This window comes from Coregonus lavaretus, assembly GCF_964263955.1.
Source record: "Coregonus lavaretus genome assembly, chromosome: 32".
Taxonomy (NCBI): Eukaryota; Metazoa; Chordata; class Actinopteri; order Salmoniformes; family Salmonidae; genus Coregonus; species Coregonus lavaretus.
The window spans coordinates 1863790-2007968 of record NC_140019.1 but is presented as its reverse complement, the minus strand read 5'-3'; the positions used below and the strand labels follow the sequence as shown (position 1 = coordinate 2007968).

The 144179-nt window shown below is 43.3% G+C and overlaps 4 protein-coding genes and 2 pseudogenes across 6 annotated transcripts in view; 3 read left to right on the top strand and 3 right to left on the bottom strand.

Moving 5' to 3' along the window:
- Window positions 1–2998, bottom strand: part of LOC311107998 (calcium-binding protein 39-like) — a 14108-nt gene extending 11110 nt beyond the window's left edge. The window contains exon 1 of the mRNA XM_084150630.1: window positions 2807–2998. The gene's annotated coding sequence lies outside the window, so the exon portion shown is untranslated. The remainder of the gene's footprint in view (window positions 1–2806) is intronic.
- A 1327-nt stretch (window positions 2999–4325) lies between these two features.
- Window positions 4326–14242, top strand: LOC311107323 (PHD finger protein 6-like; annotated as a pseudogene). The gene is made up of 11 exons (XR_014615873.1): window positions 4326–4372; window positions 5435–5628; window positions 6780–6884; window positions 7124–7257; window positions 7360–7406; window positions 7555–7721; window positions 7869–8009; window positions 8233–8337; window positions 9454–9579; window positions 13276–13408; window positions 13535–14242. The product of XR_014615873.1 is annotated as a PHD finger protein 6-like (transcript).
- A 24999-nt stretch (window positions 14243–39241) lies between these two features.
- LOC311107742 (P2R1A-PPP2R2A-interacting phosphatase regulator 1-like) lies at window positions 39242–61188 on the top strand. The gene is made up of 11 exons (XM_084150261.1): window positions 39242–39422; window positions 39971–40218; window positions 40894–40972; window positions 41087–41140; window positions 41460–41503; window positions 41652–41706; window positions 44749–44850; window positions 44971–45056; window positions 45203–45267; window positions 58944–59055; window positions 59261–61188. Exons 2-11 carry the CDS (start codon window positions 40109–40111, stop codon window positions 59403–59405), a joined length of 852 nt encoding a protein of 283 aa, XP_084006387.1. The 5' UTR covers window positions 39242–39422; window positions 39971–40108; the 3' UTR covers window positions 59406–61188.
- Window positions 61189–66404: 5216 nt separating this feature from the next.
- LOC311107605 (motile sperm domain-containing protein 1-like) lies at window positions 66405–97266 on the bottom strand (annotated as a pseudogene). The gene is made up of 7 exons (XR_014615872.1): window positions 97173–97266; window positions 93112–93244; window positions 70529–70840; window positions 70306–70381; window positions 69636–69847; window positions 69215–69400; window positions 66405–66655 (listed from the first exon to the last, which is right to left on the bottom strand). The product of XR_014615872.1 is annotated as a motile sperm domain-containing protein 1-like (transcript).
- Window positions 97267–98738: 1472 nt separating this feature from the next.
- Window positions 98739–133692, top strand: LOC311107887 (integrator complex subunit 6-like). Its single transcript, XM_084150473.1, has 18 exons — window positions 98739–99060; window positions 99175–99252; window positions 104998–105147; window positions 110863–110952; window positions 111851–112034; window positions 112506–112634; window positions 112893–113056; window positions 113792–113944; window positions 121461–121593; window positions 125012–125106; window positions 125239–125349; window positions 125658–125873; window positions 126084–126210; window positions 126431–126573; window positions 126723–126957; window positions 128132–128557; window positions 129017–129110; window positions 132015–133692. Exons 1-18 carry the CDS (start codon window positions 98950–98952, stop codon window positions 132112–132114), a joined length of 2739 nt encoding a protein of 912 aa, XP_084006599.1. The 5' UTR covers window positions 98739–98949; the 3' UTR covers window positions 132115–133692.
- Window positions 133693–136579: 2887 nt separating this feature from the next.
- On the bottom strand, window positions 136580–142292 carry LOC311107888 (ER membrane protein complex subunit 5). Its single transcript, XM_084150474.1, has 4 exons — window positions 142187–142292; window positions 138786–138838; window positions 138536–138639; window positions 136580–137421 (listed from the first exon to the last, which is right to left on the bottom strand). Exons 1-4 carry the CDS (start codon window positions 142263–142265, stop codon window positions 137277–137279), a joined length of 381 nt encoding a protein of 126 aa, XP_084006600.1. The 5' UTR covers window positions 142266–142292; the 3' UTR covers window positions 136580–137276.
- Window positions 142293–144179: the final 1887 nt, after the last annotated feature.

Genomic DNA, 144179 nt, shown 5'->3' with positions numbered 1-144179 from the left:
CGTCAGCATGTCCAGGATCCAGTTGCAGAGGGAGGTGTTTAGCCCCAGGGTCCTTAGCTTAGTGATGAGCTTTGAGGGCACTATGGTGTTGAACGCTGAACAGTAGTCAATGAACAGCATTCTCACGTAGGTGTTCCTTTTGTCCAGGTGGGAAAGGGCAGTGTTGAGTGCAATAGAGATTGCGTTATTTGTGGATCTGCTGGGCGGTATGCAAATTGAGTGGGTCTAGGATTTCTCAGATGATGGTGTTGATGTGAGCCATGACCAGCCTTTCAAAACACTTCATGGCTACAGACGTGAGTGCTATGGGTCAGTAGTCATTTAGGCAGGTTACGTTGGTGTTCTTGGGGACAGGGACTATGTGGTCTGCTTGAAACATGTAGGTATTACAGACTTGGCCAGGGACAGGTTGAAAATGTCAGTGAAGACACTTGCCAGTTGGGCTTCCCTTTGTAGTCTGTAATAGTTTGCAAGCCCTGCCACATCCGACGAGCCTCGGAGCCAGTGTAGTAGGATTCAATATTATTCCTGTATTTACGCTTCGCCTGTTTGATGGTTCGTCTGAGGGCATAGCGGGATTTCTTATAAGCGTCCGGGTTAGAGTCCCGCTCCTTAAAAGCGGAAGCTCTAGCCTTTAGCTCAGTGCGGATGTTGCCTGTAATCCATGGCTTCTGGTTGAGGTATGTACGTACGGTCACTGTGGGGACAACGTCATCGATGCACTTATTGATGAAGCCGGTGACTGATGTGGTATACTCCTCAATGCCATCGGATGAGTCCCGGAACATATTTCAGTCTGTGCTAGCAAAACAGTCCTGTAGCTTAGCATCTGCGTCATCCGACCACTTCCGTATTGAGCAAGTCACTGGTACTTCCTGCTTTAGTTTTTGCTTGTAAGCAGGAATCAGCAGGATAGAATTATGGTCAGATTTGCCAAATGGAGGGCGAGGGAGAGCTTTGTTCTTGTCTATGTGTGGAGTAAAGGTGGTCTAGTTTTTTTTCCCTCTTGTTGCACATGCTGGTTTCCCTGCATTAAAGTCCCCGGACACTAGGAGCACCGCCTCTGGATGAGTATTTTCTTGTTTGCTTATGGCTTTATACAGCTCGTTGAGTGCGGTCTTAGTTCCAGCATTGGTTTGTGGTGGTAAATAGACAGCTACGAAAAGTATAGATGAAAACTCTTGGTAAATAGTGTGGTCTACCCCTTGTCTTACCGGAGGCAGCTGTTTTGTCTTGCTGATGCTAGGAAAAACCAGCCAACTGTATATTAGCCATGCCGTCGTTCAGCCACGACTCGATGAAACATTAGATACTACAGTTAATGTCCCATTGTTAGGATAGTCTTGAACGAAGCTCATCGAGTTTATTATCCAATGATTGCATGTTGGCCAATAGGCCGGATGGTAGAGGCGGGGTTACCCACTCGCAGATGAATTCTCACAAGGCACCCGGACCTGCGTCCCCTGTATCTGCGTCTTCTCTTCACACGAATGACGGGGATTTGGGCCTTGTTGGCTATCTGGAGTAAATCCTTCGCGTCCAACTCGACTTAGTCCAGTTCGAGGTGAGTAATCGCTGTTCTGATATCCAGAAGCTCTTTTCGGTCATAAGAGACGGTGGCAGAAACATTATGTACAAAATAAGTTACAAATAATGCACAAAAAAAACAAAATAGCACAATTGGTTAGGAGCCCGTAAAACAGCTGCCATCTCCTCCGCCGCTATTATTTAATCACTTTCCTGTTTCAGCATGACAATGCCCCCGTGCACAAAGCGAGGTCCATACAGAAAATAGTTTGTCGAGATCGGTGTGGAAGAACATGACTGGCCTGCAAAGAGCCCTGACCTCAACCCCATCTAACACCTTTAGGATGAATTGGAACACCGACTGCGAGCCAGGCTTATCGCCCAACATCAGTGCCAGACCTCACTGGCTCAATGGAAGCAAGTCCCCGCAGCAATGTTCCAGCATCTAGTGGAAAGCCTTCCCAGAAGAGTGGAGGCTGTTATAGCAGCACTTTGGAATGATATGATATGTTCGACAAGCAGGTGTCCACATACTTTTCCTCATGTAGTGTATTAATATATGGCTCTGATGGTAACTAACTAATCATGTCCTGACAATAGCATATTTGCTCATCACCATAACTAGCCTAAGCTGTAGGCTACATTGCCAGCTACATAACTCGTGGTCAAATAATAGAAAACAGAATGATCAGATCATAGCAACTGGATCAAATCGAATGCAAGTAGCTACATAGTTAGAATTACATGTTAGGAAGTTAGCTAGGTGTCTATCTGTATTGGGCCATCCACACCCATAGCCAAATGGTAAACTATTATGAGTTATTGGTGATTTTCCTAAGTAATATCCGGTGTCACTCAATAAACGTGCTGATTAAATCCCTATTATTTTCTGCTACCTTTCAATTAGACCGTGGCAATGAGTTTGTTGAGGATTAGTTAGAGCTAATGATTGATTAGCTAGCTACTTTTATTTTGGTTCGCTAGATAGCTTAGTTTGTTGACATTGTGCATTAACTTATAGGACACCGACAGCTTGTTGGCTAGCTAGCCAAATGTTCATCTTGGCTCGCTAACTTGGCTAGATAGCTACATTAATCTGAATCAAATTGTGATAACACACTTGGTCGATGAAACCACGACAACACAGTCAAATACAATTTCCAGAAAGTTGCTAGCTAGCTCAGTAGCAAGCTAACAGTACAGTTATCAGTTAAAAACAACGAGCTATTAGCAAACTCGCAGCTGGCTAGTTTAGCACGTTAGCTTTTTTAACACTCACCAAGCTCAGAAGGTGACTGCGAAATGTTTTGAAAATATCCTGTGGGAAGTGTAAGACTTATACTAAACCTATACACCACACCTATTAACGACCTTCATCACTATCGTGCAAAATTATTTTCTCGTGACCTAAAAAGTATTTCTGCTGGCTAACTGTTGTCAGACAACTTCATTTCCCCTAACTCCTCGTTCTGGGGAAAACGGGCGGGTATGTTATGTTTGAGATGTTCGATTGACATAACATTTAAACCAATCGAATGTAAACGATGGAAAGACACGGCCCTAATCCCCGCCACGGAACCAAAAAATTGCAACAACATTGCATTGATTCAGTATGATTAAATCTATCCAAAAATATAATTTCTTCAGATTACAGTAACAAATGTAGCTATTTGAGGATACATTTTAGCAAGCTATGTGTACCGGTTTCAATCAATTTGGAACCTTATTTGAAATGCTCATCAAAATAATACATCAAACACTTGTCCTTTACACACCTCAAAATAAAGTGTATTTCCAGCTATTATAGGCCTACATATTGACAAAACATTATTTACAGGTATTGACATTCTCAGATGCACAAGCCAGGTTGACCAGTTGTACATGTAGGCCCTATGCTGTTTGACATAACTGTCATATTCTTACAAATACATATTGGGGGTTGCATGTTTTATGTCTCTGACAGTGATTCCTTTAGCCTACCACGTTTGATTAGTGCTGTATAATCATACAGTATTTCCTCATCATAATTGATTGAGGTTATCATGGGTTTAAATGATAATTGTAAAATACTTTAGGATTAAACTTTTTTTTGCACATTAGGCAAATGGCCATAATGAAGAATGAATAGCCATAGTCCTGACATGATCCAAAATATTTCTGAAATCAAATACTTCCATATTATGACACCTTTTCTTCATACTAATAGACTAGGCCTATCTGTAGAACCGATGGTGTTGATAAAAAAAAAAAAAAAGTTTTTCATAGTCATTTAGCAGACGCTCTTATCCAGAGCGATTTACAGTTAGTGAGTGCATACATTTTTCATACTGAATACAGAATCTGATGCGAGATATGATAAGTATTTGTTGTAGGCCTAATAGAGAGCATAATATTATTTGTTCGATGGCATCAGTGCGTTGTACATTATTTGTACCAATATGTGCGTGCATGGCGTGTAAGTGTTTATTTTACTATTTTTTTGCAGTGTGCAACGTCACTCGAATGCTACACGGTGGTGAAACCTTCAGTCAGTGGGTGAAACCATAGATATAGATAGAGGACTCATCATGGATATAATTATTTTAGCATGGACGTTGCCATTGGACGTTGCCATCATCCACCATTTTAAAGTACTCAGCTGGATAGGGTTCTTTTGGGTTGAAGCCTCAATGGCTTTGCCCATGCTGTCACAGACGTAATAATTGCACAGATATAAAGATGAGTCCTCTATCAATTTTTATGGGTGAAATGGAACACAAGCGAACGCTGGTTAAAAAAAGAAGGGAAAAACCCACACACCCACTTACATCCAGCACAGTAACTTGACAAAATCCCACTGAGACGGGTAAGATCTAAATATCTGTCGGCACTGTACTAAAGGAATGATCGGTATCTTTGTCAGGCTATTGTTAGGTTTTAGGCGGAAGGGAATTGCTGGTGGACAAGCTCGCTAAAGTCCTTCCGTTTTCACTGCAGAAAGTGAATGCATCAAGTATGGCACTCTTTGCTTACAAAGCGGGCAAAACCTACTATGCGCCTCATCACCCTAAACATAAATTAAATAGAATAAAGTATGTTTAAAAGGTTAGTTAAAATCACAGATTAAATGACTGTTTATTTTACTGGTATGGACCTTTCTGTCGTACGATGAGGGCCTAAATGTATTTGTCTTATGGTGAGTTGCCTGCCCTAGTGTTTTGATAGTTTCAAAACTTACTGAAATAAATAACGTTAGTATTTTGATAAGATTGTGAACGCGCGATGACATTTCTCACTTTTCAGTTTATGGAATGTTTTCATTTTCTGTTCAAATACTGATATCTCTTACCTTAATGAATTCCAATAATTATTGTAATGATTTATATAAATTATTTTGGTTTAGTACAATATAGCTGTTCCCTGGGTAAATGTCAGATTGTGTCCACTTCTAGATCATACAATTGTAATCTATTGTCATTCAACAATTTACTTTGAGGTTTCTTTCCTTCTAACACACACACACCAACAATGGAAATGTTACTAATCCAAAAAACACAAAAATTGTTTCACAGCCCCACCCCCACTTTATTAGTCTCCAAGTCTCTACCACATTCACATTTCAGTGATGATTACGCAACATGTCAGCAATGCATCCACAAAACATAGTACTCCACCAACAGCAACCAACAAGAGTATAGTTTCATATGTAGGCCTATATTTTAGAAACTTGGAGAGCCTTAAAACAGTTTTTAATACCTTCAGATATCATTAAATAGATCATTCACTGACAGCGATACAGCTGCCCTACTGCAATACTGGTCTTGACTAGTGTCGTCTATAGTATCTATTGGGTTTTACACGAACAAGGTCAACTTGATGCTGCTATCAAGTGAATACCTTTCACTCTTTCTGTCCCTCTCACAAACAGAAGCGCTCACTGACAGTCACAGAGACAAGTAAGGAGAAAAGAGTTTGTGAGAGAGACCGACCATGTCGGCACAGAGGAAGGGAGTGGAAGCAAAGCTGCAAAAATGTGCCTTCTGCAGGACCAACCAGGACAAGGAGTGTGGACAGCTGTTAGTGTCGGACAACCAGAAGGTGGCAGCCCACCATAAGTGCATGGTGAGAAGAACCACACAGTCGGTGGTATAGCACCAACAACTGTATGCATTGGCCATCTCCAGGATGCTGACCTTCTAGACAGAGTTGCAAAGAAAAAGCCATATCTCAGACTGCCCATCTTAATCTTTTCTTTTTATTGGCCAGTCTTAGATATGGCTTTTTCTTTGCAACTCTGCCTAGAAGGTCAGCATCCTGGAGTCGCCTCTTCACTGTTGACATTGAGACTGGTGTTTTGCGGGTACTATTTAATTAAGCTGCCAGTTGAGGACCTGTGAGGCGTCTGTTTCTCAAACTAGACACTCTAATGTATTTGTCCTCTTGCTCAGTTGTGCACCGGGGCTTCCCACTCTTTCTATTCTGGTTAGAGCCAGTTTGAGCTGTTCTGTGAAGGGAGTAGTACACAGCGTTGTACGAGATCTTCAGTTTCTAGGCAATTTCTCGCATGGAATAGCCTTCATTTCTCCGAACAAGAATAGACTGACGAGTTTCAGAAGAAAGTTATTTGTTTCTGGCCATTTTGAACCTGTAATCGAACCCACAATTGCTGATGCTCCAGATACTCAACTAGTCTCAAGAAGGCAAGTTTTATTGCTTATTTAATCAGCACAAAATTTTTCAGTTGTGCTAACATAATTCCAAAAGGGTTTTCTAATGATCAATTAGCCTTTTAAAATGATAAACTTGGATTAGCAAACACAACGTGCCATTGGAACACAGGACTGATGGTTGCTAATAATGGGCCTCTGTGCGCCTATGTAGATATTCCATTAAAAATCAGCCGTTTCCAGCTACAATAGCCATTTACAACATTAACAATGTCTACACTGTATTTCTGATCAATTTGATGTTATTTTAATGGACATAGAAATGTCCTTGTTTTTGAAAGAAAAGCCATTTTTAAGTGACCCAAACTTTTGAACGGTAGTGTATATTTAAGTGTCACTCCACAATATGACAATACAAAATACAGATTTAAAACCCATTTTGTGGGCCACTCAATATTAGGAAGGTGTTCCTAATGTTTGGTATGCTCAATATATGTTCCCATATTGTAGCTTATTATTACGATTTAGCACTTTGAGTGTCAGGAGCATGGTTATTGCTTGTGTTGTCCATGTATTCTGTTGAATGATTGTCATTGCTCTGTGCAGCTTTTCTCCTCCGCCCTGGTTACATCTCACTCAGACAGCGACGAGAACATCGGGGGATTTTCTGTCGAGGACGTGAGAAAGGAGATCAAGAGAGGGAATAAACTTGTGAGTGTCCATGGCAAGATATCTCCACGTGTCCTTACGTTTGGAGTGTGTCCCAAATGGCACCCTATTAGTGCACACTAAGTCTTACAGGGCTCTGGTCAAAAGTAGTGCACCATATAGGGAGTAGTGTGCCATTTGGGACGCATTCCATAGTGAGTTGCCAGGTTCAGCTTGTGAGATGGGTGCTGTAGCAGTTATGTTTCTGAACATGGCAGTTGCTCTCTTTTCCTCCCCTTCAGATGTGTTCGTCCTGCCACCGGCCTGGTGCCACTATTGGCTGTGATGTGAAGACATGCCGGCGGACGTATCACTACTACTGTGCAATATGGGATAAGGCCCAGGTCAAAGAGAATCCCTCACAGGGGATCTACCTGTAAGTGCCCTGTGTAAATAACCGTATTACAACAACATGTAGCTGGAAATTTCTGTTAAAAACAATCCTAATATTTCTGTATTTGTTTGTCTCTGGATGTAGTGTGTATTGTCGCAAACACCGGGATGCCTCTCAGGATGCCAGTGGAGGTATCTAACTTATCTTTTACGTGATATTCAGCACACAAGGGATGGCTTTTCTTTTGACACTTTTAAAGTAGACCACAAGAGGATAACTCAATACTGTTGTTGAAGGTGAATGGCCAGCGTATTGACGTATCCAATTTATATTTTTCAGATGATCAGGAACAGGGAGGTGTGGCCAATGACTCAGACTCCTCTCCTCAGCGGAGTAGGGGCCGTGGGAGATTAGAGAAAGGGCGAATCAAAGCTGGTTTCCATGGCCAATCGGAGGACACCCGCTCAACCTCCTCTCAAGGCGTAGATGATGAGAGCTCCTCGCATGTAAAGACCCCCCCCACACACACACACACACTGTAGTTCCTTTGGGCATGCCCATTATTAGGACTACGTGGTGACTATTATCAAGCTCCTGTAAAAAACATTTGCCCTGTACATGGATCCTGAGGTGTGTGTGTCTGTGTGTTTCAGAGAGACAGGTCCCCTCTGAGGGGCTCTGGGGACGGTGGCCTTCGCTGTGGCTTCTGCCACACCGGAGAGGAGGAGAACGAGTTGCGGGGCGTGCTTCATGCAGATAACGGAAAAAAGATCGCTGCACATTACAAGTGCATGGTAAGTCTTATCGCGTATAAGTCTGTACTAAGCCGTAACGATCAATGTTCATCAAATAACTAATTTTGTGCTGAAGATGGTCTTTATACTATTGCTTGTCCAAGCATTACTTTGTGCAAGATGTATGTTTTGGAAAAGCACAATCAGTTATATAGGTCTTGTCTGCTGTACTCATAATTTCCCCTGTCTGTCACCTGACCTTGTTGTCTCTCCTCCTTGGCAGCTGTTCTCATCAGGAACCGTTCAACTCACTACCTCCTCACGGGCTGAATTTGGGAACTTTGACATCAAAACGGTCATCCAGGAAATCAAGAGGGGGAAGAGAATGGTGAGAACCTTGGAGATAGTACAGTAATGTGAAGACAAAAGGGTGGCTAAGTGGGACATGTATCTAGCTCTATCAACTAATTAGATGTTATTTTCAGAGAATGTAAAGAATTTCTACTGAATATGGGAGAAGTTCCTTGAAAGTCACCAATGCCATGTCAGAGACCTGCTCTTGTATTTCCAGTCAGATTGATGTACCTTACTTAGTTGAACGCACTGACAGTATGTCGCTTTGGATAAGAGCATCTGCTAAATGACAAATGTACAAGTATACTGAACAAAAATATAAAAGCAACATGCAACAATTTCAACGATTTTACTGAGTTACAGTTCATATTAGGAAATCAGTCAATCTAAATAAATGAGTTAGGCCCTAATCTATGGATTTCACATGAATGGGAATACAGATATGCATCTGTTGGTCACAGATACCTTAAAATAAATGGGCCTCACAATGGGCCTCAGGAACTCGTCACTGTATTTCTGTGCATTCAAATTGCCATCGATAAAATGCAATTGTGTTCTCGTTGTCCTTAGCTTATGCCTTCCCATACCATAACCCCACCGTCATCATGGGGCACTCTGTTCACAAATTTAACATCAGCAATCCGCTCGCCCATTGACGCCATACACATGGTCTGCGGTTGTGAGGCCGGTTGGACATACTGCCAAATTCTCTAAAAGGACGTATTACCACCACACCGGCTCATTACATTCTCTGGCAACAGCTCTGGTGGACAATCCTGCAGCCATCATGCCAATTGCCGGCTCCCTCAAAACTAGAGACATTTGTGGCATTGTGTTGTGTGACAAAACTGCACATTTTAGAGTGGCTTTCTATTGTCCCCAGCACAAGTTGCATCTGTGTAATGATCATGATGTTTAATCAGCTTCTTGATATGCCACACCTGTCAGGTGGATGGATTATCTTGGAAAGGTAAAAATGCTCACTAGCAGGGATGTAAACAAATTTGTGCAAAGAATTTGAGAGAAATACGTTTTTTGTGTGTGTGGAAAATTTCTGAGATCTTTTATTTCAGCTCATGAAACATGGAACCAACACTTTACATGTTGCGGTTATATTTTTGTTCAGTGTATATTTTATGGTCTCTTTCAGAAATGTACACTGTGTGCCCAGTTGGGAGCCACCATTGGCTGTGAGATCAAAGCCTGTGTGAAGACTTACCATTATCACTGCGGCCTGCAGGACAAGGCCAGAGAACATGGCTCGTGGCATCTACAAGTGAGATCCCCTCTGCTTTGTCATTTTCAGGTGTCAAGTCAACACATGGATCGTTTTTTTTTTCTGGTTCATAAAAGAAACACTTAGTTTACTGTTGGTATTTAATTACATTGCAACAACTACTTAAAGTATAATTTCTTTGCTCCTGAAAGAACTCAATTATCACAATCAATATTTCTTTCAGTTAGCAAACACTGTAGGCCTACACATAAAATAGTCACTCAGGGAGCAGATCCCTAGGTAACACTATTTGGATAGTCCAGCTGTAGATGCTCTACAGACTATCAGTAACATTTCAACTAACTATCTACTAACCGTAGCGCTAATCCTAACCTTACACCTTATCCTCACCCTAAACTTACCCTTATTCTAAACCTAACCATAACCTTAGCAAGCAGTTGTTTATTATTAGCATCTACTGATGGAAAATCCGGACTATCCAAATAAGTGTGACCGATCCCTAATATGTTGTCATTGCATCACTCCAAAGTTATGTGAGAAAAGTAGCTTTGCAACCTGGGAACTGCACCCCCTTGAGCTTCAAATGTGGTTTGCAACACAATTACATGTACATTTTAGTCATTTAGCAGACGCTCTTATCCAGAGCGACTTACAGGAGCAATTAGGGTTAAGTGCCTTGCTCAAGGGCACATTGACAGATTTTTCACCTAGTCGGCTTGGGGATTAGAACCAGCGACCTTTCGGTTACTGGCACAACACTCTTAACCACTAAACTACCTGCTGCCCCTTCCTTGAAGGCTGAGAAAGAATGTAAACAGATAATACAAGTGGCAGTTCAACAATCCTTTACCTGCTGTACAAGCCCTATCTGTAATGATATGTATCTAGGGCTGTTGCGGTGACCGTATTACCACCACACCGGCGGTCACGAGTCATGAAGACAGTTTAGTTTAGTCACGGTAATTAGACTTCTCCAAGCTCTGATGCTGCTGATGGTCATTAGTAGCCTACCAAACTTGCTAACTGCCTGGTACTCAGCACTCTATTGTCCCTCTAATCACTCTGACATCAATGCAAATGTATTCGAAAATCTTAACAAACACTTAACGAGAGCCCATGATTTCATGTTGCGCAACATTTCCATAGGCTATGCAATTGCGTGAGAAAACAGAGTGATGACCTCTACTAAAAATAGGAGGATCAGCCTTCTATAGGCTAGGCCTACTATATTTATTTCTCAACTTTCCTAATATTAAGCACATTGCTGATATTTACAACAGGAGTATAGCCTACCTGGCTGACATGAAAATAAACTAGGGGGAAAAGCGTCCTCCATTCGCTATTTAAGTGCATAGATGACATGTATTTTTCCCCCATTGACCCTGTTTCAATACAGGTGCATGATAATGGTCCATTCTAAATCAAAACAAATTTCACACATATATTATTTAGTATATGTAAAGACAATATTAAATCAAGCATTGTCTGATGGGTGACAATATTAGCCTATCACTTGTGAATTATATATGATCACTTGTGAATGATGCCCAGCATAAGAAACAAAGCCTTTTTTATGCGCCTTTATTTAATCATAGTCACACACCTCATGTAGCCTAGCACATAGGCCTACATGTTTTAATAAGGTTTGTATGACAACTCAAGTGACCAAACAACTACTTAAAATTAAGCACATTATTTTGCTTTACAAGGGGTGTAGGGCCTAACTGGCATACATAAGCAGCGCGTGAGTTTCAAGTTTGGGGAAGATCATTTTCACCATAAAAATGCACCTTTGTAATAAAAGCATTACATGCATAATTGCATTTTACTCAAAGCCAGTGGCATGTCGTTAGTAAAGATTGAAAAAAGTAAGGGGCCTAGATAGCTGCCCTGGAGAATTCCTGATTTGAACTGGATTTTGTTGGAGAGGCTTCCATTAAAGAACACCCTCTGTGTTCTGTTAGACAGGTAGCTCTTTATCCACAATATGGCAGGGGGTGTAAAGCCATAACACATACGTTTTTCCAGCAACAGACTATGATCGATAATGTCAAAAGCCTCACTGAAGTCTAACAAAACAGCCCCCACAATCTTTTTGTCATCAATTTCTCTCAGCCAATCATCAGTCATTTGTGTAAGTGCTTGTTGAATGTCCTTCCCTATAAGCGTGCTGGAAGTCTGTTGTCAATTTCTTTACTGTAAAATAGCATTGTATCTGGTCAAACACAATTTTTTCCAAAAGTTTACTAAGGGTTGGTAACAGGCTGATTGGTCAGCTATTTGAGCCAGTTAAGGGGGCTTTACTATTCTTAGGTAGGGGAATAACTTTTGCTTCCCTCCAGGCCTGAGGCACACACTTTCTACTAGGCTTAAATTGAAGATCTGGCAAATAGGAGTGGCAATATTGTCCGCTATTATCTTCAGTAATTTTCCATCCAAGTTGTGCGCATTGCTGCGCTTATAATGTGAAGAAATAGCCTAATAGTTTATCAACATTTTAAGCTAAACGTTCTGATCTGTTGCGTCAGCCACATTGCATTGATGCTAGTGGTTGTATTAATTTGGGATCTATCGCATCCCACAACTGTCCCAGACTGTTTGGAATATTAATTTCTAGCACAGAATAGAATAGGTTGACCTTTGTACTATGGGGGATAGTAGATTGACATAGGCTAGTGCTTTTGCTGTTTGTTAGGCCTATTCATCTTGTTGGCTGACGAAAAGTAAATGTGGACAATTCTTCCATTATCTTCAATATGCACCTCGGAATTGGATAAGGACACGCTCAGTTGTGTCTGTCTTCACTTGTAGCCTGTGAGAAAGACCTGATCACGTGATGGAGTTCGCAGCACTCAGGGAGGCGCGCACAACGGGCACTTTTGTAGGGAGCATTATGGCCACACAAAGCGGATGCCGGCGTCAAATTCTAGGCATTATCAAGTGCTTGTCAAATTGTGAATGAGTGACTGATGTAGTGTGTACAGCCTGCACAAAAAACAAAGCAGAGCTCTTGCCTTTGAAGCAACTTTTTTCAAATTATCATTAGTCGCATCATGCAACCTTACAATGTATTAAAAATCAAAACATATAGCCCAACATTTGTAGAACAACTAAAGTTATATTAATAACTCTAAATTAAGCATATAGGAATACCTTTTTCTTTGTTAACCGCTCAACACAGAATAGCCGCATGTGCGCACTCCCTCAAATCGTTCGGAGAAAATATTATTTATATTTTATTCAGCTTTGTTCAATTGTATTCTTCATACTATAAAAGAATGCAACGGAATTCTAAGCAAATCTTGTCTGCTAAATGAACTAGTGCAGCCCACAGCCATTTGGCATAGCCAAATCAGGACCTAACATAAGGACAACTCAGAGTATGCTATTCTGTTCTTCTGAAATAGACTACATTTTCTTCATATCATGCTTCTTTAGACCTGTCTAAAATAAATAATGGATTTATTGTGAAGGTGTAGGCTATATTACATGGATTTATTAGACATTTTAAAATGTAGATGTTCCAAAGGTCTGCATCAGTGGCTTGTGGCTGTGTGTGGAAGCCAGGAGATGCTAAATGTGTTTATGTTAATTAACAGTAAATTACCGTGAGACCAACAGTTATTTGCTTGACAATCACCGGCTGACGAAATTTCATGACCGCCACAGCCCTATATGTAACTGTCGGAAAGATATGTAATAAGTTGACATTACACTATTCTGTCTCTGCTCCAGGCTGTACTGTAAGAATCACAGTGGGAATGAGGAGCGGGATGAGGAGGACGAGGAGAGGGAGAGTTGCAGTAGAGAGAGGGCGGCCATTGACCATAGGGGAACTCTGCCTCCGCCACAAGTCAATGGCAACTAGGTATGGCACTGTCACACCTGCCTGGATCAAATGGTGATAAAGAAAAGTACCAGTAGACCAGCTGCTATGATGGTAGACAAATTAAGTATTTGGTATTCGGATGATGTCAGTGTTCTTCCTTCACAGGTGATGGTTAAGGATTGCAAAAGGATAAGAAGAGAGGGGATATCCAAGATGGAGCAAAGCTATTTTTCTATTGAGTTCTACTCCCTAAGTAAGGGGCTATTGCAAGCCCCTTCATTCACCCTTTCAGTTTCAAACAACGGACACACACAGCCCTGCAGGTCATCAGCCAGATGTGAACATGTCAGCCCTTGGCTTCTTCACAAACCACTTTCATATTGTCAGGTTTAATGGATGAGAAATGGCACAGACTGACTGGAGTACTCTGCTGAGAGCAAAACACTGCTGCAGTGCTGGGTGAAAGACAAAGCATTGGAACCGTGGTCAGTGCTACTCAGTTGTGGTCTCCCTCTAATGCATGTTGTATTGCTCTTAAAGAAGACATGACTGGACAAAGTTATCGACATTCACTGTATCTGGCTTCCCATGTGCCCCTAAGTGTTCTAGTCCTATACAAACAATATTATTCTTCCTCTAGCTCTTCTTCAGGACTCTCTTCAAGGATGCTGCCTTCTACTCATTTAAATGTTTCTCTTTCAAATCATGGAATTTGATTTACTTTGTTGTTGCTGTAATCTTCTGTCTGAAGAAATTCCTTTTTACTTTTCTCTTATTTTTCTTTGAAATGTGTCTTATTTTACTATTGTATCATGAATAATATTGAATGTCCTTGGCTTTATTTATAGTCAGGATTAAAGTAAATTTGCTAGCATGCAGCACTTGGATTGTTTATCTTATCACAATTTTTTAAATATTTCTATTGCTGCAACATGCCCATGCAGACCTCTTAGGAAAAAATATTGACTTAAGTTTTTGTACTATTCTCATTTTCTCAGCCTCCACAGTTGTATTAGTAAAGGGTCACAATTATATACTGAACAAAAATATAAACGCAACATGCAACAATTTCAGATTAAGATTTTACTGAGTTACAGTTCATATAAGGAAATAATTCAATTGAAATAAAGTAATTAGGCCCTAAACAATGAATTTCACATGACTGGGAATACAGATATGCATTTGTTGATCACAGATACCTTAAAAAAATTAATAAATTGGGGTGTGGATAAGAAAACCAGTCAGTATCTGGTGTGACCACATCTCCTTCGCATAGAGTTGATCAGGCTGTTGATTGTGGCCTGTCGTACACGTCAATCCAGAGCAACCCAAAAATGTGTGACATGTCTGGTGAATATGTAGTCCATGGAAGAATTGGGACATTTTCAGCTTCCAGGAATTGTGTACAGATCCTTGCAACATGGGGCAGTGCATTATCATACTGAAATATGAGGTGATGGCGGCAGATGAATGGCACGACAATGGGCCTCAGGATTTCGTCACGGTATCTCTGTGCATTCAAATTGCCATCGATAAAATGCAATTGTGTTCATTGTCCTTGCTTATTCCTGTGCATACCATGACCCCACCGCCACTATGGGGCACTCTGTTCACAACATTGACATCAGCAAACCGCTCACCCATACGACGCCATACACGTGGTCTGCATTTTATTGTCCCCAGCACAAGGTGCACCTGTGTAATGATCATGCTGTTTAATCAGCTTCTTGATATGCTACACCTGTCAGGTGGATGGATTATCTTGGCAAAGGAGAAATGCTCACTAACAGGGATGTATACAAATGTGTGCACAACATTTTAGAGAAATCAGCTTTTTGTGCATATGGAAAATGTCTGTGATCTTTTATTTCAGCACATGAAACATGGGACCAACACTTTACATGTTGCATTTATGTTTTTGTTCAGTGTACAATAGACATTTTGTATAACACGCTTATTATACTGGTGAATTATTATTTGTTTGCCCAAAATAAGAAACTAAGAAAAAACATTTGGATGTTGTCGATGAGGTGGCAGTATTCATTCTTCCTTTTATGATCTTCCAACTATGACTTTTTACTGTTAAACTTGTGCCAGATCAATGTGAGATCCCTCTCAGATAGTGGTTGTTGATGGAAGCTTTGGGGTTGGAGGAGTTTTGTTATGGCCAGATGAATGATAGCCAGAGGGTGAGGAATGTCACAGATACCTGGATGTTGACCAGAGCAAGAAGAATGCCCTCAGGGAGTGGGGCCTCCTTCAATACTACCCCAGTCAACAACAAATCCTAGGGGCCAACCGGCTAAAGGGTTGTGTCTATGTTTAGTTCAAACCTAATCCCTGTCAAGGGTAGAAGTAACAAGGCTAGAAGTACGTTTATTATTGGCAATAAAAATGGACTACAGTCAGTTGCATATGTCTCTAAATCTCTTAGTTTGAGAAAAGCTAAGGGATTGGTTAAGAGATGGATGAGTTATTGATAAATCAGGAAATCAGATTTTACGTGTTCATTTAAATCCTTTGTAAATCCACTTCACAATGGCCTATCAACTTGAAACTTTTTAGGGTCATCAAAGACATTACCATGATGAACCATGTTAAAGGTAGACTCAACAATATGACGCCTGTGCACAAAGTAAACAGCATAGTGGGTCAATTTGCGCAAAAACTAAGAGCGTTGGAAGCGCAAGGCTCAACTCCCCCACTATTTTGGTCCCGTACCTACCATCCTCCAACGGATTGAAGTTAACTCATGCACATGCGCAGATACTGTGGGAGCAAAGTCTTACATCTCGATCATCGCAATATCTGCAGTGCTGCTCGTGGCAACGTCATTTCGGTTAGTCTGCCTTTAAGTTTGGCATTGATATCTTAAAAATATGGAAACTATTAACAATTAACTTTTTTAACTATGTAACACTAATGCTTAAAATAATCATAAAAAATATTCTCATGGACTAAAAGTCAGATTCACTCAAAATTTGGTCTTTGGACTGAAAGAGTTTGAAAAAATTACATTGATGCATTCTAAGATGGCACATACAGTGGGGAGAACAAGTATTTGATACACTGCCGATTTTGCAGGTTTTCCTACTTACAAAGCATGTAGAGGTCTGTAATTCTTTATCATAGGTACACTTCAACTGTGAGAGACGGAATCTAAAACAAAAATCCAGAAAATCACATTGTATGATTTTTAAGTAATTAATTTGCATTTTATTGCATGACATAAGTATTTGATCATCTACCAACCAGTAAGAATTCCGGCTCTCACAGACCTGTTAGTTTTTCTTTAAGAAGCCCTCCTGTTCTCCACTCATTACCTGTATTAACTGCACCTGTTTGAACTCTTTATCTGTATAAAAGACACCTGTCCACACACTCAATCAAACAGACTCCAACCTCTCCACAATGGCCAAGACCAGAGAGCTGTGTAAGGACATCAGGGATAAAATTGTAGACCTGCACAAGGCTGCGTTGGGCTACAGGACAATAGGCAAGCAGCTTGGTGAGAAGGCAACAACTGTTGGCGCAATTATTAGAAAATGGAAGAAGTTCAAGATGATGGTCAATCACCCTCGGTCTGGGGCTCCATGCAAGATCTCACCTCGTGGGGCATCAATGATCATGAGGAAGGTGAGGGATCATCCCAGAACTACACGGCAGGACCTGGTCAATGACCTGAAGAGAGCTGGGACCACAGTCTCAAAGAAAACCATTAGTAACACACTACGCCGTCATGGATTAAAATCCTGCAGCGCACGCAAGGTCCCCCTGCTCAAGCCAGCGCATGTCCAGGCCCGTCTGAAGTTTGCCAATGACCATCTGGATGATCCAGAGGAGGAATGGGAGAAGGTCATGTGGTCTGATGAGACAACAATGGAGCTTTTTGGTCTAAACTCCACTCGCCGTGTTTGGAGGAAGAAGAAGGATGAGTACAACCCCAAGAACACCATCCCAACCGTGAAGCATGGAGGTGGAAACATCATTCTTTGGGGATGCTTTTCTGCAAAGGGGACAGGACGACTGCACCGTATTGAGGGAAGGATGGATTGGGCCATGTATCGCGAGATCTTGGCCAACAACCTCCTTCCCTCAGTAAGAGCATTGAAGATGGGTCGTGGCTGGGTCTTCCAGCATGACAACGACCCGAAACACACAGCCAGGGCAACTAAGGAGTGGCTCCGTAAGAAGCATCTCAGGGTCCTGGAGTGGCCTAGCCAGTCTCCAGACCTGAACCCAATAGAAAATCTTTGGAGGGAGCTGAAAGTCCGTATTGCCCAGCGACAGCCCCGAAACCTGAAGGATCTGGAGAAGGTCTGTCTGGAGGAGTGGGCCAAAATCCCTGCTGCAGTGTGTGCAAACCTGGTCAAGACCTACAGGAAACGTATGATCTCTGTAATTGCAAACAAAGGTTTCTGTACCAAATATTAAGTTCTGCTTTTCTGATGTATCAAATACTTATGTCATGCAATAAAATGCAAATTAATTACTTAAAAATCATACAATGTGATTTTCTGGATTTTTGTTTTAGATTCCGTCTCTCACAGTTGAAGTGTACCTACAGTGGGGAAAAAAAGTATTTAGTCAGCCACCAATTGTGCAAGTTCTCCCACTTAAAAATATGAGAGGCCTGTAATTTTCATCATAGGTACACGTCAACTATGACAGACAAATTGAGAAGAAAAAAATCCAGAAAATCACATTGTAGGATTTTTAATGAATTTATTTGCAAATTATGGTGGAAATTAAGTATTTGGTCACCTACAAACAAGCAAGATTTCTGGCTCTCACAGATCTGTAACTTCTTCTTTAAGAGGCTCCTCTGTCCTCCACTCGTTACCTGTATTAATGGCACCTGTTTGAACTTGTTATCAGTATAAAAGACACCTGTCCACAACCTCAAACAGTCACACTCCAAACTCCACTATGGCCAAGACCAAAGAGCTGTCAAAGGACACCAGAAACAAAATTGTAGACCTGCACCAGGCTGGGAAGACTGAATCTGCAATAGGTAAGCAGCTTGGTTTGAAGAAATCAACTGTGGGAGCAATTATTAGGAAATGGAAGACATACAAGACCCCTGATAATCTCCCTCGATCTGGGGCTCCACGCAAGATCTCACCCCGTGGGGTCAAAATGATCACAAGAACGGTGAGCAAAAATCCCAGAACCACACGGGGGGACCTAGTGAATGACCTGCAGAGAGCTGGGACCAAAGTAACAAAGCCTACCATCAGTAACACACTACGCCGCCAGGGACTCAAATCCTGCAGTGCCAGACGTGTCCCCCTGCTTAAGCCAGTACATGTCCAGGCCCGTCTGAAGTTTGCTAGAGTGCATTTGGATGATCCAGAAGAGGATTGGGAGAATGTCATATGGTCAGATGAAACCAAAATATAACTTTTTGGTAAAAACTCAACTCGTCGTGTTTGGAGGACAAAGAATGCTGAATTGCATCCAAAGAACACCATACCTACTGTGAAGCATGGGGGTGGAAACATCATGCTTTGGGGCTGTTTTTCTGCAAAGGAACCAGGACGACTGATCCGTGTAAAGGAAAGAATGAATGGGGCCATGTATCGTGAGATTTTGAGTGAAATCCTCCTTCCATCAGCAAGGGCATTGAAGATGAAACGTGGCTGGGTCTTTCAGCATGACAATGATCCCAAACACACCGCCCGGGCAACGAAGGAGTGGCTTCGTAAGAAGCATTTCAAGGTCCTGGAGTGCCCTAGCCAGTCTCCAGATCTCAACCCCATATAAAATGTTTGGAGGGAGTTGAAAGTCCGTGTTGCCCAGCGACAGCCCCAAAACATCACTGCTCTAGAGGAGATCTGCATGGAGGAATGGACCAAAATAGCAGCAACAGTGTGTGAAAACCTTGTGAAGACTTACAGAAAACGTTTGACCTGTGTCATTGCCAACAAAGGGTATATAACAAAGTATTGAGAAACTTTTGTTATTGACCAAATACTTATTTTCCACCATAATTTGCAAATAAATTCATTAAAAATCCTACAATGTGATTTTCTGGATTTTCTTTTCTCATTTTGTCTGTCATAGTTGACGTGTACCTATGATGAAAATTACAGGCCTCTCTCATCTTTTTAAGTGGGAGAACTTGCACAATTGGTGGCTGACTAAATACTTTTTTTCCCCACTGTATGATAAAAATTACAGACCTCTACATGCTTTGTAAGTAGGAAAACCTGCAAAATCGGCAGTGTATCAAATACTTGTTCTCCCCACTGTATGCTAAAATATGCTACAAATATTTCAAAAATATTATTCTCATGAACCATAGGACCAAATGACACCACATTTGGAATGTAGGCCCATGGTACTATGATAGAGTGCTTGCTTTATTATCCAACTGATCTTGTCTTCTTTCTGTCATCATGTGAACCCCGTTCATTGCTGCTCACAGCAATATTTTTTATTTTCTTATTCCAATCGACTGACATTGTCCATATTCATAGTGATATGGAAATATGATGCAGTGTCCGCATTATGTTTAATCAAAATTATTTTATGGTGATGACAGATTCTATCAAAAATGGGCGGTGCATCAGGATTTCCCATCCGACTAGGATGTGGACGCAACATACATCATTGACTATATGAAGGGTTTTACAGAACCTCTACTGTACATAGCTAGCTAGGTGTTGTGCTGTCAAATAGGTGAAACTTCTTAGGTGAAAGACACCAGAAAAACAATAATTCTGTCTGGAAAGAAGCGGGTCATGATCAAAACGACGTTACGGACATGGCGTCAGAAAGTCCCAGTATTATGGTAAGTATTGAAATGCTGAGTCAAATCGTGTTCATATTGCACACTCAAAATGACTGGTGTAAGTATAACGTTGCCGGGGCAAAGAGGAATGGGTCATAACTACGCTTTTATACGGAAATACTGTCATGACTCCCTCCGAAGCTGCCACCTCTCCTTGTTCGGGCAGGCTTCGGCGTTCGTCGTCACCGTCCTTCTAGCCACTGCCGCTCCTCATTTCATCATTCCATTGGTTTTGTCTTGTTCATTACACACACCTGGTTCATATCCCCTCATCAGTACCTGTATAAGTGTTCCCTCTGCCCCCTTGTCTTTGTGTGTGATTGTTTATTGTGAGAATAGTGAAGCTCGGTGGAGCTCCTTGTATTTTGTATCGCCAAGTTATTTGCCCCGTGTGCCTTGTTGGTTCCAGTGCGCCTGTTTTGCGCACTGGACTTTTTTGACACATTACTGCGTAACTCTGTTTTCCTTAATAAATCCTGTTATTCTGTGATATACCCTCCTGCGCCTGACTCCTTTAAATCACCCATCACAGAATCACACACCCGCCATGGAGTCAGCAGGAGAGGAGCACATGCCCGGAGTCGTGGCACGGGTCAGGGAGCATTCGACGATGCTAGCCAGCTTGGGAGAAGCAATGGATCGGGTTCTCCAGGTCGTCCAATGCCTGGAGAGGAGAGGACATGATCTTTCGGGACCAGCTGGCCGACCGGATCCAGCCACCCACACCCCAGCCCCCAGAGGGATCCATATATCCCAACCACGGGATTTCGACGGGACAGCTGCTCTCTGCCAGGGATTCCTCCTACAACTGGAGTTGTACTATTCGAACATCAGCCCGGCTCCATCGGAGTGGGAGAAGGTGTCCTCCCTCGTCTCCTGCCTCTCATGGAAAGCCCTGGAGTGGGCCAACGCGGGTCTGGAGTGAAGGAGGAGCCGCGTTGGACAACTACGGGGAGTTTGCTCTTCTCTTTCGGGCCGTCTTCGATCACCCGCCTAAAGTAGATAGGCGGGTGAGCGGCTGGTCCACCTGAGGCAGGTGACGAGGACTGTGCAGGACTTCGCGCTGGAGTTTCGGACTATAGCGGCTGGGTCCGGGTGGAACGAGTGGGCCCACATCGACCACTTCCGGTGCCATCTACGAGAGGACGTCCGAAGGGAGCCTGCCGGGACACCATGTTGTCCTTCAATCAACTGGTGGACATGGCCATCCGGTTGTACAACCTGCTGGCTGCTAGAGGACGTCCTGGAAGGGGCCTGCCCATTCCACCCCGGATCACAAGCTGATGGAGCACGGAGGAGACGTGGAACGCTGCTCACGTCCACATCCAGTGCGACATGCGTCGCCAGAAGGCCAATGCTGACCACAACCGCAGTGAGGCCCCGGTCTTGGTACCGGGTGATCGGGTCTGGCTCTCGACCCAGAATCTGCCCCTCCGCCTGCCCTGCCGGAAGCTGAGCCCGCTGTTTGTGGTGCTGTTCAAAATCCTGAGGAGGATAAACAAGGTTACATATAGGTTATTACTCCCTCCAGATTACTATATTAACCCCTCGTTCCATGTGTCTCTCCTCAGGCCGGTGGTGGCTGGTCCGCTCCAGGAGTCTGAGGTGTGGGAGGTTCCTCCGCCCCCTCTGGACATCGAGGGGGCCACGGCGTACTCCGTCTGTTCCCATCCTGGATTCGAGGCGTCGGGTTTGAGGCCTTCAGTACCTCGTGGAGTGGGAGGGGTACGGTCCGGAGGAGCGGTGCTGGGTTCCGGTGAGGGATATCCTCGATCCCTCCCTATTGCGGGATTTCCACCATCGCCATCCGGCAAGCCCTGCTCCACGTCCTCCTGGCCGTTCCGAGGCCGTGTCGGCGCGCTGCCGCGCGTCAAGGGGGGAGTACTGTCATGACTCCCTCCGAAGCTGCCTCCTCTCCTTGTTCGGGCAGGCTTCCACGTTCGTTGTCACCGGCCTTTTAGCCACTGCCGCTCCTCGTTTCATCATTCCATTGGTTTGTCTTGTTCATTACACACACCTGGTTCATATCCCCTCATCAGTACCTGTATAAGTGTTCCCTCTGCCCCCTTGTCTTTGTGTGTGATTTTTTTATTGTGAGGATAGTGGAGCTCCTTGTATTTTGTTTCGCCAGGTTATTTTCCCTGTGTGCCTGTTTTGACTTATTACTGCGTAACTCTGTTTTCCGGAATAAATCCTGTTATTCTGTGATTTACCCTCCTGCGCCTGACTCCTTCAAATCACCCATCACAAATACGCGCCATTCACCCCTGTAAAATTACCTTTTCCCAATTATTACAATGTGTCTGTGTTCTTTTTTTAATGATTTGTTCAAACTTGTCCTTCTCGCATGCGCAACTTAAAATTATTTGTATTTTCATCTCAACAACAATGGTTGTATAAGTGCAGCCAGGGGCTCTCAATGCTGATTGTCTGACAGCTGTGGTATATCAGACCATATACCATGGGTATGACAAAACATTTATTTTTACCAGTTTATAATTAGCATTAAGGCACCTCGGGGGTTTGTGGTATATGGCTAATATAACACGGCTAAGGGCTGTATCCAGGCACTCCGCGTTGCGTCTTACATAAGAACAGCCCTTAGCTGTGGTATATTGGTTAACTAGTCCCTTGATTCATACAGTAGGATGAACATTAGGGTTAAATGTTAAATTAGCACCAATGACGCCGTTAGAGTAGTTTCTGTAAGAAACTAACATAATGCAAGTTATATAATCTAACTTAGTTAAGAATGTGTGAATGTCAATTGCCCTCACTTTCTATTGAATGAGTTCTACCTTTTTTATTTATTTTTTAAATCTTTATACACACAGTGAGACGTAATGAGTCAAACCAAAAATAGGCCTATCATGTTCACTACATGATTGTATAATCATACTGCTTATACCAAATTCATTGTGGTTTCGTGACAGTATTTTCTTGCTTGTCCAATACCATGTGTTTGTTCAGTCCTGTCAGAGAGGAAGAGGCGAAGCGAGAGTGATAGCTGGGCCCAAAATCTGTTTTCTCCAGCATGTGGCGTTTTTTCATTTTTTTTCGCTCACCAAGCGAGGAGGTCAATGAGAGAGTGTCAAATTTGGTTAACAAAAAATGTAATGGCTTATTTGCTACGCATGGCTTATTTGATCTAATAGAAGTTTGGTAATGATTAGGTTGTTACAAGTGTACTTATATAAGTAGGACGTGACATCCCAGCAACTTTGAGAAACAACATTTGGTCGTTACTAGTTACCACAACCACAAAGTCATAAACCCTGCCCATTTCTACAATTTATCTTCTTAAAATTTGATTTTACACCTACACTTAACCACACAGCTAACCTTATGTCTAACCCTAACCTTAAATTAAGACCAAAAAGCAAATTTTTGTTTTCATGAATATTTACGATACAGCCAATTCTGACATTGTGGCTGTGGTAACTAGTGGAAACCGTTGTGCCTGGTCACGCATGTATATCTGCCCTCTCCTTGGCTAGAATGGTCCAACCTGATCTTGCCTCTTCCTGACTGTCTTCCATTTTTAAAGAAAATTATTTTAATTGTTAAAGCGGCCACTAGAGTACCTGGTCAATATAGTAGATAATTCACAAGGTGTGAATGAAGGAGTCAGGCGCAGGAGGTAAAATACCGAAGTACATAAATAAAATGCATCAGCGTCAAAACAAAACTATCACAAGGGAAATTTTCCACCTTGGCAATAACAACAGGAAGAGTAGCTCAACCGAGCTACTCACTCTCACAATGAAACAATCACTCACAAAGACAAGGGGAACAGAGGGAACACTTATAAACATACTAATTAGGAGAATGAGCACCAGGTGTGTGTGATTGACAAGACAAGACATGACAAGTGGAGTGATGAGAATGGGATCGGCAGTAGCTAGTAAGCCGGTGACGACGAACGCCGAAACCTGCCCAAACAAGGAGGGGAGGCAGCCTCGGCGGAAGTCGTGACAGTACCCACCCCCTTGATGCGCGGCTCCAGCAGTGCGCCGACCCCGGCTTCGGAGATGGCCAGGAGGACGCGGAGCAGGGCGAGTCGGATGCCGACAGTGGAAATCCCTCAACAGGGAGGGATCGAGGATGTCCCTCCTTGGGACCCAGCACCGTTCCTCCGGACTGTACCCCTCCCACTCCACGAGATACTGAAGGCCCCATACCCGATGCCTCGAATTCAGTATGGAACGGACCGAGTACGCCGGGCCCCCTCGATGTCCAGAGGAGGTGGAGGAACCTCCCGCTCCTCAGACTCTTGAACCAGCTACCACCGGCCTGAGGAGAGACACATGAAACGAGGGGTTAATACGGTAATCAGGGGGGAGTAACAACCTGTATGTAACCTCGTTTATCCTCCTCAGGACATTAAACGGCCCCACAAACCGCGGGCTCAGCTTCCGGCAGGGCAGGCGGAGGGGTAGATTCCAGGTCGAGAGCCAGACCCGATCCCCCGGTACGAAAACCGGGGCCTCCCTGCGGTGGCGATCAGCGTTTGCCTTCTGACGACGCACAGCGCGCTGGAGGCAAACGTGGGCAGCGTCCCAAGTCTCCTCTGCGTGCTGAAACTAGTCATCCACCGCAGGAGCCTCGGTCTGGCTCTAGTGCCACGGTGCCAGGACCGGTTGGTAACCCAAAACACATTGGAAGGGTGTTAGGTTAGTGGAGGAGTGGCGGAGAGAGTTCTGAGCGTATTCCACCCATGGCAGGAACACCGACCACTCCCCCTGCCGGTCCTGACAGTAGTTCCGCAGGAACCTACCCACATTTTGATTCACCCTTTCCATCTGCCCATTACTCTTTGGGTGAAATCCAGAGGTCAGGCTGACCGAGACCCCCCAGATGTTCCAAGAACGTCTTCCAGACTCTAGACATGAACTGGGGACCTTGGTCGGACACTATATCCTCTGGTACCCCGTAGTGTCGGAAGACGTGAGTAAACAGAGCCTCCGCAGTTTGTGGGGCCGTGGGGAGACCGGGCAGAGGAAGGAGGCTGCAGGACTTCGAAAAGCGATCCACAACGAGCAGGATAGTGGTGTTACCTTGTGAGAGGGGAAGATCAGTAAGAAAATCAATACTAAGGTGAGACCATGGTCGTTGTGGAACTGGTAAAGGTTGTAGCTTACCCGCTGGGAGGTGCCTAGGTGCCTTACTCTGGGCGCACACTGAATATCGTCGTCGTCGTCGGGTGAGGTTGTGTCTCTCTCTGGCGGGAGGTAAGCTTGGCTTATATGGCTTATATACATAGTTTAAGCTTTGTCGAGTAAAGCTTAAACTATGTATTTAGATTGTAGTTAGGTATTGTAGGTAGTTATCGTGGGTTGTTGTATGTAATTATTGTGGGTAAGTGTTGTATTCGGCTGAGCGCGGTGAAGCACGAAGCTAGCTAACCCACTACCTGGACTAGCTAGCGGGTAGCTACTGGTAACTATTAGCAACTGTGGATAGTTGTTTCACACCTGAGAGTCCCTGTAATTACGCCAGCTAGCTGCCTACAATAATTACATACAATAATGCCTACCATTCAGCTGTTTTTCTAACCTCATTGTCTGAAGCGTTAACGTTAGGTAGTAAGTAGCTACTGTGCTCGAAATGTAGCTAGCTTGTTGCTGCCTGGATAGCTACTAAACAATAGCTGGAACGACCTAGCTAACAGACGCGAACTGGCCGAATCGATTCAGTGGCTAGCTTTGCACTTGGCTACCTAACAGTAGCTGCTAGGGGTAAGTTATAACCTACATTTGTGTTTTTGTTTTTACATACTGGTAGCCAGAGTCGTTCAAGGGAATTCGGGACATGGGTGACTAGTTAACGTTAGCTTGGCTCTCTCTGTGTGTTCGTGCCGTGGGAGGACGGGTTTCTTCGTTGGCAGAAAGCAATGGCTAGCTAGTATGCTAACTATTCTAGCTAACTAACTGGTTGAATAAATTGACGACGGACTCGCTCAAGCTGTCGGGACTAACCCACAACGTTAGACACGGACACGAATGATCTGCGTGGCGTGTTGACACACTGGTGGTTTGTTGTGGCCGAGTATTGGTGCTAAACCGTGTTGTTGGAGGCCGGCATGCTAGTTGGCTGTGGCGTCATATGACTAGGTGCCCTGGACGGTTTTCACGGAAGTATACTGTACCAAGTTAGCTAGCTGAATAAACTAAGTTAGTCTATTCCTAGAAAACATTGAACCGCTGTAGTTTACAACAATTATAGTTTCTGAGGTTGTCACGGTTTCGGCCGAGGCTGCCTCTCCTCCTTGTTCGGGCAGGCTTCGGCGCTCGTCGTCTCCGGAGTTCTAGCTGCCACCGATAGATGTTTCATGTTCGTTTGCTTTTGTCTGTTTGTGTCACACCTGTTTCTGTTTTACGTAATTAGTGTCCTATAAGTTTCTCGTTGTGTTTGTCATGTGTTGTGTATGATTGTTTTTCGTCAGTGTTGTGTTTTGCTCGGTTGAGCATATTCTCTCCACTGCGCTGGAGCTCAGTTGCACTTGTTCGTGCACTACTTCGTTTTGTCGCACCTGTTTGTGCGCATTTGCCTTTTCGCCTTGTGCGTAGTTTAGCTGTTGGGCTTAGTTGTCCTGTTGCCTGTGTTTGGGCCAGAATACAGCATTTGGAACCTACCGTCTGCGTCCTGCATCTGATTTCCTACACTACACCTACACACGCCCTGACAGAGGTGGAAGTTGGGAGAGTTATATTTGGGTGTTTCGGTGAAACGTAAGTGAGGGAGGCCCCGCTGTTATGTGAATTATTTAACAAACTATTTCAGTGTCTCTGTGCGTCTCCCAAAAGGTTGTAAGTCTTTTGGGATTTAAGTAACGGCCAGAGTCCCGGTCTGCATAGTCAGAGATATTTATTCATTGAGAATTCTGCCATCACAATTTCAGAGTCCATCTTTTAAACTCATACATCATACAAAAAAAAATCCCTCCCCTCTTTAGGCAGGCTGTAGTTTTCCACTCTAAAACTGCTCTACTGACCATCAGTTCACACACACACACATATACACCCATGCATACACACATACACACACACACACACACACACATATCCTACTCCCTGCATTACTCAGTTATTGCCGTTCTCACAATATTCTGCACCATGTTTTCATAACAGTTTCTCCCCTCCCTAAATTGGGAGGCCTCTTTATCTTAGTTTCTCAGTTGTCTTTGTTGTCTGGCCTAACTCTTACTCACATTGCTAAATAGTGGCTCAATGCCATAGCCTTTACTGGTCCTACACTCACACATTTCTAACACATTATACACAGTTTCAGGGTGTAATAATTAGTCATTAATAATTAATCTATCAATTCCACCCTTTGACTAAATATTACACACATACAAAATATATGTTGTTATAGAAATGAATCACACTCATTGAAGTATATAAGTTGGTTTGCATATAAAAACATTACAGGTTCATCAGGGTTACCCCATGATTAAAAGCGTAACGTTACTTTTTAGCAATGGTAACTAGTACATCATACTTAAAACGAGACTTTAATTCCAGTCCTCTGCTGGCTCCTTTGCTAGGGACACATGTGGGCTCCATCTTTCCCTGAACTTTGGGGCCCTAGTTCCACCTCCACTGCTGCGTGGGTGTTGTCATAGTGAAACCATTTCAAGGCTATAGTCCTTTCTGTGGTTTTAAATACTGCTTCCTCATAGATTGCATCTGGACCTGGGTGTTTGTTATACCAGAGAGTACAGTGTAGGTCATCGGGGGACATTTTAGTGGGGCCTGGTACTACATCATCAGCAAGTTCCATCAAGGTTCGGGGAATATCAGTTATTCTCCACCTTAACAAATCTTGACTATACCAATAACATGGCTCCCCTTCCCCACATACCACCATATTGTCTCTGACTATGTGTGCTTTCATTCCCCTCTCAGTGGAAATGACGACCACATTCAATTTAGTCATTACATCACGTCCTAGTAAATTTACCGGACACAGCTTAGATATCAGGATGGGTATGGTTGCCTCTCCTCCTGATTGGTCATGTTTTAGGGTTATTGGGGCTGATAACCTTTCAATAAATTGATGACCAGAGGCAAATCGATGATTTTCTCCCCATCAATCCTGACTCCATCTGGCTTGTCTGTTGCACAGATTGCTGTCCTGCAGGCTCCCGTATCACAAAGGAATTTAATTTTCTTACCCATTACTGTCAATGTCAAATAAGGTTTCTGTTCCTGTTGAAGTGCGAAGTCAATAGTAGCCAATTCAAACACCTCAAAATTTGGATCAAAGGGTTCCTTAGTCTTCCCCTCACTAGAGTCTACTATTTCTCCCTCAAGGACTAGTCACGCCTTATCTTCCTCTTCCTCACGCTCAAAGCTGGGGGATGGACTTCTCTCTCTCTCTTCTCTCTTTTCTCTCTTTTCTCTCCCCGGTTTCCCTTCTTGCCCTCTCCTTTATGTTTGCAGCGGGAAAAGTTATGGCCTATCTTGCCACAGTATTTACACGGGGCCTCACATTCTTTGGCGAAGTGCCCTCCCTTGTTACAGTTAAATCCCCTATTCTCCCCCTGTGGCCTTCACTCTTTCCTGCCTTATCTCCTCTCTCTCCTAAGTTTCTAGTTCTACCCGCCATCTCTCCCAGAGTAGCAATTAGTTACTCTGCATCTTCCTCTTCTTTCTTGGCTCTGTCCTGTCAGTTATTCTGCTCATGATGGATTGCATGTCTCTCTGAGGCTATTACACAATTCAGTTATTTTCCCAACATACTCTCCGTGATCGGCCCATGGCAAAAGTGTCCTCTGGGCATCCCCTGAAACCCACTGCCCTCTAACGGCAGCCCAAACCTTACTATTCCTGTTTTGGGGTGGGTCATTCCTTCTACCGCTCTGGCCATGTCCTCTGTGTTCATGGCCTGTCTGCTAAATGGCATATTATTATTATTACTGTATACATCTAAGGTTGCTGGGGCCCCTTTCATTCCCCGCCAATATATTAGGTAAGGCTATCAGTGGGTACAGGCCCCCTCCTACTCTCTCTCTCTCTCACTGCTTCTTTCTCCTTTACACACCTTATGTATCTGTTTAAGCATGGATTCGAGTTTATCTGCGTCTAGACGTCCCTCAAAACCATACCTCTCCCTCCACCTGGTTACATAATGGAGATTTCTTCTATCCCTGGATTCCATTTTAATTACATCAAGTATTACTCGTCCCCAGTAAATTCTGGGACCTCTTGTGAGGATTTGCCCCCCATGGTTGGTACTGTTAAAAATCCCTTAGCCACCTCTTCTATATAACAAGTCAATTTAACAAGTAATTCAAAACAGCTTCACACAACAACACCTTGAATCACCCCTTCCTGTATATGTAATCTTGACTAGTCCCCCAGAATTATCTCATACTTTACAGAGGGATTTATCCCCACAATGTAATCTTGATAATTCCTGACAGTCTCATACAACAGGAATGGGTTCTCCCTCCTCTATACAACCACCTGGAATTATTCATAGATGTGACTTTTGAGCAAACATTAGGTCTTACACGTATACAACCTTACATGATTATTGATTAACACCATTGGTAACCCAGAGTTTATAAGGCTCCAGAACGGATAGAGTTACAGCAAAATCTACAGTTGTTTGTGACTTTTGACTTTACTAATATTCTATTTCTCACACATGCTATTTTAATTCCTTCTGGTGTACTTTTTGTATTTGTTTAACCCGGATTATTTGTTGACTGTTCTATAATCTCTTACAGGTTACATCCCATAGGTGTACTTTTAATAGTTCCTTCTATTTCAACACCGGGTAGTTTCTTTTGGTAATGGCCTATTACCGTGAATCGTTACGGACCCACCAACAGGTTGACTAGTCCCCCAGAATTATCTCCTACTCTACGGAGGAATCTATCCCCACAATGCAATCTTGATAATTCCTGACAGTCCCCTACATTTCACTTAAAATGGCTACGCATTGATCAATTTGCTACTTTTCAATATTTTAGCAAGTTCTCAAATCAATTTCACCAAGTAATGAATAAAGACTACTGACCTTATCCTTGCAGCCGAGATTCAATGTAGGTTTGGATTCCGTCACCGTCTCTGTCATTAATCAGGTGTCCTCTGGCCTGTTTTAACCCTTAATGTCAAAGGGCAGGACTTTCTATTTACGAATGTATCATTCGCCCGTCGACGGTTTTCAGAGTTACCTGGAATGACAGAAACAGGGTATTGGAGTCCGGCTCAGAAGGACCAAGCTGTTACGTGAATTATTTAACAAACTATTTCAGTGTCTCTGTGCGTCTCCCAAAAGGTTGTAAGTCTTTTGGGATTTAAGTAACGCCCAGAGTCCCGGTCTGCATAGTCAGAGATATTTATTCATTGAGAATTCTGCCATCACAATTTCAGAGTCCATCTTTTATACTCATACGTCATACAAAAAAAATCCCTCCCCTCTGTAGGCGGGCTGTAGTTTTCCACTCTAAAACTGCTCTACTGACCATCAGTTCACACACACACACATATACACACATGCATACACACATACACACACACACACACACACACACACACACACACACACACACACACACACACACCCTACTCCCTGCATTACTCAGTTATTGCCGTTCTCACAATATTCTGCACCATGTTTGCATAACAGTTTCTCCCCTCCCTAAATTGGGAGGCCTCTTTATCTTAGTTTCTCAGTTGTCTTTGTTGTCTGGCCTAACTCTTACTCACATTGCTAAATAGTGGCTCAATGCCATAGCCTTTACTGGTCCTACACTCACACATTTCTAACACATTATACACAGTTTCAGGGTGTAATAATTAGTCATTAATAATTAATCTATCAGGGTTACAATTGTACAAATGTATGATACAGTTGTAAGAATACAGTGTTATTTTTGTTATTGACTAATTCTAGAGATGTTATTAAATGTTGGACTTCAAGTAAAAACATACTGCACTTGGGGACAGATTTGAAATATTTGTTTTTGTGTATATAAAATTTACCAGAGAGAATGAAGAAATTAACGACTAATCAGTAGTTATGTTTTCATTTGAATACTAAAATATTACATCTTTCATTGTAAATACATGGGTCTTATTAATGAAATTAAACATGTAAATACTTAACTCGCTCCAAAATAACTTCACAGAGTCACACTCATAAAAAATGTGTATAATAGTTCCCCTTCTTTATTACAGAAAATGCATATGTCCTCTAAGTCCATGAATTTAGACAACAAATTATTGCAAGGGTATATTTCAGTAATATATGCATTGCAGAATAATTTTCCTCTAGGAGAGATCTTGTTCTTATAGTTAAAACAATTATCTTAAGAATGTATTATTACATTTCTTATCCAGCAGGTGGCAACCTTCTTCTAACATCAATTGTGCATATATCTTGGCATGTTCTCCAAAACACAAATGAGATTTCATTAATTGAGTAAGCCCTGACGGTATTGCTTATATAAGTACATTCTTTATAATGTATTGGGAAGTTACATGTTTCTAAGAACTTTCTATAAGATAGTATATTTCCTTCTTTATCAAATAAATCAAGCTCAAATATAATATATATTTCAAACCACTTAGGGAAGAACAAAGACTTGTTTTTAACAACAATATCTTTGTTGTTCCATAGAAGCGCCTTGTGTGGGGAGAAGTTGTGGACATAACATAGTTTCCAAGCTAAAATGGCTTGTTCATGAAATTTTGCTGGAGAACTGTTGCACTTCCACAAAAATCGAAGACCACCCAATTTCATAAAAAATATGACTGGGAATGAAGTACCATATAGATTTAGAGCTAAGCATACATGTTTTTATCCAGTTTACTTTAAAGGTATTGTTGATATCAATGAAATCTAGTACTTCAAGCCCACCATCAGCTCTTTGGTTTGATATTACAGACTTCTTAAGTTTGTGTTGTTTATTTCTCCATATAAAGTCTAGGAAAGTTTTGTTGATATCCTTGCTGGTTTGATCAGCTACAAATAGGGATAGAGCAGGGTAAACAAAATCCATCTTTAATAACTGGCTCCTGCGTGACCTGTCTATTATTGGACAGGTTTTATTGTCCAATGCAGAGGGTCTGTCACGTTTTGTTTTCTTTCATCTCTGAGAGAAATCGAGATGTTGACGGACAATATGGTTTTTCACCATGTGCATCCCTAAATATTTCACATTATCTTTCACTGGAAAATTCTCAACAGATTGGTAATTTGAGTTATGTATGGACATTATTTCGCATTTATTTAAATTAAGAAGCAGAAGAGAATGATTTGATAGTATTAAGTGCAATAGCAACTTGATCCTTGTATTTTAGAAACAGAGCTGTATCTTCTGCTAATTTAGATATTTGTATTTATTTTCCAAATATTGAAATACCTTTTAATTCAGGGTTGTTTAAAATGCTAATAGATAGTAATTCTACAACTAAAAGGAATAAGAAAGCTGAGACCCTGGCGTACACTACGGTGAATATTAAATATTTTAGATGTGTTACGATTAATCATAATAGAACTATTAATATCTTTACAAAACATATTGATAACAGAGACAAAGCTAGTCCCGAAACCAAAAGTGTACAACTAATGTATTCGCAATCTGTGTTCAATTGTATCAAATGCTTTACAAAAGTCGATGAATAAAATAATAGCCTCTGAGTCAATTGAATCAGTGTAATCAATCAAGTCTAAAAGTAACTTAATGTTACAGCTGATGTGGCGACCTTTCATGAAGCAAGTTTGGGTTTCATAAAAAAGGTGGTTTAGGCCCATTTTAAGTCTATTGGCATATGCTAAAGTTATCAATTTATAATCTGTATTTAATAATGTAATAGGTCTCCAATTGTCTATGAAAATGGGATATTTATCAGGTTTTGGTATTAAGGAAATAACTCCTTGTTTCATGGTACAGTGAGGGAAAAAATTATTTGATCCCCTGCTGATTTTGTACGTTTGCCCACTGACAACGACATGATCAGTCTATCATTTTAATGGTAGGTTTATTTGAACAGTGAGAGACAGAATAACAACAACAACAAAAAACAGAAAAACGCATGTCAAAAATGTTATAAATTCATTTGCATTTTAATGAGGGAAATAAGTATTTGACCCCTCTGCAAAACATTACTTAGTACTTGGTGGCAAAACCCTTGTTGGCAATCACAGAGGTCAGATGTTTCTTGTAGTTGGCCACCAGGTTTGCAGACATCTGAGGAGGGATTTTGTCCCACTCCTCTTTGCAGATCTTCTCCAAGTCATTAAGGTTTCGAGGCTGACTTTTGGCAACTCGAACCTTCAGCTCCCTCCACAGATTTTCTATGGGATTAAGGTCTGGATACTGGCTAGGCCACTCCAGGACCTTAATGTGCTTCTTCTTGAGCCACTCCTTTGTTGCCTTGGCTGTGTGTTTTGGGTCATTGTCATGCTGGAATACCCATCCACGACCCATTGTCAATGCCCTTGCTGAGGGAAGGAGGTTCTCACCCAAGATTTGACGGTACATGGCGCCGTCCATCGTCCCTTTAATGCGGTGAAGTTGTCCTGTCCCCTTAGCAGAAAAACACCCCCAAAGCATAATGTTTCCACCTCCATGTTTGACGGTGGGGATGGTGTTCTTGGGGTCATAGGCAGCATTCCTCCTCCTCCAAACACGGCGAGTTGAGTTGATGCCAAAGAGCTCGATTTTGGTCTCATCTGACCACAACACTTTCAGCCAGTTCTCCTCTGAATCATTCAGATGTTCATTGGCAAACTTCAGACGGGCCTGTATATGTGCTTTCTTGAACAGGGGGACCTTGCGGGCGCTGCAGGATTTCAGTCCTTCACGGCATAGTGTGTTACCAATTGTTTTCTTGGTGACTATGGTCCCAGCTGCCTTGAGATCATTGACAAGATCCTCCCGTGTAGTTCTGGGCTGATTCCTCACCGTTCTCATGATCATTGCAACTCCACGAGGTGAGATCTTGCATGGAGCCCCAGGCCGAGGGAGATTGACAGGTATTTTGTGTTTCTTCCATTTGCGAATAATCGCACCAACTGTTGTCACCTTCTCACCAAGCTGCTTGGCTATGGTCTTGTAGCCCATTCCAGCCTTGTGTAGGTCTACAATCTTGTCCCTGACATCCTTGGAGAGCTCTTTGGTCTTGATTGCTTCTGTGGACAGGTGTCTTTTATACAGGTAACAAACTGAGATTAGGAGCACTCCCTTTAAGAGTGTGCTCCTAATCTCAGCTCGTTACCTGTATAAAAGACACCTGGGAGCCAGAAATCTTTCTGATTGAGAGGGGGTCAAATACTTATTTCCCTCATTAAAATGCAAATCAATTTATAACATTTTTGACATGTGTTTTTCTGGATTTTTTTGTTGTTATTCTGTCTCTCACTGTTCAAATAAACCTACCATTAAAATTATAGACTGATAATTTCTTTGTCAGTGGGCAAACGTACAAAATCAGCAAGGGATCAAATACTTTCTCTCCTCACTGTAGTAATCATCTCACCCTTAGCTAGGCATTCTTGGAACATGTTGAATACTGTTCCCAAAAGTGTAAATACAATTCCACAGAAAGACCATCTGTTCCAGGTGCTTTGCCCTTCTTCATAGATTTAAGAGCATCTCCAATCTCTACTATTGAAAACTCATCTTCACATATGGACTTGAACTCATCAGAAATAATTGGAACATGACCATGGACATGTTTTATAAAATTTTCACATTCAATCCCATTCAAATTAAATTTATACAAATTTTCATAGAAAGAATACACAAAGCTAGAGATGATCTTATGGTCTTTACACAAGGTATTGTCACAATTTAAGGAAGAAAGAGATTTTCTCTTATAGTTCCTTTTTTCAAGAGCAAAAAAATAGCTTCTAAACCATTTTGCTCTAGATCTAATAAAAGGCCCCTTTAGCTAAATCAATGTACATTTGATCTAGTTATATTCAAGATGTATTCAAATCATTTAATTCATTCATAAGCTCATCTTCTTTCAAACATTTTTGCTTCTTTAGTTCCTTACTGCGTGTATTGGCGATCTTACTTTGAATTGAAATATTTTCCCAGTTACTTCCATGCTTTGGTTTTAAATCATTTGAATTAAATGAGTCTATGATCAAGTTATTTATGCTCTTGTTAAAGACTGGATCATTTAGGAGTGAATTATTATGTTTCCTGTATCCTCCAATGCCACTAGAATTTTCAGAACATCCTAACTTCAATAATATCATTTTATGATCAGTCAAAGGAGCATGTTTATGACTTTATGACTGTAAAAGTGGGGGAGAAATTAAAAACAGATCAATTCTGGATATGACCATCATTGACCTATTACACCAGGTGTATTCATTTAAGTTTGTTTTAAAGAAACGCCATGTATCGATCACTGTCAGTTTACTGAAAAATTAGGTGATGATGTCATTATTCTGAGATCTTTGAGCTACTCTAGGTGGAAATCTATCTAATGAGTTATCAGGTGTTTCATTAAAGTATCCAGCTATTATAAGCCATGCATTTGTATACTTGTTTTGCAGCTCAGTAAGCTTATCAGCAAGATCAAAAAATAAAGTCTTATTTGAGGTGTGAGAATTGTACCCATACACATTGCATATAATAAAACAAGCATTATCTAGTTTGGAGCTCAATAAAACCCATCTCCCATCTTTGGACACACAGGACTCTGAAATATCACCTTTAAACTTAAGAAGCAATATCATAGTACCAGCTGAGTGGTTAGACCAGTGACTATAATAAATAGTATTTCCCCATTGTGATTTCCAAAAACTTGAATCTGAAGCACAGGAGTGAGTCTCCTGGAGTACAATAAAATCTGCAATAGTGTTTACAAAATAAAAAAAAGTGCTTTTCTTTTAGTTATGTTTTGTAAACCCCTGGCATTTAGAGATACAATATTTAGTAAATTGAATTCAAAACGTTGCATAACCTGACAAAAATAAAATTAAAATAAGAAAACAAATACAGTGTAGTGATATGAATAACTTGTTAACCAGTTGAGCTGCGAAAGTATTCACCCCCCTTGGCATTTTTCCTATTTTGTTGCCTTACAACTTCGAATTAAAATGGATTTTGGGGGGGTTTGTATCATTTGATTTACACAACATGCCTACCACTTTGAAAATGAATTTTGTGTGTGTGTGTGTGTGTGTGTGTGTGTGTGAAACAAACAAGAAATAAGACAAATAAACTGATAACTTGAGTGTGCATAACTATTCACCCCCCCAAAGTCAATACTTTGTAGAGACACCTTTTGCAGCAATTACAGCTGCAAGTCTCTTGGGGTATGTCTCTATAAGCTTGGCACATCTAGCCACTAGGATTTTTCAAGGCAAAACTGCTCCAGCTCCTTCAAGTTGGATGGGTTCCGCTGGTGTACAGCAATCTTTAAGTCATACCACAGATTCTCAATTGGATTGAGGTCTGGGCTTTGGCCATTCCAAGACATTTAAATGTTTCCCCTTAAACCACTCGAGTGTCTCTGGAAGACTGAAACAGGTTTCCCTCAAGAATTTCCATGGATTTAGCGCCATCCATCATTCCTTCAATTCTGACCAGTTTCCCAGTCCCTGCCGTTCTCAGGGTGATGAGCGGTGTTGGGTTTGCGCCAGGCATAGCGTTTTCCTTGATTTCCAAAAAGCTCAATTTTAGTCACTTCTGAACCAGAGTACCTTCTTCCATATGTTTGGGGAGTCTCCCACATGGCTTTTGGCGAACACCAAACGTGTTTGCTTATTTTTTTCTGTAAGCAATGGCTTTTTTCTGGCCACTCTTCCGTAAAGACCAGCTCTGTGGAGTGTACGGCTTAAAGTGGTCCTATGTACATATACTCCAATCTCCGCTGTGGAGCTTTGCAGCTCCTTCAGGGTTATCTTTGGTCTCTTTGTTGCCTCTCTGATTAATGCCCTCCTTGCCTAGTCTGTGAGTTTTGGTGGGCGGCCTTCTCTTGGCAGGTTTGTTGTGGTGCCATATTCTTTCAATTTTTTAATAATGGATTTAATGGTGCTCCGTTTGATGTTCAAAGTTTCAGATATTTTTTTATAACCCAACCCTGATCTGTACTTCTCCACAACTTTGTCCCTGACCTTTTTGGAGAGCTCCTTGGTCTTCATGGTGCCGCTTGCTTAGTGGTGTTGCAGACTCTGGAGCCTTTCAGAACAGGTGTATATATACTGAGATCATGTGACAGATCATGTGACACTTAGATTGCACACAGGTGGACTTTATTTAACAAATTATGTGACTTCTGAAGGTAATTGGTTGCACCAGATCTTATTTAGGGGTTTCATAGCAAAGGGGGTGAATACATACCCACGCACCACTTTTCCGTTATTTATTTGTTCGAATTTTTTGAAATAAGTCATTTTTTTCATTTCACTTCATAAAATTGACTATTTTGTGTATGTCCATTACATAAAATCCAAATAAAAATCAATTTAAATTACAGGTTGTAATGCAACAAAATAGGAAAAACGCCAAGGGGGATGAGTACTTTTGCAAGGCACTGTAGCTAGTAAGGAAACCTAAGCTTAGAGAAAGAACTGGACTACCCTAAACCGAGGTAGTTGTGATCAATATGATGAACCCGTATTCACATTAATGACAATTGACTTATTTCTCAAGTGTAATTTAGCAAACTCTTAATGTTTTCATTTGACTTAGACAGAATAGGACGACATCAATTTCTTGTCAATGTAGCTATATACCTGAGCACAGTGTTTTCAAAACATTCAGTACTCTCATGACATTCACTTGATGACCTGGCAATCGATCTTCACTTCTTCTCTAGCCTTTTTTACTACCGGCCAAAGTTTATATATATATTTTTTTTTTTTTCCCTGTTCCTGCGCAGCCTTCTTCTTCTTCTTCTTCTTCTTCTTCTTCTTCTTCTTCGGGTTTTATGGCGGACTACAACCCACAAACTCTTTCCCTAGCAGCAGCATCAGTTAACATCGCATCTCTGCATGTCTGGCCGACATATCAGTATGGATGACGGATCACCACCTCAAGCTGAACCCTGGCAAGACGGAGCTGCTCTTCCTCCCGGGGAAGGACTGCCCGTTCCATGATCTCGCCATCACGGTTGACAACTCCGTTATGTCCTCCTCCCAGAGTGCGAAGAGCCTTGGCGTGACCCTGGACAACACCCTGTCGTTCTCCGCTAACATCAAGGCGGTGACCCGATCCTGCAGTTTCATGCTCTACAACATTCGGAGAGTACGACCCTGCCTTACACAGGAAGCGGCACAGGTCCTAATCCAGTCATCTCCCGTCTGGATTACTGCAACTCGCTGTTGGCTGGGCTCCCTGCCTGTGCCATTAAACCCCTACAACTCATCCAGAATGCCGCAGCCCGTCTGGTGTTCAACCTTCCCAAGTTCTCTCACGTCACCCCCCTCCTCCGCACACTCCACTGGCTTCCAGTTGAAGCTCGCATCCGTTACAAGACCATGGTGCTTGCCTATGGAGCAGTGAGGGGAACGGCACCTCCGTACCTTCAGGCTCTGATCAGTCCCTACACCCAAACGAGGGCATTGCGTTCATCCACCTCTGGCCTGCTGGCTCCCCTTCCTCTGCGGAAGCATAGTTCCCGCTCAGCCCAGTCAAAACTGTTCGCTGCTCTGGCACCCCAATGGTGGAACAAGCTCCCTCACGACGCCAGGACAGCGGAGTCACTCACCACCTTCCGGAGACATTTGAAACCCCACCTCTTTAAGGAATACCTGGGATAGGATGAAGTAATCCTTCTACCCCCCCCCCCCCCCCCAAAAAAAAAAAATAATAATATTGTAAAGTGGTTAACCCACTGGCTGTAGGGTGAATGCACCAATTTGTAAGTCGCTCTGGATAAGAGCGTCTGCTAAATGACTTAAATGTAAATGTAAAATGTTAACTGACATTTTGACTGTACAACTGTATGACGTCCCCAGGAAATAGCTCACAATCGCTGCAGCCATTGGTCGCTTGTCTGCCTTTCAAACGGCCACGGCAAATTAAGGCAATTTAATTGGATCAGTCTGCTGTCGGTCACCATGCATGCGTCAAAAGGGGCGGGAAGTTTGGTGTTGGAGATTTCTCGACGGCTCCAGTAGCAGATTAATAAACACAATTGATCATTGAGTTCCGCTACCTACAAGATTTCATTTTACTCAGAGTTAACGTATTGTGAAGAAGGGAAATGCTAAATATATGGCTGAGGGAGAACTATACAAGTTATGTAGGTTGATGATCCTCTGAACATGGTAATGTGACTTTCAAGCTAGCATAGCGCGTTCATCAATAACAATTTGATATAACGTTAGCTAGCTAGCTAGCTTGTGTGTTAGCCAGCTGGCTTGATATCCCATCTTCGCGCTAACTCACGTAATAGTTACTAACTAACTAATCATATGTTGATATACTACAAACTAACAAGACGTTATACAATTGTCGACATGGTTTAATTTGGCTAACCAGTCTTGCTAAACAGTTGACAACGCATCAATTTCTTGCTCGAAACCATTAACGTTAGCTCGCTTGCTAGTTTCATTATCAAGTAGCTAGCTAGCGACTAGGCATTGTTCCTGTGTAGCTGTGATTTCTTAGCCCATAAAAAAACTACGTCGGTTTAGCCAAAGAGAACCTCGGAAGAATCTTCGCGAGCGTCATTTGCTGGAAATTGAGCCAATAGAAACTTTCACGAGCCTTAACAAATAAGAAATGTATTGCAGTGAATGCTGGTTAACTCAACCAGTGGCTATCTTGGGGGACGTAGCAAACTAACTTCATACATGTCGATGATATTTTTCAGACCCATCAATCAGCATTGGAGTAGCTACCTACGTAGAACGTTGCTTTGCATCACCATGTAGCTTCACATTCTGGTGGCCTGGAACGTTGCAGGCGTATCTGAAGACATCTCGAGCCAGCTAAACGAAAGGACACCAGGATGAGCAAACAAGAGAAGATGGAATTGGACCTCGTAATCCCATCAACACTAGTTCAGAGCGACAGACACCTGAGACGATCCAACAGCGCCCCAATGATAAATGGCCTAAGGTATTTAGAAAATGTATTTCAGCTCACTTGTATCACTTTAAATGTCAACTTGGTCACTGCTCCTCACAGTATTGCTGACTTGATATGTTGATCTATTTATAAGCTGCATGGCTGTTGCATGTATGACTACTTAATGTGTTGTGAAATGTAACGTTTTTTTTTATTGTAGTGCCTTCATTTTCCTGGACCTTGGCAGCAGCTAATGGGGGTTCTATAATAATTACAAATACCTTCTCTGATGTGAGGAGTGTGGACAATTCAGTAATTCAACAGAAAAGCAGCAGAGTTAACAAGGCCACCAGTCTCAAGATTAGGCTGTTGGTAGTATAATGCTGACATTCTGAGCATAGTAGTCTATGACTGTGTTCCAAATGGCATCCTATTCCCTATATAGTGCACAACTTTTGACCAGAGCCCTATGGCACCCTATTCCCTACATAGTGTGCTACTTTAGGACCTGGTAAAAATAAATGCACTATATGTAACCTTTATTTAACTAGTTAAGAACAAATTCTTATTTACAATGACTGCCAAACCCTCCCCTAACCCGGATGACGCTTTGCCAATTGTGCGCCGCCCTATGGGACTCCCGATCACGGCCGTCATTGTATATAGGGATTAGGGTGCCATTGGAGACACCAAAGTGGTGGTGTTAATCTTTCTGTCCTTTTCTAGTGACAATTCCCAGGTTTTCCAGAGAGAGATTCTACGCAGCAGGAGAAACAGCACCACCGTTGTTAACCGCCCTAATATGGTATGGAAATTGGGAGTATTATCAAAATAATATGCATGATACTCTTACTAAGTAATATCTTATAGACTGGTGGGATTCATTTAATTGAGGTTGCTCACCTTAATACACATGCAGGTCCCTTCATCACCCATTCGCGTCCCCAGCACAAGGCTTCATCAGATCAAACGGGTAAGTGCGACTGCAGTGGACACACTCGTCATGGGACCAAGCTATTATTTTAGCTGCTTTGCATTTCAGGCCTTCATCCATAGGGAGTGTCGGTAACTGACAAACATGCTAGATCCATATGCTGCCTCCCAAATGGCACCCTATTTCCGATATAGTGCACAGAGCTCATGGTCTCCCAGAGCAGACCTATTGGTAGTACTCTCCTACAACTCTTTCACTCTTGACTAGACTTGACTGTCAGCCTGTTTGATCCATAGGCGAGATACTGTAATATCACTCACCAACCGAATGTCTATGCTTCTTGTTTGTGGTACTACAGGAGGAGGGTGTGGATGTGATGAACAGAGAGACAGCCCATGAACGGTAAGAGACTCACATGGATTGGCATTTATTTATTAACTGCTCACTCGTCGTGTGATAGTATACTATGTCAATAACCGCGGTTGAGTATCATTGGCTCAACCCTTTCAGGAAAAAAGCATGTTCATAGATGTCTGTGTTATCATCACAGGGAGGTTCAAGCAGCCATGCAGATGAGTCAGTCCTGGGAGGAGAGTCTGAGTCTGGTGAGAAATTATGATGCTCCCATGGTAACAATGAATCTGACTATTTCCTCTCCCAAAAATATTAGGCCTACACACTCCACTATTTTGGAGGCTCTCACTACTTCAGCATTCATGTAATTGGGCAGTGCTTTAGTATGTTAGATGACTAAGCCATCATCCCAAGTGGCACCCTATTCCCTACAAAGTGCACTGCTTTTGACCAAAGCCTTATGGACTCTGGTCAAAACTAAAGTAGTGCACTAAAGAAAGAATGGGGTGCTATTTGGGGTAGAGACTTTCAGTTTTTGTATTTTGTATGATGGTCTACCTCCACATTGCATATTGTGTCTCTTTTGTAGGGAGTGTGGCCCAATAAGAACATGCTAGAGTAACTGCCATAGAGTTAGCAGGGCCACCAGTTTTAAGAACAGAATCAGGGGGACAGATCTATTGTGGTGAGGGGACAGTTAATGTGTGTCCCTTACATTGTGCAATATTTATGCTCCAAATGCAGACTCCCCTGAGTTCTTTCATGCAAACACTACTGGGATGTGGTGATGCCCCTATTATACTGGGCGGTGACTTTAATCAGATTTCAGACAAAGACCTTGACAGAACCAGCCCTTGCTCCAAATCTGCGCCAAATGTGCAACGACTTAGGGCTGAAGGATATGTGGAGAACTTTTTATTTTTTTCTGTTGCCAGTCATGGCACTTATACCAGAATTGATCATTATTATAATTATTTTATTTTTTTACTTTGCGAAGGATCTTAAGACATTGGACCCAAGCTTTGCTCACTGTAGAGATGGGACCACACTAAGTAAGATTATTCGAGGCAAGTATGAGCTGAGTAAGTTATATACACTGAGTGTACAAAACATTAGGAACATCGTCCTAATATTGAGTTGCACCCCCTTTTGCCCTCAGAACAGCCTCAATTCGTCGGGGCATGGACTGTACAATGTGTTGAAACCGTTCCACAGGGATGCTGGCCCATGTTGACTCTAATGCTTCCCACAGTTGTCAAATTGGCTGGATGTACTTTGGGTGGTGGACCATTCTTGTTACACACAGGAAACTGATGAGCGTGAAAAACCCAACAGCGTTGCAGTTCAAAGGCACTTAAATCTTTTGTCTTGCCCATTCACCCTCTAAATGGCACACATACACAATCCATGTCTTAATTGTCTCAAGGCTTAAAAATCCTTCTTTAACCTGTCTCCTCCATCTACACTGATTGAAGTGGATTTAACAGGTGACATCAATAAAGGATCATAGCTTTCACCTTAGACAACCTTATACCAGGGATTTTCAAACTGCAGGCTGTGGCCCCAAAGTACTGCAGGGGGTCCGCTATTTAAGCGGGGGGGTTTATACAGAATACCATTGTGGATACCGTTGTTATGTCTCTGTGTCCCGGATGAAGGAAGTTGGAGGTAGTTTCACAAGCCAATGCTAACTAGCATTAGCACAATGACTTGAAGTTTAGCTCAGTTGGTAGAGCATGGCGCTTGCAACGCCAGGGTTGTGGGTTCGATTCCGACGGGGGGCCCGTATGAAAAAAAAATATGTATGCACTCACTAACTGTAAGTCACTCTGGATAAGAGCATCTGCTAAATGACTAAAATGTAATGTACATTTTTACAGGAACACTTAGCATAAATGGCTTCATTGCCAAAATCTCAATCTATCCCTTTAATATGGAGGAAATTAGTAATTGCAGCTAATTACAGGGTTGTTTTCTGTATAGAAAATTCTTAGGTGAGCCATCTAAGTGGTAATTTTCGGGATTGAAAAACAGTTAGTGTCAACTTAAATGACCAAAACCAGATGGAAGTCATGCAGAAAGATATTGAACTATATACATTTTTAAATAATACCATCTTTGAGAACTAATAATCAAATAAATAAAAGCTACAGTCAGAGAATCAAACATTTTAATAAAACGGGGCACATGCCCATTAGATTTTTGTTATGTTTGAGCAGAGGAGCACCACATTAGCCAAGCCAAACTGTAGAATTGCTGAACATTTGCTTTACAACAGCAACATTTTCTCTACGTCACCAAGATACCTTTTTAGCTAACAGACTGTTAGAATTCACACTTCCTCTTTCCAATGAACTGTGGGGAGGTCAAAACAATGAAACGGTCTACCAAATCTATTCATTAAAACATGTTGATCACTTCTATTTAATTTTTTGCTAACATATGATGGGGGTCGCCGGTTTTCCTATGCGGGGGTCCCTGGGCAAGGAACGTTTGAAAACCCCTAGATTACAGGAGCATCCAACAATTTCCTCGTCCCGGGAGGCTCTGATAAAGTATTTCTACTGTACAAAAATATAAACGCAACAGTGCTAACAGATACCCATAGACACAGATACCCAGTCATTGCATTAACGGTAGTTGGCATTGGCTGGTGAAACTACCTCTTAACTTCCTTCATACGGGACACAGACATAAAAATGGTATCCACAAGTTCATCTGACTCTTGGGAAGTAGATAAAGGATTGCCAAAATCCTAAAGTATCCCTTAAGGGCACTATGACCTGGTATGGGGTCCATTCCTGCAGTGGTCAGCAGGTGTTCTTAAATACCCCAATATTTCTATATCATTAATTATATTCTCCCATCAATGTGTAATCAAAAATATACCAGATTATGAACTGATTAATCAAATTGTCTCCCTTAATTGTGTATACATTGGTCAATGTACGTGATTTTATTTGTTGCTATGCACCTACATCATTCAGTAGGCCTATTGCCTGTTTTTAGGCTATAGGCCTGCCTACCTCTGGAGGGGACAGGGTGGGTGGGAATAGAGATAGGAAAGTCTGGTTTATGTTAGGCTGTATATGTCTGTATGTATCTTATTTTGTCTTGCCTAAATAAATGAACTATATTCAAATAAAATAACAATCATTCGGTAGTATATTACTCCAACAACCACCTCACTGGTAGGATTTGTATGCTCACCACCACCTTATAGTAGAATGAATGGTGGTACAATACAATTAGGTTAATGCTGATTACAGTTTTGCATGTGCTAATCCCCACAGAGTGACAATGACTTTGAGAAATCTGCATCGTCGTCCCCAAAGCGCATCGACTTTGTGCCTGTATCCCCAGCCCCATCCCCTACAAGAGGGATAGGGAAGAAGGTATGTGCATTGTGCATCCACTGCAATTTGTACGGATGCCTAGCGGGTAGGACCATAAATGTATCTCTGGCAGAGAGTCCTGGCTCATAATTATATATTCCCTTCCTCTCCAATGAGCAGCAGTGCTTCTCCCCTTCATTGCAAATTCTGGTGAGCAGCAACGGCCTGTCTCCCAGCCCTATACCTAGCCCAACGCGACGCTTCAGGTGAGTGCTCTGACTAGGGGTAGCTCTGAACACTGACAACTCCCATTCATAGTCATACACCACATTTGCCTACAACAGATGATCAGTATGATTATTTAGTAACTGCTATACATTTTTCTTTATTGTCTGTCTTCTCTTGTCTCTAGCCGGCGGAGCCAGAGCCCCATTAACTGCATCAGGCCCAGCATCCTGGGGCCCATCAAACGTAAAGGTGGGTCTGTATTTTTCAAAAGGTGTTTATTTTTTTATATATATTTTTTATAGATATCTATATCTAGCAAATATATAAACGCAACATTAAATAATTTCAACGATTTGACTGAGTTACAGTTCATATAAGGAAATCGGTCAATTTAAATATTAAATATATATATTAAATTGGTCCTCTGTAGCTCAGCTGGTAGAGCACGGCGCTTGTAATGCCAAGGTAGTGGGTTCGATCCCCGGGACCACCCATACACAAAAATGTATGCACGCATGACTGTAAGTCGCTTTGGATAAAAGCGTCTGCTAAATGGCATATTATTATTATTAGAAATAAATTCATTCAGCCCTAATCTATAGATTTCGCATGACTGGGCAGGGGTGCAGCCATGGGTGGGCCTGGGAGGGCATAGGCCCACCCACTGGGGAGACAGGCCCAGCCAACCAGAATTAGTTATTACAGACAGAAATACGCCTCAGTTTCATCAGCTGTCCGGGTGGCTGATCTCAGACGATCCCGCAGGTGAAGAAGCCGGATTTGGCGTGGTTACACGTGTTCTGCGGTTGTGTGGCCAGTTGGACGTACTGCCAAATTCTCTAAAACGACATTGGAGGTGGCTTATGGTAGAGAATTTAACATTAAATTATCTGGCAACAGCTCTGGTGGACATTCCTGCAGTCAGCATGCCAATTGCACGCTCCCTCAACTTGAGAAATCTGTGGCATTGTGTTGTGACACAACTTCACATTTTAGTGGCCTTTTATTGTCTCCAGCACAAGGTGCACCTGTGTAATGGTCATATAGTTTAATCAGCTTCTTGATATGCCACACCTGTCAGATGTATGGATTATCTTGGCAAAGGAGAAATGCTCAAAATTAGAGCGGGGGAAAAAACTTTTTGTGTGTATGGAACATTTCTGGGATCTTTTATTTCAGTGCGTGAAACATGGGATCAACACTTTACATGTTGCGTTTATATTTTTGTTCAGTGTTTATATGAGTGTACAAACAAACAGGAGGACACCTCACTGGCAATATGTTGGGACACTCTAAAAGCCTATCTGAGGGGTATAACTATTTTTGTAATATATATATATATTTTTTTTTGTGGAAGAAGTTAGACTTGGAGAAAGATTTTAAGACATTGTAACTATGCTTTGCTCATTGTAGAGATAGGACCACACTAAGTAAGATTATTCGAGGCAAGTATGAGCTGAATATGTTTTACCACAACAGAATATGCTCTATTTCGACTGAAGCAAGCTTACTCGGAATCTGGAGAGAACCTGAACCGCCTCTTAGCATATACACTGAGGGTACAAAACATTAGGAACATCTTCCTAATATTGAGTTGCGCCCCCTTTTGCCCTCAGAACAGCCTCAATTCGTCAGGGCATGGACTATACAAATGGTTGAAAGCGTTACACAGGGATACTGGCCCATGTTGACTCCAATGCTTCCCACAGTTGTCAAGTTGGCTAGATGTCCTTTTGGGTGGGTGGAACATTCTTGTTACACACGGGAAGCTGAGCCTGAAAAACCCAGCAGCGTTGCAGTTCTTGACCCCAAACTGGTGCGCCTGGCACCTACCATACCCCATTCAAAAGCACTTAACTTTTTTCTTTCCCATTCACCCTCTGAATGGCACACATACACAATCCAAGTCTCAATTGTCTCAAGCCTTAAAAATCCTTTAACCTGTCTCCTCCCCTTCATCTACACTGATTTGAAGTGGATTTAACAAGTGACCTCAATAAGGGATCATAGCTTTCACCTGGATTTACCTGGTCAGTCTGTCATGGAAAGAGCAGGTGTTCATAATGTTTTGTGTGTGTGTTTATATATATATATATATATATATATATATACCGCCTCACAAGTCCTCAACTGGCAGCTTCGTTAAATAGTACCCGCCAAAAAACAGTCTCAACAGTGAAGAGGCTGACCTTCTAGGCAGAGTTGCAAAGAAAAAGCCATATCTCAGACTGGCCAATAAAAAGATTAAGATGGGCAAAAGAACACAGACACTGGACTTTTTCTTTGCAACTCTGCCTAGGTCACCACACTCGTGCTTCACGGTTGGGATGGTGTTCTTCGGCTTGCAAGCGACCCCCTTTTTCCTCCAAACATAACAATGGTCATTATGGGTAAACAGTTATATTTTTGGTTCATCAGACCAGCGAACATTTCTCCAAAAAGTACGATCTTTGTCCCCATGTGCAGTTGCCAACCGTAGTCTGGCTTTTTTATGGCGGTTTTGGAGCAGTGGGTTCTTCCTTGCTGAGCAGCCTTTCAGGTTATGTCTTACTCACTATGGCCTCTTACTCACTAGCGCTTCACCACCGGACCTTATGATAACTCAGCTATACAGCTGATATCTGCTGGACTGTTCCTTTTTACGGTACTACATCCTGTTTATGTTTAGCCTCAGCCCAAACATGGTTAGTTTATTGTTGTTTCGGTTATTTCTAATTGTACTATATCACTGTAGACCCCCCAGCCTAGCTAAACCTGCCTTAGTTAGCTCCTTTGACCCTCCGCCCATACACTCAGAGACCGACTCAATCGATGCCTCTAGAGATACTATCTCTTTCATTGTTACCCAACGCTTAGGTTTACCTCCACTTTACTCATATCCTTCCATATCCTTGTCTGTACATAATGCCCTGAATCTTTTCTATAACACCCGGAAATCTGCCCCCTTTATTCTATGTACCCAACGCACTAGAAGACCAGTTCTTAAAGCCTTTAGCCGTATCCTTATTCTAGTCCTCCTCTGTTCCTCTGGTGATGTAGAGGCTAACCCAGGCCCTGTAGCCCCCAGTATCACTCCTACTCCCCAGGAGCTATCATTTGATGACTTCTGTAATCGCAAAAGTCTTGGTTTCTTGCACATAAATATCAGAAGTCTACTTCCTAAGTTTGAGTTATTCACTGCGTTAGCACACTCTGCCAACCCTGATGTTCTAGCAGTGTCTGAATCCTGGCTCAGGAAGGCCACCAAAAATTCTGAAATTTCCATCCCCAACTATAACATTTTCCGTCTAGATAGAACTGCCAAAGGGGGTGGAGTTGCAATCTACTGTAGAGATAGCCTGCAGAGCTCTCATACTATCCAGGTCTGTGCCCAAACAGTTTGAGCTTCTACTTCTAAAAATCCACCTTTCCAGAAATAAGTCTCTCACTGTTGCCGCTTGCTACAGACCCCCCTCAGCCCCCAGCTGTGCCCTGGACACCATATGTGAATTGATTGCCCCCCATTTATCCTCTGAGTTTGTACTGCTTGGTGACCTAAATTGGGATATGCTTAATACCCCAGCCATCCTACAATCCAAGCTAGATGCCCTCAACCTCACGCAAATCATCAACGAACCTACCAGGTACAACCCTAAATCCTTAAACATGGGTACCCTCATAGATATCATCCTGACTAACATACCCTCTAAATACACCTCAGCTGTCTTCAACCAGGATCTCAGCGATCACTGCCTTATTGCCTGCGTCCGTAACGGGTCTGCGGTCAAACGACCACCCCTCATCACTGTCAAACGCTCCCTAAAACACTTTAGCGAGGAGGCCTTCCTAATTGACCTGGCCCAGGTATCCTGGATGGATATAGATCTCATTCCGTCAGTAGAGGATGCCTGGTTGTTCCTTAAAAGTAATTTCCTCTCAATCTTAAATAAACATGCCCCATTCAAAAAATACAGAACTAAGAACCGATATAGCCCCTGGTTCTCCTCAGACTTGACTGCCCTTGACCAGCACAAAAACATCCTGTGGCGTACAGCATTAGCATCAAATAGCCCCCGCGATATGCAACTTTTCAGGGAAGTTAGGAACCAATATACACAAGCAGTCAGGAAAGCAAAGGCTAACTTTTTCAAACAGAAATTTGCATCCTGTAGCACTAACTCCAAAAAGTTTTGGGACACTGTAAAGTCCATGGAGAATAAGAGCACTTCCTCCCAGCTGCCCACTGCACTGAGGCTAGGAAACACTATCACCACCGATAAATCTACAATAATCGAGAATTTCAACAAGCATTTTGCTACAGCTGGCCATGCTTTCCATCTGGCTACCACTAACCCGGCCACCAACTCTGCACCCTCTGCTGCAACTTGCCCATGCCCCCCCCCGCTTCTCCTTCACACAAATTCAGACAGCTGATGTTTTGAAAGCGCTGCAAAATCTGGACCCCTACAAATCAGCTGGGCTAGACAATCTGGACCCTTTCTTTCTAAAACTAGCCGCCGAAATTGTCGCAACCCCTATTACTAGCCTGTTCAACCTCTCTTTCATAACGTCTGAGATCCCCAGAGATTGGAAAGCTGCCGCGGTCATCCCCCTCTTCAAAGGGGGTGACACTCTAGATCCAAACTGCTACAGACCTATATCCATCCTGCCCTGCCTTTCGAAAGTATTCGAAAGCCAAGTTAACAAACAGATCATCGACCATTTCGAATACCACCGTACCTTCTCCGCTATGCAATCCGGTTTCCGAGCTGGTCACGGGTGCACTTCAGCCACGCTCAAGGTCCTAAACGATATTATAACCACGATTGATAATAGACAGTACTGTGCAGCCGTCTTCATCGACCTGGCCAAGGCTTTCGACTCTGTCAACCACCGCATTCTTATTGGCAGACTAAATAGCCTTGGTTTCTCAAATGACTGCCTCGCCTGGTTCACCAACTACTTCTCAGATGGAGTTCAGTGTGTCAAATCGGAGGGCCTGTTGTCTGGACCTATGGCAGTCTCTATGGGGGTGCCACAGGGTTCAATTCTTGGGCCGACACTTTTCTCCGTGTATATCAATGATGTCGCTCTTGCTGCTGGTGACTCTCAGATCCACCTCTACGCAGACGACACCATTTTGTATACATCTGGCCCTTCATTGGACACTGTGTTAACAAACCTCCAAACGAGCTTCAATGCCATACAACAATCCTTCAGTAGCCTTCAACTGCTCTTAAACACTAGTAAAACTAAATGCATGCTTTTCAATCGAACGCTGCTAGCACCCGCCCACCCGACTAGAATCACCACTCTCGACGGGTCTGACCTAGAGTATGTGGACAACTACAAATATCTAGGTGTCTGGTTAGACTGTAAACTCAACTTCCAGACTCACATAAAGAATCTCCAATCCAAAGTTAAATCTAGAATCGGCTTCCTATTTCGCAACAAAGCCTCCTTCACTCATGCTGCCAAACATGCCCTCGTAAAACTGACTATCCTACCGATCCTTGACTTCGGCGATGTCATTTACAAAATAGCCTCCAACACTCTACTCAGCAAATTGGATGTAGTCTATCACAGTGCCATCCGTTTTGTCTCCAAAGCCCCATACACTACCCACCACTGTGACCTGTACGCTCTTGTTGGCTGGTCCTCACTACATGTTCGTCGTCAAACCCACTGGCTCCAGGCCATCTATAAATCGCTGCTAGGCAAATCCCCGCCTTATCTTAGCTCATTGGTCACCATAGCAGCACCCACCCGTAGTCTGCGCTCCAGCAGGTATATCTCACTGGTCATTCCCAAAGCCAACACCTCCTTTGGCCGCCATTCCTTCCAGTTCTCTGCTGCCAATGACTGGAACGAATTGCAAAAATCTCTGAAGCTGGAGACTCTTATCTCCCTCAATAACTTTAAGCATCAGTTGTCAGAGCACCTTACCGATCACTGCACCTGTACACAGCCCATCTGAAATTAGCCCACCCAACTACCTCATCCCTATATTGTTATTTATTTTGCTCTTTTGCACCCCAGTATCTCTATTTGCACATCATCTCTTGCACATCTAGCATTCCAGTGTTAATACTATTGTAATTATTCTGCACTATAGCCTATTTATTGCCTTACCTCCATAACTTGCTACATTTGCACACACTGTATATATATTTTCTGTTGTATTTCTGACTTTATGTTTTTTTTACCCCATATGTAACTCTGTGTTGTTTTTTATTGCACTACTTTGCTTTATCTTGGCCAGGTCGCAGTTGTAAATGAGAACCTGTTCTCAACTGGCTTACCTGGTTAAATAAAGGTGAAAAAAAAAAAAAAAAAAAAAAATGTCGATATAGGACTAGTTTTACTGTGGATAGAGATACAGTGGGGGAAACAAGTATTTAGTCAGCCACCAATTGTGCAAGTTCTCCCACTTAAAAAGATGAGAGAGGCCTGTAATTTTCATCATAGGTACACGTCAACTATGACAGACAAAATGAGAAAAAAAAATCCAGAAAATCATATTGTAGGATTTTTAATGAATTTATTTGCAAATTATGGTGGAAAATAAGTATTTGGTCAATAACAAAAGTTTCTCAATACTTTGTTATATACCCTTTGTTGGCAATGACGCAGGTCAAATGTTTTCTGTAAGTCTTCACAAGGTTTTCACACACTGTTGCTGGTATTGTGGCCCATTCCTCCATGCAGATCTCCTCTAGAGCAGTGACATTTTGGGGCTGTCGCTGGGCAACACGGACTTTCAACTCCCTCCAAAGATTTTCTATGGGGTTGAGATCTGGAGACTGGCTAGGCCACTCCAGGACCTTGAAATGCTTCTTACGAAGCCACTCCTTTGTTGCCCGGGCGGTGTGTTTGGGATCATTGTCATGCTGAAAGACCCAGCCACGTTTCATCTTCAATGCCCTTGCTGATGGAAGGTTTCACTCAAAATCTCACGATACATGGCCCCATTCATTCTTTCCTTTACACGGATCAGTCGTCCTGGTTCCTTTGCAGAAAAACAGCCCCAAAGCATGATGTTTCCACCCCCATGCTTCACAGTAGGTATGGTGTTCTTTGGATGCAACTCAGCATTCTTTGTCCTCCAAACACGACGAGTTGAGTTTTTACCAAAACGTTCTATTTTGGTTTCATCTGACCATTTGACATTCTCCCAATCCTCTTCTGGATCATCCAAATGCACTCTAGCAAACTTCAGACGGGCCTGGACATGTACTGGCTTAAGCAGGGGGACACATCTGGCACTGCAGGATTTGAGTCCCTGGTGGCGTAGTGTGTTACTGATGGTAGGCTTTGTTACTTTGGTCCCAGCTCTCTGCAGGTCATTCACTAGGTCCCCCCGTGTGGTTCTGGGATTTTTGCTCACCGTTCTTGTGATCATTTTGACCCTACGGGGTGAGATCTTGCGTGGAGCCCCAGATCGAGGGAGATTATCAGTGGTCTTGTATGTCTTCCATTTCCTAATAATTGCTCCCATAGTTGATTTCTTCAAACCAAGCTGCTTACCTATTGCAGATTCAGTCTTCCCAGCCTGGTGCAAGTCTACAATTTTGTTTCTGGTGTCCTTTGACAGCTCTTTGGTCTTGGCCATAGTGGAGTTTGGAGTGTGACTGTTTGAAGTTGTGGACAGGTGTCTTTTATACTGATAACAAGTTCAAACAGGTGCCATTAATACAGGTAACGAGTGGAGGACAGAGAAGCCTCTTAAAGAAGAAGTTACAGGTCTGTGAGAGCCAGAAATCTTGCTTGTTTGCAGGTGACCAAATACTTATTTTCCACCATAATTTGCAAATAAATCCATTAAAAATCCTACAATGTGATTTTCTGGATTTTTTTTCTCAATTTGTCTGTCATAGTTGACGTGTACCTATGATGAAAATTACAGGCCTCTCTCATCTTTTTAAGTGGGAGAACTTGCACAATTGGTGGCTGACTAAATACTTTTTTTCCCCACTGTACCTTTGTACCTGTTTCCTCCAGCATCTTCACAAGGTCCTTTGCTGCTGTTCTGGGATTGATTTGCACTTTTTGCACCAAAGTACGTACAGCTCTAGGAGACAGAACGCGTCTCCTTCCTGAGCGGTATGACGGCTGCATGGTCCCATGGTGTTTATACTTGCGTACTATTGTTTGTGCAGATGAATGTGGTACCTTCAGGCCTCCCAAGGATGAACCAGAGTTGTGGAGGTCTACCATTTTCTTTCTGAGGTCTTGGCTGATTTCTTTTGATTTTCCCATGATGTCAAGCAAAGAGGCAATACTTGAAGGTAGGCCTTGAAATACATCCACAGGTACACCTCCAATTGACTCAAATTATGTCAATTAGCCTATCAGAAGCTTCTAAAGCCATGACATCATTTTCTGGAATTTTCCAAGCTGTTTAAAGGCACAGTCAACTTAGTGTATGTAAACTTCTGACCCACTGGAATTGTGATATAGTGAATTATAAGTGAAATAATCTGCCTGTTAACAATTGTTGAAAAAATGACTTCTGTCATGTACAAAGTAGATGTCCTAACCGACTTGCCAAAACTATAGTTTGTTAACAAGAAAAATGTGGTTGAAAAACGAGTTTTAATGACTCTAACCTATGTAAACTTACGACTTCAACTGTACAGTGAGGGAAAAAAGTATTTGATCTCCTGCTGAATTTGTACGTTTGCCCACTGACAAAGACATGATCAGTCTATAATTTTAATGGTAGGTTTATTTGAACAGTGAGAGACAGAATAACAACAAAAAAATCCAGAAAAACGCATGTCAAAAATGTTATAAATTGATTTGCATTTTAATGAGGGAAATCATTATTTGACCCCTCTGAAAAACATGACTTAGTACTTGGTGGCAAAACCCTTGTTGGCAATCACAGAGGTCAGACGTTTCTTGTAGTTGGCCCCCAGGTTTGCACACATCTCAGGAGGGATTTTGTTCCACTCCTCTTTGCAGATCTTCTCCAAGTCATTAAGGTTTCGAGGCTGACGTTTGGCAACTCGAACCTTCAGCTCCCTCCACAGATTTTCTATGGGATTAAGGTCTGGAGACTGGCTAGGCCACTCCAGGACCTTAATGTGCTTCTTCTTGAGCCACTCCTTTGTTGCCTTGGCCGTGTGTTTTGGGTCATTGTCATGCTGGAATACCCATCCACGACCCATTTTCAATGCCCTGGCTGAGGGAAGGAGGTTCTCACCCAAGATTTGACGGTACATGGCCCCGTCCATCATCCCTTTGATGCGGTGAAGTTGTCCTGTCCCCTTAGCAGAAAAACACCCCCAAAGCATAATGTTTCCACCTCCATGTTTGACGGTGGGGATGGTGTTCTTGGGGTCATAGGCAGCATTCATCCTCCTCCAAACACGACGAGTTGAGTTGATGCCAAAGAGCTCGATTTTGGTCTCATCTGACCACAACACTTTCCCCCATTTCTCCTCTGAATCATTCAGATGTTCATTGGCAAACTTCAGACGGCCCTGTATATGTGCTTTCGTGAGGAGGGGGACGTTGCGGGCGCTGCAGGATTTCAGTCCTTCACGGCGTAGTGTGTTACCAATTATTTTCTTGGTGACTATGGTCCCAGCTGCCTTGAAATCATTGACAAGATCCTCCCGTGTAGTTCTGGGCTGATTCCTCACCGTTCTCATGATCATTGCAACTCCACGAGATGAGATCTTGCATGGAGTCCCAGGCCGAGGGAAATTGACAGTTCTTTTGTGTTTCTTCCATTTGCGAATAATCGCACCAACTGTTGTCACCTTCTCACCAAGCTGCTTGGCGATGGTCTTGTAGCCCATTCCAGCCTTATGTAGGTCTACAATCTTGTCCCTGATATCCTTCGAGAGCTCTTTGGTCTTGGCCATGGTGGAGAGTTTGGAATCTGATTGATTGATTGCTTCTGTGGACAGGTGTCTTTTATACAGGTAACAAGCTGAGATTAGGAGCACTCCCTTTAAGAGTGTGCTCCTAGTCTCAGCTCGTTACCTGTATAAAAGACACGTGGGAGCCAGAAATCTTTCTGATTGAGAGGGGGTCAAATACTTATTTCCCTCATTAAAATGCAAAATCAATTTCTAACATTTTTTACATTCGTTTTTCTGGATTTTGTTGTTGTTATTCTGTCTCTCACTGTTCAAATAAACCTACCATTAAAATTAGAGACTGATCATTTCTTTGTCAGTGGGCAAACATACAAAATCAGCAGGGGATCAAATACTTTTTTCCCTCACTGTATATGTATATACAGTTGAAGTCGGAAGTTCACATACGCTCAATTAGTATTTGGTAGCATTGCCTTTAAATTGGTTAACTTGGGTCAAATGTTTCGGGTAGCCTTCCACAAGCTTCCCACAATAAGATGGGTGAATTTTGGCCCATTCCTCCTGACAGAGCTTGTGTAACTGAGTCAGGTTTGTAGGCCTCCTTGCTCGCATACGCTTTTTCAGTTCTGCTCACACATTTTCTATAGGATTGAGGTCAGGGCCTTGTGATGGCCACTCCAATACCATGACTTTGTTGTCTTTAAGCAATTTTGCCACAACTTTGGAAGTATGCTTGGGGTCATTGTCCATTTGGAAGACCCATTTGCGACCAAGCTTTAACTTCCTGACTGATGTCTTGAGATGTTGCTTCAATACAGTGGGGAAAAAAAGTATTTAGTCAGCCACCAATTGTGCAAGTTCTCCCACTTAAAAAGATGAGAGAGGCCTGTAATTTTCATCATAGGTACACGTCAACTATGACAGACAAAATGAGAAAATAAATTCCAGAAAATCACATTGTAGGATTTTTAATGAATTTATTTGCTAATTATGGTGGAAAATAAGTATTTGGTCAATAACAAAAGTTTCTCAATACTTTGTTAAATACCCTTTGTTGGCAATGACACCGGTCAAACGTTTTCTGTAAGTCTTCACAAGGTTTTCACACACTGTTGCTGGTATTTTGGCCCATTCCTCCATGCAGATCTCCTCTAGAGCAGGAAAACAGGAAACATCCGCACTGAGCAAAAGGGTAGAGCTGCCGCTTTCAAGGAGCGGGACTCTAACCCGGACGCTTATAAGAAATGGAATGCTTTTCCAACAGTTTTGAAGGAGTTCCAACATATGCTGAGCACTTGTTGGCTGCTTTTCCTTCACAGAGATTGACCTCATCACTACTTGTATTTATGAGCGGTATTGGCATGTTGAATGCACCGGGCTGTTTGTTTGAACTACTGGCGCACAGCTCGGTCACCCATGCATACCCCACAAGACATGCCACCAGAGGTCTCTTCCAAGTCCAGAACAGACTATGTGAGGCGCACAGTACTACATAGAGCCATGACTACATGGAACTCTATTCCACATCAAGTAACTGATGCAAGTAGTAACATTTAATTTAAAAAACAGATTAAAAAAACACCTTATGGAACAGTGGGGACTGTGAAGCAACACAAAAATAGGCGCAGACACAGCCATACACACACACGATAACATACGCACTATACACACACATGCACATGGATTTTGTACTGTAGATATGTGGTAGTGGTGGATTAGGGGCCTGAGGACACACAGTGTGTTGTGAATGTGTTGTAATGTTTTTAAAATAGTATGAACTGCCTTAATTTTGCTGGACCCCAGGAAGAGTAGCTGCTGCCTTGGTAGCAGCTAATGGGGATCCATAATAAATACAAAAATACAAAAATCCTCTGCGGTCCGACTCATCCCAAACCATCTCAATTGGGTTGAGGTCGGGGGATTGTGGGGGCCAGGTCATCTGATGCAGCACTCCATCACTCTCCTTCTTGGTCAAATAGCCATTACACAGCCTGGTTGGTCATTTTGCTGTTGAAAAACAAATGATAGTCCCACTAATCCCAAACCAGATGGGATGGCGTATTGCAGTAGAATGCTGTGGTAGCCATGCTGGTTAAGTGTGCCTTGAATTCTAAATAAATCACAGACAGTGTCACCAGCAGAGCACCCCCACACCATAACACCACCTCCTCCATGCTTTACGGTGGGAAATACATATGCAGAGATCAGCCGTTCACCCACACCGCGTCTCACAAAGACACAGTGGTTGGAACCAAAAGACTCCCAAGTCTAATGTCCATTGCTTGTGTTTCTTGGCCCAAGTAGGTCTCTTCTTCTTATTGGTGTCTTTTTAGTAGTGGTTTCTTTGCAGCAATTTGACCATGAATGCCTGATTCACACAGTCCCCTCTGAACAGTTGATGTTGAGATGTGTCTGTGACTTGAACTCAGAAATTGCAGCCCAAATAAATGTTTCAGAGGCTGGTAACTAATGAACTCATCCTCTGCAGCAGGGGTAACTTGTCTCCCGAGTGGCGCAGTGGTCTAAGGCACTGCATGGCAGTGCTAGCTGTGCCACTAGAGATCCTGGTTCGAATCCAGGCTCTGTCGTAGCCGGCCGCGACCGGGAGACCCATGGGGTGGCGCACAAGTCGTCCAGGGTAGGGGAGGGAATGGCCGTCAGGGACGTAGCTCAGTTGGTATAGCATGGCGTTTGCAACGCCAGGGTTGTGGGTTCGATTCCCACAGGGGGCCAGTATGAAAAATAATGTATGCTCTGAAAAGAGCGTCTGCTAAATAACTAAAAAATGTAACTCTGGGTCTTCCATTCCTGTGGCGGTCCTCATGAGAGCCAGTTTCATCATAGCGCTTGATGGTTTTTGCGACTGCACTTGAAGAAACGTTCAAAGTCCTTGAAATGTTCCGTATTGACTGACCTTCATGTCTTAAAGTATTGATAGACTGTCGTTTCTCTTTGCTTATTTGAGCTGTTCTTGACATAATAATGTCTTTTACCAAATAGGGCTATCTTTTGTATACCCCCCTACCTTGTCACAACACAACTGATTGGCTCAAACGCATTAAGGAAAGAAATTCCACAAATTAACTTTTAAGAAGGCACACCTGTTAATTGAAATGCATTCCAAAGCTGTTTGAGAAAATGCCAAGTTTGCAAAGCTGTCATCAAGGCGGCTATTTGAAATATATTTAGATTTGTTTAACACTTTTTTTTGGTTACTTCATGATTTCATATGTGTTATTTTTTAGTTTTGATGTCTTCACTATTATTCTACAATGTAGAAAATAGTAAAAATAAAGAAAAACCCTTTAATGGTTGTGTGTGTGTGTGTGTGTGTGTATGAGAGCAAAAATATAAACGCAACATGTAAATTCCTGGTTTCATGAGCTGAAATAAACGATCCCAGAAATGTTCCATACGCACAAAAAGCTTATTTCTCACAAATCTGTTTACATTCCTGTTAATGTTCATTTCTCCTTTGCCAAGATAATCCATCCACCTGACAGTTGTGGCAAATCAAGAAGCTGATTAAACAGCATGATCATTACACAGTTGCACCTTGTGCTGGGGACAATAAAAAGCCACTTTAAAATGTGCAGTTTTGTCACACAACACAATGCCACAGATGTCTCACGTTTTGAGGGAGCGTGCAATTGGCATCCTAACTGCAGGAATGTCCGCCAGAGAATTGAATGGGGGGGGGGGTTCTGAGGAGTATTTCTGTCTCTAATTAAGCCCTTTTGTTGAGAAACTCATTCTGATTGGCGGGCTTGGTTGCCAAGTGGGTGGCCTATGCCCTACAAGGTCCACCCATGGCTGCACCCCTGCCCAGTCAGGTGAAATCCATCGATTAGGGACTAATGAATCTATTTCAATTGACTAATTTCCTTATGAACTGTAATTCAGTAAAGTCTTTGAAATTGTTGCATTTTTATATTTTTGTTCTGTGTATGTGTGTATACTAGAGCCACTTCACCTGCCCCTTTTAACTGTTTGAACTAAGTTTGAACTCCTGTTTGGTGGTATAGGTGGAAGAGGGCATTTTGTGTGAGGTGTTTATGTCCTATGGATATGTTAGTTCTCTCTTGATGAATGTTTGTGCCTCCCCTTCTCTAGGGGAGATGATGGAGATGGAGAGCCAGCCAAAGAGGCTCTTCCATGGGACCACCACCATGCTGTCCTCTGACGTGCTCGTGCCCCAAGTCCAACGGCCAGACTTCAACTCCTGGTGAGTGTTCCTCAATCTTCATAAAAGCCACTGCATGTTTAGGCTATTTGGTTCACAAGTTTAACAGTTTCAGTCCCCTCTCTGCCATTAGGCTAAACCGTGCACCTTCATATGATGAGCAGAATCACAATGCGACCAACTGTCATTGAATATCTAACAGTTTGCTATGGTTTGCTTGCTGAAATGAGTCTTCTCCACTCACCAGCCTCTGTCCGCCAGATGTGCTAGATGGCAGCCTCAGCAGTGTGGGTTCTTCCACTGGCTCGCCAGCCAAGATGGAGGGAGTCTCAGAGTGTCCGTCCTCCAGCAACTCTCCCTTCACCCCCCTCCAAGACCACTCCCCAAAATAAACAAGGGAATATGAGACTCTAAACAAGGGTGAAGATGAGGCACATAAGTCACCTTGGCTGTATGAGTTTCCTTCAGACCCACCCTTCCCTCCCCATCACTTTTCTTTAGTTAATGTGGGATTCCCTTCCCATGCTGTTTGCAAGGGGAGGAGAATAGGCGTGTGTTTGCATTGAAAGGAAACCAAAGCCCTGGATGTGTACTGTGTGGACGCACCATGCTGTAGTAGGCCCTAGTAAGAGTAGGGGGTGATTGTGGATGCTATGAGCACCAGCTGCTAGATATATATCCTTTACATGGTGCTGCTTAGCACCACAGAACTGCCACGTCGTTAACCCTGCATCACATCACCATGTCAGCTCCCAGCCGCACACTGGAGGGACTCCGAATACTGGATGGAAAATGACTGCCAGGATATGGAGAAAGACCCCCACTAAGTCTGTCTGTTTTCCTTTTTGTTTTTGGAAAAAATCTCCAGGCCTTTTGGTGTATATGCACAAAATTGGCCGCAGACATTGTATGAATGAAAGGATTTAACTTATTGTTTTTCCCGCTTTATATAATTTTGTAAGTATGTACATAATTGTCAATGTAGTATTATTATTATTAGTTGTATAGGTTTGTGATTGGCTGTGAGGTTAGTACGGGCACAGGGCTTCAACAGCGAACGGACAATTCCCTCTAAACAGAGCAGATTAGACATTTATATTTCCTTACTACTCTTCCAGGGGTGCGAATATGGTGGTTCTCTACTCGTCCTTGTACTGTAAGAGAAGGAAATAGTTATCCTCAGTAGATATGGGGGATCAATGAACTGTCATTCTGGTTGATGCTCTACCTTTTGGTAGCCCTTAATCAAGTCCATCTCTGGCATGCCGCAACTATAGTTGCCAGTGAGTTGGGTAATGCCATGTCATGTCCACCCATCGTCCCTGCAGATTGTACTAGGAGGGGAACAGCGCAAGAGGGGGCCGTCAGGATTGGAACACTACAGACTCAAATCTCTGAATCCGGTGTCTTTGCCTGGACACGCAGCCAAATTAGTTTTCAATTCAGAACCTTTTTTATTAAGTTGTTTTCATGTTTGTTGGAGCCATTTGTTATGTAAATTGAACTGATAGTTTATTTTTTTTTGCCTACATAATTGCATTTGTTGATACTAAACATTAGAATAGCGCATTCTATTCTCCCTTTTTACCCTGAAATGAAATCAATAGAATGGTTTAGGATGAGCACACTGATGTAGTGGACAGAACAAAATCATGCCATTCTATTTAAAAAGGGACTCTGTGTTATGTGTCCATGTACTGTGGTCAACATTTGGCATAGCTTTTAGTGCAAAATGTTTCATTGGATTTGTTGTTTATGAATAAAATTTGCAATTAACATTCGTAAGCAATACCAACGATTGAACAGGGGAACTGTAAAGGCAAAGTTCTGGTATTTGTTTTTCTCTGAAAATCCAGTTGTACACTGATTCACATGCATTTTTAGACCATTGTAAAACATTTGGGCTGACGTAATTTCAGTTCAACCTGTTAGAATGGTCTCTTAAATTGATTTATTAGTTATTTTCCCAACATACAAGGTATGCTAACTTACAAAGGGAGTGTGAAACTCCACTGTCATATACAAGCAAGAGTGATTGTAGTAAGTAATTGATTAATTTGTTCTGAAATGATTAATGAAACATTGCAGTTGTGAATACTGAATGTATTTTTCTTTGACCGGCTTGTCATTTTTCTAAATAAACAATCAGGTTGGCTTGTCCTGCTGTCAACATGATTGGTGTGATTTATTTTTGTCCAAGATGTTTTATTTTGTGCTGTTCATCTTTCAATGTCCGGAATATGTCTAAGGCATGAGATGGACAGTAAATAAAAAGTGTATATATACGTGATGGGAGGGTGGTAGACTTGTTAGACCACTTGCCAACCCTTTGCTTGTGTCCCTCACTGGACTGACACATTTCCACTGTGATCCTTTCATATCAGACATCTGAACAGGAGAGGGTAAATACATTTGTCCAATATTTCCATTCAATGACTGGTGTTCTGCTTTGTTGTTGATAGACTTGTTAAATGTCGAAGTCATGTCTTTTTTGGGGGGCCTCTTAATAAAGCATCAGATTGACAATTTGTCAGAAGAGGAGTGGTTTCTGCCCATCTCTTCATAATTCATTTGATGGCCTTGTAGCGAAGTCCCAAGCCACTTGTGGATTCATCACAGTGCATTCGGAAAGTATTCAGACCGCTTCACTTTGACATTTTGTTATGTTACAGCCTTATTCTACAATTGATTAAATTGTTTTTTTTCTCCCCTCATCAATCTACCCCATAATGACAAAGCGAAAACAGGTTTGTAGAATTTATAGCAAATGTATAAAAAATTAACAGAAATACCTTATTTACATAAGTATTCAGACCCTTTGCTATGCGACTCGAAATTGAGCTCAGGTGCATCCTGTTTCCATTGATCATCCTTGAGATGTTTCTACAATTTGATTGGAGTCCACCTGTGGTAAATTCAATTGATTGGACATGATTTTGAAAGGCACACACCTGTCTATATAAGGTCCCACAGTTGACAGTGCATGTCAGAGTAAAAACCAAGCCCTAAGGTCGAAGGAATTGTGTCAAGGCACAGATCTGGGGATGGGTACCAAAAAATGTCTGCAGCATTGAAGGTCCCAAAGAACACAGTGGCCTCCATCATTCTAAAATGGAAGAAGTTTGGAACCACAGACTCTTCCTAGAGCTGGCCGCCCGGCCAAACTGAGCAATCAGGAGAGAAGGGCCCTGGTCAGGGAGGTGACCAAGAACCCGATGGTCACTCTGACAGAACTCCAGAGTTCCTCTGTGGAGATGGGAGAACCTTCCAGAAGGACAACCATCTCTGCAGCACTCCACCAAACAGGCCTTTATGGTAGAGTGGCCAGACTGAAGCCACTCCTCAGTAAAAGGCACATGACAGCCCGTTTGGAGTTTACCAAAAGGCACCTAAATGACTCTCAGACCATGAGAAACAAGATTCTCTGGTCTGATGAAACCAAGATTGAACTCTTTGGCCTGAATGCCAAGTGTCACGTCTGGAGGAAACCTGGCACCATCCCTACGGTGAAGCATGGTGGTGGCAACATCATGCTGTGGAGATGTTTTTCAGCGGCAGGGACTGGGAGACTAGGCAGGATCGAGGGAAAGATTAACAGAGTAAAGTACAGAGCGATCCTTGATGAAAACCTGCTCCAGAACGCTCAGGACCTCAGACTGGTGCGAAGGTTCACCTTCCAACAGGACAATGACCTTAAGCACACAGCCAAGACAACGCAAGAGTGGCTTCGGGACAAGTCTCTGAATGTCCTTGAGTGGCCCAGCCAGAGCCTGGACTTGAACCCGATCTAACATCTCTGGAGAGACCTGAAAATAGCTGTGCAGCGACGCTCCCCACCCAACCTGACAGAGCTTGAGAAGATCTGCAGAGAAGAATGAGAGAAACTCCCCAAATACAGGTGTGCCAAGTTTGTAGCGTCATACCCAGGAAGACAAGGCTGTAATCGCTGCCAAAGGTACTTCAACAAAGTACTGAGTAAAGTGTCTGAATACTTATGTAAATTTGATATTTTAGTTCTTTAGTTTTAATACATTTGCAAAAGTTTCTAAAAACCTGTTTTTGCTTTGTCTTTATGGGGTATTGTGTGTAGATTTAGGAAAATAAACAATTTAATCAATTTTAGAATAAGGCTGTAATGTGGAAAAAGTGAAGGGGTCTGAATACTTGCACTGTATATAGTCTTGGGCTAGAGGAAAGTGCTGAGTAGGTGAACTGATCACCATTTAGAATAGTATAAAGGAGATGGCCTTACTACTGATATTGTGCTGACAAGTGTCAAGACTTTATTAGGCATTTGATGGAACAACATTGACATTGTACAGCAAGTAAACCCTTGTCTTTCACAGGAAGAGGACATTTTCTTTTGGTCACATGTCCAACCTTTTTGTATTATTGTATATTGCGGCTGGAAATGAAACACTCCCATTCAGATAAGTATCCCACATGCATCCGAAAGTATTCACACCCCTTGACTTTCCACATTTTGTGTTAGCCTGAATTTAAAATGGATTAAATTGGGAGATTTGTCACTGGTATACACACAATAACTCATAATGTCAACGTGGAATTATGTTTTTGTATATTTTTACAAATTAATTAAAAATGAAAAGCTGAAATGTCTTGAGTCAACAACCCATTTGTTACGGCAAGCCTAAATAAAATCAGGAGTAAAATGTTGCATAACAAGTCACTAAGTTGCATGGACTCCCGTTGTGTGCAGTAAATGTTTAACATGATTTTTGAATGACTACCTCCTCTCTGTACCCCACGCATACAATTATCTCTAAGGTCCTTCAGGTCGAGCAGTGAATTTCAAACACAGATTCAAAAGCAAACAGGGAGGTTATCCAATGCCTCGCAAACAAGGGCACCTATTTGTAGATGGGTACAAATATTTTTTTAAACCAGACATTGAATATCCCTTTGAGCATGGTGAAGTTATTACACATTTACATTTTAGTCATTTAGCAGACGCTCTTATCCAGAGCGACTTACAGTTAGTGAATACATATATTTTTATACTGGCCCCCCGTGGGAATCGAACCCACAACCCTGGCGTTGCAAACGCCATGCTCTATCAACTGAGCTACATCCCTGCCGGCCATTCCCTCCCCTACCCTGGACAAATTGTGCGCCGCCCATGAGTCTCCCGGTCGCGGCCGGCTGCGACAGAGCCTGGATTCGAACCAGGATCTCTAGTGGCACAGTTAGCACTGCGATGCAGTGCCTTAGACCACTGCGCCACTCAGGAGCTCACTTTAGATGGTGTGTCACTACAGGCCTCCTTGCTAACTCAGTTGCCTGAGAGGAAGGAAAACGCTCAGCGATTTCACCATGAGGCCAATGGTGACTTTAAAACAGAGTTCAATGGCTGTGATAGGAGAAAACTGAGGATGGATCAACATCATTGTAGTTACTCCACATTAATTGACAGACTGAATATCGCCTGTACATCATTTAAAAAAATCCAAAACATGCATCCTGTTTGGAACAAGGCACTAAAGTAATACTGCAAAAAAATGTGGCAAAGCAATTCACTTTTTGTCCTGAATATAAAGTGTTATGTTTGGGGAAAATCCAATACAACACATTACCAAGTACCACTCTCCATATTTTCAAGCATACTGGTGGCTGCATCATGTTATGGGTATGCTTGTAATCGTTAAGGTGTGGGGAGTTATTCAGGATAAAAAAATAAATGGAATGGAGCTAAGCACAGGCAAAATCCTGGAGGAAAACCTGCTTTATTCTGCTTTTCACCAGACACTGGGAGATTAATTCACCTTTCAGCAGGACAATAACCTAAAAGAAGGCCAAATCTACACTGGAGTTGCTTACCAAGAAGACAGTGAATGGTCCTGAATGGCTGAGTTACAGTTTTGACTTAAATCTACTTGAAAATCTATGGCAAGACCTGAAAATGGTTGTCTAGCAATGATCAACAACCAATTTCGCAGAGCTTGAAGATTTTTTAAAAGAATAATGGGGAAATATTGCACAATCCAGGTGTGGAAAGCTCTTAGAGACCTACCCAAAAAGATTCACAGCTGTTATCACTGCCAAAGACGCTTCTACAAAGTGTGGACTCAGGGGTGTAAATGAGATATTTTATTTTCAATCACTTTGTCATTATGGCGTATTGTGTGTAGATGGTGAGAAGGGCCTATTTAATCAATTTTCAGGCTGCAACACTACAAAATGTGGAATAAATCCAGGGGTATAAATACTTTCTGAAGGCACTGTAACTGAATCTCTTCTGACTAAATGCAGTCTATGCTAGATTTTTAAAAAAGAAAAAAAAAAGTACATTGTTTCATTCTAAGTGGAAATATTAAGGAGAAGAAGTGGTTACTGGTGAAGACCATAACATATTTGTAATGGCTAAATATGGATATGAAATCACTTAACTTCAGTTGCCCTTATGTGTAACAGCAAATCACCAACTTTTAACTCAACTTTACAATTTTCTGTTACATAATGACCATGGAACTCCACACAGACTGGGGATATGAAGTCAAACAACACTTAATTTAAAGGCCTGATTTGACCTTGTTTTGAACATTGCTCTTTAAGAAATGCTAGTGGCCATGACTGAAGCCAAACGATAGTTGTCTTAGGGGTTATGTGTTATGTTCACATATCGTACCCTGGCAGGTGCTGTTGTTTGTACCTCCTGAGTCACCATAGCAACAACATATCCACTTCCTCAAAATAGTCACTTCCTTAAAATAATCAGAATTAAGATAAATCAAGAAATCTGTAATTAATTTGGACGTTTTTGCCGAGGACGTCGCGCAATTTTACATCTTTCTCACTATCTGCTACCAGTGTGCAAGTGCGCTCTGATCGTCTCAATTCTCATTTTGCCCCAAAAAGTGGCAGAGTCAAGTGATTGACACTATCAAACACATCAGCAAGTGGCCACTCCATAAAGGGCTTAGGGCCAAGGGTTATTTCAACATAACTTTGAGGCGCTGTGTAATGGGCAGGTCTGTCTCATTGACTGGAGGTTCTGGCTGCTATGACTGGATAGAGCGCACACAGCTGATAGAGCACAATCAGCACAGCACAGCTGTTAGTGGGCACTGGACATGATAATAATCCATACCCAACCCTCCAGTAAGTCGTCAAAAACTCACTTACAAAACTCTGTTTTGGACGAGACTAACTTTATGACCAAAATTATCCTATTTACACTTTGTAGTCAATTTTGACACTATAATTTATGTTTCTGATACATATTGAAGCCACATAAGGCCATTTAAAACCAGAGAAGTTGGTTCTAAGGTGCAGTTGACCTTTAATGACCCCCAGGTTTCTATACAAATCCTTCCTCCCATGGCTCCAGACCCACACAATGCCTTCCTTCGAGCATGTCATTCTTGTGCCTGCGGTATTGGAGGTCTCTGTTGCTTTGCATCAGTCAATATTACGTTTTTATTTCAATTTCTTGAAATATTTTTGGGGCAGAGGAAGGGGAAATTGACCTGATACCCCCACCATCGACACTACAATTTCAAGCCTTGGATGAGTGAATGTTCTCATCTTCTCTTGTGCATCCTCTTCTCCTTGTTCTCTCGTTCCAGAGAAAAGTCAGCCCCTATACCATTTAATGTATGCAGGATAACCATTGTAAGAAGACCTGTAACACACACAGGCAAACTGAATCAATTTCCTACAAGAGTATGCACATGGAATGGATAGAACAGTTTAGTTTAGAATGCACTACTTTTGATACTAGACCAGTGCCTAGTATCATTTGGGATGCATCCTAACAAGGTGTTTATGAATTCAACAATGTGTGGGCTGAATGACTCCCATTACAGTTTTTCTCGATTGCTAAGACACATTTCTTGAAAGCTGCTCTCCTTTTCTCTTAACTGTGAACACAAAACCCAATTTTCAAGCTACATTCACAAAACCTCAGACTCTTCTTACAAAACCAAACTTTCACCTCAAAACAGTTCAATCTGTGCTCAAAACTGAACTATGTTGTCAAATCGTGCCCCGAGTCAATCAAAATTAAAAACACTACTGAACAGTCACTAAACACTACGTAGAAAAATAGAAAACACAATGCTCAGGAAATGAAGCTGGAGAAATAAATGTTTATTGTTCACTGTAGGCTAAATGCATGTTGCAAAACAAAAAAAACTGTGCATTTAGCACTTGTACAAAAAGACAAAACAGAAATCTTGTGCATTTACATGTAGCACTTGTAAAAACAAACAGAAATCTTATGCGTTTGCCACTTATGTACAGTAAGCCCATGTAAAAATAAAGTACAAAAATATACAAATAAGTGCATTACTCAGCCACAGCATCATGTCTCCGTACTGGGTCAGGCCACAGGACTTCATCCACATCACAGGCCACATTTTGTCTGGCCAGGCAACGGGGGAAAAAACCCCTGGCATGCCGTATCCAGGCTTGGCATGCCTCCACACCTATGTCACCACAGGCAAGTCCCATGGCTTGCAGGAGATTTACCCTGGTGTAAGGTTGGCGTTCATATACCTTCCACCGCCATGAGGAGAATAATTCCTCAATGGGGTTTAGGAAAGGGGAGTACGGTGGAAGGCAAAGATTGATAAAACCTTGGTTCATATTGTACCACTCTCTAACCTGGAGGGCTCTGTGAAAACTCACATTGTCCCAAACAACAACATAGATGGGATGCTCATCCTGCTGCCCTAACAAAGCATCTCGCATGTGATTGAGGAAAATGAGGAGCTGGTGAGTGTTGTAGGGCCCCAGGTTGGCATGATGGTGGACAACCCCATGATTGCTGATGGCAGCACATAATGTGACATTGCCACCACGCTGCCCAGGAACACCAACAATGGCCCGATGGCCAATCACATTACGGCCTCTCCTTCTCCTTTTGGTGAGATTAAACCCAGCTTCATCCATGTAGATGTATTGATGGGGTCTTTCCATTGCATCCAGTTGAAAAACCCTCTGTAGAAATAGATATAGTTTTGTAAGTGATACGGAAAAAGTGATTTAGGCCACTACAGTAAATCACTACTTAGAGTAATCAACATTGAATGTGTCTGGATATATGCCAACCTGTACATACTGGAATCTTTGCTCTTTGACTCTGTCTGAGTTGCGATCAAAGGGCACTCTGTATAGCTGTTTCATGCGCAGTCTGTTGCGCTTGAGGACACGATCAACAGTAGAGAGGCTGACACTGTTGATACCCTCAAAATTTAAATGGTCCTCAATGATCTTCTGCTGAATTTCGCTCAGTTTAATGGCATTGTTCTCACGGACCATATCAACAATTAGGGTCTCTTGGTGTGTGGAGAACATACCTGTCCTCCCACCCCCATGTGGCAGTCTTTCAATTCTACAAAAAGAGAACATGGAGTTACAAAAAATATACATGGAATACTAGGCCTACAAACAGTTAGACCAACCCTCCATTACAATACTACAGTACATTGGTACAGTGATGTACTGAAACATATATTTACTTACAGTATACTGTGGTACAGTATATAGTATGTCATACAGTAATTGCTGTCAACATTTACATACTGTACTATAATGTCAAAAAAAAGGTAATTACCTGTTCTCTTCTCTAAATCTTCGGATTATGGTGGACACAGTGAATCTACTGATGTTTGGTTGTACCCTTTGTCCAGCCTCCCTCATGCTCATACCATGGACAAGAACATGGTCAATCACAGTAGCTCTGATTTCATCAGATATTACTGTTCTTTGTCTTCGCTGACCACCTCGACCTCTCACACGAACTCTTCCTCTCAGATTTCTATCCATTGTAGGGCCTCACAAACCAGTGCTCTCTGAACTGGCTTACTGTATATGTTCCCTCACATCATTAGCCACAAGTGTGATCAATTTTGAGTTGTTGTGTTCAAGTGGTGACACCTGTGCTCTAATTGTGTTTGACTTTTGTCACCTGTGCTCACCATTATGCAGCACGGGTGCATCACAATGAAAATGTGTTGGCAAGTTATGTCTAAACAGGTGAAAAGTGCTTATGGTTTTGCCAAAAGAGTGATTGATTCAATCAGTGGGTTCAGGCAACTGAGCATTTGGTTCAGACAATAGGGTTTAGTGTTTTAGCAATTGAGAAAAACTGTAAGTATTATCAATTAATATCCATTGAAATTGGTGATAGAATGAAAAACAGCGAGCATCAACGGATTGCCCTCTCCCCCTGACTCACCTAGAACATAAGCAGCTACAATTTTATTGTTAACACTTAAGTGGAGGTAGACTGGCACGGTGGATTCATGCTCCCCCAGGGTGGGCAGCATGAGGGCAGCCATACACACCAGCTCCAGTAGCACTGTCAGCAGGCTGGGCCCCTCTCAGTTGATCACTCTCGACTTGTATTGGTATCTGGCACCATCTAGTGTCAGAACAATATAATAGCATGCAGTGCATCCATTTCAGTTAAAGGATAGTCCATCTAAACAACAAATGTAGCCTATAGCTGGCTGCCTTACATAATGTTGGCTAATATATTTTTGGTCTCGAAATCTCAGGGCACATAACGTACTTAATAGGGATCCATAGCTAAGTTTGGGCAAGATATCCCTTTTCAGCAGTCAGTCATACTCCTACCTGTCTGGAAGGTGGTCTACTCAAAGAAGACGCTGTCAGCCAGCTGTTCCTTCATCCGTCGCTCCTCCTCCTGGGGCCGGGACTGGAGGGCTCCTGGACAAGTGAGGGCCTCAGAGTGGCCATCACCTCCTTCCGGCTCAGGGCCTTCATCTGACTCTGCTCTGACACCTGCAGCCGGAACTTATCATACACCCCATTGTGGCAGGCCCGCACATATTTCTGTTGAATTACTCTGAGAACACACACACATACACAGACAGGAAAACTAAATTGAACGATAAGAATATTTGAATGGAATGACTATGCATTTTCTAAGCAGACGATTGCTTCCGATGAAATCTTTCTCTTAATATTGCTTGATATTTCATAATTTGCACTCAGGCTTGCAGTGGCACATCATGAACATCATGTCCTTCATGAATATGCCTAAAAGGAGGGTAACGGAACCTGTCATCAAGGCAAAGGGAGGCTATTTGTAGAATCTCAAATATAAATGTTTTGTTTAATTTGTTTAATACTTTTTTGGTTACTACATGATTCCATATGTGTTATTTCATAGTTTTGATGTATTCAATATTATTCTACAATGTAAAAAATTAAAAATTATAATAAAAACCCTTGAATGAGTAGGTGTGTCCAAACTTTTGACTAGTAGTGTACATAATAAGCTTATTCTGTCATATTACTCACATGTCAACACAGCACTGTGGTTTCACGTCTCCGGTGGAGTCCACCACAGTATACTTGTTTGGCGCTGTGCATAGCACTGACAGAGAGAAGATACTGTGAATCAGTAGTGTATAAATCAACACTTAACACTACCGTATCAATTTGGTTCTCTTGACTTGATGGCTAAAATGGTTCTTATAAAAATACCTTGTCTTGAAACTCAAAAAATGTCTTTTTTATTTACCTTTGAACTTGAAGGCGAACTCATAGGGATTGTAGAGGGTGAGCACCTGCTTGTGGGAGGTCTGCTTGTCTGCGTAGAAGACGAGCTCTGTGGGGTACACAAACACGGGAAGGCTTCCTTCCACTAGCTCAGGCTGTCGACTCTGCTGCTGCATTGGCTCCAGCTGAGCTCAATCCCCCGTCCCTTTCTCTCGTCCTCTGTGTATGGCAGGGCCCGCCCTCTGGAAGCTCTGCAGGTGTAACCTCCCCTCAGGTGCAGATGGCCCTTCCCACTCACCCTCAGCTCCTTAGCAGCATGATGTAGCAATGCATCCTGGTAAACAACAACAGTCTCAGTGGTGAGACTTCATTCCAACCAAGTACACCACAGATGAATGACTAATTGTGTATACAGTGAGATGGTAAATATACAGTTGAAGTCGGAAGTTTACATACACCTAAGCCAAATACATTTAAACTCAGTTTTTCACAATTCCTGACATTTAATCTGTCACGCCCTGATTTATGGGACTCTTGTATGTTGAGTCAGGGTGTGGAGATCTATGTTATTATTTCTATGTTCACATTCTAGTTAATGTGTTTCTATGTTTGGACGGGTGTGATTCCCAATCAGAGGCAGCTGTCGCTCATTGTCTCTGATTGGGGATCATACTTAAGTAGCCTGTTTGCAATCTTTAGTTGTGGGATCTTGTTCCGTGTATAGGCTTGTATTGTGTTTAGCCTGAGGACTTCACGTTACATTGTTTTGTTCGTGTGTTTATTTTGTTAAATAAACATGTATGCATTTCACGCTGCGCCTTGGTCTGACCCGTCCTTCAACGACCGTGACAGAAGATCCCACCAAACACGGACCAAGCAGCGTGCCCAGGAGCAAACACCCTGGACACAGGTGGGGAAGATGTGGTCTTGGGAGGAGATATTTGCGGGGGAATGGACCATGGGCGAAGGTAGATGCCCAGGCAGGAGAGGAGCAACGGCAACACAGAGGGCGCCGGCCGAGGAGGAAGCCCGAGAGGCAGCCCCAATAAAAAAAAATTGGGGGGCTAAAGGGGTGGTCGGGGAGCGAGAGAGAAGAGCCCCGACCACTGCACCCGGTGGGTTTCCAGGGTTGAGTCCCTACGACCATGGGAACAAGAGTGGGAACAGTTTTATACTGAGGAGTCGGAGGATGACAACGACGATGAGTTTCTGTTCCCTAACTCGTGGGAGTCCTCACTGGAGGAGGATTGCCGAGAGAGAGAGAAGGATCAGATCTGCAGGGTAAGAGAGGAGGCCACCACATTACGGGGGCTGATAGCGAGAATAGAGTGGGAGAGCTCCATTCAAGAGGAGGCACTGCAGGAGGCTCGTAGGTAGAAGGAGGAAGTAGATGCACGGATAGAGGAGCTGGTTAGGCAACATAAGGAGCGTGGGTTAATTGAGGAACCCATGTATGCGGAGATACGCACTGTATCGCCAGTGCGCATGCACCACCCAGTGCGTTCTGTGCCAGCGCCCCGCATGTGTCGTGCGAAAGTGGGCAGCCAGCCAGGACGGGTTGTGCCGGCTCAACGCTCCTGGTCTCCAGTGCGCCTCCAAGGTCCAGTATATCCTGCTCCGGTTCTACGCACTGTGTCACCAGTGCACCTCACCAGTCCTGTACGGCCCGTACCTGCTCCTCGCACCAAGGCAGTGGTGTGTGTCCTCAGTCCGGCCCGTTCCTGCTCCTCGCACCAAGCCAGTGGTGCGTGTCGCCAGCCCGGTACGACCCGTACCTGCTCCCCGCACCAGGCCAGTGGTGTGTGTCCCCAGTCCGGCCCGGCCCGTTCCTGTTCCTCGCACCAGACCAGTGGTGCGTGTTCCCAGTCCGGCCCGGCCCGTTCCTGTTCCTCGCACCAGACCAGTGGTGCGTGTTCCCAGTCCGGCCCGTTCCTGTTCCTCGCACCAGGCCAGTGGTGCATATTCCCAGTCCGGTACGGCCCGTGCCTGCTCCCCGCACCAAGCCAGTGGTGCGTGTTGCCAGTCCGGCCCGGCCCGTTCCTGCTCCTCGTACCTGACCAGTGGTACGTGTTCCTAGTCCGGTCCGGCCCGTGCCTGCTCCTCGCACCAGACCAGTGGTGCGTGTGTCCAGTCCGGCACGGCCCGTGCCCGTTCCACCGGTGTCAGCTGCTCCACTCCGGAGCCAGAGCAGTCCGCTCCACCGGTGCCTGATCCAGCTCCGGTCGGTTGCTCCACTCCGGAGCCAGAGCAGTCCGCTCCACCGGTGCCCAGTCCAGCTCTGGTCAGCAGTTCCACTCCAGAGCTAGAGCAGTCCGCTCCACTGGTGCCTAGTCCAGCTCCGGTCAGCGGCTCCATTCCAGAGCCAGAGCAGTCCGTTCCACCGGGGTCCAGTCCAGCTCCAGTCAGCAGCTCCACTCCGGAGCCAGAGCAGTCCGCTCCACCGGTGCCCAGTCCAGCTCTGGTCAGCAGTTCCACTCCAGAGCTAGAGCAGTCCGCTCCACTGGTGCCTAGTCCAGCTCCGGTCAGCGGCTCCATTCCAGAGCCAGAGCAGTCCGTTCCACCGGGGTCCAGTCCAGCTCCAGTCAGCAGCTCCACTCCGGAGCCAGAGCAGTCCGCTCCACCGGTGCCTAGTCCAGCTCCGGTCAGCGGCTCCAGTCCAGACCCAGACGTCAGCCCCTCTCCAGGTTCGGGGTCTCCCACACCAGGGCCCAGACAGGGCTTGGTGCATCGTGGGAGGAAGGAGAGGGGAAGCAGCGCGCCGAGGTCCAGACCAGACCAGGGGCGCAACGGGGAGGCTGAGAGAATGTGGTCGTCACGCCCGGAGCCGGACCCTACCCTGTTATGTCAGGTTTGTGCGGTCGGAGTCCGAACCTTTGGTGGGGTTACTGTCACACCCTGACTTATTTGACTCTTGTATGTTGAGTCAGGGTGTGGCGATCTATGTTATTATTTCTATGTTCACATTTTAGTTATTGTGTTTCTATGTTTGGCCGGGTGTGATTCCCAATCAGAGGCAACTGTCGCTCGTTGTCTCTGATTGGGGATCATACTTAAGTAGCCTGTTTGCAATCTTTAGTTGTGGGATCTTGTTCCGTGTATAGGCTTGTATTGTGTTTAGCCTGAGGACTTCACGTTACGTTGTTTTGTTGTTTTTGTTTGTGTGTTTATTTTGTTAAATAAACATGTATGCATTTCACGCTGCGCCTTGGTCTGACCCGTCCTTCAACGAGCGTGACATAATCCTAGTAAAAATTCCCTGTCTTAGGTCAGTTAGGATCACCACTTTATTTTAAGAATGTGAAATGTCAGAATAATAGTAGTGAGAATGATTTATTTCAGCTTTTATGTCTTTCATCACATTCCCAGTGGGTCAGAAGTTTACATACACTCAATTAGAATTTGGTAGCATTGCCTTTAAATTGTTTAACTTGGGTCAAACGTTTCGGGTAGCCTTCCACAAGCTTCCCACAATAAGTTGGGTGAATTTTGGCCCATTCCTCCTGACAGAACTGGTGTAACTGAGTCAGGTTTGTAGGCCTCCTTGCTCGCACACACTTTTTCAGTTCTGCCCACACATTTTCTATAGGATTGAGGTCAGGGCTTTGTGATGGCCACTCCAATACCTTGACTTTGTTGTCCTTAAGCCATTTTGCCACAACTTTGGAAGTATGCTTGGGGTCATTGTCCATTTGGAAGACCCATTTGCGACCAAGCTTTAACTTCCTGACTAATGTCTTGAGATGTTGCTTCAATATATCCACATAATTTTCCTTCCTCATCATGCCATCTATTTTGGGAAGTGCACCAGTCCCTCCTGCAGCAAAGCACCCCCACAGCATGATGCTTCCACCTCCGTGCTTCACGGTTGGGATGGTGTTCATTGGCTTGTAAGTCCCACCTTTTTCCTCCAAACATAACGATGGTCATTATGTACAAACAGTTCTATTTTTGTTTCATCAGACCAGAGGACATTTCTCAAAAAAGTACTTTCTTTGTCCCCATGTGCAGTTGCAAACCGTAATCTTGCTTTTTTATGGCGGTTTGGAGCAGTGGCTTCTTCCTTGCTGAGCAGCCTTTCAGGTTATGTCGATATAGGACTCGTTATACTGTGGATATAGATACTTTTGTAGCTGTTTCCTCCAGCATCTTCACAAGGTCCTTTGCTGTTGTTCTGGGATTGATTTGCACTTTTCGCACCAATGTACGTTCATCGCTAGGAGACAGAACGCGTCTCCTTCCTGAGCGGTATGACGGCTGCGTGGTCCCATGGTGTTTATACTTGCGTACTATTGTTTGTACAGATGAACGTGGTACCTTCAGGCGTTTGGAAATTGCTCCCAAGGATGAACCAGACTTGTGGAGGTCTACCATTTTTTTTCTGAGGTCTTGGCTGATTTCTTTTGATTTTCCCATGATGTCAAGCAAAGAGGCACTGAGTTTGAAGGTAGGCCTTGAAATATATCCACAGGTACACCTCCAATTGACTCAAATTATGTCAATTAGCCTATCAGAAGCTTCTAAAGTCATGACATCATTTTCTGGAATTTTCCAAGCTGTTTAAAGGCACAGTCAACTTAGTGTATGTAAACATCTGACCCACTGGAATTGTGATACAGTGAATTATAAGTGAAATAATCTGTCTGTAAACAATTGTTGGAAAAATTACTTGTGTCATGCACAAAGTAGATGTCCTAACCGACTTGCCAAAACTATAGTTCGTTAACAAGAAATTTGTGGAGTGGTTGAAAAAACGAGTTTTAATGACTCCAACCTAAGTGTATGTAAACTTCTGACTTCAACTGTATATATTTGTATCCATATTTCATCGCTGCATTAACTTGTTATGTAGTATGATAAGGGTGATTGTACATATTCATTTATGGTTTGATGGTATTCCATTGTACCAATACCAGGACCTGTGTACAATACAATGGGCACACCTCAAGATTAAAGGATTTGTGGTGTGGTCACATAAATGTATTTTCATTTTATTTAAAATGGCAACAATCTGTGTAATAGGGTGGGTGTTGGGGGTGATATAATCTGCAGTAAGGCCATATGGAATGTCTCTTTCAATAACATATCTAGTTTGATTCTGCCTCAACGTGGCTAATCACGTGAACATGTTTTGTTTACTTGGACAATTTCAAAACTTGACGAAACCTAGCTGCTTTTAGCAACGCAGGTTTACATACACTAGTGTTGCTTTAATTGTATTGGGTAGCACAAAAACAGTCCAAGGGAAGCCAAAAGTTGAATACAATTCCATTTCAACTTACTGTGCCAGCGGGCAGGAAGGTTGGTCATTATGACGGGGGGGATTTGAGACAAAATATCTAGAGGATATTATTAAACAGACTTTCCAAATGTGAATCTGTTGTAGAACCACGTCCTCTCTGTTGATGTAAAGAAAATGCTCATGTGGTGATATTGAACTCAGAATTTGCCCAACAATTGAACAGAGCAGTAGCTGTGTTCAACACTACTCGCTGATGAAAGATAAGGGCCATATGTTTTGAAAGCCGCAAGTGATGATTATTGATGTTTCTAAACATGAAAACAGCGTCTGGATTGTAGTTCACATGAGCCAGTCATGGGCGAAGCTAATAGCAGGAAACTGTAGGGAGAAGGCAGAATGACGCCTAGAGTTTGAGAGCTAGATGAAACCCAGCCCCGTGTGAAATGGTTTCGCAATAATTGTAGATTACTTTGAATAACAAAGCACCATAGGACAAAACATACACTAAGTGATTAAATTATTAACACAGAAAAATTTACTTTAGGTAACTATTGTTCCAAAATATGCAACTGTTAGCTGAATTTAAACATTTCAAACGGCAACTGCTCGGCCTCCGACCGCAAGGCACTACAGAGGGTAGGGCGTACGGCCCAGTACATCACTGGGGCCAAGCTTCCTGCCATTCAGGACCTCTATACCAGGCGGTGTCAGAGGAAGGCCCTCAAAATGTTCAAAGACTCTAGTCATAGACTGTTCTCTTCGCTACCGCACGACAAGCAGTACCGGAGCACTAGGTCTAGGTCCAAAAGGCTTCTCAATAGCTTCTACCCCCAAGCCATAAAACTCCTGAACAGCTAATCATGGCTACCCTGACTATTTGCACCCCCACCCCATCTCTTTACGCTGCTGCTACTCTGTTAATTATTTATGCCTAGTCACTTTAACTCTACCCACATGTACATATTACATCAACTACCTCAACTAGCCGGTGCCCCCGCACATTGACTCTGCACCGGTACCCCCCTGTATATAGCCTACCTACTGTTATTTTATTTCTCAACACTTTTTTGTTGTTGTTGTTTTATTTTACTTTTTTATTAAGAAATAAATGCATTGTAAGTAAGCATTTCATTTTAATGTCTACACCTGTTGTATTCGGCGCATGTGGCAAATAAAAAAAAAAATTGATTTGATTTGATTTGATAAATGCAACATGTAAAGTGTTGGTCCCCATATTTCATGAGCTGAAATAAAAGTTCCCCAAAATTTTCCATACGCAAAAAAAGGTAATTTCTCTGAAATTCTGTGCACAAATTTGTTTACATCTGTTAGTGAGCATTTCTCCTTTGCCGAGATGATCCAGCCAACTGACAGGTGTGGCATATCAAGAGGCTGATTAAACAGCATGATCATTACACAGGTGCACGTTATGCTGGGGACAATAAAAGGCCACTCCAAAAAAAAAAGTGCAGTTTTGTCACACAACACAATGCCAGAAATGTCTCAAGTTTTGAGGGCGTGTGCAATTGGCATGTTGACTGCAGGAATGTCCACCAGAGCTGTTGCCATTGAATTTAATGTTAATTTCCTACCAAAACGTTGTTTTAGAGACTTTGGCAGTACGTCCACCCGACCTCACAACCGCAGACCAAGTGTAATCACTCCAGGCCAGGACCTCCACATCCTGCTTCTTCAACTGTGGGATCGTCTGAGACCAGCCACCCGGACAGCTGATGAAACTGTGGGTTTGCACAACCAAATAATTTCTGCACAAACTGTCAGAAACCGTCTCAGGGAAGCTCATCTGCGTGCTGACTGCAGTTCGGCGTTGTAACCGACTTCAGTGGGCAAATGCTCACTTTTGATGGCCACTGGCACGCTGGAGAAGTGTGCTCTTCACAGATGAATTCCAGTTTCAACTGTACCGGGCAGAAGGATGTTGTCTACAAAAACACAAAACATGTATGTCTTTAAAAAATACACTGCTCAAAAAAATTAAGGGAACACTAAAATAACACTTCCTAGATCTGAATGAATGAAATAATCTTATTAAATACTTTTTTCTTTACATAGTTGAATGTGCTGACAACAAAATCACACAAAAATGATCAATGGAAATCAAATTTAACAACCCATGGAGGTCTGGATTTGGAGTCACCCTCAAAATTAAAGTGGAAAACCACACTACAGGCTGATCCAACTTTGATGTAATGTCCTTAAAACAAGTCAAAATGAGGTTCAGTAGTGTGTGTGGCCTCCACATGCCTGTATGACCTCCCTACAACGCCTGGGCATGCTCCTGATGAGGTGGTGGATGGTCTCCTGAGGGATCTCCTCCCAGACCTGGACTAAAGCATCTGCCAACTCCTGGACAGTCTGTGGTGCAACGTGGCGTTGGTGGATGGAGCGAGACATGATGTCCCAGATGTGCTCAATTGGATTCAGGTCTGGGGAACGGGCGGGCCAGTCCATAGCATCAATGCCTTCCTCTTGCAGGAACTGCTGACACACTCCAGCCACATGAGGTCTAGCATTGTCTTGCATTAGGAGGAACCCAGGGCCAACCGCACCAGCATATGGTCTCACAAGGGGTCTGAGGATCTCATCTCGGTACCTAATGGCAGTCAGGCTACCTCTGGCGAGCACATGTAGGCTGTGCGGCCCCCCAAAGAAATGCCACCCCACACCATGACTGACCCACCGCCAAACCGGTCATGCTGGACGATGTTGCAGGCAGCAGAATGTTCTCCACGGCGTCTCCAGACTGTCACGTCTGTCACATGTGCTCAGTGTGAACCTACTTTCATCTGTGAAGAGCACAGGGCGCCAGTGGCGAATTTGCCAATCTTGGTGTTCTCTGGCAAATGCCAAACGTCCTGCACGGTGTTGGGCTGTAAGCACAACACCCACCTGTGGACGTCGGGCCCTCATACCACCCTCATGGAGTCTGTTTCTGACAGTTTGAGCAGACACATGCACATTTGTGGCCTGTTGGAGGTCATTTTGAAGGGCTCTGGCAGTGCTCCTCCTGCTCCTCCTTGCACAAAGGCGGAGGTAGCAGTCCTGCTGCTGGGTTGTTGCCTTCCTACGGCCTCCTCCACGTCTCCTGATGTACTGGCCTGTCTCCTGGTAGCGCCTCCATCCTCTAGACACTACGCTGACAGACACAGCAAACCTTCTTGCCACAGCTCGCATTGATGTGCCATCCTGGATGAGCTGCCCTACCTGAGCCACTTGTGTGGGTTGTAGATGCCGTCTCATGCTACCACTAGAGTGAAAGCACCGCCAGCATTAAAAAGTGACCAAAACATCAGCCAGGAAGCATAGGAACTGAGAAGTGGTCTGTGGTCACCACCTGCAGAACCATTCCTTTATTGGGGGTGTCTTGCTAATTGCCTATAATTTCCACCTGTTGTCTATTCCATTTGCACAACAGCATGTGAAATGTATTGTCAATCAGTGTTGCTTCCTAAGTGGACAGTTTGATTTCACAGAAGTGTGATTGACTTGGTGTTACATTGCGTTGTTTAAGTGTTCCCTTTATTTTTTTGAGCAGTATATATGCGTGATATGGTGTCATGTGGGCGAGCGATTTGCTGATGTCAAAGTTGTGAACAGTGTGCCCCATGGTGGCTGTGGGGTTATGGTATGGGCAGGCAGGCAGGCAGGCAGGCAGGCAGGCATACGGACAAAGAACACAATTGCATTTTATCGATGGCAGTTTGAATGCACAGAGATACCGTGACGAGATCCTGACGCCCATTGTCGTGCCATTCATCCACTGCCATCACCTCATGTTTCAGCATGATAATGCACTGCCCCATGTCACAAGGATCTGTACACAATTCCTGAAAGCTGAAAATGTACCAGTTCTTCCATGGCCTGCATACTCACCAGACATGTCATCCATTGAGCATGTCTTTGGGATGCTCTGGATTGACGTGTACGACAGCGTGTTCCAGTTCCCGCCAATATCCAACAACTTCGCACAGCCATTGAAGAAGAGTGGGAAAACATTCCACAGGCCACAATCAACAGCCTGATCAACTCTATGCGAAGGAGGTGTGTCGTGCTGCATGAGGCAAATGGTGGTCACACCAGATACTGCCTGGTTTTCTGATCTACACCCCTACCTTTTTTTTTTCTTAAGGTATCTGTGACCAACAGATGCATATCTGTATTCCCAGTCATGTGAAATCTATAGATTATGGCCTAATGAACTGTAACTCAGTAAAATCTTTGAAATTGTTTCATGTTGCATTATATTTTTGTTCAGTGTACGTACGTAAAAAGCATTTTTGGCGCATTATTCCAAATAAAATGTTATGTAGAATAAAAGATTTACAGCATATCAACAATTCCCTCTGGGCAAGTCTGGAGAATATATCTAAGGCAGCGGTTTGACATGAAAATGGGGTCGCGGGAGAATTTCCCAAATCCTGGTAATAAAAATGTAATCATTGTCTCTCAAAATCATTGTAATGTGATAAACCTTAAAAATCTAAATGAAAATTATTCAAATCTAAATCGCCCTTAAATAGTGGAAAAAGGCCGCACTTGAATCATTACCATGGTGAATAGCTAAGCCAGCTATGCTATGAAACCACACACTATTGCAGAGACTTTGATATTGGACTTCTGCTCGGCCGGTGACGGATGGGCTAGTTTGCGGGAGGTCGGCCAGGATTTCGGTCAGGCGATTGGGGACTATGTGGCGGACCAAATATTTTCCGATAGAAGACGAAGGCCAAGATGTCGACACAAGTCCAGAGGATAGAATAGACGCCGGAGGGAGCAATGAAGAGGTCATTGTGGACTGTGAGGTCGAGGATAGATTAGATGCCGGAAGGGAAAGGAGGGGGAAAATGGAGTCCTTTGAGAAGGCAAGAAATATATATTGTTTAGGAGAAATGCAGTATTATCATAAGGAGACGTATACTTGGATGAATGAGGAGGAATGGAGGGAAAACGAGAGGCAGAGGAGGTCTAAGAGAGAGATGGAGGAAGACTGTGAGTTTGAGTCTGTAAAAAATGGCGGGAAAAAGGGAGAAGGTTTGTTAAAGAAGAGTGGTAGGAAATGTAGGCAAAGTGAGCTGAAGACAGGAGTAGAAATGGAAGAGGGTGAAGTATCGGAGGTGGTAGGTGTGGTGAAGTGCTCGGAGCCAGAGGCTTGCGCAGAGGGTCAGGATAAAGATGAGTCTGTGACAGTAGGAGTGAAGTTTGTGGAAAAAGTGGATCCTTGCCTTTTGGCTGATCCATTTGTGGTTTCAAGATGGGTGAAAAAAGCGTTGGGTATAGTGGAATCGGTGAGGGTAACCAGAAATGGTCTAGTGATAATTGTTTGTGTTTCTGTTGGGCAGAGGGAGAAGGTGCTTAGACTGATGGGACATCACCACTTAACACTCCCTGTAAGTTAAACAAATGGGGGAAAGAATTGTGAATTGTTTCGCTCTTAAGAAAAGGGCGCCATAGAGAGGAGTGATTACTGGGGTAGCAGTAAATGTAAAAGTGGATCAACTGAAGGAGAAGATTCCCAGTGTGTGTGAGATGCTCGTCGTTTGGTGCGACGTAAACAGGGTGGCGAGAGTGGGGAAACAGAAGAGTCATTGTCTGTTCTTTTGAGTTTTGAAGTTGAGTCTTTGCCGGATAAAGTGAAGTTAGGATATATAAGTTATCCTGTGCGAGCGTATGTGCCGAGTACGTTACGATGCTACAGGTGTCAAACTTATGGGCATGTGGCAGCGGTATGTAGGAGGGAGATTCCAAGGTGTGAGAAGTGTGCAGAAGGGCATGGGACTAAGGAGTGTGAAGCAGTGGGGAAAGTAGTGGTATGTACTAATTGTAGGGGTGGCCATGGGGCTGGGGATCAGACATGTCCAGTGCGAGAGAAGCAGGTTGAGGATTCCAGGGTAAGAGTAGAGAAGAAGTTGTCATATGCGGAGGTAGTGAAGAAAGTAGAAGAAGAGGGGTCAAGGGGGGGGAGTGGTGAAAGTAGGAGATATATACCAGTACAGTGGGATAGGCAAGCAAGTGATATATGTTTCAGTAAGATTGGGTTTTTAGCGTTTATAGCAATGGTTATTAATTGTACTGCAGGGATGGAATGCAAATCGAAGAAAATTGAGGTTGTGGTGGCAGCTGCAGAGAGATATTTGGGTGTGCGAGACCTGACAGCAGAAGAGTTACAGGGAGTTACAGTGAGGGTAGGAGGTAGGAGTGAGTATATTTAAATACTGGAGAAGGGTGGGGTTAATTATTAGTAGTAGGTTTCAAGTTGTGAGTGTAGTGTTAGATGGTAGGATATTTCTTTGCTTTGTTTTATTTTATTTTTCAAGAAAAGATAAGGGAGTTGTACTCCAGTATAATAGGTGGCGGTAATGCAACAAATTGGATGCCAACCGCCGTTAAACCTCATTGAAGAAGAAGAAGAAGACTTTGATATTAGCGGCAGCAATTGATATGATGAAAACAATGTGTGGGGAGGCAGAGGCACAGAAACTTGATATTCACGAGGACATACTGTTCTGTCTCACGATTCCTGAGCATGAAACGTTCAGTTTGCTGCATGGCTATATTGACGAAAAACAGATTCCATGAGATCGAATGGTGGCCTTTTGCACAGATGGGGCATCCATCTATGCACTCTAGTTATGAATGTGTCTTGCTGGCGGCTGAAGCTGCTCCCTCTACCATATTGATGCATTGTATATAATGCACCCACTGGGCTATAATGGATACACAGAGAGCAACTACCTGCAAAAGAGCTGAAAGCAGAACTCTGAGATATGCAGCAGGTAACTTCGATCATAAACTTCATCACACATGCCTGTGCGCAAAACTATGTGGAGAAATGGGATCAGAGCATGACAATGTTATATTTCACACCGAGGCTTGGTGGTTACTGAGGGGGAGTGTTGGAACAATTTTTCGAATTGAGAGAGGAAGTGTTGTCATTCGCAATGGCTGTAAAAACAGACTTTGTTGACTATCTGTGTAATGAAAAGAAAATGTGTCTCCTTCCCTATGTAACAGACATATTTGGGAAACTGAATGAACTGAACGCAAGCATGCAGGGGAAATAGAAAACAATTATAGAGATGAGTGACCGAATCAGTGAAATCTGTTTGACTGTGATCCTGGCTCAGTTGACATGCCTCTAAGTGAAATCGAACAGCTGATCGGGCAGTCATGTGACCGAATGCTGCAGACAACGCATTCACGGGTCACTATGGAGGAGTTTTGGTTCCTGACTCAAAAGGGAATACTGTGCCATCTCCCTCCAAGCATTAAAACTCATGGTACGCTGATTCAGTGCTCTCGTCTGCTTTAAAAACAAATATCGATCCAGGTTGGATGTGACAGGAGAGATGAGGTGCCATTGTCGACTTTGTGAAGCTCCGACGCAACATGCATCAATCACACCCATCTCATTAGTTGTGGTGAGATAAGATAAATTATGTCAGACTAATTTGCAATTGACTGTCATAGCCCCAATTAAAAGTATATGATCCCTGTTAATTACATCATTTATTTTCGCAATATTTTTCTGATATCAAAATGGGGTCGTGGGCCAAATAAGTTTGGGAACCCCTGAACTAAGGATAACCACACACAATTTGGTGAATGCAGATGCTTCTGAGGCTGAAAATAAATTGTTGGCATGTGGGTAGAGTCTAACTTTTGGTTAATGGCAGTACACTGAATTAAGACTACTGTGGGGATCTAGATGTGATGACTAGCTTAGAAAGAATGCATTAATGATTAAACATAAAAGGTTTGTACTGTACTGATATAAATTGTTTCACATAACAAGCTGTGATTCATGTGAGGAATGTTAGGGAGTAGGGTGAGACAGACTTGTATTTCTCACCGACACGAACACTGCCTCTTTGTGATCTGTGAACGGTCCAAGGACGTAGGTACAGAGAGTACAGGGGAACAGTGTTTATGGGTGCTGACTCTACAGGTTGTGATGATAACAAACTTATGCCTGGCAACAGTGTGCAACAGTGGAGCGCCAAGGGCCTGGGACCAGCCTGTGCGCCAACGATTGGCTGAGTAAGTCTAAACCAGGCTCAGTCTCTACTCTGATTGGCCAGCAGGGAGCGGGAACTATCTCTGTCAGAGTATTTTAAGAAGAACTCATAACAATGGCTTAGTTCTCTGAGTGCCCTGCGTGGTATTTCAGTGGACCCGTATATACGAACATCATATTTACCATTGAAGTGGTTTGCATTAATTAAAATACTAGTCTATTTTAGAAGACGTGTTGACCTCTTTTGTTCCTAATACCAGATTTGAATTGACGCAACTTAACACTACCAAACGTCAAAAGCCTATTTAGACCCAATCACCATCTCTTCAAAGTAAATTTCTAAATGTAGTCCAGTTTGTAACATTCTCTATGAAATGGGCTTTGAAATTGTGTAATTCAATGTGCTTTGAAATTATTGATGTAAATCCTTTTTAAAGTGGTTAAAATTTTGACATTTTGACATTTTTGTTTATTTTTTGAAAATACTAATATTAATGGACCAAAATACCAACAAATCTCAAAATTGATAGGTAGATGCAAAAATGTAATTTCAGCCTGGCCTTTCATTATTAGTATTCTAATTACTTATTCTATGGTCAAGCCATACTAGTGAAGTGTTGTTGATTTATGTCAAAATATGCTTGGCTTGATAGCTAGCTAGCTACACGGATTTCATAACAATAGTTAATTAGCTAGCTAGCTAGGTAGCTAGGAAAGTAGTTAACTAGCTGGGTGATGAGGGGCAAAAGCTTTCCAGCTTGCCAGTACAGCAGATGTCTAGCTATATACGTACACCTTGCTTCAACAGAAAAATATGGAATGATCTGACAAATAATCTTAGCAAGCTATCAAAACAAAGGCGCATTAACATTGGTTAGCTAGCAAGCTAGCCCTTGATCATGACACTCAGTTCCTACATTCAAACTAACACAAAAATCGAAGAAACTGGAAATCATTGTGAAAGCGGCTAAAAGGTTATTGGATCTTCAGGATTTCACAGCTGAAACATTGCTGAAGATGCTTCCCCCTCTCAGGCCCCAGAGCCTGTGTAGGAATCTGAGTACATTTTACTAAGTGAAGGAGTACATTGATTTTTTTTATTCTTTTTTTTTTTTATAACATGTGTATTTGTTTATTTTGTATTTATTTTTTTGTATATATATTTTGTTGTATCTCAGTTTTTACCCCACCCAGTAGATGGCGGCAATGCACCTTTTTGGATGTAGTCCCCCAATAAAATATTAAAGAAGAAGTTCCTACATTACACTTAGAGTCATTGGGGGGTATTTTGTTAAGAGCTGCGACGCTCGGTCTGAACATTAAAAACGCATCACTTGCGGTATGGTTTAGGAAGCATAAGGACCTTATCTTTCATATTCAAAAAGCAAAAAGGTTAAATTGATACACACCTTTTTATAGGGTAAGGATTCCCACAGGGCCATATTTCCATGTTACAGTGCTTGTTTAGGAAAAACAGACGGAAGACAGTGGATTACCTGTGCTAATTAGCTATCTGCATCTCCAAACACCTGTATGTAAATGGTAGAGAGATGCCACAAAGGTGTTGTCACTGAAAAATACTGTCAGCTGCAACTGTGTTAAAACTGTGAAATTAATTTGTGAAATTATTTTAATGTGATATGAAAGCAGTGGAGTAAAGTACTTAAGTAAAAATACTTTAAAGTACTACTTAAGTAGTGTTTGGGGTATCTGTACTTTACAATTTATATTTTTGACAACTTTTACTTTTACTTCACTACATTCCTAAATAAAATGATGTACTTTTTACTCCATACATTTTCCAAAAGTACTTGTTACATTTTGAATGCTTAGCATGACCGAAAATTGTCCAATTCACACACTTATCAAGAGAACAACCCTGGTCATCCCTACTGCCTCTGATCTGGCGGACTCACTAAACACAAATGCTTTGTTTGTAAATTATGTCTGAGTGTTGGAGTGTGACCCTGGCTATCCGTAAAAAAAACACACAAAAACACACAAAAAACATAGTATTCGTACTTTTACTTTGAACACTTAAGTATATTTTAGCAACTACATTTACTTTTGATACTTAAGTATATTTAAAACCAAATACTTTTAGACTTTTAATCAAGTAGTATTTTACTGGGTGACTTTCACTTTTACATGAGTCATTTTCTATTAAGGTATCTTCTCCAACACAGCTCAGGGGCATAATTTGGGACTTTCCAACACATCAACCTCCTGAGTTTTCTGGCTTTTCATGACACTTATTGTAAGCATTTATAAGAAAATAAATGAACGATAGGCTTAATATTGGCATGAAGGACACAACATAACAGTAACGCACAGTAAAATATTGTTAACAGTCAGAATCTACTAAAAGTGGTGGCAAAGGCATGTTTGCTCCTCTGTCCCTTCATATTGAAGTGGGACATTAATTCATTGGTCATCAATCTGAAACATTTTAAGAAAGAGGTTATCTGTGAGGACAGACGCTGGGAGACGAGAGGCAGGTACAAGGAGTGAATATTTAATATAAACAGACATAAAACAAAACATGGACAGCGTCTGGACAGGCGAAACATAACGACATTAATGCAGACACAGGGATCAAACTGAGGAACAGACAGATATAGGGGAGGTAATTAAACAGTGATGAAGTCCAGGTGAGTCCAATGTAGCGCTGATGCACGTAACGATGGTGACAGGTGTGCGTAATGATGGGCAGCGGGAGCAGACGTGACAGTATCAAAATTAGACATTAGTTGGATAATGAAAATGTTTAACTCCTCTCTAAAAGTTTTGCTTAATACTAATCAGTGGCGACCCGTCATTCAAGCTTCTTTCTACATTTTACATTTTACATTTTAGTCATTTAGCAGACGCTCTTATCCAGAGCGACTTACAGGAGCAATTAGGGTTAAGTGCCTTGCTCAAGGGCACATTTACGTCATTTAGCAGACGCTCTTATCCAGAGCGACTCACCAATTGGTGCGTTCACCCTATAGCCAGTGGGATAATCACTTTACAATTTTTTTTTTGGGGGGGGTAGAAGGATTACTTTATCCTATCCCAGGTATTCCTTAAAGAGGTGGGGTTTCAAATGTCTCCGGAAGGTGGTGAGTGACTCCGCTGTCCTGGCGTCGTGAGGGAGCTTGTTCCACCATTGGGGTGCCAGAGCAGCGAACAGTTTTGACTGGGCTGAGCGGGAACTATGCTTCCGCAGAGGAAGGGGAGCCAGCAGGCCAGAGGTGGATGAACGCAATGCCCTCGTTTGGGTGTTCTAGAGCTCCGACCTGAAGATCACTGATGTCATGATTCAACCTTGTTTTTTCCAAGTTCCCAGTTGTCTTGTGTCGTGACATGACTTTCATTAATATGATGACTTTTATTTATCGAATCACCTAACTATGTTTAATTGTTACTCTATTAAATTAATCATGTAACAATTAACTCATTAGGATTTGGGGCACCACGGAAGAAGTTGTTTATATAGTTACCATCTCCCGAATTAAACTCTAAAAGGTCTTTACCTATCAATATGTGTAAAACAGTCAATGTATCAATCATTACCTCTTATCAGTCTCATTCTGAATGGTCGCAGAATTCTTGGATCCGCAAGAACCCCAGCTTTACTTATGATTCAGCACTACACAAATTGGCTTAATTATTTATTTACTATCTAACTAAATAATAACACAGAATACATACACTTAATACATGAGAAAACAGCATGACTACTTGGTTATCAAAAGAGGGAGGGGTAAGTAAGAGAGAGGGAGGGGGAGAGGGAGAGACAAAGAGAGAGTCAATTTATCGTTGATACATTTGGGAGCTACCCTCATAGTAATCATAATACTTTGCTCACGATCCACCCCCGTTTGGGTAAGAAGTCATGAATGTATTTACGTGTAGATGTCTTTGTTCGTCGTCTCTCCGTTGAAACCAATCATTCCTTCTATGGGAAGGGGTCGGTTTTAGTGTCCCGTTTCGGTGTAAGGCTCTGCTTGTCCACCAGAGGTCACAATGTCCTTCTTCTTAGTTGTCCTGGCTTGGAGTGGAGTGTTCAAATGAACAGATACTCAGCAGTGATTGTCTGAGATGGGATTGTCTCCTTCCCACCTTGTGTGGTTAGTCAAAGTTCTAGATCACGCACAGCTGCAGACTGGCAATGTTCTGGTCTAGTGAGTTTATCTTCTTCACCTTGTGTAGAGATTCAAAGTTCTAACCATTTCAAACGTGTGGACTACCGTCTCCACACTTTCTGGTCTAATGTACATTTTGTTACCAAGGCTTTTTATGAACTCTGGTAAAACGGGCGTTCCTACTTGCTGACACGATCTCTTGGGGCGTGGCTAGTCACCGTGCATAGCTTATATGAAAACCTCTGATCTCGTTAGAAAACTAAAATCACATTCCTATCTTAACAATATTTTTCATTATAACATTTTTAATGACATCACAAAATAATAAACAATATGACATGATCAGTCTTTAGATCCCCACTGACCATTCCAAACATTCGGATATTAGAAATATTGTTCCAGTGTTAACTTTTTGGACATTATAGTTTTGGCGGCAAAAGTCTAATTTACGACCAAGTGTTAAGGTGTCAAAACCGGCCCAGCCCCCCCCTCCCCTCTTCTGTGGGTGAGAGGGTCTGGTTGTTGTCAGCCATTTGCCAAGCTGATCTGAGGCCTTTGATCCTCACCCAGGACAGTCATGACACTTGAAAGCACCATAAATCCTGAGAATGCCAGACTTTGATGACAAAGTTTGATGACAAAATTTGCCCACAAGAAGGACCGCCGCACCACCTTCCTGTTCAAGTTAGCAAGTGTATGTTGTGTAGTAAGCTGTTAGTAGGCCATGTGCCTTACCCTAATAATTTGGTCCATTTCCCCCTCATAACTTAGCCTACTGTTCTGACTTGGTGGTGTACATGTAGCCTATAGCCTGTTTTAGAGAAATGTAATCATCAAATATTTTAAGAGCTTTCATTGTCTGCTTATGTGCCCCCTATATTTATCCTACTGTTCTGACTTGGTGTACAGGGACAATACTGTAAGAACGGCCAATGTTCTGAATTCTGTCGCTGTACATTTCAAAAGTGCTGAAGAATAGTTACAGTGCCTTCGGAAAGTATTCAGACCCCTTGACTTTTTCCACATTTTGTTACGTTACAGCCTTATAAAAAAAAAATAACGGAAATATCACATTTACATAAGTATTCAGACCCTTTACTCAGTACATTGTTGAAGCACCTTTGGCAGCAATTACAGCCTTGTCTTCTTGGGTATGATGCTACAAGCTTGGCACACCTGCATTTGGGGAGTTTCTCCCATTCTTCTCCACAGATCCTCTCAAGCTCTGTCAGGTTGGATGGGTAGCATCGCTGCACAGCTTTTTTCAGGTCTCTCCAAAGATGTTAGATCGGGTTTAAGTCCGGGCTCTGGCTGGTTCACTTAAGGACAATCAGAGACTTGTCCCGAAGCCACTCCTGCATTGTCTTGGCTGTGTGCTTAGGGTCGTTGTCCTGTTGGAAGGTGAAACTTCGCCCCCAGTCTGAGGTCCTGAGCGCTCTGGAGCAGGTTTTCATCAAGGATCTCTCTGTACTTTGCTCCGTTCATCTTTGCCTCAAACCTGACCAGTCTCCCAGTCCCTGCCGCTGAAAAACATCCCCACAGCATGATGCTGCCACCACCATGTGTCACCGTAGGGATGGTGCCAGGATTCCTCCAGACGTGACACTTGGCATTCAGGCCAAAGAGTTAATTCTTGGTTTCATCAGACCAGAGAATCTTGTTTTTCATGGTCTGAGAGTCTTTAGGTGCCTTTTGGCAAACTCCAAGCGGGCTGTCAAGTGCCTTTTACTGAGGAGTTGTTTCCGTCTGGCCACTACCATAAAGGCCTGGTTGGTGGAGTGCTGCAGAGATGGTTGTCCTTCTGGAAGGTTCTCCCGTCTCCACAGAGGAACTCTAGAGCTCTGTCAGAGTGACCATCGGGTTCTTGGTCACCTCCCTGACCAAGGCCCTTCTCCCAGCGATTGCTCAGTTTGGCCAGGCGGCCAGCTCTAGGAAGAATCTTGGTGGTCCAAACTTCTTCCATTTAAGAATGATGGAGGCCATTGTGTTCAATGCTGCAGACATTTTTTGGTACCCTTCCCCAGATCTGTGCCTCGACACAATCCTGTCTCAGAACTCTATGGACAATTCCTTCGACCTCATGGCTTCACTCCATGGTGCTGAATTGAAAACTGTGCTGTTGGGACAGCTTTATGTAGGCCATAACAGTTTGTGGGAACCGTGTATCACTGTTATAGTGCAATTAATCTATTGTTCAGTGTTGTGTTGTATAGTGGCTTTGCTGGCATGCATCCCCAACATGATTTTTTCGTTTTCCCCGCCAAGATTTACATGCTAAAATCGCCACTGATCCTAATACAGTGAGGGAAAAAAGTATTTGATCCCCTGCTGATTTTGTACGTTTGCCCACTGACAAAGAAATGATCAGTCTGTAATTTTAATGGTAGGTATATTTGAACAGTGAGAGACAGAATAACAACAAAAGAATCCAGAAAAACGCATGTCAAAAATGTTATAAATTAATTTGCATTTTAATGAGGGAAATAAGTATTTGACCCCTCTGCAAAACATGACTTAGTACTTGGTGGCAAAACCCTTGTTGGCAATCACAGAGGTCAGACGTTTCTTGTAGTTGGCCACCAGGTTTGCACACATCTCAGGAGGGATTTTGCCCCACTCCTCTTTGCAGATCTTCACCAAGTCATTAAGGTTTCGAGGCTGACATTTGGCAACTCAAACCTTCAGCTCCCTCCACAGATTTTCTATGGGATTAAGGTCTGGGGACTGGCTAGGCCACTCCAGGACCTTAATGTGCTTCTTCTTGAGCCACTCCTTCGTTGCCTTGTCCATGTGTTTTGGGTCATTGTCATGCTGGAATACCCATCCACGACCCATTTTCAATGCCCTTGCTGAGGGAAGGAGGTTCTCACCCAAGATTTGACGGTACATGGCCCCGTCCATCGTCCCTTTGATGCGGTGAAGTTGTCCTGTCCCCATAGCAGAAAAACACCCCCAAAGCATAATGTTTCCACCTCCATGTTTGACGGTGGGGAAGGTGTTCTTGGGTATATAGGCAGCATTCCTCCTCCTCCTAAAACACGGTGAGTTGAGTTGATGCCAAAGAGCTCCATTTTGGTCTCATCTGACCACAGCACTTTCACCCAGTTCTCCTCTGAATCATTCAGATGTTCATTGGCAAACTTCAGACGGGCATGTACAGTGGGGAGAACAAGTTTTTGATACACTGCCGATTTTGCAGGTTTTTCTACTTACAAAGCATGTAGAGGGCTGTACTTTTTATCATAGGTACACTTCAACTGTGAGAGACGGAACCTAAAACAAAAATCCAGAAAATCACATTGTATGATTTTTAAGTAATTAATTTGCATTTTATTGCATGACATAAGTATTTGATACATCAGAAAAGAAGAACTTAATATTTGGTACAGAAACCTTTGTTTGCAATTACAGAGATCATACGACGTTTCCAGTAGGTCTTGACCAGGTTTGCACACACTGCAGCAGGGATTTTGGCCCACTCCTCCATACAGACCTTCTCCAGATCCTTCAGGTTTCGGGGCTGTCGCTGGGCAATACAGACTTTCAGCTCCCTCCAAAGATTTTCTATTGGGTTCAGGTCTGGAGACTGGCTAGGCCACTCCAGGACCTTGAGATGCTTCTTACGGAGCCACTCCTTAGTTGCCCTGGCTGTGTGTTTCGGGTCGTTGTCATGCTGGAAGACCCAGCCACGACCCATCTTCAATGCTCTTACTGAGGGAAGGAGGTTGTTGGCCAAGATCTCGCGATACATGGCCCCATCCCTTTGCAGAAAAGCATCCCCAAAGAATGATGTTTCCACCTCCATCTCGGTTGGGATGGTGTTCTTGGGGTTGTACTCATCCTTCTTCTTCCTCCAAACACGGCGAGTGGAGTTTAGACCAAAAAGCTATATTTTTGTCTCATCAGACCACATGACCTTCTCTCATTCCTCCTCTGGATCATCCAGATGGTCATTGGCAAACTTCAGACGGGCCTGGACATGCGCTGGCTTGAGCAGGGGGACCTTGCGTGCGCTGCAGGAGTTTAATCCATGACGGCGTAGTGTGTTACTAATGGTTTTCTTTGAGACTGTGGTCCCAGCTCTCTTCAGGTAATTGACCAGGTCCTGCCGTGTACTTCTGGGCTGATCCCTCACCTTCCTCATGATCATTGATGCCCTACGAGGTGAGATCTTGCATGGAGCCCCAGACCGAGGGTGATTGACCGTCATCTTGAACTTCTTCCATTTTCTAATAATTGCGCCAACAGTTGTTGCCTTCTCACCAAGCTGCTTGCCTATTGTCCTGTAGCCCATCCCAGCCTTGTGCAGGTCTACAATTTTATCCTTGATGTCCTTACACAGCTCTCTGGTCTTGGCCATTTTGGAGAGGTTGGTGTCTGTTTGATTGAGTGTGTGGACAGGTGTCTTTTATACAGGCAACGAGTTCAAACAGGTGCAGTTAATACAGGTAATGAGTGGAGAACAGGAGGGCTTCTTAAATAAAAACGAACAGGTCTGTGAGATCCGGAATTTTTACTGGTTGGTAGGTGATCAAATACTTATGTCATGCAATAAAATGCACATGAATTACTTAAAAATCATACAATGTGATTTTCTGGATTCCGTCTCTCACAGTTGAAGTGTACCTCTGATAAAAATTACAGACCTCTACATGCTTTGTAAGTAGGAAAACCTGCAAAATCGGTTGTTCTCCCCACTATATATATATATATATATCTCACCCATCTACACACAATACCCATAATGAAAGTGAAAACATGTTTTTAGAAATGTTTGCAAATTTACGTAAGTATTTACACCCCTGAGTCAATACTTTGTAGAAGCACCTTTGGCGGTGATTACAGCTTCAACATTTGTATGAATTTTAACCACTTTAAAATGGATTTACATCAATAATGTCAAAGCTCATTGAATTACACAATTTCAAAGCCCATTTCATAGAGAATGTTACAAACTGGACTACATTTAGAAATTTACTTTGAAGAGATGGTGATTGGGTCTAAATAGGCTTTTGACGTTTGGTAGTCTTAATTCAGTGTACTGCCATTAACCAAAAGTTAGTCTCTACCCACATGCCAACAATTTTTTTTCAAAATCAAACATCATCTATATAACAAAAGACCAACATTAACAATTGTAATTCAGCCTGAAATGTACAGTTATAGTACTGAGTTTATCAACAAGTGAATGAATGACTTACCTGAATGGATTCAGAGAGCAGGAATCTCCTAATCTGCTCCCTCCCATCTGGGTATTTGATCTTAAAGGTCACTCCTTCAGGCTGCTCTGGATGAGAGATGAGAGACTACCCTCTGTCTTCTCTCCTCTATTGACTACAATATAGATTACTGTTAGTGTTCAGTTATAAATATATTTATACCACAGCATTGTTGTTCTAGAATGGGCATTAAAACCAGTTCAGAAAGAAAACGGCACATAGAAATACATTTAACCATTTATTAAGCAATGAATAACGCAATTCTTGGCGACTATAGGCTCTGCTCCTTCAGGGTAGCTCACTGCCCAAGCAAAGCGTCAATATAAAATAGCCTACAGGCAGTGAGTGCGGTAAGCTATACTAATGCCCCCGGCAGGAACACAGAACCTAACAGGTGGAGGCTGGGGTGGTGGCCACGCCTCAAATATCACTGATTCCTTACGATGAGAAATAGGCTAAATTTGCACCAAGGTCCTTTTTTTTTCCTTTTTTCGTGAGACATTTCATTTTTTCTTATTCTGAAATAGATTTATAGAATTGAGGAAAGGGAGGAGGGGTCACGAAAAATTAGAGTGGGGTTAATATTGTGAGTAATTCTTTGTAGAGTTTTGAAAGAAGCAATTCTGTCAAGCGACAGCATTGGGGTTACCAAACCTAAAATGACCTTTTAAAATGTTTGTTCATGAACATGAAGGGCATTGTAGCGCGGTGGTTACGGAAAATCATGGGGAAAAGAGAGACCAGTCATATACGGGAGTAAATCGTTAGACTCGGTGGCAAGATAAATGTTGCTGTGTCTAAGGGTAGTACAGTTGTGGTCAATAGTTTTGAGATTGACACAAATACTAATTTTCACAAAGTCTGCTACCTCAGTTTTGATGACGGTAATTTGCATATACTCCAGAATGTCATGAAGAGTGATCAGATGAATTGCAATTAATTGCAAAGTCCCTCTTTGCCATGAAAATGAACTTAATCCCCCCAAAAAATGTCCACTGCATTTCAGCCCTGCCACAAAAGGACCAGCTGCCATCATGTCAGTGATTCTCTCATTAACACAGGTGAGAGTGTTGATGAGGACAAGGCTGGAGATCACTCTGTCATGCTGATTGAGATAGAATAACAGACTGGAAGCTTTAAAAGGAGGGTGGTGCTTGAAATCATTGTTCTTCCTCTGTTAACCATGGTTACCTGTAAGGAAACACGTACCGTCATCATTGCTTTGCACAAAAAGGGCTTCACAGGCAAGGATATTGCTGCTAGTAAGATTGCACCTAAATCAACCATTTATCGGATCATCAAGAACTTCAAGGAGAGAGGTTCAATTGTTGTGAAGAAGGCATCAGGGCGCCAAGAAAGTCCAGCAAGCGCCAGGACCGTCTCCTAAAGTTGATTCAGCTGCGGGATCGGGGCACCACCAGTGCAGAGCTTGCTCAGGAATGGCAGCAGGCAGGTGTTAGTGCATCTGTATGCACAGTGAAGCGAAGACTTTTGGAGGATGGCCTGGTGTCAAGAAGGGCAGCAAAGAAGCCACTTCTCTCCAGGAAAAACATCAGGGACAGACTGATATTCTGCAAAAGGTACAGGGATTGGACTGCTGAGGACTGGGGTAAAGTCATTTTCTCTGATGAATCCCCTTTCCGATTGTTTGGGGCATCCGGAAAACACCTTGTCCGGAGAAGACAAGGTGAGCGCTACCATCAGTCCTGTGTCATGCCAACAGTAAAGCATCCTGAGACCATTCATGTGTGGGGTTGCTTCTCAGCCAAGGAAGTGGGCTCACTCACAATTTTGCCTAAGAACACAGCCATGACCAACCAACACATCCTCCGAGAGCAACTTCTCCCAACCATCCAAGAACAGTTTGGTGATGACCAATGCCTTTTCCAGCATGATGGAGCACCTTGCCGTAAGGCAAAAGTGATAACTAAGTGGCTGGGGGAACAAAACATCGAAATGTTGGGTCTAAGGCCAGGAAACTCCCCAGACCTTAATCCCATTGAGAACTTGTGGTCAATCCTCAAGAGGCGGGTGGACAAACAAAAACCCACAAATTCTGACAAACTCCAAGCCTTGATTATGCAAGAATGGGCTGCCATCAGTCAGGATGTGGCCCAGAAGTTAATTGACAGCATGCCAGGGCGGATTGCAGAGGTCTTGAAAAAGGGTGGCTATTTGAAGCATCTCAAATATAAAATATATTTTGATTTGTTTAACACTTTTTTGGTTACTACATGATTCCATATGTGTTATGTCATAGTTTTGATGTCTTCACTATTATTCTACAATTTAGTTGTTCTAATGAGTCCTCCCCAACAAACTAGTGTATAACTAACCCAAGATAGTTTATCTGTGTCGTTTACAGTGGGAAAAAATGAAGCATAGTGGGCAGAACAAGCAAGGAGGAGGGCAAAAGCCAAGCACGAGCTAGCCAGATCCTATTGACGCGTTGTAGCATGTATTTTAATATTTCCGTTAGGGAACACCTCCTCTGTGAAGTGTGGTGTGCACAAACGCAATTCGACCTGGCACTCCTTCTAAATAATGCAATTTTTTACAACTTTGACAAAGCGTCAAGTCTATAAAACTTTGTGCACTGTGTCCGTAACAGATTATAGTTTTGGGAATGGAAAAATTTATTGAGATCAGATGTTTCATTGATGAGAAAATTAGCAGAATGACGACCCAGTTTCACGTAGTTCCATCCTCTCCCACTACCCGCGACTGGACTTCCTCTCACTACCATATCTGGTGGTGAAAAAACGTTCTAAACGGATGCTTCAGCTTTATTAGCCCCTGTGACATGTCTAGGTTACTCCTTCTGTCTGTGTCTCACTCTCTGTCATGTTCAGCCAAGTACACGTGATGGGAAGTTCGGCTCTTTTTACTGACTCAAAACTTTTTGACTCATTAAATTGAAAGAACAAATCTTTCGAATTATTTTGATAATTTGAGTTAGTAATACCCAGAGCAAGCAGGACCCCCTACCTGCGAATGATAAACTAAAAACTTTAAAGAGTCATGATTCTATGAGCCTCTTGTTTCTGGGGTAGGATCAGATAGGGTTAAAGTAGTGGAATAAGGTGATGGGTTTTAATGAGTATAGGGTTATTAAAACATTTCTGTTTTTTCCGATCACAAGTATCATCAGATCCGACTATTAACTGTCCATTTATTATATTGTAACGACCTGGTATTGTGTTCTGTGTTCGTGGGTGTGTTATTGTTCTCATGGGTGCTAGCAGGGGTTAAATATGCCAGGACAGAGGGAAAGGTTGGGGGGGGGGGGTATGATGGGTAATTCTGCTGGGTTTTGAAATGCATAAATACGGGTTACTGTCTCATCTTGCTCTCTTCTGTTCGGGACCCTGATCTGCTCCTATGAGGGTGACCCTTAACTTGACATGGTATATTTGTGTACATTCGGAATTTAGTGGCGTGGGCTGTGGCCTGAACAATAGCCCAGTTTAGGAATAAACCTGTGTTCTGCCCTGCACACCTGGTGTCCGTTTTCTTTTCCATTATGACCCAGCCGGGTCATTACAATATATATTATTATAATTTTTTCTCCCGGTTCCCCTTTCCCATTTTGTATCACAAAGTGTAATTGATCTATACTATAGTTCTGTTGGGGGCGGTAATGCAACATATTGGATGCCAGCCGCCGTTAACCCTCACCGATGAAGAGCCTCTCATTCACATAGGGGGCTTGTTGGAGCTGTCATTTGTGACTGAGACTTGTAAACGTGATTATTAGGCATACAAATAAGATTACGTATTGATACATTTGAAACGAGGTCTAGCTGTGGCCGCAACCGGACTAGATTGTGAACGACTCTTGGCGGAATGCATTGCTTGACTGCCCTGAGGGGTGATAAGTAGGGGTGTGCTGAATCCGACATCGCCAAAGGCCTACTCCTATTCGGAAATTGACAGTTGAAAGTTGGATCGGGTGATACTCGTGATCGAAAAAAACGGACATGTTTTAATATACCTATGTAGATGTTGGCAAAATACGGAGGGTGTGTGTTTGTGTGTCTGACCTGTGTCTGTGTGTCCTCAACTTGCAGCGGGCAGACAAGTTTGCTATCAGTCAGAGTGTGCATCGGCGTTCCATTTTTGTTTGTACCCTCGCCCCGCTTGTTAGATATTATACACGTTGATAGCGAACGTCCTTGCCATTTGATTGATCATAGTAGCAGCCTAACAGGATGCAGCAGCAGTCTGAATGGTCAGACCGAAAGTGATCGGGAGAAATTATGAAGCGAGTAGACAGAGAAATACAGCTTCATTCTATCCAATCAGAGCAGCAGAATCAACGTACAGCCCACCCTTCTGTTTACAGACGAGAAAAATAGCCAGTTGAATTATTTAGACCACGAAGCACCTCACTTGACTGACCTGAGAAAGATGCGTGCGTGCATTATTTACCGTTAATTACAAAACATATTCGGATCATAATCGTATCCATAAAATTGTCCATATCCGTAACGATACTTATTTTGTCGGCACACCTCTTGTGATAAGCACAGTCGTTCGCGAACTGCAGCCCCGCCAAACGATTCGTTATCGAGTTCGAGTTTGTTGAGCAGAGGCTGTGTATGTTTTGGTACTACAAAGCTGTGCCCATCAAAACATTCAATAATCAATGAATTGCAGTCATTCTTGCACCATGCAATCAATTATCAATCAATTATTATGTATTTTTCTTCTTTAAGCTCATTATCTATTTTCCTGCGCGCATATGACAGAGCCGCTGAGCTGGAGGAGCGTGTATTAATCCTGCTGTAGGACTCATTGCGGTCAGCACTACAGGTCAACCGATCGAGTCACTCAGAAAAACGAATCATGACTATCGAGTCAGTAAAGAGTCGTTCAAAAATAACGAATCGTTCGCGAACTGCACATTACTAGTAGGCCTACATAAACACAGGCAGAGGGGCGGGTGCTGCATATGTCCCATTTAGGAAAATAGAGTGTCCCTACTGTCGTTAAAACGTGTTCTACATAAATTACACAATGATTCTAAAGTAACAGACATGATCACGCACCAGCAGCAGAACATTCCGTTTCGAGGACGTGCAGGCACGCATTCGCACTGGAGCTTTTGCATTAACATGGCGTTTGTAGGTGCTGCTTGCACAGAGGAGATAAACAGGGAGGGGAAGGTGGAAGGGACGGCACGATTATTATAACGATTGTACGATGAGGTGACTCTCTCCCACCCTCCCCCAACAAGACAACAAAACGGGAACATGGGACCGGGGTCCTTTATTTTCAGCTAACCATACTGTAATTTTAGGTAATATATATATATTTTTTGTATGTATGTATGTGAAGTAATTACAACGTTATACTATGTAGAATAGAATGACCATAATCAATATCTTTAGAGGTAAATACGAGTAATGCATCTTCTTGCACCAGTACATGGATCCCCTCTCTGCATGATCATCTGTTTAGCAGAACAGAAGTTAGTAGTAGACGGATGAGAAAACCGTCTCTCTCGACCTCGTAACACACAGTATTTATGGAGGGCAGGGAGTGGCCACTGTTGTCAGGCTCAACCAATACGATCGTAGTGGTGGACCGAAGGCGTTTCACTGTTCAGAAGAGAACTTCTCTAACAGCGCGAGTCCAGCAGTACTTAGGAAAGACCGAGTGAAGAAGCGACAAGGGGTGGCTGTATGACCCTCTTTTGGGGGATCTGATTATAACAAAGATATATACACACATATATGCAAGCCCCGGCCGCAAGATGGGTCATATGACGATAATAGGTATTTGAAAAGCATATACCTATATATCTATACATTTAAGATGCCTATTTTACTTTTCCTGATAGACACGTCCGCTTCTATGAATCAGCGCACTTATTTGGGTACGACGTATCTGGACATTGCTAAAGGCGCTGTTGAGATCTTTATGAAGGTAAATAATTTCACACCGACTTTTTTCATCTTACTATTTGCCTTGATGAAGTTGAGGGTCCCTTTGACATATTCAGTCTAAATTAACATGTATTGTTTCATTTTTTTTAAACAGCTGCGTGCCCGAGACCCGGCTAGTAGAGGCGACAGGTACATGCTAGTTACATTCGATGATCCACCATACGGCGTTAAGGTAAATACTGTTACATTGTTTTTATATGTGATTAAGGCGCGGATATTTTGCAGACAGTGAGACGTTACTGTCCCTCTGGTTTGTAGCTGCGGGTTGGGCGGCATCCCAGTGACGAAAACGGCACATTTTTGTAAAAATACCGCAGACCGGAGCTATGTTACCTCTGAACATGGCGGACATGGTGTTTTTGTGTTGGAATTGGAAAAGCTCTATGGTGTTGAGAAGGAGGCGGAGAGATAGATGTATTATCTATTGTGAGGTCGTTTGTGGGCTAACTCAGCCGGGATTGGTCAACTGGCCTGCACCTCTTGTCGAGCCCTCCCCTTGCATCCGTTCTATGGCTGAACTCTATACAGCACCCCCATTGGCCAATATGGACTGGGCAACTCAAACTTATTTGATTTGATAAACCCCCCTTTATTATAGAAAATTATAATGTTCACGTGACACTCAGTATTTTCATCTAAATCGGAGTTTAGACCATAAGGTGCCCATTCTGTAGTTCACACAATCATAACTTAAATTTTTTTAAAAAAAATTTAGTCATTTAGCAGACGCTCTTATCCAGAGCGACTTACAGTTAGTGCATACATAATTTTTGTAGGTGCATATGTAGGGGCATGGATTATTATTATTATTTTTTTTTTTTTTTTTTTTTTTTTTTTATAACTTCATAATGATCGAATGCCCTTATAAAGTGCCAACATCATAACCTTCTACAGTATGATTACATAATAATTTCCCAATGCCTCCACCCTCAGCCTTGCACTCATATTATAAACAGTGCCCTTTATCAAAAGGAATATAACATCCTAGCCCACACCAATAATTAAGCAACAGGGAGAGGCAGCAGGTTATAATTTTAACACTGTGCACACATAATAATGTAATAATGTGGCATAGGGTTCGCCAGTGAAGTTAAATGAAAGCACATAAGACTCATGCCTTAAGGCATTTGTCATTTAGAGTAGAGTTTTCTCTTTCAAACAATGACAAGGGGCAGGTGGAATGTAATACCATTTGATACATATCCAACTCTGCCTCAAAGCACAAAAATATAGTGGAATATGATCTTCATTTTAGAGTATGTGAGAGGCACCTAACCCCAAAGCTCTCAAACATGTAAAGAATCTTTCAACGACAAGTTATCTCAATTAACAAAACAAATAGGTGTGCCTATTTTGATTTACCCATATGAATCTGGCAGTCACTGCATGAGCTAGCTTTATCATCTGGATGCCAATGAAACATTACATCAGACTTAGGAACATGAGTAAGCTGTTGGGGCTAATTTGCTGTGATGTATCTGACAGCCATGTATTCATCCTTTATTAATGCACTGTCACATGTCTATACATGCACCCGTGTTGGGGATGGGCACATACTTAGTATAAGTAGCCATATGTCAAATGAGTAGTGCTGTAGTGCATTGCATGTGGCATGTGGCAGTCATGTTTTGAATGTTGGTATAGTATAATGAATGTGTGAAGGTCAACTGCATGCAACTGCATTGTTGCTTCTTCTATGGCTTCTTTCATGTGCAGTGTTGCAGAGGTTCAGAAGGTGTGGCTGCATCAGACAGCTTCATCATGTGTATATGTGCTGCTGCTGTATTTATGTGGTTTGACTTTGACAGTGACAGTACTGTGGAGTGGCTTATTCCCTGGCATTTCATTAGCTTTGTCTCTCTGGCAGGTGGCCAGACATCCTCCCATGGGCTTTCCTACACCCCCGTCCCTCCAAAACATGCACACATCCTAGTCTTCTTTCATTCTTTCCCTCCAAATAAATGTTGTGGTTCATTAGCTATTCCATTTTAACGCCATTGGTGTCAGAGTTTGTTCAGTTTTTGTTTCTGTATTAAATTATAGGCCCAGAAAGGCCTATAAAGCTCCTTCAGAATTTTCTTTGAGGGCATTGTTCCTGATTTGTTACGTATTAAGGGGTTATTGTCAAGGGACTTTTGATGAAACTATTCAAAAGCACAAGTGCTAATGGTTCTGGAATATACATAACTAGCTAACTGCATGGCTACTGAAATGTCCATTGTCTGGCTTAGGCACCTGGGAGAGAAAGCTCCTCCCTGTATTAGGTGTTGATGAGCAGAGTTCGCACAATAATAACCCAGCCTGTAATGTCTCGCCTGCCCTGCCCGGTGAGAAATGGAATCTGACTACTGAATGTGTGCACTTCTTCCACTGAGCAGCATAGCTTTTTATCTCTGTTTTCATTATTCATGAGCTGATCCATGGATACGCTGCTGGATAAAGACAGCGCTGTCTTTTCCTCCTCACTAGTCTGAGCTCACTTGCCCTGTTCCTGGACCATCGGGAGGAACGTCATTCTTCTCTTCCTCCTCCTGGGGCAGGGCAGATTTTTTTTCTCCATGTGTATTTAAAAAAAATCTTTCACACTCCTTTCCTCTCTGGCAAGACATTGTATTAGGCAGATGTTGTGTACTGTGTGTGTGCTATATTTGCTGGAGCAGTTCATCCACTTATGAGTCAACTAGTACACAAAAGGCCACAGGGAAGGTTGTGCTAAGTTGTTTTGAGTGTGTGGTGGGGTTGAGTTTTACAAATGTTCAACATTGTGTTCTAATCATTCAGGCATGTGTTTACTGCCCAAGCTTGGCCAGCCCTGCTCTGCCTGACTGCCTATATCCTTCTAGGAATCTTGTTCAGGGCTATCATTCACATGCCTGACAGGTAGATCCAGCTGCTTTATACAATGAATAGCCTAGTAATACAACTGTATACTTGCATATAAGGAACATTTCTGCCCTCTCATTCTTATGGGATTCTGGTTTAGGGCTACACATCCCAATAGGAATTCCTTTCCCCTGTCTATTAAGGACTTGAATCCTCTGGGTGTCTGTCGTGTCCCACTGGGTCTGTACTGTTGTCTGTACTAGTGTCTGTGAAGCTGTGGGAATTCTGGGAACCCCTCAAACATTAATGTCACAGATTGAGGGAGAGTCCAGCTGCACAACCTGCTCCGCTTCACTGTCTGTGAGTCTGTGACCCCCTTCCCTTCCTTGTGATCACAGCTCTTTGGGCCTGTTAAGCAGCCTAGCTTTCACTGCAGTGACAGCTCTGCTCACAGTGCTCTCATCTCCTGCTCTCATGACCAGTTTAGCACCACCCTTCTGAGTCTGACACACACAATGACATGATGTTTTATTTTTACATTCTACTGAATGGGTGTTGGTGCTTTCTGGTGTGCCTGACTTGTCTGTTCAAGTTCCATGAGCCAAGGCCTCATTACATGCCTTCAACCTGGCACATTTTGGTTCTGCTCCTAAACTAAAGGATCCCGGGAACTTTATTCATAGGAGTCTGCTTCCTCATAACTGGGGCTTTTGCGAGGAACAAGTTGTTATCTGTCTGTTTATGGAAAGCAGCCTCCTGTACTGCAGTCAGTGTGTGCAGGAACCCAGCATGATTTAGCCTAGTAATATAATAATAATATGCCATTTAGCAGACGCTTTTATCCAAAGCGACTTACAGTCATGCGTGCATACATTTCTGTGTATGGGTGGTCCCGGGGATCGATCCCACTACCTTGGCGTTACAAGCGCCGTGCTCTACCAGCTGAGCTACAGAGTACCCTGGCTCATAGACTGATTTATTGGGGATGGGGGTGCCTATATACAGGCACAATGACATATACAGTAGATATATTTTTGATTATATATAATGATGACGTAATCACTTTTTTCATTGTGAGTCTTTTTCTTGGCACTCTAACCCGGTGTCTGGGTTGCCGAGAGACAGACACATTTGAAAACGATGATGTCAGTGCTACAACCAGGATGTAGGCTAGCTCTGTGGCTTTGTGTCCTGTTTTATCCTATGTTTCCTAGATGCCTATGTTTGTAGCCTATGTGTCACCACATGGCATGAAGCACAACCCAATGCAATAAATAGCCTACCACAACACTGTCGACAATTCAGCCACAATATCCTAATCCTTCCCCATACTTTACAACATGAGAGTAGTGGGGCACATTTCTTCTAATGCATACATCCTTGATCCTCTTTCACTCTTTTTCATGTCTCCCTCCCTCTGCACCAACTGTGACCCAGACAATGTTGTGATAAAAGGAGAGACTCTGATTGCACACTTATACACAGCCTGCAATTAATTGTTGATGTGGAGAGAAAGAAAGAAGGTTGGGTGAATGACTCTGTCACCTGAATTATTGAGCCTGCCAGTAGAGGTTTTGTCTTCAGTGAACGTAACAAGACAAGATGGTTAGCTCGAAATCCCACTCGCTTAGATACTCAGAGGATGTAGGCGTGTGTGTGTGACTGTGTGTGTGGGTGCGTGCATGTGTGTGTACGTACAGGAGTGTTTCAGTGTGTGTTACTCCTTTGTTTGTCGGTGGGTTGGGCTCATCAGCCCAGTGAAGTAACGCAACATGCTACTTCACATTTAAAATTGATTAAATATCGTTTTATGCTATTTTTCACTACTTTAACGTTTTACAAAATCAAATCACATAGTTTATTCTCACTTCAAAGATATGCATCCTCTATTACAAATCTCTCTCTGTGTATAATTACATTGGAGTAAACAAAACTCCAAACATTCTAGAGGTCATGCCTTGTATCCAAGGACTACACATACTTAGAAGCTTAGCCTACTCTTTCCCATTGTATTTCCTGCTCTGTGTCCATGTCACCTCTCTCTCTCTCTCTCTCTCTCTCTCTCTCTCTCTCTCTCTCTCTCTCTCCTTCTCTCTCTCTCTCTTTCTCCTTCTCTCTCTCTCTCTCTCTCTCTCTCTCTTTCTCTCTCTCTCCTTCTCTCTCTCTCTCTCTCTCTCTCCTTCTCTCTCTCTCTCTCTCTCTCTCTCTCTCTCTCTCTCTCTCTCTCTCTCTCTCTTTCTCTTGCGCTCTCTATTTAGGAAGCATGGTAGTGCTTATTGTGGGGCTAGTAAGCCTGCAGGTCATCCGTAGATTAAGCATAATGCTGTAACAGTAAGGTACTTGACCTCAGTGGAGGAAAGAGAGAGCAGCGACTCACTCCCACTCACCCACTAGGCTGCTCTCCCACGGGAAAGCCCTGGTCTCATGTGATGAGCAGCTTCAGGATGTGCTTCAGCAAGAGCCAATAGTAACCATTACTTTGTGTTTTGTTTTTTTTGATATTGTTGTCCACATCACAAATAAGCCTACAATTTTCATGGTTTAATCGTGTTATTTAATATAGAGGCTCATTTAGGATTAACACCTGACATTGTGATAATACATACAGTGGGGAGAACAAGTATTTGATACACTGCCGATTTTGCAGGTTTTCCTACTTACAAAGCATGTAGAGGTCTGTAATTTTTTATCATAGGTACACTTCAACTGTGAGAGACGGAATCTAAAACAAAAATCCAGAAAATCACATTGTATGATTTTTAAGTAATTCATTTGCATTTTCTTTAGCCTATATGAGTATGGGGGTTTTACTGTATCTTGTAACCCATCACTAATATGCTTAATATGAGTGAGTGTGGTTGTTTGTGCGTGCAAAAATGCCTCTATGCTCCGGGGTCAATGTAATTTAATACTGTGTGTGTGAGTGTGAGTGTATGCAAGGGAGCGTGTGTTGTGTCCACTTTCATGACTGGACTGTTTATGCAGGTTGATCATGCAGTGTGATGATGACGCAAGCCTCCTTCTGCCTGTCTGAGTATTTATTGCATTCCCTTCATGTGGTGTGTGTGGCACACTATCCTTGTGTGTATTTCAGGCGGGCTGGAAGGAGAACCATTGTACATTTATGAGTGAACTGAAGAACCTGCAGGCATCTGGACTGACCACTCTCGGTTACGCCCTCCGTGCGGCCTTTGACCTCCTCAATCTGAACCGCCTCGTCTCCGGCATCGACAACTATGGACAGGTATGCCTGACACACACACCTCTACAGACCATTTAGGCCTACACCTGTGGTGAAGTTTTCTTCTGATATTTGTTATGATTCTTTATAACAAATCATAATGAATATCAGGCACTAGTTAACTTTCAAACATATTATTATGCACAAGTATTCTGTAAAATAGCATGCAATACAGTGCATATAGATTTGAGGAATATTAATTCAGTTTGTATATACACTGCTCAAAAAAATAAAGGGAACACTAAAATAACACATCCTAGATCTGAATGAATGAAATAATCTTATTAAATACTTTTTTTCTTTACATAGTTGAATGTGCTGACAACAAAATCACACAAAAATTATCAATGGAAATCAAATCTGGATTTGGAGTCACCCTCAAAATTAAAGTGGAAAACCACACTACAGGCTGATCCAACTTTGATGTATTGTCCTTAAAACAAGTCAAAATGAGGCTCAGTAGTGTGTGTGGCCTCCACGTGCTTGTATGACCTCCCTACAACGCCTGGACATGCTCCTGATGAGGTGGCGGATGGTCTCCTGAGGGATCTCCTCCCAGACCTGGAATAAAGCATCCGCCAACTCCTGGACAGTCTGTGGTGCAACGTGGCGTTGGTGGATGGAGCGAGACATGATGTCCCAGATGTGCTCAATTGGATTCAGGTCTGGGGAATGGGCGGTCCTTAGCATCAATGCCTTCCTCTTGCAGGAACTGCTGACACACTCCAGCCACATGAGGTCTAGCATTGTCTTGCATTAGGAGGAACCCAGGGCCAACCGCACCAGCATATGGTCTCACAAGGGGTCTGAGGATCTCATCTCGGTACCTAATGGCAGTCAGGCTACCTCTGGCGAGCACATGGAGGGCTGTGCGGCCCCCCAGAGAAATGCCACCCCACACCATGACTGACCCACCGCCAAACCGGTCATGCTGGAGGATGTTGCAGGCAGCAGAACGTTCTCCACGGCGTCTCCAGACTCTGTCACGTCTGTCACATGTGCTCAGTGTGAACCTGCTTTCATCTGTGAAGAGCACAGGGCGCCAGTGGCGAATTTGACAATCTTGGTGTTTTCTGGCAAATGCCAAACGTCCTGCACGGTGTTGGGCTGTAAGCACAACCCCCACCTGTGGACGTCGGGCCCTCATACCACCCTCATGGAGTGACAAACAGCGCCGGAGAAGATGGCTGCCGTTTTACAGCCCTCTAACCAATTGTACTATTATGTGTGTTTTTCCGCGTTATTTGTAATTTATTTTGTACATAATGTTTCTGCCATCGTCTCTTATAACCAAAGAGAGCTTCTGGATATCAGGACAGCGATTACTCACCTCGCATTGGACGAAGATTTTTTCTTCAACGAGGCGTTCGCGAAGGATATCCTACAGACACCCGACAAGGCCCAGATCCCCGTCATTCGCGTGATGAAGAGACGGAGATATCGCGGACGCAGATCCGGGTGCCTTGTAAGGATCCGACGGCGAGCGAGTAAACTGCCTCTCCCATCAATCCTATTAGCCAACGTTCAATCTTTTGAGAATAAAATTGACGATTTAAGATTACGGTTATCCTACCAACGGGACATTAAAAACTGTAATATCTTATGTTTCACGGAGTCGTGGCTGAACGACAACAATGATAACATTCAGCTAGCAGGCTATACGCTACATCGACAGGACAGAACGGCAGACTCTGGTAAGACAAGGGGTGGCGGTCTCTGTATATTTGTAAACAACAGCTGGTGCACAAAATCAAATACTAAGGAAGTCTCGAGGTTTTGCTCGCCTGAGGTAGAGTATCTTATGATAAGCTGTAGACCACACTATTTACCAAGAGAGTTTTCATCTATATTTTTCATAGCTGTCTATTTACCACCACAAACCAATGCTGGCATTAAGATTGCACTGAATGAGTTGTACAAGGCCATTAATCAACAGGAAAACGCTCATCCAGATGCAGCGCTCCTAGTAGCCGGGGACTTTAATGCAGGGAAACTTAAATCCGTTCTACCTAATTTCTACCAGCATGTTAAATGTGCAACCAGAGGGAAAAAAACTCTAGACCACCTTTACTCCACACACAGAGACGCATACAAAGCTCTCCCTCGCCCTCCATTTGGCAAATCTGACCATAACTCTATCCTCCTGATTCCTGCTTATAAGCAAAAACTGAAGCAGGAAGCACCAGTGATTCGGTTAATAAAAAAGTGGTCAGATGACGCAGATGCTAAGCTACAGGACTGTTTTGCTAGCACAGACTGGAACATGTTCCGGGATTCTTCAGACAGCATTGAGGAGTACACCACATCAGTCACTGGCTTCATCAATAAGTGCATCGATGATGTCGTCCCCACAGTGACCGTACGTACATACCCCAACCAGAAGCCATGGATTACAGGAAACATCCGCACTGAGCTAAAGGGTAGAGCTGCCGCTTTCAAGGAATGGGACTCTAACCCGGACGCTTATAAGAAATCCCGCTATGACCTCCGACGAACCATCAAACAGGCAAAGAGTCAATACAGGTCTAAGATTGAATCATACTACACTGGCTCTGACGCTCGTCGGATGTGGCAGGGCTTGAAAACTATTACAGACTACAAAGGGAAGCACAGCCGCGAGCTGCCCAGTGACACAAGCCTACCAGACGAGCTAAACCACTTCTATGCTCGCTTCGAGGCAAGCAACACTGAAGCATGCATGAGAGCACCAGCTGTTCCGGACGACTATGTGATCACGCTCTCCGTAGCCGATGTGAGTAAGACTTTTAAGCAGGTCAACATTCACAAGGCCGCAGGGCCAGACGGATTACCAGGACGTGTACTCCGAGCATGTGCTGACCAACTGGCAAGTGTCTTCACTGACATTTTCAACATGTCCCTGACTGAGTCTGTAATACCAACATGTTTCAAGCAGACCACCATAGTCCCCGTGCCCAAGAACTCTAAGATAACCTGCCTAAATGACTACCGACCCGTAGCACTGACGTCTGTAGCCATGAAGTGCTTTGAAAGACTGGTCATGGCTCACATCAACAGCATAATCCCAGAAACCCTAGACCCACTCCAATTTGCATACCGCCCCAACAGATCCACAGATGATGCAATCTCTATCGCACTCCACACTGCCCTCTCCCACCTGGACAAGAGGAACACCTACGTGAGAATGCTATTCATTGACTACAGCTCAGCATTCAACACCATAGTGCCCTCTAAGCTCATCACTAAGCTAAGGATCCTGGGACTAAACACCTCCCTCTGCAACTGGATCCTGGACTTCCTGACGGGCCGCCCCCAGGTGGTAAGGGTAGGTAACAACACATCTGCCACACTGATCCTCAACACGGGGGCCCCTCAGGGGTGCGTGCTCAGTCCCCTCCTGTACTCTCTGTTCACCCATGACTGCATGGCCAGGCACGACTCCAACACCATCATTAAGTTTGCCGACGACACAACAGTGGTAGGCCTGATCACCGACAACGATGAGACAGCCTATAGGGAGGAGGTCAGAGATCTGGCCGTGTGGTGCCAGGACAACAACCTCTCCCTCAACGTGACCAAGACAAAGGAGATGATTGTGGACTACAGGAAAAAAAAGAGGACTGAGCACGCCCCCATTCTCATCGACGGGGCTGTAGTGGAACAGGTTGAGAGCTTCAAGTTCCTTGGTGTCCACATCACCAACGAACTATCATGGTCCAAACACACCAAGACAGTCGTGAAGAGGGCACGACAAAGCCTATTCCCCCTCAGGAGACTAAAAAGATTTGGCATGGGTCCTCAGATCCTCAAAAAATTCTACAGCTGCACCATCGAGAGCATCCTGACTGGTTGCATCACCGCCTGGTATGGCAACTGCTTGGCCTCTGACCGCAAGGCACTACAGAGGGTAGTGCGTACGGCCCAGTACATCACTGGGGCAAAGCTCCCTGCCATCCAGGACCTCTATACCAGGCGGTGTCAGAGGAAGGCCCTCAAAATTGTCAAAGACTCCAGCCACCCTAGTCATAGACTGTTCTCTCTGCTACCGCACGGCAAGCGGTACCGGAGTGCCAAGTCTAGGTCCAAAAGACTTCTCAACAGCTTCTACCCCCAAGCCATAAGACTCCTGAACAGCTAATCATGGCTACCCGGACTATTTGCACTGCCCCCCCACCCCATCCTTTTTACGCTGCTGCTACTCTGTTAAGTATTTATGCATAGTCACTTTAACTCTACCCACATGTACATATTACCTCAACTACCTCAACTAGCCGGTGCCCCCGCACATTGACTCTGCAACGGTACCCCCCTGTATATATAGCCTCCCTACTGTCACTTTATTTTACTGTATATATAGCCTCCCTACTGTCACTTTATTTTACTTCTGCTCTTTTTTTCTCAACACTTTTTTTGTTGTTGTTTTATTCTTACTTTTTTTGTTTAAAATAAATGCACTGTTGGTTAAGGGCTGTAAGTAAGCATTTCACTGTAATGTCTGCACCTGTTGTATTCGGCGCATGTGACCAATAAAATTTGATTTGATTTGATTTGTTTCTGACCGTTTGAGACACATGCATATTTGTGGCCTGCTGGAGGTCATTTTGCAGGGCTCTGGCAGTGCTCCTCCTGCTCCACCTTGCACAAAGGCAGAGGTAGCAGTCCTGCTGCTGGGTTGTTGCCCTCCTACGGCCTCCTCCACGTCTCCTGATGTACTGGCCTGTCTCCTGGTAGTGCCTCCATGCTCTGGACACTACGCTGACAGACACAGCAAACCTTCTTGCCACAGCTCGCATTGATGTGTCATCCTGGATGAGCTGCACTACCTGAGCCACTTGTGTGGGTTGTAGACTCCGTCTCATGCTACCACTAGAGTGAAAACACCGCCAGCATTCAAAAGTGACCAAAACATCAGCCAGGAAGCATAGGAGCTGAGAAGTGGTCTGTGGTCACCACCTGCAAAACCAGTCCTTTATTGGGGGTGTCTTGCTAATTGCCTTTAATTTCCACCTGTTGTCTATTCCATTTGCACAACAGCATGTGAAATTTATTGTCAATCAGTGTTGCTTCTTAAGTGGACAGTTTGATTTCACAGAAGTGTGATTGACTTGGAGTTACATTGTGTTGTTTAAGTGTTCCCTTTATTTTTTTGAGCAGTGTATATTTGTGTATCTTTTAGCCAATCTGCCAATAACAGCACCATCTCCCCATCCATCTATTGTTTCTCCAAACCCCTGTCTGAAAGCTATTATAGATTAACACACTTACGGGGGTTAGGCTAGAGGTGAGCATCGGGAGTGTGTAAATCTCCTTAGCCATTCTCCCTGTTTGTGTGTGTCTGTGTGAATATTGATCCATAGAGTCCAGAGGAGGAGCTAGCCTCTGTCCTCACAAAGTGCCACATGGACATCTCTCAGCCTGACCAACAGCAGAGCATTAACATCAAAGACATCAATACAACACCCACACTTTTTCCTATTATCACTGCAGAAGATATCACATTTCAATTCAGTTTGAATTGTCTATAGTCATTTTGATAAAGCACTTGTCAAAAATAGACAACAAAATAAACCAAGCTTCCTCACAGTAGTAAAGAACAGTTTCCCCTTATTCTGAGAAACTTTGGGAGGAGTGAGTATGGGTAGTTAATTATGCTGGGACCATATTGAAGTCGACCTAACAAGACTAGCTAAATGTTAGAAGTTTTTTTTTTTACCCATGAACTTTCCTGTCTACCCTCAGGGCCGTAACCCGTTCTTTCTGGAGCCATCGGTGATCATCACCATTACGGATGGAAACAAGCTGACTCACACCTCTGGAGTGTTGGATGAGGTGAGAGAAGACACTGGCCTGTCCTCTGACTGGTTACCTAGAAGTCAGGGGTATTCATAAAGTGTCAGAGTAGGAATGCTGATCTAGGATCAGGTCCCCCCTGTCCATGCAATCTTATTCATTGTGATCTAAAAGGCTAAACTGATCCTAAGTCAGCACTTCCACACTGAGAAGTTTGATACAGACCCATTATAAAAGCAGTGGACTGTGGTTCTGGCTGGGTCTAATGAAGAAGGAATCATTTCACTCTCCAGCCAGTAGAGTTCTTCTGTGAGCTTGGCTAGCAAAGCTGTTAAAGAGAGGCCACATTTGAATCATGCAGGGAGCTCCAGTACATTTGCTTCTTCATGAGCAGTATGTTATTAAGATGACTCACATTCTCTAAACTGTTATTACACTATATAAGAAGAAAAAAACTATTCTGGGCCCAGTTAAATTGTCCAGCCAGAGTCTAGTGAAAAAAGGCAAATTAAATACTAATCCAATTTTCACATCTTGCCCACCTCTACCCCTCTGTCACGCTCGTTGAGAGACGGGTCAGACCAAGGTGCAGCGTGGTATGCGAACATGTTTATTAAATAAAATAAACATTAAACAAAACAAGAAACAACGTAACGTGAAGTCCTCAGGCTAAACACATACAAGCCTAACCCGGAACAAGATCCCACAAACATAGTAAGCAACTGGGCTACCTAAGTATGATCCCCAATCAGAGACAACGAGCGACAGCTGTCTCTGATTGGGAATCACACCCGGCCAAACACAGAAACACAACTCTAGATCCTAAACATAGAAAACATAGATTCACACACCCTGACTCCACAAACAAGAGTTCCATACGTCAGGGCGTGACACCCTCCCCTCTCCCTCCTTTGTGCCCCTATCTCCCTGTCCCCAGCTCCACTTGCCCCTGAACTCTCCCCTGCCAGGCAGTGAGCTGACCAAGGAGCCCTTTCGATGGGACCAGCGTCTCTTCGCCCTGGTGCTGCGTCTCCCCGGTGCTGCCGTGGCCGACAGCGAGCAGCTGGGCAGCGTCCCCACCGACGAGTCTGCCATCACCCAGATGTGTGAGGTCACTGGAGGTAGGATGCCCCCATAGAAATATAGTTAACTTCCTGCTTTACTCCTATGAGTACACTGACCATTGACAGCAAATCCACTCATAATTTACTTCAATGGGGACGCCCATTCTACTCATTCTAGTTCTGTGTATGCCCCCACTGGCTCTGGGGTGGGGCTGTATCTGTTGTTATGCCATTCATGAGACTGGATTTATAATTCCACTTTAGGCCATGTATAACAAAGAAAGAAAGTTGCACTCTATGCTCTCAACAATTGAATGGGTAAACCAATATTTCGTCACACAGTGCCTTCTTCAGGGTTCAGGCTATGTATAATGTAACATTTGCAATGTCCTCAGAGACTGGAAATGAACTCTGCAACTATCTTTGTATTCTCTATGCTTTCTGAAATATTTAAGTGCAGAATGACAGTGCCACTCCATCCCTCTCTCTTTGTTCTTTGTCCCTCCCTCTTTTACTGTTATTTTCCAGGACGATCATACTGTGTGCAGACTCAAAGGATGCTGAACCAGTGTCTGGAGTCTCTGGTCCAGAAGATTCTGAGTGGTGTCGTCATTGACTTTGAAAAGACAGGGCCAGATCCGCCTCTGGTAGGCGAAGGTACATCCTAACAGGAATGCGCTCGGAGTTATTGTGGGTGACTGTGTGTCACTGATTAAGTATCCTCTGATGGTCTCAAGGTGACTCCCTCCGACAGTGCTTGACTGATGTGTTCCGAACAGCTGCTCCGAATGGCTGTTCTTCTGTTTGTGTTCGGTTGAGAAATGGACACCTCATGTTGTTTACATTTACATTGACGTCATTTAGCAGACGCTCTTATCCAGAGCGACTTACAAATGTTGTTGTTTGGTTCTACAGATGGTGTGGTTGACACGATCCGCCCCATGTTGTCCTTCAGCCCACATCCCTGGCACAGCTGCCACAAGCTCATCTACGTGCGACCCAACCCCAAGACAGGGGTGCCCGTAGGCCACTGGCCCATCCCTGAGTCCTTCTGGCCGGACCAGAACTCACCCACTCTGGTGAGAGGATGCCATTAACCACACAGTTACTGATGCAGTAACACTAATGCAAGCTCATTAGTCCCTCCATTTTGAATTACTCAGAGATATTGTTTGTGTGATTATAAAGAGATAGTTCACCCAAATTACAAAATGACACATAGACTGCTTACAGGGTAAGGAAACCAATGGACAAGGTATGACAGCAATCCATGCTTTGGTTTTTATTCCCTGGCACTGTTTCCAAATGCTAACGTTTGAGCATTTGTGGCACGAATCCCATTCAAGTCCTGGTACCGATATGAGCATTTTTCGCGCATCATGTCCAAATAGCATTTGAAAACAGTGCCAGGGAAACTAAACCAAAGCACGGATTGCTGTCAAACCTTGTCCATATACTTTTTACGGGGTAAGGAAGCCAATATGTAATTTGGGTGAACGATCCCTTTAAGCGTTTAATAGATTACATGAAAGAGGATGAGCATTAAGCATTATGCTCCTCTTAAATCCAGTAATTTTGGGGTTAAACATGGCTCTGCACTATTGCCCTCTGGGACCTGTAGTTGTCCTGGCCCCTGGCATCCTGTGAATGATTGCTTCTCGCCACGTCTTTTTTGCCAAGAACTGGGGGTGAAGTTCCTGTGGTGTCATAGCATGGTATGGGTATAGTTTCAGGAGTTTTATTTCTCCTCAACAGGGACAACATTGTATGAAATGCTCTAAATGATCTGTCATTCTCTCCCTCCACACCACTAGCCTCCTCGCTCCGCCCACCCCATGGTGCATTTCACCTGTGTGGACTGTGAGCCCATGGTGATTGACAAGCTGCCCTTTGACAAGTACGAACTGGAGCCCTCACCACTCACCCAGTACATCCTAGAGAGGAAGTCTCCACACATGTGCTGGCAGGTAGGAGAACCACTCCCACACACACCCTCGGAGTTATGGTGTTTATATTTCTAGTGATGCTGTGGGGTGTTGTTTGTGCTGAGCTCTCTCTGTCTCTCTCTCTCTCTTTCTCTCTGTCTATCCCCCCCCCCCCCCTTCTCAATTCAATTTCAATTTAAGGGGCTTTATTGGCATGGGAAACATATGTTTACATTGCCAAAGCAAGTGAAATAGATAATAAACAAAAGTGAAATAAACAATAAAAAATGAACAGTAAACATTACACAAGAAAGAATAAAGACATTTCAAATGTCATATTATGTATATATACAGTGTTGTAATGATGTGCAAAAGGGAAAATAAATAAACATAAATATAGGTTGTATTTACAATAGTGTTTGTTCTTCACTGGTTGCCCTTTTCTTGTGGCAACAGGTCACAAATCTTGCTGCTGTTGGGTGAAATACCACAATGTGGTATTTCACCCAATAGATATGGGAGTTGATAAAAATTTGATTTGTTTTCGAATTCTTTGTGGGTCTGTGTAATCTGAGGGAAATATGTGTCTCTAATATGGTCATACATTTGGCAGGAGATTAGGAAGTGCACCTCAGTTTCCACCTCATTTTGTGGGCAGTGTGCACATAATAGCCTGTCTTCTCTTGAGAGCCAGGTCTGCCCACGGTGGCCTTTCTCAATAGCAAGGCTATGCTGACTGAGTCTGTACATAGTCAAAGATTTCCTTAATTTTGGGTCAGTCACAGTGGTCAGGTATTCTGCCACTGTGTACTCTCTGTTTAGGGCCAAATAGCATTCTAGTTTGCTTAGATTTCTTGTAAATTCTTTCCAATGTGTCAAGTAATTATATTTTTGTTTTCTCATGATTTGGTTGGGTCTAATTGTGTTGCTGTGCTGGGGCTCTGTGGGGTCTGTTTGTGTTTGTGAACAGAGCCCCAGGACCAGCTTGCTTAGGGGGCTCTTCTCCAGGTTAATTTCTCTGTAGGTGATGGCTTTGTTATGGTAGGTTTGGGAATCGCTTCCTTTTAGGTGGTTGTAGAATTTAATGGCTATTTTTTTATCATTAGCGGGTATCGGCCTAATTCTGTTCTGCATGCATTATTTGGTGTTTTACGTTGTACACAGAGTCTCAATTTGGTGTTTGTCCCATTTTGTGAATTCTTGGTCGGTGAGCGGACCCCAGACCTCACAGCCATAAAAGGCAATAGGTTCTATAACTGATTCAAGTATTTTTAGCCAGATCCTAATTGTATGTCGAATTTTATGTTCCTTTTGATGGCATAGAAGGCCCTTCTTGCCTTGTCTCTCAGATCGTTCACAGCTTTGTGGAAGTTACCTGTGGCGCTGATGTTTAGGCCGAGGTATGTATAGTTTTTTGTGTGCTCTAGGGCAACGGTGTCTAGATGGAATTTGTATTCTGGCAACTGGACCTTTTTTGGAACACCATTATTTTTGTCTTACTGAGATTTACTGTCAGTGCCTGGGTCTGACAGAATCTGATCAGAATATCTAGGTGCTACTGTAGGCCCTCCTTGGTTGGGGACAGAAGCACCAGATCATCAGCAAACAGTAGACATTTGACTTCAGATTCTAGTAGGGTGAGGCCGGGTGCTGCAGACTGTTCTAATGCCCTCGCCAATTCGTTGACATATACAGTACCAGTCAAAAGTCTGGACACACCTACTCATTTAAGGGTTTTTCTTTATTTTTACTATTTTTTACATTGTAGAATAATAGTGAAGACATCAAAACTATGAAATAACACATATGGAATCATGTAGTAACCTTCAAATAGCCACCCTTTGCCTTGATGACAGCTTTGCACACTAATGGCATTTTCAACCAGCTTCATGAGGAATGCTTTTCCAACAGTCTTGAAGGAGTTCCCACATATGCTGAGCACTTGTTCGCTGCTTTTCCTTCACTCTGCGGTCCAACTCATCCCAAACCATCTCAATTAGGTTGAGGTCGGGGGATTGTGGAGGCCAGGTCATCTGATGTAGCACTCCATCACTCTCCTTCTTGGTAAAATAGCCTGGAGGTGTGTTGTGCCATTGTCCTGTTGAAAAACAAATTATAGCCCAAACCAGATGGGATGGCGTATCACTGCAGAATGCTGTGGTAGCCATGCTGGTTAAGCGTGCCTTGAATTTTAAATAAACCACAGACAGTGTCACCAGCAAAGCACCCCCACACAAATATATTTTGATTTGTTTAACACTTTTTTGGTTACTACATGATTCCATATGTGATATTTCATAGTTTTTATGTTTTCACTATTATTCTACAATGTAAAAAATAGTAAAAATAAAGAAAAACCCTTGAATGAGTAGGTGTGTCCAAACTTTCGACTGGTACTGTATGTTGAAGAGGGTGGGGCTTAAGCTGCATCCCTGTCTCACCCCCCGGGTCTGTGGAAAGAAATGTGTGTGTTCTTTGCCAATTTTAACCGCACACTTGTTGTTTGTGTAGATGGATTTCATAATGTCGTATGTTTTTCCCCCAACACCAATTTCCATCAATTTGTATAGCAGACCCTCATGCCAAATTGAGTCGGAAGCTTTTTTGAAATCAACAAAGGATGAGAAGACTTTGCCTTTGTTTTGGTTTGTCAATTAGTGTGTGCAGGGTGAATACGTGGTCTGTCGTACGGTAATTTGGTAAAAAGCCAATTTGACATTTGCTCAGTACATTGTTTTCGCTGATGAAATGTAAGTGTCTGCTGTTAATGATAATGCAGAGGATTTTCCCAAGGTTGCTGTTGACGCATATCCCACGGTAGTTATTGGGGTCAAATTTGTCTCCACTTTTGGGGATTGAAGTGATCAGTCCTTGGTTCCAAATATTGGGGAAGATGCCAGAGCTGAGGATGATGTTAAAGAGTTTAAGTATAGCTAATTGGTAGGCTTTAATAGTTGATTCTAAGATTTGTATTTGATCATGTACAGTGAGGGAAAAAAGTATTTGATCCCCTGCTGATTTTGTAAGTTTGCCCACTGACAAAGAAATGATCAGTCTATAATTTTAATGGTAGGTTTATTTGAACAGTGAGAGACAGAATAACAACAAAAAAATCCAGAAAAACGCATGTCAGAAATGTTATACATTTTAATGAGGGAAATAAGTATTTGACCCCCTCTCAATCAGAAAGATTTCTGGCTCCCAGGTGTCTTTTATACAGGTAACGAGCTGAGATTAGGAGCACACTCTTAAAGGGAGTGCTCCTAATCTCAGCTTGTTACCTGTATAAAAGACACCTGTCCACAGAAGCAATCAATCAATCAGATTCCAAACTCTCCACCATGTCCAAGACCAAAGAGCTCTCCAAGGATGTCAGGACCAAGATTGTAGACCTACACAAGGCCGGAATGTGCTACAAGACCATCGCCAAGCAGCTTGGTGAGAAGGTGACAACAGTTGGTGTGATTATTCGCAAATGGAAGAAACACAAAATAACTGTCAATCTCCATCGGCCTGGGGCTCCATGCAAGATCTCACCTCGTGGATTTGCAATGATCATGAAAACGGTGAGGAATCAGCCCAGAACTACACGGGAGGATCTTGTCAATGATCTCAAGGCAGCTGGGACCATTGTCACCAAGAAAACAATTGGTAACACACTACGCCGTGAAGGACTGAAATCCTGCAGCGCCCGCAAGGTCCCCCTGCTCAAGGAAGCACATATACAGGCCCGTCTGAAGTTTGCCAATGAACATCTGAATGATTCAGAGGAGAACTGGGTGAAAGTGTTGTGGTCAGATGAGACCAAAATGGAGCTCTTTGGCATCAACTCAACTCGCCGTGTTTGGAGGAGGAGGAATGCTGCCTATGACCCCAAGAACACCATCCCCACCGTCAAACATGGAGGTGGAAACATTATGCTTTGGGGGTGTTTTTCTGCTAAGGGGACAGGACAACTTCACCGCATCAAAGGGACGATGGACGGGGCCATGTACCGTCAAATCTTGGGTGAGAACCTCCTTCCCTCAGCCAGGGCATTGAAAATGGGTCGTGGATGGGTATTCCAGCATGACAATGACCCAAAACACACGGCCAAGGCAACAAAGGAGTGGCTCAAGAAGAAGCACATTAAGGTCCTGGAGTGGCCTAGCCAGTCTCCAGACCTTAATCCCATAGAACATCTGTGGAGGGAGCTGAAGGTTCGAGTTGCCAAACGTCAGCCTCGAAACCTTAATGACTTGGAGAAGATCTGCAAAGAGGAGTGGGACAAAATCCCTCCTGAGATGTGTGCAAACCTGGTGGCCAACTACAAGAAACGTCTTACCTCTGTGATTGCCAACAAGGGTTTTGCCACCAAGTACTAAGTCATGTTTTGCAGAGGGGTCAAATACTTATTTCCCTCATTAAAATGCAAATCAATGTATAATTTTTTTTACATGTGTTTTTCTGGATTTTTTGTTGTTATTCTGTCTCTCACTGTTCAAATAAACCTACCATTAAAATGATAGACTGATCATTTCTTTGTCAGTGGGCAAACGTACAAAATCAGCAGGGGATCAAATACTTTTTTCCCTCACTGTACATACCCAGCATCCGACAGAGCTGCAGGAGTTGTGACCCGTTTTTGTTGGTTATGTTGTCGTAGTTGTGTCTAGGAGGGCATATGGGGGAGGGAATGCTGTCACCTCCAGGTAGGTGTTTGTCCCACTGTGTGCTAAGGGTGTCAGGTTCTTGTCAAGTTCTGGCATTTATGTCGCCACAGACTAGTACATGTCCCTGGGACTGGAAAGTGTTGATCTCCCCTCTAGGATGGAGAAGCTGTCATCATTAAAGTATGAGGATTGTATTGGGGGGATACAGGTAGCACACATGAGGACATTTTTCTCTGTTGAGATAATTTCATTATTAATTTCTAGCCAGATGTAATCTAGCTCTCTGTAACCTAGAGGGCAACCAGTGGGTCCGTCTCCTTTATACCATGTTTCTTGTAGGATGACAATGTTTGTATTTCCAATTTCTTTGATGAAGTCTTGGTTCCTGCTCTTTAGGCCAAAGGCAGATGACCCAGACCTTGTATATTCCAGGATGAGATAGTAAAAGCTTTGTGTTCCATAGTGTCTAGTGTTGTTTTTGCGTGGTTTAGGCCCGGACCATCACAGTAGGTGTGAGCAGAGCATGTTGAGCGTCTGATACATACCTCTTAGGTCGCAGGATGGGGCTTGGGCGGGTGTAATAGTTGGGGTTGTGCCTGTTGCTCTTCTCACAGACTGGGCATATGTCCTGCTGTCATGTTGAGGTTCTTGCCGCAGGGGCGGGGAGCATGGGATGGACAGAAGGGGCATAGGTCTGATATGGGGGGGCCTATATAGGGTGTGGCCAGGGTTTGCTTGGGGTGGTCTTAGCTGGTTGGGGTGTGGCTGGTGATGCTGTGGTCTGGGTGTAGGTCCTCTTGGCGTGGGTTCTCTTGGTGCAGGTCCTTGGGGGGGGTCTTGCAGGTCTGGGCGGGGTGTCTGTTGCTCCTGTGTGAGGTGCTGGGGCTACGGTTGAGGGTGACGTCTTTCAGGGTCCTGGCAAAAGTTGGGATTGCTGCCTTGTAGAGGTGGACCTGGTCGTAAAAGCTGTTCAAGTCCAGGGTGGAATGGTAGGCCAGGTAGACAGTAGGTTTTGAGGCACAGTCTCGTGAAATACATTCTCCCGCTGTATGGTGGCAGGGTGAAAGTATTTTCGTGGTAGCAGGTTGGAGATAACCACTGGGGAAAGTGGAAGAAGCTTTTTCAATCACTCCCTTGAGTGATGTAGCCACCCTTTCCTGCTCTGCCCTCAGGTCATTTGTGCCCGTGTGAATTATGATGTGGCTGGGGGACCCTAGTCTGTCCTCTGACAACAGCTCCAGGGCATGCCTAATGTTTGGACACCAGAGTTTAGCCACTTTGAGTTTGGGAAAAAGTTTATCCTCTTGAATGTATTTGCCATTTGAATCAATGAGGAGCACAATCTCTGGCTTTTGTGTGTCCTCAGTGGATGTGTGGGGCTTGTCAGGAGGGCTATCAGGGGAGCTGACAGGGGGGCTGTTAGGAGGGGGTGTGGTCTGTTGAGTTGGTGGGTCCTGTGTTGTCTGTCCCATTGTGGTGTTGAGGTTGTGGTACGGGTCTGAGGTGGGCTGTTCTGCTGGCTTCTCTGGGGGAGTGGCCTACTCTCTGTCACGCCTCAGCTTTCTCACCTCCTCCTTCAGTGCCGTGCTCTTTAAGTTCTCTCAGCTCAGTCCGTAGAGCAGCCAGCTCTCTCAGACAACCGTCCATCTCCACCTTCTGCCCTCCGGGTCTTGTTGGGGGCGGTGTTGTTGTGCTGGCCTGCTTTGTGGGTTTGTTCTGTCTGGATTGTGTGGACTAGCTCTCTGAGCTCCACCATGTCTCTCTCCAGCGCTGTGAATTTATCCCTCTCAATGATGGAGGAGCAGTGCAGTTGTGGGACCTGTGTGTGTTCAGTGCTGGGGGGGGTGACTATCCTCGTCTGCAGGACAGTTTGAAGAGGTGTGATCAGACTCACTCAGGATGGGGGAGTCATCACAGAGAGAGAGCTTTTCCTGCTGTGCTCTCTCTTTGATCTAGTAAAAGTCCTGCTGGAACTGCTTGAGGATGCCCTTCACCATTACTGTCCTAGACTTGTACACGTTGACAGAGGTTGTTTCAATTTCCTCAAAGTCTAGTATTCTGAGTTTCCACCCTGGGCCAATAACCTCTCTCTTGACATAGGGGTAGTGTGCTCTTACAGCACTGTGCCATGCCAGGGGATGGTCTGTGTGGGAAATTAAGTTGCTTACGTTCCCCTCTTTGTAGCAGTCAGCAAATAGTGTCTCTGGATTGTCCTTGAGGAGCTTTGTTTTGTACTTATTCCATGCAGGGTTATTTTTTAACATCCATGGGGTACTGTATTGTAATGACTTCTGCACAGGGATAAGCAATGGGGGCTTCAAAGGTCCATGCATTTGGCTGTGAAATTCTCCTGCCATTGTTGGGCTCAAGAGTTTTCACACATCTGATTTCACACTTCAGTGCTAATTGAAGTTGCAGCCAGGTTTGTTTTGTCCTAGCTGCTTGGTAGCTTAATATACTTATTTACATTTTAGTCATTTAGCAGACGCTCTTATCCTGAGCGACTTACAGTTAGTGAGTGCATACATTTTCATACATTTTCATACTTGCCCCCCGTGGGAAACAAACCCACTACCAACTGAGCTACAGGGGACAGTAGCTTTACTTAGCTTTACATAACAAAATTACCTAGAGATTGTTGTCTTTTACTTTTTGGCTTCAGAAGTACCTTCAGACTGAATATTACTCACTCAGTTTTGTGTTGGATGTTATTTCCAGGTTCCACTTGTTTCTTCTGCAGATTTTGGTTCGTTATAAGTTTTTTCTTGATTGTCCTTGGTAGTAATACTCCATTCAGGTAATTTTGTCCAAAATCAAGGTTTTAGGTATGGAATTTGGATTGAATTTGGATTTGGATTGAAGGTTTTGATGTTGAGGTTAGTATCTCTCTCTCTCTTTCCCTGCAGGTGTTTGTGAACAGTAGTGGAAAGCACAGTGACTCATCCCAGCCCTTTGGCTACCTGAAGGCCAGCACCACTCTCACCTGTGTCAACCTCTTCGTCATGCCTTACAACTACCCAGTTCTTTTGCCACTCCTTGGTAAGTGAGATTGTGGATGTCTTATTATTATAATTTTTTATTTAACCTTTATTCTGACAGGGAGTCATGCTGAAACCAAGGTATCTTTTACAGATTAGCCCTGTATCAAACATACACATCAATACACATCAATATACACATCAAAAAGCAAAACACAATCAATGTTTTTTATAAAACAAACATATTCTTCAGTAAAAAGGTCATCAATCAGCCGTCTGAATTGCCCTAGAGGCACCAACTCTTCCATTTTAGAGAGCTTTGAAGATTATTCCACAAGTGCAAAAAAACTAAAAGCAGATTTACCTAACTCAGTGGATATCGAAGAAATCTCCAGAGTTAGCCATCCCTGAGACTGGGTCTGGTAGCTCGTACATCTGTAGGTTAACAATGAAGTAAGGTACGGCGGAAGTTTATGCAAAAGGTCTTTATAAACAAAAATAGTGCAATGCATCAATCTACAGGACTTCAAAGAGGGCCAAGCTACTTTCTGATACAGAAAGCAATGATGTGTACTGAACCTGTCGCCCGTAATAAAGCGTAGTGCGTTATGATAAACTGCGTCCAAAGGCTTCAATATACAGTGGGGAGAACAAGTATTCAGAAAAAAAAAAACATCCAGAAAATCACATTGTATGATTTAAGTAATTAATTTGCATTTTATTGCATGACATAAGTATTTGATACATCAGAAAAGCAGAACTTAATATTTGGTACAGAAACCTTTGTTTGCAATTACAGAGATCATACGTTTCCTGTAGGTCTTAACCAGGTTTGCACAAACTGCAGCAGGGATTTTGGCCCACTCCTCCATACAGACCTTCTCCAGATCCTTCATGTTTCGGGGCTGTCGCTGGGCAATACGGACTTTCAGCTCCCTCCAAAGATTTTATATTGGGTTCAGGTCTGGAGACTGGCTAGGCCACTTCAGGACCTTGAGATGTTTCTTACGGAGCCACTCCTTAGTTGCCCTGGCTGTGTGTTTCGGGTTGTTGTCATGCTGGAAGACCCAGCCACGACCCATCTTCAATGCTCTTACTGAGGGAAGGAGGTTGTTGGCCAAGATCTCGCGATACATGGCCCCATCCATCCTCCCCTCAATACGGTGCAGTCGTCCTGTCCCCTTTGCAAAAAAACATCCCCAAAGAATGATGTTTCCACCTCCATGATTCACGGTTGGGATGGTGTTCTTGGGGTTGTACTCATCCTTCTTCTTCCTCCAAACACGGCGTGTGGAGTTTAGACCAGAAAGCTCTATTTTTGTCTCATCAGACCACATGACCTTCTCCCATTCCTCCTCTGGATCATCCAGATGGTCATTGGCAAACTTCAGACGGGCCTGGACCTGCGCTGGCTTGAGCAGGGGGACCTTGCGTGTGCTGCAGGATTTTAATCCATGACCGCGAAGTGTGTTACTAATGGTTTTCTTTGAGACTGTGGTCCCAGCTCTCTTCAGGTCATTGACCAGGTCCTGCCGTGTAGTTCTGGGCTGATCCCTCAACTTCCTCATGATCAATGATGCCCCACGAGGTGAGATCTTTCATGGAGCCCCAGACCGAGGGTGATTGACCGTCATCTTGAACTTCTTCCATTTTCTAATAATTGCGCCAACAGTTGTTGCCTTCTCACCAAGCTGCTTGCCTATTGTCCTGTAGCCCATCCCAGCCTTGTGCAGGTCTACAATTGTATCCCTGATGTCCTTACACAGCTCTCTGGTCTTGGCCATTGTGGAGAGGTTGGAGTCTGTTTGATTGAGTGTGTGGACAGGTGTCTTTTATACAGGTAACGAGTTCAAACAGGTGCAGTTAATACAGGTAATGAGTGGAGAACAGGAGGGCTTCTTAAAGAAAAACTAACAGGTCTGTGAGAGACGGAATTATTACTGGTTGGTAGGTGATCAAATACTTATGTCATGCAATAAAATGCACATGAATTACTTAAAAATCATACAATGTGATTTTCTGGATTTTTGTTTTAGATTCCGTCTCTCACAGTTGAAGTGTACCTATGATAAAAATGACAGACCTCTACATGCTTTGTAAGTAGGAAAACTTGCAAAATCGGCAGTGTATCAAATACTTGTTCTCCCCACTGTATGTACTATAAGGGTCACAGGTTGTTTTATAACTTATTTAAGGCTGCTACGTGCAAAATGTATTTTCTGTATTTTGAAAATACAAAATACATGTATTTCAATTAAATAAATAAAACATTTTGGTGTTTATTTTGATACATTGGTCTTTAGGGTATTTTGTATTTTGTAACTAGATACATTTTGATGTACAGTACCAGTCAAAAGTTTGGACACACCTACTTATTCAAAGGTTTTTCTTTATTTTTACTATTTTCTACATTGTAGAATAATAGTGAAGACATCAAAACTATGAAATAACACATATGGAATCATGTAGTAACCAAAAAAGTTGAGATTCTTCAAATAGCCAACCTTTGCCTTGATAACAGCTTTGCACACTCTTGGCATTCTCTCAACCAGCTTCACCAGTCTTGAAGTAGTTCCCACATATGCTGAGCACTTGTTGGCAGGTTTTCCTTCACTCTGCCGTCCCGACTCATCCCAAACCATTTCAATTGGGTTGAGGTCAGGGGATTATGGAAGCCAGGTCATCTGATGCAGCACTCCATCACTCTACTTCTTGGTAAAATAGCCCTTATACAGCCTGGAGATGTGTTTGGTCATTGTCCTGTTAAAAAACAAATACTAAGCCCAAACCAGATGGGATGGCGTATCGCTGCAGAATGTTGTGGGAGCCATGCTGGATAAGTGTGCCTTGAATCTAAATAAATCACAGACAGTGTCACCAGCAAAGCACCCCCACACCATAACACCTCCTCCTCCATGCTTTACGGTGGGAACTACACTTGCAGAGATCATCCGTTCACCCACACTGCGTCTCACAAAGACATGGCGGTTGGGACCAAAGGACACATTTCCACCGGTCTAATGTCCATTGCTCGTGTTTCTTGGCCCAAGCAGGTCTCTTCTTCTTATTGGTGTCCTTTAGTAGTGGTTTCTTTGCAGCAATTCGACCATGAAGGCCTGATTCACACAGTCCCCTCTGAACAGTTGATGTTGAGATGTGTCTGTGACTTGAACTCTATGAAGCATTTATTTGGGCTTGATGGTTTTTGTGACTGCACTTGAAGAAACGTTAAAAGTTCTTGAAATGTTCCGTATTGACTGACCTTCATGTCTTAAAGTAATGATGGACTGTCGTTTCTCTTTGCTTATTTGAGCTGTTTTTGCCATAATATGGACTTGGTCTTTTACCAAAAAAATAAACCTTGAATGAGTAGGTGTGTCCAATCTTTTGACTGGTACTGTATCTTTTCCCATCTCTGGGTGTTCTTGGATGATTATGCTTCTCTCTCCTCCTAACCCCCAACCCCTCTGTCTTCACAGATGACCTGTTTAAAGTGCACAAACTGAAGCCAAACCTAAAGTGGCGGCAGGCTTTTGAGATCTACCTGAAGACCATGCCTCCTTACTTTCTCTTGGTAATGTACCGTGCTTGATCAATGCCATATATGTAAATATATATTTGAATCCATATATGCTATTGCGTGTATTTAATGTTTCTTTGATGGTGATGCCCTTCTATGAGCTCTCACTGTGTTTCCCCCTTACAGCCATTAAAGAAGGCACTGAGAATGATGGGAGCGCCCAACCTTATCTCCGACAACATGGACAGTGGTCTCAGCTACAGCGTCATCTCCTACCTAAAGAAGCTTAGCCAGCAGGTGGTGCTTCCCTCACCTGGTCTGCATCCCAAATGGCGCCTTATTCTTTATAAGTGCACTAGGTTTGACGAGGGCCCATAGGGCTCTGGTCAAAAGTAGTGCACTATATAAGGAATAGGGTGCCATTTGGGATGCACACCTAGTCTCTGTATATATCTACAGCTTTCAAAGTTTGTACAACGTGATACAATACGTATTTAACTTACATGAGGGTCACCTAAGTAGATCTGAATACAGTTTTGAAGTACACCCAGCTAGTGTGAGTAAGTGGATAAAGAGCCTGTCTTTGTCTCTTTCTCTGTCTGCAGGCGAAGATTGAGTCGGATCGCCTGATCGTGTCTGTAGGGAGGAAGGCACCCCAGGAGACTGGTATAAAGGTGAAGAACCACTCCAACACCCTGTCCCTGGCCCACCGCAAAGACTTCAAGCAGCTGCTGCAGGGTATCACCGGGGAGATGCCCCTTCGCCTCACAGACATCAACTTCAAGGAGTTTGCCAGCTTTCAGATTGCACTGCTCAACAAGGTACAGGACCAGCAGGGTCGAAACTCTGAGATGCCTGAGAGTATATGTGTGTCCCAAATGGCACCCTATTCCCTATATAGTGCACTACTTTTGACCAGAGGCCAGGGTATAGGATGCCATTTGAGACACAGATATGTTTCTAGATTTAAGCGACAGACAGGGTTGAAGAAAAGGTTTTTGTGTCTCACTAGACTCCCTATCTCTCCTCAGAATCTAAAGCCTCAGGCGTATCGGAACGCCTATGACATCCCCAGGCGGAACCTTCTAGATCAGCTGACACGGATGCGCTCCAACCTTCTGAAGACGACTCAGAAACTCATCAGAGGACAAGATGAAGGTAGACTTGAAAGCTGCTTAATCATCAGTTAGATTATTCTTGTCAGTCTATTGACTACAGTATGAATACATAATGTAAGAAGTGGAAAAATTTCACATGAACTGTTGATAGTAGCCATCTAAAGAATGTATTTATATGGTAATGAATACAATAACGGGTTTATCGTGATGTCTCCATTTAAATGTATTTGTATTGACATTGACTCTGTGCTGGTTGTTAGACTACCTTCATAGTATACCTGTGGCTCAGATGGGCAACTACCAGGAGTATCTAAAGATGATGCCGTCTCCTCTGAGACAGATCGACCCTGACCAACCCAAACGCCTACACACATTCGGCAACCCCTTCAAACAGGACAAGAAGGTACACACACGTACACACACACACACACACACACACACACTTTTCAATGCATATAACAGCAAAGATCAGCAAAAACAACAGAGGGTCATCATTATTGTTTGCAAGTCTTTTACCTAAAAACATTTTGTCTCCCTTTTTTCTGATCCCAGGGGATGATGATTGACGAGGCAGATGAGTTTGTAATGGGTCCCCAAAGCAAGAAGAGAGGGGTAACGGGGGACCCCAACTCAGGGGCTGCTCTGAAGAGAAGGCGTAGCCTGTCCCCTTTATTGTGTCGGCCCCAGACTCCACCAATCATCACCAACCATGTGGTGGGGATGGGGCCCAATGGGAACGGGGCCCAGGGCCAGCCTGGCCTCATCAAGCCCATCCCAGTGCACAAAGGTAGGGGACATGCACTAACAGTCAAAAGTTTGGACACATCTACTCATTCAAGGGTTTTTCTTTATTTGTAAAAAAATTTACATTGTATAATAATAGTGAAGACATCAAAACTATGAAATAACACATATGGAATAATGTAGTAACCAAAACGTGTTAAACAAATCAAAATATATTTTATATTTAAGATTCTTCAAATAGCTACCCTTTGTCTTGATGACAGCTTTGCACACTCTTGGCATTTTCTCAACCAGCTTCACCTGGAAGGCTTTTCCAACAGTCTTGAAGGAGTTCCCACATATGCTGAGAACTTGTTGGCTGCTTTTCCTTCACTCTGCGGTCCGAATCATCCCAAAACATCTCAATTGGGTTGAGGTGAGGGGATTGTGGAGGCCAGGTCATCTGATGCAGTACTCCATCACTCTCCTTGGTCAAATAGCCCTTACACAGCCTGGAGGTGTGTTGGGTCATTGTCCTGTTGAAAAACAAATCATAGTCCCACTAAGCCCAAACCAGATGGGATGGTTTATCGCTGTAGAATGCTGTGGTAGCCATGCTGGTTAAGTGTGCCTTGAATTCTAAATAAATCACAGACAGTGTCACCAGCAAAGCACCCCCACACCATAATACCTCCTCCTCCATGCTTTACGGTGGGAAATACACATAGTGAGATCATCCGTTCACCCACACCGCGTCTCACAATGACACGGCGGTTGGAACCAAAAATCTCCAATTTGGACTCCAGACCAAAGGACACATTTCCACCGGTCTAATGTCCATTGCTCGTGTTTCTTGGCCCAAGGGTGGCTATTTGAAGAATCTCAAATATAAAATATATTTTGATTTGTTTAACAACTTTTTGGTTACTACATGATTCCATATGTGTTATTTCATAGTTTTGATGTCTTAACTATTATTCTACAATGTAGAAAATAGTAAAAATAAAGAAAAACCCTTGAATGAGTAGGTGTGTCCAAACTTTTGACTGGTACTGTATATAGTATGGAAATGGCAGATCTTAGTCTGAGATTGTTAAATTTGCGTAGTGCTCAGAAAATTGCTTGCAGCCATAAAACTTCAACCTCAATACAAAATGGATCCTCATTGAAAACACCAAGTGTTGGTGTTCATCATCTAGACAGTGTTGAAATGAAATATGCTCTTCTGTCCCCCACAGGAGCAGAGGGGAACAGCGTGCTAGGCACGGAGAGTAACGGGGAGAGTGGTCTGGGGCCTGAATCAGGGGACAGCTGGCCTGGAGGGGTGATGGACGGTGTGGGAGGGGGCACAGCTGGACTCATCCTAGAGGAGAGAGAGGGGGAGAGGCCTGGGATGTGTGCGGAGATGGGGGACAGCGGGGAAGACAGTGGCGTGGAGGACGACAGGTTAGGGGAGGATGGCCTGGACGAGCGGCCCCCCTCAGAGAGACAGCAGCAGAACTTTGAGGGGGGGCTGAGCCCACCGGACCAGGAGGGAGAGCTGGAGGGAGATGGAGATGGAGCAGACCAAGCTGAACCCGAGGCGGTTACCATAGCCCCACTAGATGGCAGCAATGCTGAGCTGCGCACACGGGTCATCAAGGAGGTCCGCAAACCTGGCCGCAGTGAGTGGTGACACAGATACTACTGTCCCAACGCTCTAGTCTGGTGTGCAGTGTATTTCTATCCAGATTACACTTCAGTTTAATGTCAAAATTGATCAGACACTGCAGATTGAATGTCATCATCCAGGCACACACCGTTGCGTCGTGCATAAGAACAGCCCTTAGCCATGGTATATTGGCCATATACCACATCCACTCGGGCCTTATTGCTTAATTATAAGAGTACTGAGCCGTGTCCCAAATGGCACCCTATTAATTTATAGTGCACTACTTTTGACCAGGGCCTATGGGGCTCTGGTAAGAAGTAGTGCACTATATAGGGAATAGGATGCCATTGGGGAATTGGGACGCATACCTGGTCTTACATTTCACCATGCTAATCCAACTAGTTAAGTCCCTTATCTTCCATCTGCTGGACCACCTCCACTGACCCCTGACTGTGCCTGTGCTTGTTCCCAGACTATGAGACCATATTCAGGCTACTGGAGGAGGTGAAGGGACATGTGACGATCCAGAGGTACTTCATCTATCACGCTATCAAGGAGGCTGCCAGGTGAGACCCACTGTCTGTCCACACCAGAGTTCATACAGTACAGACTGAGAACAATGAAAACAACACAGAGTACAGTGGCTTGCGAAAGTATTCACCCCCCTTGGCATTTTTACTATTTTGTTGCCTTACAACCTGGAATTAAAATTGATTTTTTGGGGGTTTGTATCATTTGATTTACACAACATGCCTACCACTTTGAAGATGCAACATATTTTTTATTGTGAAACAAACAAGAAATAGGACAAAAAAACTGAAAACTTGAGCGTGCATAACTATTAACCCCCCCAAAGTCAATACTTTGTAGAGCCACCTTTTGCAGCAATTACAGCTGCAAGTCTCATGGGGTATGTCTCTATAAGCTTGGCACACTGGGATTTTTGCCCATTCTTCAAGGTAAAACTGCTCCAGCTCCTTCAAGTTGGATGGGTTCTGCTGGTGTATAGCAATCTTTAAGTCATACCACAGATTCTCAATTGGATTGAGGTCTGGGCTTTGACTAGGCAATTCCAAGACATTTAAATGTTTCCCCTTAAACCACTCAAGTGTTGCTTTAGCAGTATGCTTAGGGTCATTGTCTTGCTGGAAGGTGAACCTCCGTCCCAGTCTCAAATCTCTGGAAGACTGAAACAGGTTTCCCTCAAGAATTTCCCTGTATTTAGCGCCATCCATCATTCCTTCAATTCTGACCAGTTTCCCAGTCCCTGCCAATGAAAATCATCCCCACAGCATGATGCTGCCACCACCATGCTTCACTGTGGGGATGGTGTTCTCGAGGTCATGAGAGGTGTTGGGTTTGCGCCAGACATTTTCCTTGATGGCCAAAAAGCTAAATTTTAGTCTAATCTGACCAGAGTACCTTCTTCCATATGTTTGGGGAGTCTCCCACATGCCTTTTGGCGAACACCAAACGTGTTTGCATATTTTTTTATTGAAGCAATTGCTTTTATCTGGCCACTCTTCAGTAAAGCCCAGCTCTGTGGAGTGTATGGCTTAAAGTGGTCCTATGGACAGATACTCCAATCTCCGCTGTGGAGCTTTGCAGCTTCTTTAGGGTTATCTTTGGTCGCTTTGTTGCCTCTGATTAATGCCCTCCTTGCCTGGTCCGTGAGTTTTGGTGGTCGGCCCTCTCTTGGCAGGTTTGTTGTGGTGCAATACAGTGAGGGAAAAAAGTATTTGATCCCCTGCTGATTTTGTACGTTTGCCCACTGACAAAGAAATTATCAGTCTATAATTTTAATGGTAGGTTTATTTGAACAGTGAGAGACATATCGAGCTCTTAGGCATCAACTCAACTCACCGTGTTTGGAGGAGGAGGAATGCTGCCTATGATCCCAAGAACACCATCCTCACCGTCAAACATGGAGGTGGAAACATTATGCTTTGGGGGTGTTTTTCTGCTAAGGGGACAGGACAACTTCACCGCATCAAAGGACGATGGACGGGGCATGTACTGTCAAATCTTGGGTGAGAACCTCCTTCCCTCAGCCAGGGATTTGAAAATGGGTCGTGGATGGGTATTCCAGCATGACAATGACCCAAAACACACGGCCAAGGCAACAAAGGAGTGGCTCAAGAAGAAGCACATTAAGGTCCTGGAGAGGCCTAGCCAGTCTCCAGACCTTAATCCCATAGAAAATCTGTGGAGGGAGCTGAAGGTTTGAGTTGCCAAACGTCAGCCTTGAAACCTTAATGACTTGGAGAAGATCTGCAAAGAGGAGTGGGACAAAATCCCTCCTGAGATGTGTGCAAACCTGGTGGCCAACTACAAGAAACGTCTGACCTCTGTGATTGCCAACAAGGGTTTTGCCACCAAGTACTAAGTCATGTTTTGCAGAGGGGTCAAATACTTATTTCCCTCATTAAAATGCAAATCAATTTATAACATTTTTGACATGCGTTTTTCTGGATTCTTTTGTTGTTATTCTGTCTCTCACTGTTCAAATAAACCTACCATTAAAATTATAGACTGATCATGTCTTTGTCAGTGGGCAAACGTACAAAATCAGCAGGGGATCAAATACTTTTTTCCCTCACTGTATTCTTTCCGGTTTTTAATAATGGATTTATTGGTGCTCCGTGGGATGTTCAAAGTTTCAGATATTTTTTTATAACCCAACCCTGATCTGTACGTCTCCACAACTTTGTCCCTGACCTGTTTGGAGAGCTCCTTGGTCTTCATGGTGCCACTTGCTTGGTGGTGCCCCTTGCTTAGTGGCGTTGCAGACTCTGGGGCCTTTCAGAACAGGTGTATATATACTGAGATCATGTGACACTTAGATTGCACACAGGTGGACTTTATTTAACTAATTATGTGACTTCTGAAGGTAATTGGTTGCACCAGATCTTATTTAGGGGCTTCATAGCAAAAAGGGGTGACTACATATACACGCACCACTTTTCTGTTATTTATTCTTTTGAATCAGGTTTTTTTTCTTCATTTCACTTCACCAATTTTGACTATTTTGTGTATGTCCACTACATGAAATCAAAATCAAAATCAATTTAAATTACAGGTTGTAATGCAACAAAATAGGAAAAACGCCAATGGGGCTGAATACTTTTGCAAGGCACTGTAGCTAAACTCCACAGTGTATGAGAATATCAGTGACTTCCTCATTCATAACTGATGAAGTGGTTACAAGGGTGGATACAGCAGTGTGATATTTGAAAATTAAAAAACGCCAGTGTCCAACTAAAGATAAGGATTCCTTCCCAGATTTAATGCCGTCAGTGCACTGCAGCCATTAGTACATTGCAGTCATTCTGCTTCCTCAAATCTCAAAACCTCCACTGCAATGCAGTTGCCCTGAAATTATATTAGACATCCACTCAACTCAATCCCATTCTCCCTGTTGCCTTCCATTTTATCCCTCTTCTCCCCTCTTTGTCTCTCTCTCCTCTCAGGTTTAAGAAGTGGGTGCTTATCCAGCAGTTGGAGACAGCTCTGGAGGAGATTGAGCTGCAGCTGCCTGCTTCCCACACCAACAACGACCACGGCAGATAGTGAAGAAGAGGCCTGCAGGGGTCTCTGCTCAGAAACACAAAGACATGGAGAGGAGCAGGGTACTCTGACACATGGGCAAACACTTCCCCAATAGGATGGAAAGTCTGAGAAAAGGAGACAAGGCTCTCCTCATGCAGGGGGCTGAGGTCCCTCCCTATCCATGTGCTGTGACATCGTACCTCTACAGCACTCACACATGGAGATCGAGGGAGGGAGGAGGAAAGTTGGGCCAGACCAATGTGGGGATGAGTTAAGAGACAATGTAATCCCATCCATTAGTGACTGATGCCATTGCTGACCATATGGCCAAGTCAGTCTGTCCAAAGACAATGAACTCATACACACACACTCCTTTTGAATCAGGTCTTTCACAAACTGTAGTGCATTTCTGATGAGTCATTATAGTACAGGGGACAGGATTTTTCATGTGAGGCATGTAATAATGGAACTCTTATTACAGCAATTGTACATGTAGTGTAATATTGGTAATGACTATTGACAATACAGCTACAGGACAGCTGTGCACACATTACAATTCAGAGCAATAAGGAGCTTGGCATCCAACTGATCAGAAGGTTTAACATTAGTCTATTTCTGTTTGGGCTAAGAATATACATTTGATGTTAGAAACACTGTGTACTAACTATATAGAAGCTGTGGCTCACATGAGAAATCTGATATACCGCCACTCTTCTAGGTGTTGTGGTTTCTTTGGGTATTTTGTGTTGCATGGGCCTGCAGGACAATAATACCATGTCAAATCAGATGCTGACTTAAAATGCCCTCCATTGATCAACTGTCCCAGCATGTGAGCGGTCCTCAAAGCAATAGTACTTTTCATCACAAGAGGTTGGTGGCACCTTAATTGGGGAGGACGGGCCTGTGGTAATGGATGGAGTGGAATTGTATCAAATACGTCAAACACATGGTTTCCATGTGTTTGACGCCATTCCATTCGCTCCGTTCCAGCCATTATTATGAGCCGCCCTCCCCCCAGCAGCCTCCACTGCTCTTCATATAGATTATGATAAGTAACATCTGTGGATTTGCAATAAAACATTGGTGCGGTCACTAAGAGGATGCCAGCTGTTGGGGTCCCATCTTGAGGTTCTGGACTGGAGCCTGGGCTACTCCCTCCCCCCTCTAGTAGTGCAGTACTGTAAATAGGGAGCCATTTGGGACGTGCTCTGAGTGTCAGTGTCCCCATTGATTCTCCCCTGGAAGAACTGTGTGGTCAACCAAAATCTCTGCTCCCCCTTCGTCAGTCACTTGTTCCTGGACTAGCACAGCTGGTGAACAACCAACTAACCATCTGCTGCATTTCAGAGAACAAACACAAGTTACCCATCTCTTTTTCTCCAAAGTTTCTTTTTTAAATGAAATATGTAAAAAAACAAATTGTTCATAGAAAATATATATTTTTGGATGGTGTCATACCAGAACATAAAACATTTGAATATTTTGAAAGTAAAAGTTGTATAAAGCCCATTAAACTGTAAACTGTTATTTATACAATTTAAAATGTTATGCTTCTTTTTTAAAGAAACAAAAAATTAAAGAAACAGATTTCAAAGGTTCTATGAAGTGTTTTATTAAGTATGTTGTGCACTGACATATGTTTTACCGTTTAGAAATGAAACCACTTTATGTATCTAAGTTGGGATTTCATGTAATGGACATACACAAAATAGTCCAAATTGGTGAAGTGAAATGAACTTGTTTCAAAAAATTCTAAAAAATAAATAAACGGAAAAGTGGTGCGTGCATATGTATTCACCCCCTTCGCTATGAAGCCCCTAAATAAGATCTGGTGCAACCAATTACCTCCAGAAGTCACATAATTAGTTAAATAAAGTCCATCTGTGTGCAATCTAAGTGTCACATGATCTCAGTATATATACACACCTGTTCTGAAAGGCCCCAGACTCTGCAACGCCACTAAGCAAGGGGCACCACCAAGCAAGTGGCACCATGAAGACCAAGGAGCTCTCCAAACAGGTCAGGGACAAAGTTGTGGAGAAGTACAGATCAGGGTTCGGTTATAAAAAAATATCAGAAACTTTGAACATCCCACGGAGCACCATTAAATCCATTATTTAAAAAATGGAAAGAATATGGCACCGCAACAAACCTGCCAAGAGAGGGCCGCCCACCAAAACTCACAGACCAGGCAAGGAGGGCATTAATCAGAGGCAACAAAGAGACCAAAGATAACCCTAAAGAAGCTGCAAAGCTCCACAGTGGAGATTGGAGTATCTGTCCATAGGACCACTTTAAGCCGTACACTCCACAGAGCTGAGCTTTACTGAAGAGTGGCCAGATAAAAGCAATTGCTTAAATAAAAAAAATATGCAAACAAAAGGCATGTGGGAGACTCCCCAAACATATGGAAGAAGGTACTCTGGTCAGATGAGACTAAAATTGAGCTTTTTGGCCATCAAGGAAAATGCTATGTCTGGCGCAAACCCAACACCTCTCATCACCCCGAGAACACCATCCCCACAGTGAAGCATGGTGGTGGCAGCATCATGCTGTGGGGATGTTTTTCATCGACAAGGACTGGGAAACTGGTCAGAATTGAAGGAATGATGGATGGCGCTAAATACAGGGAAATTCTTGAGGGAAACCTGTTTCAGTCTTCCCAAGATTTGAGACTGGGACGGAGGTTCACCTTCCAGCAGGACAATGACCCTAAGCATACTGCTAAAGCAACACTTGAGTGGTTTAAGGGGAAACATTTAAATGTCTTGGAATGGCCTAGTCAAAGCCCAGACCTCAATCTGTGGTATGACTTAAAGATTGCTGTACACCAGTGGAACCCATCCAACTTGAAGGAGCTGGAGCAGTTTTGCTTTGAAGAATGGGCAAAAATCCCAGTGGCTAGATGTGCCAAGCTTATAGACATATCCCAAGAGACTTGCAGCTGTAATTGCTGCAAAAGTTGGCTCTACAAAGTATTGACTTTGGGGGGGTGAATAGTTATCCACGCTCAAGTAGTTTTGTCTTATTTCACAAAATAAAATATTTCGTATCTTCAAAGTGGTAGGCATGTTGTGTAAATCAAATGATACAAACCCCCCCAAAATCCATTTTAATTCCAGGTTGTAAGGCAACAAAATAGGAAAAATGCCAAGGGGGATGAATACTTTCGCAAGCCACTGTACACACATTATATATATATATATATATATATATATATACACACACACACATACACACACACACACACAAGTATGTGGACACCCCTTCAAATTAGTGGATTTGGCTATTTCAGCCACACCCATTGCTGACAGGTGTATAAAATCGAGCACACAGCAATGCAATTTCCATAGACAAACATAGAATGGCCTTATTGAAGAGCTCAGTGACTTTCAATGTGGCACCGTCATAGGATGCCACCTTTCCAACAAGTCAAGTTCGTCAGATTTCTGCCCTGCTAGAACTGTCCCGGTCAACTGTAAGTGCTGTTATTGTGAAGTGGAAACGTCTAGCAGCAACAACAGCTCAGCCGCAAAGTGGTAGGCCACACCAGCTAACAGAAAGGGACTGCCGCGTGCTGAAACGCGTAAAAGTAATCTGTACTCGGTTGCAACACGCACTACCAAGTTCCAAACTGCCTCTGGAAGCAACATCAGCACAAGAACTGTTCGTCGGGGGGCTTCATGAAATGGTTTTCCATGACAGAGCAGCCGCACACAAGCCTAAGACCACCATGCGCAATGCCAAGCGTCGGCTGGAGTTGTGTAAAGCTCGCCGCCATTGGAGCAGTGGAAACGCGTTCTCTGGAGTGATGAACCACACTTCACCATCTGGCAGTCCGACAGACAAATCTGGGTTTGGCAGATGCCAGGAGAACGCTACCTGCCCCAATGCATAGTGCCAACTGTAAAGTTTGGTGGAGGAATAATGGGCTAGGCCCCTTAGTTCCAGTGAAGGGAAATTTTAACGCCCCAGCATTCTAGACGATTATGTGCTAACAACTTTATGGCAACAGTTCGGGAAAGGCTCTTTCCTGTTTCAGCATGACAATACCCTCGTGCACAAAGCGAGGTCCATACAGAAATAGTTTGAAGATCGGTGTGGAAGAACTTGACTGGCTTGCGGAGCCCCTCCATCGAACACCTTTGGGATGAATTGGAACACCGACTGCGAGCCAGGCCTAATCGCCCAACATCAGTGCTCGACCTCACTAATACTCTTGTGGCTTAATGGAAGCAAGTCCCCACTGCAATGTTCCAACATCTAGTGGAAAGCCTTCCCAGAAGAGTGGAGGCTGTTATAGCAGCAAAGGGGGGAACAAATCCATATTAATGCCCATGATTTTGGAATGAGATGTTCGACGAGTAGGTGTCCACATACTTTTGGTAATGTAGTGTATATCTGCAAGACAAATGCATTTGGTTATCTTTGACCAATAAATGCAGAAATACAATGCATCAAATGAACATGCCGTCTGCCACATTGCTACAATCTCTATGATTTTATTAAGTTAAAAACAAATCTGTTTAATCTTAAAAGTCTCTACTTAGTGTTCACAGTATCATTAGCATTGCTCTAACACTGCCTTACTCTGCTTTCCATGCTGCATCCTTCAAGCTTGACCTTCGTGACTCCAATGACTGTAGTAACTTTATACATACAAGCTCCAAAGCATAATTTTAAACTCCAGATCAGGTCATGAATTATCTCAACAGAAGTGAAGGCTTTTTACTCCATAAAACAAAATCTTATATCTGCAGATAAAACATTATAAATAAATAGTTCCAGACAGCTGCTCAAGATAGAAATGTATTGTGGCAAACGAAACATCTTGCCCCCTGTCCAACAAAGGGGAACAATTGCTTTGAATTCTTAAAGGATTTGACATATACATCTTCCGCTACCCATACCTAAGTAAGGGGAAGATCCTGTCAAATCCTTTAAGACTGCTAAGCAATTACAATTATATACAAACAAATCTGCCTGAAAAACTGAGGGGTTGGTTGACAGCCAGGGGTTAAATATGGTAACCACTTTTATGGAAAGAGATGCACATTATTACATATATTAATATATGTACAAAGACAAATTAAAGAGGAGAAATGACTGCACTTTTCACTCCATCTAACCAATAAGCTCATCTGTGCACAGAAATAAAGAGATGTGGGCGGGGAAGGCCAGTCTCAGTGCAAATGCTCCAGCTTGCGTAGCCGCAGGGCCTGTGGGTTCGGGACGGTGGAGACCTCTTGGTTGGGAGAGCAGAAGAGCACCCTACCCCGATGATTGAACATGTAGAAAGATGGGTGGTTCCTCAATGTGTCAAACGTCCTGAAAAACGAGAAGAGGGCAGTGAGTAGTTTGAACTATATTCATGATTATGTTTTCAGTGCGATAGGTCAATAACAATATAGGGATACTGATGACAACACTATCCACGTCAGCTACAAGTGAAATCACTGCAACACTAAACAAAGAGCTGCAGTTAGTTTCAGAATGGGTGACAAGGAATAAGTTAGTCTTAAATATTTCAAAAACTAAAGGCATTGTATTTGGGACAATTTATTCACTAAACCCTAAACCTCAACTAAATCTTGTAATGAATAATGTGGAAATTGAGCAAGTTGAGGAGACTAAACTGCTTGGAGTAACCCTGGATTGTAAACTGTCATGGTCAAAACATATTGATGCAACAGTAGCTAAGATGGGGAAAGGTCTGTCCATAATAAAGCGCAACTCTGCCTTCTTAACAACGCTATCAACAAAGCAGGTCCTACAGGCCCTAGCTTTGTTGCACCTGGACTACTGTTCAGCCGTGTGGTCAGGTGCCACAAAGAGGGACCTCGGAAAATTACAATTGGCTCAGAACAGGGCAGCAAAGCTGGCCCTTAAATGAACACGGAGAGCTAACAATAATATGCATGTCAATCTCTCCTGGCTCAAAGGAGAGGAGAGATTGACTTCATCACTACTTGTATTTGTGAGAGGTATTGACATGTTGAACGCACCAAGCTTTCTGTTTAAACTACTAGCACACAGCTCAGACACCCATGCATACCCCATAAGACATGCCACCAAAGGTCTCTTCACAGTCCCCAAGTCCAGAACAGACTATGGGAGGCACACAGTACTATATAGAACTCTATTCCACATCAGGTAACTCATGCAAGCAGTAAATTCCGATTTAAAAAACATAAAAATACACCTTATGGAACAGCGGGGACTGTGAAGAGACACAGACATACACACACATGGATTTTGAGTTGTAGATATGTGGTAGTAGAGTAGTGGCCTGAGGGCACACACTTAATGTTTTGTGAAATCTTTTGTGAAATGTATTGTAATGTTTTTATTGTATAACTGTCTTTTTGCTGGACCCCAGGAAGAGTAGCTGCTGAGCTAATGGGGATCCATAATAAATACAATTACTGAAATGAAGGCTTACTTGTTTTTCAGCTCTGAGGATGCATCCATATCTTTAAACTCTCCAGAGATGTGGACTATACCATAAATGGTCAGAACAAATGCTAACAAAGTCTGTAAGACAATCTGCAAAACAAAATGAAAACAATAGATTTATTTAATTTTTATTTTGAAATATGTGAAGTATGTTTAGTCAAACGGCACAATTAATAGAATGGATCCACATCAAAGAATGGAACAACTTACTAGCTATTTAGTATTAAATAACTTACATCTATTGGTAGTGTTTCATTTTCTTTTTCTGTCAGACGCATGTAGGATCGATCTGGTGGGGGAAAAGAATAACATTTATCACACTGGAATCAATGTGGCTATAGCTGAGACCAAATCAAGTGGGTAGCTAGTCTCACTGCATCCATAGCAGATGTTGCAAGTGGCAAGCTAACTTGCATAACTGTTAGTACTTGGGCTTTTGGAGCATAGCTTCCAACTGGATCCTGGATTTCCTGACGGGCCGACACCAGGTGGTGAGGGTAGGAAACAACACCTCCGCCATACTGATCCTCAACACGGGGGCCCCCACAGATGTGTGCTTAGCCCCCTCCTGTACTCTCTATTCACCCATGACTTCGTGGCCATGCACGACTCCAACTAAATTATCAAGTTTGTTGACTACACAACAGTGGTAGGCCTCATTACTAACAACGATTCAGATTACAGGGAGGTGGTTAGAGACAGGAAAATAACCTCTCCCTCAACAAAACGAAGGAGCTTATCGTGGACTACAGGAGACAGAAGAGAGTTCACGCCCCCATCCCCATCAACGGGGCCGCAGTGGATAGGGTCAAAAGCTTTAAGTTCCTCGGAGTGCACATCACTGAGGACCTGAAATGGTCTCGCCACACCGACATCGTGGTGAAGAAGGCACAACAGCGCCTCTACAACCTCAGGCAGCTGAAGAAATTCAGCATGGCCCCTAACCAGTGTTGTAGTACTCGAGACCGGTCTCGGTCGCGAGACCACATAGAGTGTCTCGGTCTTGTCTCTGTGTCGGATACATTTTCACTAGTCATTTCTTGCCGAGACCAGCGGAGTGAAAACTCATAATTATCAGCTCCCATTCAGTCAGCCCATAAAACCCCGTCGCCAGGCCAAAGATAGTCACACTCCTTTCATGACACGACACGACACATGAAACCTGGGCTTCCTACTTTACTTGTAACATTACTGTCCTTTACTTTCGTCGAAAAATATCCTCAAACTTTGTCACGTTCCTCAGAATTTCCTTGATTGGCTGGTAGGGAAGAGTGGGGAACATGGATTGAAAGTTGCGTGCTCACTATTAATAAGGGGAGACTGGGGGAAGTCCCAGATCCCTCGCCGCCCTCCCGGTCCTGACTTGCGGTCTTGGATCGGTCTCACTTTAGGTTGCCTCGAACACAACACTGCCCCTAAGACCCTCACAAACTTCTACAGCTGCACCATTAGAGCATTCTGTCGGGCTGCATCACTGCCTGGTACGACAACTGCTCCACCCTCAATCGCACGGTTCTCCAGAGGGTGGTGCAGGCAGCCCAACGCATCCCTGGGGGCACGCTGCCTGCCCTCCAGGACATTTACAGCACATGGTGTCAAAGGAAGGCCAGGAAGATCATTATTTGTTGTCGGTGATCAGGCCTACCACGTCGGCGGATCTGTTGGGGTGGTTGGTAACAGTCTTGAAGTCCCCACATATGCTGAGCACTTGTTGGCTGCTTTTCCTTCACTCTGCCGTCCGACTCACCCCAAACCATCTCAATTGGGTTGAGGTAGGGGTATTGTGGAGGCCAGGTCATCTGATGCAGCACTCCATCACTCTCCTTCTTGGTCAAATAGCCCTTACACAGCCTGGAGGTGTGTTTTGGGTCATTGTCCTGTTGAAAAACAAATGATAGTCCCACTAAGCGCAAACCAGATGGGATGGTGTATCGCTGCAGAATGCTGTGGTAGCCATGTTGGTTAAGTGTGCCTTGAATTCTAAATAAAATCAATGACAGTGTCACCAGCAAAGCACCCACACACCTCCATGCTTCACGGTGGGAACCACACATGCAGAGATCACCCGTTCACCTACTCTGCGTCTCACAGAGACAAGGCAGTTGGAACCAAAAATCTCAAATTTGGACTCATCAGACTAAAAGGACAGATTTCCACCGGTCGAATGTCCATTGCTCGTTTTTCTTGGACCAAGCAAGTCTCTTCTTCTTATTGGTGTCCTTTAGTAGTGGTTTCTTTGCAGCAATTTGTCCGTTAAGGCCTGATTCACACAGTCTCCTCTGAACAGTTGATGTTGAGATGTCTGTTACTTGAACTCTGTGAATAATTTATTTGGGCTGCAATTTCTGAGGCTGGTAACTCTAAGGAACTTATCCTCTGCAGCAGAGGTAACTCTGGGTCTTCCTTTCCTGTGGCGGTCCTCATGAGAGCCAGTTTCATCATAGCGCTTGATGGTTTTTGCGACAGCACTCGAAGAAACTTTCAAAGTTCTTGACATTTTCCGTATTGACTGACCTTCATGTCTTAAAGTAATGATGGACTGTCGTTTCTCTTTGCTTATTTGAGCTGTTCTTTCCATAATATGGACTTGGTCTTTTACCAAATAGTGCTATCTTCTGTATACCAACCCTACCTTGTCAGAATACAACTGATTGGCTCAAACGCATTAAGGAAAGAAATTCCACAAACTAACTTTTAACAAGGCACACCTGTTAATTGAAATGCATTCCAGGTGACTACCTCATGAAGCTGGTTGAGAGAATGCCACGTATGTGCAAAGCTGTCATCAAGTCAAAGGATGGCTACTTTGAATTACCTCAAATATAAAATATATTTTGATTTGTTCAACACTTTTTTGGTTACTACATGATTCCATGTGTTATTTCATAGTTTTGAAATGTAGAAAATACAGAACATTTATTAAAACCCTTGAATGAGTAGGTGTGTCTAAACTTTTGACTGCTACTGTATATGTACTATAGTATATATAATTCTTAGCTGATCTTGTGTAAATTCTCCCTTAGTACTACATACGTAGATTGCATTTGATTACTGCCTCAGTGCTATTTGGGTTGTTAATCAGATTCGTCCCGCAGTTCTTGATTTTCTGTGTTTTTTCCCCTTACATTTTAATTGTTTGACATTTTACTGCATTGTTAGGAGCAGGTAACAATAATTTCGCTGCACCCGCGATAACACCTGCTAAACTTTGTACGCGACTAATAAACTATGATTTGATTCCTTGTTTTCACTTGAATAAGTGTTAATAAAAAGCCACATACAGCTAACAGACCGCGTTGGCAAGCAGACATTGTTAGCTAGCTAGCTAGCTACTGTAGTAGCTTTGGGACACATCGGGAGTCTGTGAACCAGTACATGTTGATGTCCCAAAGCTACCAGCTAGCTGCTTACAGTGCCAATAATATGACATGCTAACTAGTAGTTAGCCATCTGGTTTATTAATAATTATTCCTTACTTGCTAAGCTGTTTTGATTGACGTAGAATAAAAGTTAGCTAGCACGCACTAGTTTTGACAGGCCGCAGTTCACTGCATGGTTGATCTGACTGTGTATTTTGATCTAAACAGCTAAATAAAAGGCCAGATATGTTTATCTTATTTTAGTATATCACACTTACGTTGTGCCGCTGAAAAAGCCGCATGAGCCAAAGCAAATAGACCAATCCCTACGACACCTTTCCAAAAAGACGAAGCCATCTTCAAGAGAAGAGTGATAAATTCTTCTTCTACGTGTTTTATGGCGGACTACAAACCCCAAAAGCTGTATTGCTGCCACCAACTGGACAAAACAAGGTAAAAAGAAAATCCATACGTGATAGGGAAACTAACTTAATCCACCCAAATAAAAATAGTACATTGACAAAACAAAACAAAACTCCCACTTCTTCCTTATTTCAATTCTCCATATCTGGTACGGCTTGTGACAATATTCCATGTAACTCCTTTGCCGAGAAATCTTTCAGCTCCAGGAACCTCTCTGACGCTTCCACAATGATTTCTATCTTCCTGGACCTTCTCTCCACCTTGGCAGTGCCATTTATAACCATAGCTATAAAGGCCACAAAGTCCACCTTCTTAACCTTTAAAATGTCAGGATCCTGCTGGTGAAAGGCAACCCCTGCAGCCTGCAGTGAAGGCCTATCCACCACCATGGACTCTTCAAATGCACCATTCAAACCCTCAACCCTTTTAACAGCTGCTGCATATGATATGCTCTGGATAGCCCTGACTTTGGCCACCTCATTCTCTTTCACCCTTGTGGGGAATTCAAAAGACGTGGCTTCATGGTTCCCATCACAATTGCAACATGTCACATTTTCATCACTTTTATGACACATAATATGATATTTTCCACAACTTGGACATCTCGGCTTCTCCCTTCTGCAAACACTTGAAACATGACCAAAAGCTTTACAATGATTGGTCTTGGGATAAATGCTCTGACTCTGTAGTTTCATATACCCTAACTGCACTTGAGTAGGGAGAAACTCCATATCAAAAAACAAAATAACAGATAGACTCTTCACTTTTTCTTCATTCACCACCCGATTCATCCAACGTGCATCAATCACTCCAGGAATATTTTGAATCTCTTCAACATCTATTCCCACGAGACTCCAGATATAACCCCTTTGAGGGGTGCCCTGTTCCTAAGAGACACACACGACACTTCAAACTTATCAAATCGGGTGAAACGCAACACAAAAAATCTAAACCAGCCCGCCTCTCGTAATCCTCACAGCCTTCACTCTACCCAGCACTCTCTCCACCAGTTTTCATATCTCAAATGGATTCCTCAAGATTGGTAATTCGATCAGCTGCTCATCATTTACAAACCGTACTCCTACAAGATACGAAGTGACATTCTCATCACTGTACTCTACTTTGCTCTGTTTTCCTTTCTTTTGGACAATATTCAAATTCTCCTTGAATCTACCGCCATTAGATTCAGAATCCACTTCATCATCCGCTTCCGCGATCTCTTTTCCGTCCGACATTCTACGCATGAAATACTCGTCCGCTCCGTCGAGTATTGCTATCTAATGCAGTTTGCATGGCCTTGAAAATGTTGGACGTGTTGTATTCTAAGTTATTCTTCGATGGGGTTTAAGGGCGATTGGCATCCAATGTTAATGTTGCGTTACCGCCACCAGCTGGACGGGGTATTGAATAAGAAACTAAAAAAACATTGCGGGAAAGGGGGAAAACGACATCATACAAAATTAAACACATCAACTAAGAAAACCCATCCCATTTCTTCAATCACAGTCCACTCCAAAATACATCCTTACACAGGCTCAGAGGCATTTGATGGTGGAACATTCACCGACAGACAGGATTTCTTGCACGTTCAGTGGCATTCACAATTATTCCCAACAAATGTCTTAGACTTCTTCTCTGCTTGTGCTGTACAATTTATGACCATTGCAATAAATAAAACAAAGTCCACCTTTTTAACATGTAGCACTTCACTATCCTCGGTTGATGAGAAACCTCCACTGGTCGTGGTGGCTCTGCTACCATTGCTTCTTCCCCGCCACTCGTTCCTTCCAATCTTCTCATAGCCTCCAGATAGGAGACACGCTGAACACTCCTTACCCTTCCCATCTC

Excerpts from the sequence above, each read along its gene's own strand:
- LOC311107888 (XM_084150474.1), bottom strand. The coding sequence starts at position 142,265 with ATGGCTTCGTCTTTTTGGAAAGGTGTCGTAGGGATTGGTCTATTTGCT. Across the intron at positions 138,640-138,785 it reads ATGAAACACTACCAATAGAT|ATTGTCTTACAGACTTTGTT; the intron begins GTAAGTTATTTA and ends TTTGTTTTGCAG. Across the intron at positions 137,422-138,535 it reads TCCTCAGAGCTGAAAAACAA|GACGTTTGACACATTGAGGA; the intron begins GTAAGCCTTCAT and ends CTCGTTTTTCAG.
- LOC311107742 (XM_084150261.1), top strand. The coding sequence starts at position 40,109 with ATGAGCAAACAAGAGAAGATGGAATTGGACCTCGTAATCCCATCAACA. Across the intron at positions 40,219-40,893 it reads CCAATGATAAATGGCCTAAG|TGACAATTCCCAGGTTTTCC; the intron begins GTATTTAGAAAA and ends GTCCTTTTCTAG. Across the intron at positions 41,141-41,459 it reads GGCTTCATCAGATCAAACGG|GAGGAGGGTGTGGATGTGAT; the intron begins GTAAGTGCGACT and ends GTGGTACTACAG.
- LOC311107887 (XM_084150473.1), top strand. The coding sequence starts at position 98,950 with ATGCCTATTTTACTTTTCCTGATAGACACGTCCGCTTCTATGAATCAG. Across the intron at positions 99,061-99,174 it reads CTGTTGAGATCTTTATGAAG|CTGCGTGCCCGAGACCCGGC; the intron begins GTAAATAATTTC and ends TTTTTTAAACAG. Across the intron at positions 126,574-126,722 it reads CCTTCAAACAGGACAAGAAG|GGGATGATGATTGACGAGGC; the intron begins GTACACACACGT and ends TTCTGATCCCAG.